Genomic DNA, 144,179 nt, shown 5'->3' with positions numbered 1-144,179 from the left:
GAATTAGAGGAGAGTATCACGAGAATGGATCAATCACTCCTAACCCTCTTCTAAGTATGCCAAATCGATCCTCACATAGGAGTTTTGTGAAAATATCAGCAAGTTGATCATCAGTACACACAAATTGAAGTGTCACATCACCATTCAGTACATGATCTCTTATGAAGTAATGTCTTATCTCAATATGTTTAGTTCTTGAGTGCTGAATTGGATTCTTAGTTAGATTAATGGCACTTGTATTATCACAGTTAATGGAAATTTTATCTTGTTTAATGCCATAATCTTCAAGTTGTTGTTTAATCCACAAGATTTGAGCACAACAACTTCCGGCAGCAACATATTCGGCTTCAGCTGTAGATAATGCAACCGAGTTTTGTTTCTTGCTAAACCAAGAGATTAAATTTTCTCCTAAGAATTGACATGATCCGCTGGTGCTTTTTCTATCAAGTTTACAACCAGCGAAGTCTGAATCAGTGTACCCAATTAAATTTATGCTTGAATCTTTAGAGTACCATAGACCTATGGTTTTTGTTCCTATTAGGTATTTAAAGATTCTCTTAACAGCTATTAAATGTGATTCCTTAGGATTAGATTGATATCTAGCACACATGCATACACTAAACATGATATCAGGTCTACTTGCAGTAAGATATAATAAAGATCCTATCATACCTCTATACATCTTTTGATCTACTGACTTACCTGATTCATCTTTATCAAGTTTGCATGACGTACCCATGGGTGTGCTGATTGGCTTGTTTCCTTCCATATCAAACTTCTTGAGCATCTCTTTGATGTATTTCGCTTGACAGATGAAGATGCCCTCCTTAGATTGTTTGATTTATAGCCCGAGGAAATAGTTCAGCTCTCCCATCATGCTCATTTCAAATTCACTCTGCATCAAGTCAGCAAATTCTTTGCAGAGGCGATTGTTAGTAGCACCGAAAATAATATCATCAACATAAATCTGTACTACTAACATTTCTTTGTTTTTCTTCTTTCGTATCAGATGCTATTCCCCGCCCATCCATCGGAGAGAGGAACTGTCCTAGCTGAGCTTTACTTTAACTCCTCGATTCAAGAAAAACAGTGTTGTATCTACATTTCCTCTAGAGAACTCATGGTCTAGTAGAAATTTGCTAAGTCTTTCATACCAAGCTCTAGGAGCTTGCTTTAGACCATAAAGTGCTTTATTTAGTTTGTAAACATGATTGGGGTATTGATGATTTTCAAAACCAGGTGGTTGTTCTACATACACCTCCTCATTAATATATCCATTCAAAAATGCACTTTTGACATCCATTTGAAATAATTTGAAGTCTTTAGAGCATGCAAATGCTAGTAACAATCTAATTGCCTCAAGTCTAGCTACAGGAGCAAAGGTTTCATCAAAGTCTATACCTTCTTCTTGATTATAGCCATTTGCTACTAGTCTAGCCTTGTTCCTAATCACAATTCCATTTTCATCAAGTTTATTTTTATATATCCATTCGGTACCTATTATTGAATATTCAGAGGGTCGTTCAACTAGGCTCCATACCTTGTTTCTAGTAAATTGGTTTAGTTCTTCTTGCATTGCATTTATCCAATTTACATCCTTTTCAGCTTCTTCTATGTGTTTAGGTTCAAAGTGTGAGACAAATGCTAGATGATTATTTAAGTTTCTAAGAGATGCTCTAGTCCTAACAGGTTGAGATGGATCATCTAAAATTAATTCCTTAGGATGCCCATGAGCATACCTCCAAGCCTTAGTCAGCCCATGATCCACAATTGCCTCTTGACTTGTTGATGCATTTCCAATTAGTTTTTGTTCATCTTCTTATAATGTCATCTCATCAATCTTTTCTTCAAGAATTTCTGCATCATCATCAGGAACAACTCTCTTGCTAGAAGAGATATCACTAGTATCATCAAAAACAACATGTATAGACTCTTCAATAACAAGATTTTTTTTGTTAAATACTCTATATGCTTTACTTGATGTAGAATATCCCAAAAAGATACCTTCATCAGATTTAGAATCAAATTTACCTAAGTTATCCTTTCCATTATTATGAATGAAACACCTACATTCAAAAACATGAAAATAGTTTACTTTGGGCTTTCTATTTTTCCAAAGTTCATAAGGTGTCTTCTTTATAATGGGTCTCAATAAAACTCTATTTAATATATGACATGATGTATTAATGGCTTCTCCCCAAAAATACTTAGGGAGGTTACTTTCACATAGCATGGTTCTAGCCATTTCCTCTAGGGTTCTATTCTTCCTTTCTACAACTCCATTTTGTTGTGGTGTCCTAGGTGCAGAAAAATTATAAGTTATCCCCTTTTTACTACAAAATTCATCAAATAGATGATTTTCAAATTCCGTTCCATGGTCACTTCTAATAGCTATGACTGAAGCATCTCTAGCATTAGCTACTTCCTTATGAAATTTCTTAAATACTGAAAATGCTTGATCTTTGTGAGCTAAAAACATGACCCAAGTATATCTAGAAAAATCATCTACAATAACAAGACCATATTTGTTTCCACCTAGACTTGTGGTTCTAGTTGGTCCAAATAGATCCATGTGTAGTAGTTCAAGAGGTCTAGAGGTAGAGACACAATTTATGGGTTTAAAGGAGTTTCTTGATTGTTTGCCATATTGACAAGCTTCACAGATTTTATTTTTCTCAAATTTTAGTTTTGGCAAACCTATTACAGAATCACTTTTAACTAACTTAGATATTGTATCCATACTTACATGTCCTAATTTACGGTGCCATAACCAACTTGCATCATTCTCCTTAGTATCACTAGCAACTAAGCAAGGACTGTTTTTAGCAAGATCATCTAGATCTACTACATAGACATTTCCACGTCTTATTCCTTTGAATACTAAGCTATTATCAATTGAGTTGGTTATGATGCATAAGGATTGTTTAAACAAAACATCAAAACCCTTATCACATAATTGACTTATGCTAAATAAGTTATGTTTAAGACCATCTACTAATCGTACATTATCAACAAAGGTTGAGGAGGTGATTTGTACTTTACCTATACCAACGATGTGACCTTGGTTATTGTCTCCAAATGTCACTGCACCTCCCTTCTTAGGCTCAAAGGTGAAGAATTGGTCTTTGTCACCCGTCATGTGTCTTGAGCAGCCACTATCCAAGTACCAACAGTTTTTATCGACCTTGGCTGCAAGACACTCCTACACAAGGAAATCATACAATTTTAGGTATCCAAGTTTTCTTGGGTCCTTCATGGTTAGTAATGTTGGTTCCTTTTGGAACCCAAATCCTTTTAATTTTTTCTTTAGCTTTTCCTTTTCTATGATCACACACATTAGCTTTATGTCCTATTGTTCCACAGCAAAAACAGGTTATTTTCTTAGTTTTGCTTTCCCCTGCTTTTACAAAAAAATTACTAAGGAGCTTTTGCTTATTTTTAGGTTTATACCCTAAACCAGCTCTATTGAATACAGCTCGTTGACTATTAAGTATCATTTCCAATTTTTCAGAACTATCTGTAAATTTTTCTACAAAAGGTTTGTACTTTTTAAGTTCTAGTGCCAACTTTTGTTTTTCTGTTTTTAGTGCATTTAAGTCTTTTGTGAAATTATCTCTAATAGTTTGTTTATCCTTCTTAAGTTCAGAAATTTTCTTGGTTAGTTTTTCGTTATCTTTAATTAAGGTATTAGTTTTTTGAATTAACATTTGCTTGCTTGTTTTAAGTTCTAAATTTTCTTTAATAATAAAATCCTTATCCTTAACTAATTTATCGTATTTATGGAGGTGAGATTGATTGGTTAGTTTTAGCTCTTTATTCTTAAGATTTATTGTCTTATATTCATCCATTAATTCATTAAACGCATCATACAATTCATCAAAGGTAAAATCTAAATGCGTTTCAGATGTTACCTCATTTTCGTTTGCCATAAAACATAGGTTGGCCTTTTCTTCTTGTTCTTCATCCGATGATGATGATGATGAATCGGAGTCCGATAGGGTGGAGACAAGGACTTTCTTTTTCTTGTACTTGCTGGCCGTCTTGAGCAAAGGACAGTCCGCTCTGAAGTGTCCCGGCTTCTTACATTCGTAGCATCCGATTCCCTCATTTTTCCTTTCCTTACCTTTATCCTTGTAATAGGAACTTGAGGGACCTCTCCTTTGATGAAAGAACTTCTTTCGGTTGATGAATTTTCTGAACTTACGCACGAGAAGAGCCTCATCATCATCTCCCTCATGATCTTCTTCTTCACTGCTGCTACTGCAAGATAAATCCTTGTTAGAAGAAGTAGATTTGAGAGCTATTACCTTTTTCTTATGAGAGGATTCTTCTTCGCTGTGTTGTTTCATTGTGAGCTCGTGCGTCATTAGGGATCCAAGAAGCTCCTCAAGTGGAAGCTTGTTCAAGTCCTTGGCTTCTTGGATTGCCGTCACCTTGGCCTCCCATGACCTTGGCAAACAACGAAGAATCTTCCTGACAAGGTCACTGTTAGTATAATTTTTGCCAAGGCTTTTTAGGCCATTGACAATGTCAGTAAATCTAGTAAACATGCAAGTGATAGTTTCATTGGAATCCATCTTAAATAATTCATACTTATGAACTAATATATTTATTTTAGATTCTTTTACTTGATTTGTGCCCTCGTGGGTCACTTCAAGTCTATCCCAAATCTCTTTTGCAGAATTGCAAGTAGAGACTCTATTGAATTCATTTCGGTCTAAAGCACAATAAAGCACATTCATTGCTTTGGCATTTAGTTGTGCCTTCCTTATATCATTGTCATCCCAATCCTTTTCAAGTTTGGGTATAGTAACACCCTCTACAAAAATTGATGGGATGTATGGTCCATTAAGTATGGTGGTCCACATCTCATAGTCTTGTGCTTGGATAAATATTCTCATCCTAGCCTTCCAATATGAGTAGTCGGATCCATTGAAGAATGGTGGTCTATGGGTGGACTGGCCCTCAATATGAGAAGATCCAAATGGGGTTGTCATTTTGATCTTTTACTCTTTTGGTAAAAGAGTTCCGGCTCTGATACCACTTGTTGCCCAGATAGACAACCCAAGAGGGGGGGGGGGTGAATTGGGTTTTAAAATAATTATTGCAATTAAAAGACTTTGTGAGTAACTAATTAAAACTTTTGCGAGTGGATTAATTAGTTGCTATATGCAGTGGATGAAGGGAAAGGAAGAGACAATGAAACAATCACAAACACAAGCAATTTTATAGTGGTTCGGAGCTAACCCTTGCTCCTACGTCTACTCCCCAAGCCTCACTTGGGAGTTCACTATAATCCCTCGGATTACAGCCGGTTGTTTTACAAGTTCACAACCCAACTTGTTGTTTTACGAGATCACAACGAACTCGGTCGGTTTTCACAGGCTCACCGACTAGAACCACCCGATTGTTTTCTCGGGATCACAATCAAACCCTTACACCGTTGGTTTTAACCTTGGCTCACCAACAAACCTTAACACCCTTGATTCAATCCCCTGATTGAATCAAGTAAGTAACAAATAGTTTGACACAAACAAAAAGGAAGCTTCTCAAAAGCGTATTTAAACAATTTAAGCAAGGAAGAGTAAGAAGCCCTCAAACTGATTTTGGAGATGGAGGAAGGGGCTTTTCAAACTCTTTGACTCCTCTTGAATTTGATGTAGACTTGCTGTCAGGAGGAGAGCCTTGAATGTGAGGAAGACAGTTGGAGAGTCGACTTCAATGCACTTCTTCCTTCTTTTTCGTGTAATCACTCTAGAGAGCTTTTGGTTGGTGGAAATCCCTTTAGCTTTGAATGGAGTCTCTCTTTCTTACTCTATACTGTTCACTCAGGCTATTTAAGCCATTCCCAAAGAAAAATAGCCGTTAGACATAGATTTAAGGCCGTTCTGCACATTCTGCAACTCCGGACAAAATGCCCGTTGGGATCGGAGTCGACTCGCTCGATCAGGAGTCGACTCGAGTGTTGTTGGAGTTGACTCATGCTTTACTGGAGACAACTCGGCCACTGTTCAAAATTTGAAATCGAGTGTCGTCCCGTTCTGGAGTCGACTCGGCTGAACCTGGAGTCGACTCGCCAATTGTCCGGAGATGACTTTCCCTTCTGGAGACGACTCGATCTTCAGGGCTTCAAAAACTCATCCTCTCGATTTTACTTCCTCGAGTCGACTCGGATTTCCTTGGAGTCGACTCGGCTCTCAGAGCTGGAGAGACAGGTCTTTTATCTTTGAACTTGAACTGTCTCGGAGTCGACTCGGACTTTGCGGGAGTCGACTCGGCTCTCAAACACGAAATACCGATCTTCTGTCTTTGGAGTTGAACTGCCTCGGAGTCGACTCGAACTTTGCGGGAGTCGACTCGGCTCTCAGACACCGAAGTATCGGTCTTCTGTCTTTGGAGTTGAACTGCCTTGGAGTCGACTCGGACTTTGCGGGAGTCGACTCGGCTCTCAGACATCGAAGTTGGCTCTCTGACTTTTAGCCTTGCATTTCTTTGGGAGTCGACTCTTGCTTACTTAGGAGTCGACCTGCCAACCGTCGGAGTCGACTCGAGTTCTTCGGAAGTCGACTCGGCTCTCAGAGTCCAAAATGGCTTCTCTGTCTTTCTGTCTGTTACTCCATGGAGTCGACTCGTACTATGCTGGAGTCAACTCGGCAAGCATCGGAGTCGACTCGAATTCTTCAGGAGTCGACTCGTTGACAGGTTTTGAGATGAATCTTTCTGTCCGGCTGTCTGTTCTCAGTCGGAGTCGACTCGTAATGTGCAGGAGTCGACTCGAGCTTGTGCCAGTGCTTCTGATACGCTTGGAGTCGACTCGTAATCTTCTGGAGTCGACTCGAGATTCAGACTTTGGTTCAAATTGATTTCCATACTTATCCAAAGTGTATTGAACCAAAGCTAGAGACACTTAAACATTAATTCACAAATATTTGACTGAAACATTAGATTGAATTCATTAGTATAACATAAGATATACTCAAATGCTTTGAGCTCATCAAAATCAAATAGGGTTATAATCAATCACTCCACACATCCAGAGGATCCTAGAGGACTATTATGCTGCTTCAAGCCAATAGGTCAACCTGGCCAAGTCAGTAATTTGCTTCAGTCCAAAGATCAAGCCACAGGTGAAGGCATCCATCAAGCAGGTCCTGGGGTGGGCAAGTAGGAAGGAGCTCTGAAGTACTTGGGGGTTCCTACCACCGGGCGGCGCCTTCGTCGTGGGGACTATTTAGATATGGTGCACAGCATCAGACAGAGGCTAGAGGGCCGCAGATGGATGCACTATCTATATGGGCTGGGTGATCTTGGTGCAGACAGTTCTCAGCTCAATGTCAATATACCTGCTATCGAACACCATAGTGCCAACAGCACCATTGGGGTCCATGGAGCAGTTGTTCAGGAGTTTTATCTAGGATAGGAGGGAAGGAAGATGTGGCATTCACTTGGTGGCATGGGAGATGATATGCCAGCCAGTTAGGCCAGGCGGTCTGGGAGTACATTCACTGATGGCAAGGCAAGAGGTTATGGCGGCAAGACATGCCGCCAGGTACATCCTGGAGCCGGACGGTTTGTGGGGTGCCCTCATTAGGAGCAAGTATGGCGCGCATTCGGCGGCGGCTAGCTTCCAGGTTGGACGCCATAGTTCCTTCATTAGGAAGAAGATTTGTGCCTATGCACCGACCGTGCTCCCCGCGATCAGATGGGCGATTGGTGACGGACGATCCATTGATGTGCTAGAGGATGCCTGGGTGACCGAGCAGCCGTTGACGCCGATGCCGATGATGGTGGATTCGGCGACACTGTTGGGGTGTAGGGTCAGTGAGCTGATTACTCCTGGTGCGAGTCGATGGAACAAGGCACTGATCCGAGACATATTTGAGGAGCAGCTAGCTGAGAGGGTCCTGAAGCTTCCGATCCCTACTAGGGAGGTGGTGGACAGGTTGGTCTGGACTCCGATAGGGAGGACGAGGGTGCGTGCTAGGGATCTGCAGACATTGATGGGGAGGGCGACTACCCGACAGATAGAGGGTGGGTGGATCTGGAGGCTGTGCGTCCATCCTCGAGTGGCCTTATTCATCTGGAAGGTGGATTGGGAATGCCTTCCGACCCGCAGCGTACTAGCGAGGAGGCACGTCAGGACTACTCCGACGTGTGAGGATTGCCCTGACGAGGAGGAGACTATCATTCATGTTCTTCTTTGCTGCCCTCGGGCGAACAGGTGTGGAGGAGTGTAGCACTATCTTTGCCGCGAGGATAGGGATCGGTAGAGGGCTTATTACATCATCTAAACGTATCATGAGGAGACCAGAGATGGTGGAGTGGGGCATCACCTATGGCTACCTGGCTTACCATATTTGGTTAGATAGAAATGCCCGCATCTTCGAGGAAAGAAGGGCACCCCCGCGAGCTATGGTGGATAGAGCTATCTGTCATGTGGCCGAGATCATCTACACTACCAAGGTGACTTCACCTGGGGGGATTAGGATACCTGGGGTTCCCACATCGCTATCACAGTGCCTAGAGTCACTTTTGTCATTTGGAAACCCCCACCTCCTAGTCATCTTATGGTGAACTTCGACGGTAGTGTGCTAGTAGGAGGAGACAGAGGAGGGTTTGTAATCTGGGATCACAATTCCAGACTGATTGCTATGGAAGGGCGGCGCATCTGTAGCATGACAGTCATAGGAGCGGAGCTCAGGGCAGCTTAGGAGGGTATCACCTATGTAAGGAGTATTCTAGAGGCTGGTGAGATCACCCTGAAAGGAGACTCCGCTATGGTGATCGATTAGATTCAGGATGCTGAGTGATAGATCGACGGCTATCCTCTTCTTAGCGATATACAACGGATGGTGAGAGACTGTGACTTCTTTCAGGCTGCTCATGTGTACCGGAAGGTGAACAGGACGGCAGATTGGGTTGCCTCCTTTACTGTCCATCACTCCAGAGAGGTCTCATAGACATGGGCTGATATTGTACCCCCATCTTGATGCCACGTATTGTATCTTGACCCAGTTGGTTGCACTCACGCTAGATTAACGTAAGCGACCGTTGTACCAAAAAAAATCAATTATGTTAAATATATTAGCAAACTCAAAATATCACATATATTAACAAATTAATAATTTCATTAACAATCACAATAAATATTATTTAAAAATATTATATATGTTAACAAATTATGGAACTAATATTCTATGAATTATTATATCACCAAAAAATATTTTTTGGGGGGTACCAAAAAAAAATAATGGACGATCATAGAGGAAATCTTATATAATTTGGAGAGTATATGGGCGAGGTCCATGACCCTCTTAATCATATAATCAATCAGAGATTGGAAAACATGGGCCTAAGCTTTCCAACCACACTTTACATAAATGGAGGGTTGAAAGTGGGTTGGGATCCAATTGGACTTAGGTCTATGATTTAGACCCAAATCCAATCCATCACTAGGTTGGATTAGATGTTCTTTGAAGTCAGGTAGTTTGAGTTTTCAAGGCAATACTTAACATTATATATAAATTTTGGTATATGTTGAAGCTAATGATATTTTAAATATTTTAAAAAATAAAATATCATAAAAATAAAATGATTAATTTGTATATTAAATACCATTATTACAGTTTAATTGCAAAAGAGATAAAAAAATTATGAATTACCTATTTCTTAGAAAACTTATAAGAAAAATTATATATAAATTTTGGAACATATAAAAGTTACTAATATTTTTAAATATTTTAAAAACAAAATTTTAAAAATATCATAAAGTGTGAAATGAGGTGTATGCATCTTTTGTTTTTATTAGAGGGAATATAATGATTTTTTATAAAGATAATTAATTATAAATATCAAACTTTAGAACATATATCAAAATGACTATTAGAAATCAAAACACATGATTTTGGTTTCTACTTCAATTTGGATATCCTAGTATTGATTTTGGAATCGAGAATAATAGATGCCCTTTCTTCTTGAGAGGAGCATAGTTCATCTCACATATAGAGAAAAAGCTAGGCAAGGATCCTTTTGAGAGTATTTATTCTCAAGTGCTCTCCAATGAAAACCAATCACTACAACCAACATTGTTATTGTTATTAGCAATACAATTGTTGTGGCACTTGTTATTTTGTACCACTATATTTTCTTTTTTCATTAGGCTCAAGTGTCTCTAATAGTTAAGAAGTGTTATAAGATAAGGGGATTTTGTTATAAATGCCGCTACCTTGTTTATTTTTTTGCAGCATATAATATAAAATGCCTTCGTTTAGGTAACAATTTCATATATTAATTACAGCATTTTTAAAAAATGTTGATATAAATGTGATATAATAATATGATTTAATTAGGAAAGTCTAAATATTCTATATCTGGTTGGCATGCTTTGGGATAAAAATTAATTAAAAGGCATCTCAAGCACATATGATGTTTCCTATTTGATATATTTAATCTCTATATTTCCCAGACACAGTCAATCTCATTAGCTAAAATCCACCAATACCATGATTTTATTCAATTTTAGGTTCCCTCATTCAACATAGCATGCGTGATATATTACCTTCAAATAGCTAATATTTTCCAAAAATCGCCCCAATCTCTGTTGCATAATCAAATCCTTTCTACGATAGAACTCTACATCCACTGTGCAAACCACAAATGCACACCCTAGGCATCTCTCCCTCCTATGGAGCGCAAGTATTCTACCATATTTTAAGAACTCATGTGCCAAAAATCTCGCTTTCATATGTTCCTTTCACTTGGTGGGATCCTTTCAGTCCATGGAACTATTCCAACATATTTCAACAAACCAACGTCCCATTTTACTTTAAAAAAAAAAACAGCATCCCAAACACTATAGGAAAAGTTTCCTATGCTGATATTTACATGCTGATGCTAGACAAAAGCATCGGTAGTTTTGGCTCTAGCGCCAAAATTTACCGACCCTTCTAAGTAGCGTCAGTAGGTATGAAACTATGACGATGCTAGTTAGCATCATCAGAGGCCAAATGGAAGAGCATGGAAGGGATTAGAAGACACTTAAAAGCATCGTTGGAGTTCAAAGAATCTGGGACTAAGGACGACACTTATAAACATTGTCGGAGTTCTAAGGCAGCGCCTAAGACGATGCTTATAAGCATCGTCGAAGGCCTAGACCTAAGACGACGCTTATAAGCATCTTCAGATGCCATCTCCCCACATAACCCAATATCCAATTGACCTGAAGCCCTCACTTTCCAAGCCCTAGCCCCCTTTTCCTCCTCTCCGGTGCCCACCTATCGACCTGAAGCCCCGATCGATCTCCTCCTCCCTCATCTCTGGTGCGAGCTCTGCCTCCACCCGAGGTATTTTCTCCTCCTCCCTCCTCTCCGACACCGACCGATCGGCCCTTAAGCTTCAATTGAGCTTTGCCTCCATCCGAGGATCTTGCTCGGTTGCTTTTTTTGGGAGCTGGTGCTTTCGAAAAATTGTTCTCCCAAGTGCAGCAGAATCGCACAAGTAGTATAACTCGGAAGTCTGAGGTCGATTCCTCAGGGAACGGTCTATGGATTATTAACGTAATTTTTAAACGTAATTTTCAGTTGGTTTTCGGAAATTAAAAGTAAAGAATAATAGATCAATAAATAAAGTTCGATGATATAGAGAAGGCTAGGGATCCGGAATCCTCCTTGACAATATTACTTTCAATAAATAAACTCAGCGATTCTTGATTAAGGATTAATATGATAAAATAGTTCTAATCATGGAGTATACAATCTGAGAACATGAATTCAACATGCAAGTATTTATCGTGCCGGTTACATCTACGACAAATCAAGCATCAAAACAATCCATACATCAATATATATAAACCATACAAGATCTATCTCATAGATGAGTATGCAAGAATCAAAAACATACCAATGGATATTAAACAATTAGAATACAAGTTTAGAGTATACTTGATGAAAGCAACATGCCAAGGGCTCATCCATCACCCTTTGCCAAAAGAAATTAACCCTCCATTAAAAAACGTTCACCTCCCATATATTTTTTTCTTTTTTTTTCTGAAACAGAACATGATCTGTTTCTATCTCTGTTTCTCTCCCCCTTTCTCCTCTTCAACCGAACGGCTCCTCTATTCTTCCTCCCCTGTTTTTGTGTGGGAACCTCAACTCCTCCTGAGACGACCCCCCCTCCTATTTATTCAAGGAAACCTGGGATGCGGATTGTGCCGAGATGCTCACAAACGTTGGAATGGAGGAAGAGGCGGGCACTGATCTCAGCTGGGTGTTGATTGCGGCCAGATCACGGAGGAGGGGGTTGGTGGCTCCTTGATGGCGAGAAACGGGAGAGGATGATGCGGCGGGATCACTGGGAACCTCAGTCTTGAACAGACGCTGTGGAGGCTGCGTGAGATGCGTGGGAGAAGAGGATCGGACGCCATGGATGGGGCTAGGGCACTAGAATGGAAGAAGCTGGATGCAGGAGATGCGTGAGGCGGGCGCGAAGCTTGGACACAGGATGATACTGGGAAGCGTGGGATAGCCAACCAATGCTTGGAACACTTCCCCAACTACACATGATCTTTCTTTATTTTGATCCCCAATGTGCTCTAGAAGCTGTGGCATGTAGACATGTGTAGCTTCGCTACAAGTGTGCTTGACCAGGTTCAATTATGCTCCTAACATCATCAGGCTTGGAGCCATGCCTTATTCCCAAACTATACGAAATGCGTATTTAAACTCTTGATTTACAATAACCTGTGCCAAATAAAAATATAACATTAAATCAGCAATTTTATTGTTATCTGTTGGCAATAATATTAATTTAAGTAGTATGTAGATCGCACTTTTGTGCTCTCATCACACCCCCCAACTAGCTTATTGCTAGTCTCTAGCAATTAACGAGCAAACGATAAAATGAGGGCACAAAAAATGTGGTCTAACCTATGACCTTTTTTTTTTTAATTGAAGCTAAAGATACAAAACTAAGATACGTACCCATTTTCGTAGGGCATTACGGTTGCACTTAGCACGTGCAACAAGTCGTTAAACCCCTAGGTTATCCTAGTGGACGAGTGTTGTCTCGTGAGGGTTTTCAGGGATGTTACCCACAAACATCATAAATGATATGACATGAGATCCTAAAAATATGAAATAAAGCCTAAGCTAATGCACATGTAATTAATTAATATATATTTTCAAGCACGGCAACTTTGAAAGCAAGGAAAATATGAAAGTATAGTGTGCATAAAATAGTATGACTTTCTCAGAGTCCTAATACCTCCACCACAACATGGTACCGCTTGAATTTTAGGTGTACTACTCAAGGTCACAAGTGTTTACTACAGTTTCTTAGAGCCTGATCCATCAAATTTTCGGAATATCTCATGTTGTCTAAAATTGTCAATAATGGTTCGCATAAAAAGAAGGAGCTATCAATCCCAACTAAATATCCAAAGTACACAAAGGTCCAATGCAACGGAGTCAAACCAGTCATTACCACATGTCACTGAGTTCAGCCCGACCAACCCTATTCATGCTTATTTTTATTTTTAAACACATATGGTGATTACAATAGTCCAACCCCCTTAGGTTATAGCAAGGTCCATGTAGCGAGTTTTCGGCCAATGACTCCTGATTCAGTTGGCTCAAGGCATTAGGTGAAACACCCCTCGGGCTTAATTACTTGAACCAGACTATGCCACGAGGTTAGACTTGTCATCTCCTCATTTTTTTTTTAATCAAAAGAGAAGGTAAACTGAACCATATAATGTGACTATGGGTCAACCAAGATCGGAACATAAGGCACTTAGATGATCTAGCTGGGGTATTCAACCTCTATCTTTATGTGAAAACCAAATCAAGAACCTTTTAGTACGGACAAGGATACTCGTACTTCTTTTATAGATATGGCTTAATAAAAATGCATTAAACAAATGTGAACTCCTGAGGCCTTCCTATAATCATTAAATACATGTGCGGGGATCTAATAGTAGGTCTCTGATCAGTCATAATATGCATGTATTCCTTGCCTTAATAGTTGCACAAACTCAATATGAAAATACATGTGCATTTGCTTAGAAAAGAATGCAAAAACAAGTTTTTTTTAAAAAAAAAATACTTCCCTCCCCCCAACTTAAACATTGCATTGTCCTCAATGTAATAGATACAAGAAAACTATAATGAAAGACAGTAGAGAAAATAATATTGAAGAGAAGAGGAATACCTTGAGCTGTTGATATCCAGAAAATAAAACCTACAAAACTAGAAAAATAATCCTAACTAATAGACACATACCTTTGCCTTCATGCTCAGTCATAAGAAGGTTCCCCCAAGGAAAAGAAGTCCTCTTCATCTGCAAAATTCTCAAGAAAAGGTTTTAACCTGTGTCCATTTATCTTAAAAATTCTACCATCCCATGGATTTTCAATCTCGACCGCCCCATGTGGAAAAATAGTTTTTATAATGTAAGGATCTGTCCATCTCGATCGCAACTTACCAGGAAACAAATGTAAGCGAAAATTATATAAAAGAACTTTTTGCAAAGGTTCGAAAGATTTTTTTAAAATTGATTTATCATATAAGATCTTCATTCGTTCTTTGCAAATTTTGGCATTGTCATAAGCATCTCTGCGGATCTCATTAAGCTCGTTTAATTGCAATTTTCTAGCTAGACCGGCATCATGTAAATCACAACTCAATTTTCTAATTGCCCAATACAATTTATGCTCTATTTCTACAGGCAGATGACACGCTTTTCCATAGACTAGCCGGTAGGGAGACATGCCAAGAATGGTTTTGTATGCAGTACGATTGGCCCATAATGCATCTGATAGTTTCAAGGACCAATCTTTTCGTGATGGATTTACCATTTTTCTAAAATACGCTTGATCTTCCTATTGGCTAATTCTACTTGGCCACTAGTTTGTGGGTGATATGGGGTAGCAACTCTGTGATTGATACCATACTTTTTTAATAATGTCTCAAAAGGCTTATTACAAAAATGTTTTCCACCATCATTAATTATGACCTTAGGCATCCCAAATTGTGAAAAAGTATTTTCTTTTAAAAACTTTAGGACGGGTTTGTGATCATTGGTCTTACAAGCGACAGCTTCTACCCATTTGGACACATATTCGATCCCAACTAAAATGTACTCATATCCAAAAGACGGTGGAAATGGGCCCATAAAATCGATGCCCCATATGTCAAAAATTTCAATAGCAGTAATGGGCTGAAGAGGCATCATTTGCCTACGAGTTAGACTCCCAACACGTTGACATGGGTCACATGTCCTACAGAACTCGTGGGCATCTTTAAATAGTGTAGGCCAATAAAAACCACATTGCAACACCTTAGCTGTCATTTTCTTAGAAGCAAAGTGTCCACCACAAGCATCAGTGTGACAGAAAGAAAGTACGCTTTGTATATCATGATCCGGTATGCATCGCCTAAAAATTTGGTCATTGCAATATTTAAATAAATAGGGTTCGTCATAGTAATAATTCCTCACTTCATGCAAAAAAAAATTTCTATCTGTCGACCCCCAATGCTCCGGAATCCGATTCGTGACAAGAAAGTTTACAATATCAGCATACCATGGCAGAGTAGAAAGTGCAAACAACTGCTCTTCGGGGAATGAGTCCTTGATGGAAAACTGTGGTACCGAATCATTAAAAACTAATCGTGATAAATGGTCAGCAACCACATTTTCTACTCCCTTTTTATCTTTGATAGTGATGTCAAATTCTTGGAGTAGAAGTATCCATCGTATTAAGCATGGTTTGGCCTCTTTCTTATCCAACAAATATTTTAGTGCTGCATGGTCCGTGAAGATAACAATAGGAGCACCAAGGATATAAGAGCGAAATTTATCTAAGGCAAATACTACTGCAAGCAATTCCTTCTCGGTGGTGGTGTAATTCATTTGAGCATCGTTTAAGGTTTTGCTTGCATAGTAAATGACATATGGCTTATTATCCTTGCGTTGTCCTAGGACAGCTCCTATCGCATAGTCGCTAGCGTTGCACATAATCTCAAAAGATAATGACCAATCGGGTGGTCGTACGATGGGTGCAGTGCTAAGCATAGACTTCAACTTTTCGAATGCCTCCTGACAGGTTTCAGTCCAATTGAACAGTGTATCAAGGGATAGGAGGTTACATAATGGTCGAGCTATGACACTAAAGTCCTTGATGAACCTCCTATAAAATCCGGCGTGACCCAAAAATGATCTAACATCTCTAACTGTCTTGTGTGCAGGTAGCTTAGCAATTAAATCAATCTTAGCTCTATCTACTTCCATGCCCTTCGATGAAATAATATCCTAAGACAATTCCTTTTGGCACCATGAAGTGGCATTTCTCCCAATTCAGTATCAAATTCTTCTCCATACATCAAGCTAAGACTACTTGTAAATGTGAAAGGCAATTATCAAATGAGTCGCCAAAAACGGAGAAGTCGTCCATGAACACTTCTAAAAATTTTTCGTTCATATCCTCAAAAATGCTAAACATGCATCTTTGGAATGTTGCAGGTGCATTACACAACCCAAATGGCATTCGTCGGAAAGCAAATATGCCAAAAGGACAAGTGAAGGTAGTCTTCTCTTGATCTTCTGGTGAAATTTCAATTTGATAATATCCCGAATAGCCATCAAGAAAACAATAGAAATCATGCCCTGCAACTCTCTCCAATATTTGGTCTAGGAAGGGTAGAGGAAAGTGATCCTTTTGTATGACCAAATTCAGCTTTCGGTAGTCAACACACATGCGCCAACTCGTCGGGACACGAGTTGGAACTAGTTCACCTTGTTCATGTTCTACTACCGTCAAATCCGATTTCTTAGGAACGACTTGAGTAGAGCTTACCCACTTGCTGTCGAAAATTGGGTAAATAATACCTACGTCAAGCAACTTGAGGACTTCTGCCTTAACCACATCTCTTATTGTAGGATTTAACTTTCATTGCATTTGCCTTGTAGTTTTGGCATTGTCCTCCAAATATATCCGGTGCGTGCAAATTAAGGGGCTAATTTCCTTCAAGTCGGCAATAGACCACCCTAAGGCTCCTTTATGATTCTTTAGAACACCAAGTAATTTTTTTTCTTGGGTATGATCAAGTCCAGATGAGATGATTACAGGAAAAGTATCTTCGGATTCAAGAAAAGCATACTTAAGTTCCTTTGGTAAGGGTTTCAATTCGAGCTTGGGTCTTGCTCATCGGATGGTACTATTTTCGCCTCTCGAGGCGACAACCTCTCAAATTTTTCTATTTTCGGTCTCCACTTATTGACCATCTTGATATCCAAACTATCCACAATAGGTGTGACTGACAAATCACCATCATTGGTGCCATTAGGACACCAATCAATCAAGCCATCATCGGATGAGTCGTTAATTGCTTTAGCTAACAAATATTCTTCCGCGATGGTTTCAACCTAATCAACCTCCTTACTTTCTTCGGAATCATTGGGTTGTTTGCATACATTAAAAATATTTAGTTCTAAGGTCATGTTACCGAAAGAAAGCTTCATGACGCCATTCCTATAATTAATCAATGCATTAGAAGTTGCAAGGAATGGACGTCCTAAAATGACCGAAATCTGAGACTGTGAGTTTGAAGCCGGATGTGTGTCCAATATGATAAAATCGACAGGAAAGTAGAACTTGTCTACTTGGACTAATACATCCTCGATAATCCTCCTTGGAATTTTAACTGACCTGTCAGCTAATTGTAAAGTGACGGAGGTTGGCTTCAACTCACCTAAACCAAGTTGCTCATATACAGAATATGGCAACAAATTCACACTCGCCCCTAAATCTAACAATGCTCGCTCTATCCTAAAGTCGCCTATGATGCATGAGATAGTTGGGCACCCTGGATCTTTATATTTAGGGAGAATATTGTGCTGCAAAATAGCACTTACATTTTCTGTTAAAAATGCCTTCTTCTTAACATTTAATCGGCGCTTGACAGTACACAAGTCCTTCAAAAATTTGACATATGAGGATACTTGTTTGATTGCATCAAGAAGAGGTATGTTGATCTTTACTTGCTTGAAAAGCTCAAGAATTTCAGAATTAGGTTCGAGCTTTTGCAATGGCTTTAATCGTTGTGGAAAAGGTGGGGAAAAAGGACATTCAACTTTCTCGGTAGAAGTTGGGACCTCAACTTCATCTTTGTCCCTTTCATCGACTTTGGGAGCATCAGAATTAGAAGCAACCCGCGGTCTTAATGGGACGGTCTGATCGATGACTTTCCCATTACACAAAGTCATAATGCTCTTTGCATGTTCTGTATGCGAACTAGAAGGAGCCGTATTATTACTACCGTGCACTTGCAGGCTAGGTTGGGGTTGAGCTGAAGCTTACCCTTCTCTTGGGTACTTAGGACTATAGTCAACATTGACAATTGGTTCCTTATATCTTCAAAATTTCGAGTATTTTGAGCATTGATATTAGCTTGATCTTGTAGAAAAGTTTGTATAGATTGCAAGGTATCCTCGATATTCGGCTTATGGGAGGGTGGTGATGCAAAAGTAGGATGTGCAGGTGGAGGAGCTGAATGTGTGACTGTTAAGGATGATCATTTCTCCACCTAAAATTTGGATGATTCTTCCAACCAGGGTTATAGGTATTCGAGTATGGATCGTTATAAGGCTTTTGGTAGGAGTTCATAGTATTTGTTTGATCGTGCAAGACTTCTTTGAATGCCGGTATGGTGGGGCAATCTGTAGTGGTATGACCCGACATATCGCAAGTACCACAACACTCATTTCTAAGCTCTATAGTCTTGACAGGCTCAACCTTCCTAAGCTCAATTTCTTCTACCTTCCTAGTGAGGGCTGCCATTTTAGCATGAAGATCATTCTCAGTTCTGAGGTTGTAAAGGCCTCCCTGTACAGAGCTAGTAGGCTTAGGTAAAGACTTATTGTTTCTATCCCCGTTATCCCAAAGTTGGGCAGTCTCAGCAAGGGAATCCAAATACTCCCATGCCTCATCAGGTTGTTTTCCTAAAAATCTACCATTGCACACGGTCTCTACAAACTGTTTCAATTGTGGAGATAAACCTTCATAAAAAAACTAATAGTTCTCCAAGTTTCGAACCCGTGATAAGGGCATGAGAGAAGAAGGTCTTTAAATCTTTCCCAACATTCATAAAATGTTGCATTGTCTTTTTGTTGAAAATTGCTGATATGTCTTTTCAAAAAGTTGGTCCTTTGTGTGGAAAAAAACTTTTTCAAAAATTCTCTCTGCATATCTTGCCAAGTTCTTATTGATCTAGGTCGCAAGGAGTTTAGCCATGTTTTGGCCTTATCCTTTAGAGAGAAAGGGAATAATGTCAACTTGAGGACATCCTCGGTGACGTTTGGCACTCTAAATGTAATGCTCAATTCTTCAAAATTCTTTAAATGAAGATACGGACTCTCGGACTCTAACCCGTAAAACTTGGGCAGCAATTGGATTACCCCTGGTTTGCTGTCTAAATGTCCTACATTATCAGAAAAAATTATGCATGAAGGCTGACTAGTCCTAGCCGGTTGTAGGTATTGTTTTAGGGTCATAACATGGGGTTCACGTTCTCGATTGTGGTGACTCCCCGCATCTTCATTTAAATCAGCCATCTCACAAGGTGTGAGATACTGCGAAGGAATTTCAGGGATGTGTCCTAAGGGATGATCTAAGGTTGTACGACTTAATTGACCGGTGTCGTCCCTATTCTACTTTAGCATGCAAAATTTCTCTCTCTCTTTTTTTTTTTTACGTATAAGTACCACCTAAAGATACCCTAATACAAAAATCTATTCACAATCAAGCATGCATCAAAACATTACACCTCAATTTCTAATATTTTTCTTAAATTTCTAGACAGCTCCTAACTGGTTTGAAGAGGACACCTAAGCCTCCAATCCGGTCTAGTAACCTAGTCGACCAGGTAAACTCCCAGATAAATGGAGGGGTCACGATGCATTTAGCAAGGGTCCCACTTAAAACCCACTTTTCTCGAACAGAGACTGTCTCCCTTAAAGGGACAAAGCTTGCCTAGCTAGGCCATAGAGCAAAATTGGTGCAACTTTCGGTGGTCTTCGTCCTATTGAGCTCGAATGTCCTTAGAGGCCAATGTCTAGTTGATTTTAGTTAAGCTTAGGATAATTATGCACTGGGATGATTTTTGGGCTAAGGACGAGTGATGAAATTCCGACCTTATCTTTTTAATGGGTTCAGCCTTTAGAATATTTTATGCTGATGCCTTATACTATATGCAACAATCAAAAAAAAAAATTTATGTTTTATGACATGACATTAAATTTCATTGAATAGGTGATCAAGCAAATTATTTATTTATTTTTTAAAATTTTATGAGTTGAAGTTTGAAATTTGAATTCTGAAATTTGAAATTTAAAATTTGAATTTTTAGTTCTTTCCTCTTCTTTTTTTTTTAATTTTGAATAATCACCCTTGATCTTTTCTTAAATTTTTTTTTTCTTTCTTCAATTTTCAATTAGCAACAAGGGTTAATGAGATATAATAACAATAAAATTCTGATTCTAAAAAATTTAAACACAGAAAATTCAAAACAGAAATCAGCAAGGTTTTATATTAATTCAAAACAGAATGTCAATCAGACCGTTCAGATTATCGAACAATGTGTCTTGCACTAGCTGACCAAATTTGAGTCCAATCAGACGGCTAATTGCTATGATATCAGAGTTTGATGCAAACTGTGTAGGAAATTAAAAATAGTAGTAAAGATTTATTTTTTTTTCAAAAGAAAAATACTAACTACTAAGGTAAAAATTAAATCTAAAATTATACTAATAACTTAGCCGTTCCCCGGCAATGGCGCCAAAAACTTGGTGCTTTCAAAAAATTGTTCTCCCAAGTGCAGGAGAATCGCATAAGTAGTATAACTCGAAAGTCCGAGGTCGATTCCTCAGGAAACGGTCTATGGATTATTAGCGTAATTTTTAAATATAATTTTCAGTTGGTTTTCAGAAATTAAAAGTAAAGAATAATAGATCAATAAATAAAGTTCGATGATATAGAGAAGGCTAGGGATCCGGAATCCTCCTTGATAATATTACTTTCAATAAATAAACTTAGCGATTCTTGATTAAGGCTTAATATGATAAAATAGTTCTAATCATGGAGTATACAATCTGAGAATATGAATTCAACATGCAAGTATTTATCGTGCCGGTTACGTCTACGACAAATCAAGCATCAAAACAATCCATGCATCAATATGTAAACCATACAAGATCTATCTCATAGATGAGTATGCAAGAATAAAAAACATACTAATGGATATTAAACAATTAGAATACAAGTTTAGAGTATACTTGATGAAAGCAACATGCCAAGGGCTCATCCATCACCCTTTGCTAAAAGAAATTAACCCTTCATTAAAAAATGTTCACCTCCCATATATTTTTTTCTTTTTTTTTCTGAAACAGAACATGATCTGTTTCTATCTCTGTTTCTCTCTCTGTTTCTCTCCCCCTTTCTCCTCTTCAACCGAACGGCTCCTCTATTCTTCCTCCCCTGTTTTTGTGTGGGAACCTCAACTCCTCCTGAACCGACCCCCCACCCTCCTATTTATTCAAGGAAACCTGGGATGCGGATTGTGCCGAGATGCCCACAAACGTTGGAATGGAGGAAGAGGTGGGCGCTGATCTCGGCTGGGTGGTGATTGCAGCCGAATCACGGAGGAGGGGGTTGGTGGCTCCTTGATGGTGAGAAACGGGAGAGGATAATGCGGCGGGATCACTGGGAACCTCGGTCTTGAACGGACGCTGTGGAGGCTGCGTGAGATGCGTGGGAGAAGAGGATCGGACGCCATGGATGGGGCTAGGGTGCTGGAATGGAAGAAGCTGGATACGGGAGATGCGTGAGGCGGGCACGAAGCTTGGACACAGGATGATACTGGGAAGCGTGGGATAGCCAGCCAATGCTTGGAACACTTCCCCAACTACACGTGATCGTTCTTTATTTTGATCCCCAATGTGCTCTAGAAGCTGTGGCATGTAGACATGTGTAGCTTCGCTGCAAGTGTGCTTGATCAGGTTCAATTATGCTCCTAACATCATCAGGCTTGGAGCTATGCCTTATTCCCAAACTATACGAAATGCGCATTTAAACTCTTGATTTACAATAACCTGTGCCAAATGAAAATATAACATTAAATCAGCAATTTTATCGTTATCTGTTGGCAATAATACTAATTTAAGTAGTATGTAGATCGCACTTTTGTGCTCTCATCAGGAGCCAACTAGGACAAGGACAAGAAGCCGGCAGATTAGTTTGTCCACATCAATCTCAAGGTCAAGGGCCGGATTTGGGATCTTCTTCTCTTGCTTCGATCTTTAAATTCTAGATTTTTTGGCTTTTCTTTTGATTTTATAATCAGATTGTTTAGGGTTTTGTTCTAGTTTCTCATGATTCATGATTTATGGGAGAATAGAGACGTGCTCTTATATTTTTGATTACATGATATGGAAGGATAACAATACCTAATTTTAGAATTTGTATCAATACCTGATTTTGAGTCTATTAGATGTGGCTATAAATACTTATGTGAAAATTATTGTACAAAATTGGTGTGCTAACTCTGGTATAAACTTATCAGTTTGTCTACAAGTACTCTCTTGGACATTTTGACATATATTAAATTGAGGATGGGGATGGACACTCTATTTAGTATAGTAGGAAGAATCAGATGGTCAACTTTGATATTCTACTAGTGAGTGGTGAAAGGTCCTAATTAAAAATTGTTTGCAATTTTGGATTTTTTGTATAACTATTGTATCAATAGATTTAGGAAGTATCCTTTATAGCGCAAGTTTGGCCCTAATTTCACCTTCTTCATAACCTAACTTTGTTCATCATTTTTAGATAAGTTGCAGTTCAATCAGTATTCTAATAGAATGGACAAAAGTTGGATAAATAAGTCGAAATCCAGTGCCGAATATTTGGATGGAGTTCAGAATTTTATTAAATAAGTCGATATCTGGTGCCAAACTCTCTCTCTCACACACACACACACGAGCTCCCTTTGTCTAAAATCTTATATCCACCATGATTTTATTTAATTTTAGTGTCCCGCGCTCAACTGCGTGCTTTTTTGCACGACATTACCTTAAATAGCTAATATGTTTCAAAATTTGCCACAATCTCCACCGCATGATGAAATCCTTACCACGCTAGGACATTCACCGTGTGAATCCCAATTGGCACATCCCAAGCATCTCTCTCTCTCTCTCTCTCTCTCTCTCTCTCTCTCATATGATATTCCACCGTAATTCGACAACCTCTACGTTCCAAGATTGTCTCCCTCTAACATTGTGATTTTACACATGCATCCTAATTTCTCAAATCAACATACTCTCATAATCGACCATCCTTGCCAAAAATTCAGCAGCCACATCTCTCCTTGGTTGAGAACATAGCAGCCATCAATTAATCAATGAATCTTCAATGCCTCTCAAGAATTTTCTAATCAGCCGGTGTGTATGTCTCATTCTTCTGCTCTCTTTCTCTCTTCTTTGATCTCCTCAACCTTTGCCTCGAGCAAAACTTGTATATATAAAATTTGATCTATATAAGCACTTGTACTAGTGCTATTACTGGGCACGTTTTGATCTTTTTTACCATATTATCAATCTTCATGATCCGTTCATAGATGATGCAGATCTTTTGATCATCGTTTCTTATGGATTGAAGTACTCTACTTTTTTAGGAATAAGTGTGTTTTTGAGATAAATCTTCTAGGCAAAATAATTTCAGCAACAAAAAAAAATCTTAACTGCAGATTTCTATGTACTTCCTATTTCTTCTAATAAAATGGTGATTAGGTTGCAAGTATGCTTGTGATGACGAAAAAATTTATTGAGCATTGATAAATGTATCAATGATCATAGCTTCGCGATAGAAAAAAGAAAAACATGTATTATGGCTTGTGATGACAAAGAAAAAAATCCATTTAGCAGGTACAAATGTATCAATGCCCATCATAACTCAAGATGATAATCAGAGTATCACTCAATAGAAATATATGATACACTTATTAATAGAATTAAGTTTGGAAATAAGAAACACAGTTAGAATGTTCGACAAATATAATGGTAATCTTCTTTATTATGAATTTTTGAGAGACTTTTCTCTAGCTAAGCATGCCCGCTAATATAGCAAGAAGAGTTTTCTGTTGGGATAACAAACTAGACTTTTCTCCAGTCTTTACAGCTGCTCCTAATTCCAAATGAACTCAGAAATGTGGATTGTTACTAGAAGTAGAAAGGTGATGCCGGACCAAATCTGGAGGAAGAACTTCAGCGGGATTGTAAATCAGAACAGAAGAAGAGGGAGAAGAGAAAGAGGAGGAGGAGGAGAAGAGGAGGAGACAAGAAGAGAGGAGGAGAATAGGTGGAGAGAAAATGTTTAATTCTTCATTAAACCCTAATCAAGAAAATAGTTCCCTATATATAGGGCCCAAATACACAATTTGCATGAAACCCCCCTTACACAAAAATAACTCCTAATAAGCTCACAAATAACACAAATAAGCCCTAAAATGCAAATGAACCCAGAAATAAAATAAACCACAAATAAATCCCTAAATGCAAATAAATTCAGAAATAAAATAAAATAAATATGCAAATAAACGGGTCTGATTCAATCCGGGGGCTCAGGATCATCTGGATGAAGGGCTCTGATGTCCCCATCAACTCCTCCCGGGTGAGAAAAACTCGACCCCGTCGAGTACAGGTCTGGCCGGCTGTCGTACTGCTCCAGAAGATCGGGTCGAGGCGCTGCAACTGTGCTCTGGAAATCCACGTCACATCAGACTTTGGTCGACCTTTCCACCGAACAAGGTAACGTTGGTAACCACCGTTCCTGGTTGAAATAACCTGCTCATCCAATATATGTTCTATTTGTTCTCTGCGTGCATGAACTTTGGAAAGTGGTGGCTCAACAGCAGGTAATAGGTCAAGGTGTCCAACATGGGTAGGTATATCAATAAAGGGGTCAGAAGGCATGAATATTATCTTTTTGTATGGGATCAAATCTTCAATATTAAATGTCGCACTAATCCCATAGTCATCAGGAAGATCCACAACATATGCATTCGAACTGATTGTCTTTAAGATTTTGAACGGTTCTGCACTACAAGTTTGCAATTTCTTAAACGTATCTGAAGAAAATCGTTCAAGCCTAATTCTTATCATGACGTAACCTTTTTCACTTAACTCTTTATAACGTCTGTGTAAATCAGCAAGGAATTTATATTTTAAGTTATTAAAATGACTACAATTGCTGATTTCTTGATGCAATGAATGTGGATGTGAAGCAATTGATTGTGCAGACTCAAAGACTCTATACTGATGAGACATGAAAAACAAGTCTATGGGTTGCCTAGGTTTGTAATCATGCACCACTTCGAATGGATTTATGCCTATGGACTTATGAACCGAACTATTATATACAAACTCAACTGTCGATAATATTAAATCCCAAGTCCTAGCATGTGCATTTGGGTTGAGCCTATGATGTGGAAGGTTGGGCAGAAATACTCCGGGAACTAGATCAATTGCGTGTTGGATATCACGCATCGGAGAAAGTGCATCCGGAAGATCATCAGGGACTACATCATTAAGCTCCTCTAGAAGGGAAACTACTATAGGGGAATGTTTAAGATTGGACTCCGCATGGGTATCTTTAGCTACAAGTGCCAATTCAGGTGACTGGCTCTCAATATCTGTCACTACCTCTTCCACAGTAGTGATGTGAAGTGGCTTGGTTGTACTTAGATCAATAGTCTCCCTTTGGGAATCATTTTGGACAAAGTCTAATTCTGTAGGTTCGTCTTCAAAGTCTTCTTCATAGTCTTCTATATTTGGTTCATAGACTTCTTCGACATATTCGGCCTCTTGGTTCCTAACTTCTGGTTCAGTAATCGGGTAGGTCTTAGTGGAACATTGGGGCGCTATGTGGCCGAATTGTTGACACCTAGAGTATTGGGTTTGGTGCCTAGGAGAGTGGGGAAGGACTACAGGTGGTGCGACCAAACCGATTTTAGGTTGGGCTGTAACAGGGGTTGGCGATTTAGGGGTCCTAGAATTTTGCACGAGCTCACGGATCTCTTGTTTGAATTCCTTGTATCCAGCCCGCATGGCAACGATCTGTTCCTTGATAGACCTCAAAATGTCGGAATTCATGGTAGCTACAGGGGTTTTAGGTTGGCTGAGATAGTACTCCATATCACTACAGGTTGGCATGCAATGATGACACTGGGTGATGATGTGAAATGCAGTGTCACTAATGAAACCCTAATAACTATAATGTATGACCAAATTTGATGCAGGACAACCTACTAATGCAATCTATTATGATTTCAGAAATCAGCAAGTCTTCACAATAATAACTTAAAATTTAAATGTTGCTGATTTTTACTTTGGTTATTCAGAATTAAGGATTAAGATTATTCAATTTAAGAAGTTAGATTGCAATGAAGTAGTACAGTTGTTCTGATCTTAAATCAATCTGATTGAAAAATGTTGAGAAACATCCAGTTGTTAGGGTGTGCTAATTTAATATTTAGATTTTAAAAGGGCAAATAGAATGGGTTTGAAAGTAAGGGTTCTATGTTCTGAATTTTGACAGCAAAAGTAAGTTTTCAAAATGTGGCTATCATGCAAGAGAACTAGAACATAATTAAATGAACAAGCCCAAGAAAAGTAGAAACCTATCACCTGTCGTGAAGTAGTCGACCAAAATCGTTTGCTCGTGGCTTCCCAAGCAGTGGAGACGATGACACAGTGCCGACACTCAGTGGGGGCTGATTGCTGAATCCGAGCTGTTGAGTTGAAATGGACACTAAGAGGATGCTGTTGTGGGTTTGTAGTAGTTGTACAGTGTGAGCCTGAAAGATCTGCGGGCCTGTAGCTGCAGTTGGGCCCGTGTAATAAAGAAAGGAGGGTGGGGTGGTATGGCCCTATTGAGGGGAGGGTGATGGGGCCTGTGTAAGAAAGGGCCTGTTGGGCCCTCAAATTGAGTGAGGGAGTGGGGATGGGTTGGAGCGCGGCGGCGGAAGGGAGAAGATGTAGTTGGTGGAGCGCGGCGGAAGGAAGAGGGCACGGGCGCAACGGCGGAGGCGGTGAAGGCGCGGCAGAGGCGGTGGTGGCGCGGCGTGCGAGCTTCGGCGACGGCGGGAGGTGGCTTGGGCTCGGCGGCGCGGCCACGGAAAGAAGGCGCCTCGATCGGTGGCGTCGTGGTTGGGCAACGGCGTGCGGACGCGGTCGGCGCAGGAGGTGCGGCTCGGTGACAATGGGCGCCGGCGTGGCGGAGCTGTGGAGTGATTGATTAAAACCCCATTTGATTTTGATGAGCTCAAAGCATTTGAGTATAATTCTTGTTTACTAATGAATTCAATTAAGTGTTTCAGTGAAAATCCTGTCTACGTGTCTCTAGACTTGGTTCATAGTATTTTGGATAAGTTAAGAAGTCAGCCTGAACCAAAGTCTGAGACTCGAGTCGACTCCTGAGTATCACGAGTCGACTCCAAGCGTATCAAGTTCACTGGCACGGGCTCGAGTCGACTCCAGATCAGTACGAGTCGACTCCGACTGAGAACAGACAGAAGAACAGAAAGCTTCAACTCAGAACCTGTCAACGAGTCGACTCCCAAAGTGCGCGAGTCGACTCCGATGTTCACCGAGTCGACTCCAGGATAGTAAGAGTCGGCTCTCAGAGGAACACAAGAAAAAGTCAGAGAGCAATTTTCGGACTCTGAGATTCGAGTCGACTCCCGCAATATGCGAGTCGACTCCAAGACTCCGCGACCATCAACAGACAGAAGACCAAGTTACTGCCTCTGAGATTCGAGTCGACTCCCAGACAGCTCGAGTCGACTCCAAGACAGCTTCACATCAAAAAGGCAGAAGACCAAGTTTCGGAAACTGAGAGCCGAGTCGACTCCGAGGAAGTTCGAGTCGACTCCAAGACTGGACGAGCCAAAAGACAGAGAATCGGAAGTTCGGGCTCTGAGATTCGAGTCGACTCCCAGGACAGTCGAGTCAACTCGGGTGGATCAAATTCAAAATTGGATCCACGGACTTCAGTGGATGAGCCGACTCCGAAATTGCCAAGTCAGCTCCAGAAGTTGGCGAGTCGACTCCAGGTCAAGACGAGTCGACTCCCAGTCGTGAAGGCAACTTTAATTCAAATTTGGAACAGTTGCCGAGTCGACTCCGGAAAAGCTTGAGTCGACTCCCGCTACAGCCGAGTCGACTCCTGATCGCGCGAGTCGACTCTAACCCACCAACGGACACATTGTCAGGCTGCGCAGAGTGTGCAGAACGGGCAGAAAAAGCTCTCTAACGGCTAGTTTCCGTGGGGGTTGGTTTAAATAGCTACAGAAGACTGTAGCAAGGCAGAGAACAACCATTCCACTCCAAGTATTCAAGCATTCAACTCTGCAACTTGTTCTTCAACGAGAAAAAGGGAAGATCTGCATTTACTGCATCCACCTACATCTTCCCAGCAATTAAAGAAGCTCCTCCTGCATTCAAGTCGACTACACATTCAAGAGGAGACCGAAGTTTAAGAAGCCATTCCTCTTCTCCAACTTAAAAGCGTTTGAGGGCTTCTAAACTCCTTTTAGATTATATTGTCTTTAATCTGCTTTTGAGAAGCTTGTTGTGGAGTGATTGATTAAAACCCCGTTTGATTTTGATGAGCTCAAAGCATTTGAGTATATCGTGTGATTACTAATGAATTCAATTGAGTGTTTCAGTGAAAATCCTGCTCAAGTGTTTCTAGACATGGTTTACAGTATTTTGGATAAGTTAAGAAGTCTGCTGAACCAATGTCTGAGACTCGAGTCGACTCCCGAGTTTCACGAGTCGACTCCAAGCGTATCAAGGTCACTGGCACGAGCTCGAGTCGACTCCTAATCAGTATGAGTCGACTCCGACTGAAAACAGACAGAAGGATAGAAGAGCAGTCTTTCAGATCTGAGATTCGAGTCGACTCCAGTGGAACGCGAGTCGACTCCCAGCGGTGCACAAAGAAAAAGTCAGAGAGTGTTTTATGGACTCTGAGATTCGAGTCGACTCCAGTGGAACGCGAGTCGACTCCCAGCGGTGCACAAAGAAAAAGTCAGAGAGTGTTTTATGGACTCTGAGATTCGAGTCGACTCCCGCATTACGCGAGTCGACTCCAAGATTGTGCGACCATCAACAGAGAAAACCATGTTACTGCCACTGAGATTCGAGTCGACTCCCAGACAGCTCGAGTCGACACCAAGACAAGCTTCACGTCAAAAGGCAGAAGACCAACTTTCGGAAACTGAGAGCCGAGTCGACTCCAAGGAAGTTCGAGTCGACTCCAAGACTGGATGAGCCAAAAGACAGAGAATCGGGAGTTCGGGCTCTGAGATTCGAGTCGACTCCCAGGACAGTCGAGTCGACTCGAGAGGGCAAAATTCAAATTTGTATCCACGGTCTACAGAGGAAAAGCCGACTCCAAAATTGCCAGGTCAGCGCCAGAAGTTGGCGAGTCGACTCCGGGCCAAGACGAGTCGACTCCCAGTCGTGACGGCAACTTTAATTCAAACTTGGAACAGTTGCCGAGTCGACTCCTGAAAAGCTTGAGTCGACTCCCGCTACAGCCGAGTCGACTCCTGATCGCGCGAGTCGACTCCAACCCACCAACGGTCACATTGTCAGGCTGCGCAGAGTGTGCAGAACGGCCAGAAAAAGTGGAGTAACGGCTAGTTTCCGTGGGGGTTGGCTTAAATAGCCACAGAAGACTGTAGCAAAATAGAGAACATACATTCCACTCCAAGCATTCAAGTCTTCAAGCTTTGCAAGTGCTCTTCAACGAGAAAAAGGGGAGATCAGCATTTACTGCGCCACCAACTTCTCCCCAGCATTCAAAGCTTCCTCCTCCTACATTCAAGTCGATCACTCATCCAAGAGGAGACCAGAGTCAAGAAGCCATTCCTCTACTTAAGCTTAAAAGCGTTTGAGGGCTTCTAAACTCATCCTTGAATATATTGTTTCATACCTGCTTTTGAGAAGCTTATTTTCTGTTTTCTTTCTACTACGTGTATTTACTTGGTTCAATCGGGGGATTGAATCAAGGGGATAAAGGTTAGTTGGTGAGCCAGTTTTAAAACCAACGTGTGAAAGGGTTTGATTGTGAGCCCGGGAAAACAATCGGGGTTGGTTCTAGTCGGTGAGCCTGGGAAAACCGACCGAGTTCGTTGTTAGCTCATAAAACAACAAGTTTGGTTGTGAGCTTGCAAAACAACCGGCTGTAATCCAAGGGGGTTATAGTGTATTCCCAAGAGAAACTTGGGGAGTGGACGTAGGAGCAAGGGATAGCTCCGAACCACTATAAAACTTGTGTTTGTGATTGATTGTCTCTTCCTCTTCTCATTTCATATTGCTCACAGCACATAGTAATTAATTAAATAACTTGGCATAGTTTTTAATTAATCATCCATAACGTTTTAAATTATCCAAATTGTTTTAAAACCCAATTCACCCCCCCCCTCTTGGGTTGTCTATCTGGGCAACACTTGTTTTTCTGTTTGTCTATTTTATTTACAACTTGTATTTGCTTGATTCAATCGGGAGATTGAATCAAGGGTATAGAGGTTAGTTGGTGAGCCTAGTTATTAAAACCAACGTGTGTAAGAGTTTGATTGTGATCCCGAGAAAACAATCGGGGTGGTTCTAGTCGGTGAGCCTGGGAAAACCGACCGAATTCGTTGTGAGCTCGTAAAACAACAAGTTTGGTTGTGAGCTTGGAAAACAACCGGCTGTAATCCAAGGGGGTTATAGTGAATTCCCAAGTGAGACTTGGGGAGTGGACGTAGGAGCAAGGGTTAGCTCCGAACCACTATAAAACTTGGTGTTTGTGTTTGATTGTCTCTCTTCTTCTTCCTCTCTTATCACTCACAGCACATAGCATTTAATTAAACAACTTGCAATAGTTTTAATTAGTCATCCACAACGTTTTAAATATCTAAATTATTTTAAAACCCAATTCACCCCCCCCTCTTGGGTTGTCTATCTGGGCAACAAGTGGTATCAGAGCCTAAACTCTTCCACCCAAGAGTTAAAAGATCAAAATGACAACCCCATTTGGATCTTCCCACATTGAGGGTCAGTCCACCCAAAGACCCCCTTTCTTTAATGGATCCGACTACTCATACTGGAAGGCTAGGATGAGAATATTCATCCAAGCCCAAGACTATGAGATGTGGACCATTGTAGTAAATGGCCCATACATCCCATCCACATATGTAGAGGGTATCACGGTACCCAAATTAGAAAAGGATTGGGATGAACATGACATGAGAAAGGCACAACTAAATTCTAAAGCTATGAATGTGTTTTACTGTGCCTTAGACAGAAATGAATTCAATAGGGTCTCTACTTGCAACTCTGCAAAAGAGATCTGGGATAGACTTGAAGTGACCCATGAGGGCACAAATCAAGTTAAAGAATCCAAAATTAATATATTGGTTCATAAGTATGAACTATTTAAAATGGATTCTAATGAGACAATCACTAGCATGTTCACTAGGTTTACTGACATTGTCAATGGCCTAAAAAGCCTTGGCAAGAACTATACTAACAGTGAGCTTGTCAGGAAAATCCTTCGGTGTCTACCAAGGTCGTGGGAAGCTAAAGTGACGGCAATCCAAGAAGCCAAGGACTTGAACAAATTACCACTCGAGGAGCTTCTTGGATCCTTAATGACGCACGAGCTAACCATGAAGCAACACAACGAGGAAGAGTCCTCCCACAAGAAAAAGGTAATAGCTCTAAAATCTACTTCATCTAACAAGGAATTATCTTGCAGTAGCAGCAGTGAAGGAGAAGAACATGAGGAAGATGATGGTGAGGCACTTCTTGTGCGCAAGTTCAAAAAATTCATCAACCACAAGAAGGCTTATCATCAAAGGAGAGGCCCCTCAAATTTCTACCGCAAGGACAAAGGTAAGGAAAGGAAAAATGAGGGGATTGGGTGCTATGAGTGCAAAAAGCCGGGACACATCAGAGCTGAGTGTCCCTTACTAAAGAAGGGCAGCAAGTACAAGAAGAAGAAAGCCCTTGTCACCACCCTATCGGACTCCGACACATCATCTTCATCATCGGATGAAGAACAAGAAGAGAAGGCCAATTTCTGCTTCATGGCCAATGAAAATGAGGTAACTTCCGAAACACAGCTTGATTTTACATTTGATGAACTTTATGATGCTTTTAATGAATTAATGATAGAATATAAGGCAATAAATCTTAAGAATAAAGAACTAAAAATAACTAATCAATCATACCTACATAAATATGATAAATTAGTTAAGGATAAGGATTTAATCACCAAAGAAAATATAGAACTTAAGACAAGCAACCAACTTTTAACTCAAAAGACTAATACCTTAACTAAAGATAATGAAAAACTAACTAAGGAATTTTCAGAATTTAAAAACCATAAACAAATCTTAAACAAGGATCTAACAAACAAACTAAATGATCTAAAAACAGAAAATCAAACACTAACTAAAGAACTTAACAAATACAAACCCTTAGTTGAAAAATTTACATATAGTTCTGAAAAGTTAAATATGATACTCAATAGTCAACGAGCAGTATTTAATAAAGCGGGTTTAGGATATAAACCAAGAAATAAACAAAAACTTCTTAGTAACTTCTTTGTTAAAGCTGGGGAAACTAAAACTAAGAAAATAACCTGCTTTTGTTGTGGAACTATAGGTCATAAAGCAAATGTGTGTAATTTTAGGAAAGGTAAATCAAGAAGGAAAATTAAAAGGGTATGGGTTCCAAAAGGAACCAACTTGACTAACCATGAAGGACCCAAGAAAACTTGGGTACCTAAGTTGACATGATTTGCTTGTGTAGGAGTGTCTTGCAGCCAAGGTCAACAAAAACTGCTGGTATTTGGATAGTGGCTGCTCAAGGCACATGACGGGTGATAAGGATCAATTTTTCACCCTTGAAGCTAAGAAGGGAGGTGCTGTGACTTTTAGAGACAACAACCAAGGTCACATCATTGGTATTGGTAAAGTTCAAATCACCCCTTCAACTTTTATAGATAATGTTAGATATGTTGATGGTCTTAAGCATAACTTGTTAAGCATTAGTCAATTATGTGATAAAGGATATGATGTTATGTTTAAACCATCACTATGCATTATAACAAACCCTAATGACAATAGTTTAGTTTTTAAAGGGATTAGACGTGGAAATGTATATGTTGTTGACCTAGAAGATCTTGCAAAACATAACCAATGTTTAGTTGTTAATGAAACTAAAGATAATGATGCTAGTTGGTTATGGCACCGTAAGTTAGGTCATGCAAGCATGGACACAATAACTAAACTAGTTAAAAGAGATTCCGTGATAGGTTTGCCAAAATTAAAATTTGAAAAGAACAAAATATGTGAAGCATGTCAATTTGGCAAACAATCTAGGAACTCATTTAAATCCATAAAATGTGTCTCTACCTCTAGGCCTCTAGAATTATTACACATGGACCTATTCGGACCAACTAGAACAACAAGCCTAGGTAGAAATAAATATGGTCTAGTTATTGTAGATGATTACTCTAGGTACACATGGGTCATGTTCCTAGCACATAAGGATCAAGCATTTTCTGTTTTTAAGAAGTTCCATAAGGAAGTAACAAATGCTAGAGAGTCTTCAGTCATAGCCATTAGAAGTGACCATGGAACTGAATTCGAAAATCAGTCATTTGAGGAATTTTGTAGTAAAAAGGGGATAACCCATAATTTTTCTGCACCTAGGACACCACAACAAAATGGAGTTGTGGAAAGGAAAAATAGGACTCTAGAGGAAATGGCTAGAACTATGTTATGTGAAAGTAACCTCCCTAAGTACTTTTGGGGAGAAGCCATTAATACTTCTTACCATATATTAAATAGAGTTTTATTAAGACCCATCATAAAGAAAACACCTTATGAACTGTAGAAAAACAGAAAACCAAAAGTTAATTACTTTCATGTTTTTGGATGTAGGTGTTTTGTTCATAATAATGGGAAAGATAATCTAGGTAAATTTGACTCTAAATCGGATGAAGGAATATTCTTAGGTTACTCTACAACTAGTAAAGCCTATAGAGTCTTTAATAAAAGAACCTTAGTTATAGAAGAATCTATACATGTTGTATTTGATGACTCTAGTGACATCTCCTCTAGTAAGAAAGTTAATTTTGATGATGATGTTGAAATTCTTGAAGAAAAGATAGATGAGATGGCATTACAAGATGATAATCAAAAGTTGAGTGAAGGAGCACCATCAAGCCAAGAGGCTATTGTGGATCATGGGCTAACTAAAGCTTGGAGGTATGCTCACGGGCATCCTAAGGAACTAATTCTAGATGATCCATCTCAACCGGTTAGGACTAGAGCATCCCTTAGAAATTTAAATAACCATCTAGCTTTTGTCTCACACTTTGAGCCCAAACACATAGAAGAGGCCGAAAATGATGTAAATTGGATAAATGCAATGCAAGAAGAATTAAACCAATTTACTAGAAACAAGGTATGGAATCTAATAGAGAGACCTTCTGAATATCCTATTATAGGCACGAAATGGATTTATAAAAATAAACTTGATGAAAATGGAATTGTTATAAGGAATAAGGCTAGACTAGTAGCAAAGGGTTATAATCAAGAAGAAGGTATAGATTTTGATGAAACCTTTGCTCCTATAGCTAGACTTGAGGCTATTAGACTATTATTAGCATATGCATGCTCTAAGGACTTCAAACTTTTTCAAATGGATGTAAAAAGTGCATTTTTAAATGGGTATATTAATGAGGAGGTATATGTAGAACAACCTCCTGGTTTTGAAAATCATCAATACCCTAATCATGTATATAAACTGAACAAAGCACTTTATGGTTTAAAACAAGCACCTAGAGCATGGTATGAGAGACTTAGCAAATTCCTATTAGAACATGAATTCTCTAGGGGAAATGTAGATACAACCCTATTTCTGAAAAAGCAAAACAAAGATATGTTATTAGTACAGATTTATGTTGATGATATCATTTTCGGTGCTACTAACAATCGCCTCTGCGAAGAATTTGCTGATTTGATGCAGAGTGAGTTTGAGATGAGCATGATGGGAGAGCTGAACTACTTCCTCGGGCTTCAAATCAAACAGTCTGAAGGAGGCATCTTCATCAATCAAGCCAAGTATATCAAGGAGATGCTCAAGAAGTTTGATATGGAGGGAAACAAGTCAATCAGCACCCCCATGAGCTCATCATGCAAATTAGATCAAGATGAATCAGGTAAATCTGTAGATCAAAAACTTTATAGAGGTATGATAGGATCCTTATTGTATCTTACTGCAAGTAGACCTGATATTATGTTTAGTGTTTGCATGTGTGCTAGATATCAGGCTAATCCTAAAGAATCACATCTAGCTGCAGTTAAGAGAATTTTTAAATACTTAATAGGAACTAAGAACATAGGGCTATGGTACTCTAAAGAATCTAGCCTAAACTTAATAGGATACACAGATTCAGACTTCGCTGGATGTAAGCTTGATAGAAAAAGTACCAGTGGGTCGTGTCAATTTCTAGGAGAAAATCTTATCTCATGGTTTAGCAAGAAACAAAACTCGGTTGCATTATCTACTGCTGAAGCTGAATATGTTGCAGCCGGGAGTTGTTGTGCTCAAATCTTGTGGATTAAACAACAATTAGAAGATTATGGCATTAAACAAGATAAAATTTCCATTAATTGTGATAATACAAGTGCCATTAATCTAACTAAAAATCCAATTCAACATTCAAGAACTAAACACATTGAGATAAGACATCACTTCATAAGAGATCATGTATTGAATGGTGATGTGACACTCCAATTTGTTTGTACTGATAATCAATTAGCAGACATTTTTACAAAACCCCTAAGTGAAGAGAGGTTTAGTGTGCTTAGGAGGGGATTAGGAGTGATTGATCCATCCTAGTGGTGGTTTCCACTAGATCCATTGATTTTGATGACTAGATTGTGGTTAAAATAGAGTTTCTTTTCAATAATCATCAAATCAGATCATACTTTAGTGTTTTTCCCTCATTTAGCACGATTATAGCATGATTTTTAGGTGCGTGCCAAGGTTAGAGACGACTCGAGTAAGTTTCAGAGTCGGCTCCTAAGGGGGAGTCGACTCGCGCATTTGCGGGAGTCGACTCGCAAAGATGGCAGCAGAGGGGGAGTCGACTCGCATATAGTCGGAAGTCGACTCGAAGTCTACAGGCGCATAAGGAGAGTCGACTCGCGCATATTCTGGAGTCGACTCGAGGTCGAGTCGACTCACGACTCAGTGGAGTCGACTCACAGTCGGGATCCGACTTTTTAACCCTAGATTTGTCGTTTCGAAAACACTTTTCTCTCAAGCCGCCACTGCTCAAAAGCCCTAGAGCCGACTCCTAGGTCGTCCCCGATCGTCTCCAACCCCTTTTCCGTCGATCTTTCACCGGTTCTTCGGTTTTTCATCCCTTCCTAGGTCGCCCCCGGTCGGTCCCAAGCCTCCTCCGTCGACCTTTCTCCGTCCTTTAGGTTTTTCATTCCGTCTAGGTCATAATGCCGCGTAAGACCGTTGTCCGGAAGAGGTCCCGACCCGAGGCCGGTCCCGAGCGGCGCTCCAAGGCACGGCACGATCCCGCGAGGCAACCACCTCCGGCTCGTTCCCCGCCTAGGGCGGTTCCCGCGAGGCCATTGGCCAGGAAGGCCGTCACCACCGGGAGATATGTCGACTTCGACTATCTCTCCCGGGAAGGGTTCACCATAGGTGATAGGCTTAGGACACAGGGATTAGAGTACTTCCTCACTTTAGATCTCCCCACTTACCCTGGCCTTGTTAGAGAGTTCTATGGTACCGTCCATCGGGGAGATGGGGGTATCGAGGGCATAGTAGCCGGTGTCCCTCTGTTTGTTACGGAGGATCTTATTGCCCACATCCTCCACCTTCCATTAGTAGGGGTGGCTCCCACACACCCTGAGGACAGGGTTGAGGCCCTTACGGCCGTTCTAGGGCATCCACCCCAGTCACCTCTAGACGAGGTTTCTGCTAGCTCACTTCCGATTGAGGTGAGAATCCTTTTGAGTATACTGTCTAGGTCCATCTTCCCTAAGACAGGGAGATTTGATTTTGTAAATGAGAGAGACCTAGCTCTTATGTTTTATATTCTTCAGGACACCCCGATCAACTTCCCCAAACTCATCTATAGGTATATGTGTGAGCCCCTAGATAGACCTAGGCTCACCCTCCCATACGGCATGATATTCACCCTTCTGTTTAGGGAGTACGAGATTCCCATTCCTGAGGGGGAACCCTTTCGCGCATTGCGATGGACAGATCGCATGCGAGCGGGGACCCTACACAGGATGGGGTTTCGGAAGAGAGAGGGCATCTGGGTTAGGAAATCGTCCCTCACTACACAGACCACCAGACCTTCCTCCAGTCCTGAGCCCGATTCTGACTACCCCGACTTACCAGATCTTCCATCCACTCCTGCTCCTACCACCTCAGCCGGACCCTCCTCCTCAGCTCCTCAGCCCATGGAGGTCCGGATCGCTCCTGAGCAGCTCCGGGAGTTGCGCCAGGAGATAGTTAGAGACCTGCGGGATGATCTACTTCGGGAGCTCCGGGGTTCAGTGCCTGCTCCCACTCCTGCACCTTCGTCAGCGTTGGTCCCTTCCTTGACAGCCGTAACTGACATGACGGCCCATGTGCGGAAAGAGATCGACAATGTACGGTTCCTGGTCCAAGCCCAGTTCCATAGCATGAGCGAAGTCTCGAGCACCACTCGGAAGATGCGCGATAACATCCGACAGGACATGAGCACCACCACCCAGGGGGCCGAGCGCTTGTCGAATGTGCTCATCGACAAGCTGGATACACTTCAGACGTCGGTGACTGAGCTCTCCACTACACACAGCAGGGCCACCTCATCCATCATCACTCAGCTCGGGCATCTTACAGATGCGGTCACCCTCCTCATGGAGGAGAACAGATTGAGAGGAGGAGCCACATCCTCGAGAGGAGGAGCCACATCCTCGAGAGGAGGAGATACATCCTCGAGAGGAGGAGCTACATCCTCGAGGAGACCGTAGCTACTTTTTGTATTTTGCTTTGACATGTATTGCTTTACGTTACTTATTGTATTCTGAAATGTACTTACATACAAATTAATACAATGAGTAGCCGCATTTTTCTTCAATACTGTGCCTTTTGATTTGTGTTTGATTGTGTGTTTTGATTACCTCCTTTTTGATATGATGACAAAAAGGGGGAGAAATATGTATAAAATATGTAAAAGGGGGAGAACTATGCATAAAATATGTAAAAGGAATCAATGGAAATCAATAAAAAGATAAACTCTTAAAACACACAAATTTGTTCTTAGTGGATTCGGTACCTCGAGGCTCATTATCTCTCTTTTGGGGCTCCTAATGGAGTAATCTCCAGAATCTATTCAAGGGATATTCGGAGATTAGCTCAATCCTACTCAAGAATAAATTGACAGATTTTTCCTCTAAAAACTAAAAATTTCAGTTCATAAACTTCAAAGCATTAAAAGGAAATTCAGAGAATCAAAACATAGTAGAATGCATATGTTGAGGGGAAGAATCTGAATTTTAAGCAAGCTAAATTATTAAATATATATAAGCCAAACAATTGATTGCATGATATGAAGGCTTATATAATTCCAAATGAAAGGGGGAGCTTTAACTCCGAAATTTATTGTTTCACTCCTTTCAAGCTTGGATAAATTGAATTACCAGATATTTGAATTCATTTATGGATTTTATTTCATTGTTTATTGTGCAATTCACTTTACATATACTCAATGTTTTGTCATCATCAAAAAGGGGGAGATTGTGGAGTGATTGATTAAAACCCCATTTGATTTTGATGAGCTCAAAGCATTTGAGTATAATTCTTGTTTACTAATGAATTCAATTAAGTGTTTCAGTGAAAATCCTGTCTACGTGTCTCTAGACTTGGTTCATAGTATTTTGGATAAGTTAAGAAGTCAGCCTGAACCAAAGTCTGAGACTCGAGTCGACTCCTGAGTATCACGAGTCGACTCCAAGCGTATCAAGTTCACTGGCACGGGCTCGAGTCGACTCCAGATCAGTACGAGTCGACTCCGACTGAGAACAGACAGAAGAACAGAAAGCTTCAACTCAGAACCTGTCAACGAGTCGACTCCCAAAGTGCGCGAGTCGACTCCGATGTTCACCGAGTCGACTCCAGGATAGTAAGAGTCGACTCTCAGAGGAACACAAGAAAAAGTCAGAGAGCAATTTTCGGACTCTGAGATTCGAGTCGACTCCCGCAATATGCGAGTCGACTCCAAGACTCCGCGACCATCAACAGACAGAAGACCAAGTTACTGCCTCTGAGATTCGAGTCGACTCCCAGACAGCTCGAGTCGACTCCAAGACAGCTTCACATCAAAAAGGCAGAAGACCAAGTTTCGGAAACTGAGAGCTGAGTCGACTCCGAGGAAGTTCGAGTCGACTCCAAGACTGGACGAGCCAAAAGACAGAGAATCGGGAGTTCGGGCTCTGAGATTCGAGTCGACTCCCAGGACAGTCGAGTCAACTCGGGTGGATCAAATTCAAAATTGGATCCACGGACTTCAGTGGATGAGCCGACTCCGAAATTGCCAAGTCAGCTTCAGAAATTGGCGAGTCGACTCCAGGTCAAGACGAGTCGACTCCCAGTCGTGAAGGCAACTTTAATTCAAATTTGGAACAGTTGCCGAGTCGACTCCGGAAAAGCTTGAGTCGACTCCCGCTACAGCCGAGTCGACTCCTGATCGCGCGAGTCGACTCTAACCCACCAACGGACACATTGTCAGGCTGCGCAGAGTGTGCAGAACGGGCAGAAAAAGCTCTCTAACGGCTAGTTTCCGTGGGGGTTGGTTTAAATAGCTACAGAAGACTGTAGCAAGGCAGAGAACAACCATTCCACTCCAAGTATTCAAGCATTCAACTCTGCAACTTGTTCTTCAACGAGAAAAAGGGAAGATCTGTATTTACTGCATCCACCTACATCTTCCCAGCAATTAAAGAAGCTCCTCCTGCATTCAAGTCGACTACACATTCAAGAGGAGACCGAAGTTTAAGAAGCCATTCCTCTTCTCCAACTTAAAAGCGTTTGAGGGCTTCTAAACTCCTTTTAGATTATATTGTCTTTAATCTGCTTTTGAGAAGCTTGTTTTTCTGTTTGTCTATTTTATTTACAACTGGTATTTGCTTGATTCAATCGGGGGATTGAATCAAGGGTATAGAGGTTAGTTGGTGAGCCTAGTTATTAAAACCAACGTGTGTAAGGGTTTGATTGTGATCCCGGGAAAACAATCGGGGTGGTTCTAGTCGGTGAGCCTGGGAAAACCGACCGAGTTCGTTGTGAGCTCGTAAAACAACAAGTTTGGTTGTGAGCTTGGAAAACAACCGGCTGTAATCCAAGGGGGTTATAGTGAATTCCCAAGTGAGACTTGGGGAGTGGACGTAGGAGCAAGGGTTAGCTCCGAACCACTATAAAACTTGGTGTTTGTGTTTGATTGTCTCTCTTCTTCTTCCTCTCTTATCACTCACAGCACATAGCATTTAATTAAACAACTTGCAATAGTTTTAATTAGTCATCCACAACGTTTTAAATATCTAAATTATTTTAAAACCCAATTCACCCCCCCCCTCTTGGGTTGTCTATCTGGGCAACAGGAGCGACGCGGGCTCGGACGACGGAGGAGGGGTTGGGCGGCGCGGTGGAGGCGGACACCGAAGAAAGAAGGGGATGGTGGCTTCGGCCGGTGGAGCGGAAGCGGCGAAGGGTGGGCGGCGCGCGGCGGAGCTCGGCGGCGGCACGGGTGGAGCGGCGCTCAAGGGCGGCGGCGCGGCGTGCGGCCGGAGAAGACGAACAGAGGTAGGTGTTTTTTTTTTGGGGGGGGGGGGGAACACGTGCAGGTCACGTGATCCGCCTTTTTTTTTTCTTTTTTTTCTTTTTTTTTCTTTTTTCTTTTCTCTTTTTTTTTTCTTTTTTTTTTTTGCACGCACGTGCGGTCACGTGCGGAGCTGTTTTTGGGGACCCGGGTTACCGGATTCAGGTTAACGGGTTTTGTGACTTACCCGTTAATCCTTTCTTCAACTTCCCAATGGTTTTGGGAGAGGGCTCCGATCTTCACGGCGATGGCGGTGGCCGGGGCTCTAGGATCTACGGCGACGGGCGGTGGCCGATCACGGGATCCGGCCGGTGGCGCCTTTTTGTGGCGCGATGCAGCAGCGGTGAAGCGTGGGAGTGGTGGCCGCAGGCTTGGCGGCTGGCGGGACGGGGTGGAGGTCGCGGCTGCAGCGGCGGAGCTTGCGGCGGCAAGAGGCGGCTGACCACGGCAGCCACGGGCGGCGTCAACAGGCACGGGAACCCGAGCGGCGACGTTTCTGTGGGGAAATGGCTCCTCCGACGGCGGGCTCGGGCCTTCACTGGGCAGCAGCGGTGGCGAGAACGTCCGACGGTGGCTCGGCGCTGCTGGCGGCGACTGGTGGCGGCGGTGGGCGCGGGTGTGACGACGGGTGGGGTGGACCTGGCGACGGGATCTTCCCCTGTTCCTTGTGTGAGAACCGAGAGAGGGAAGAAAGGATTTCTTTTTCTCTCTCTCTTTTTTTTTTTTTTTTTGGCTCTCGGTTCGGAAGAAGTAGCCGGGAGAGAGAAGCTAGACCTCAAGGCTTTGGCAGATAACCTAGGTCGTGGCTTTGGCAGCAGGGGCAAAGCCGACGGCTCTGATACCAAGTTGATGCCGGACCAAATCTGGAGGAAGAACTTCAGCGGGATTGTAAATCAGAACAGAAGAAGAGGGAAAAGAGAAAGAGGAGGAGGAGGAGAAGAGGAGGAGAGAAGAAGAGAGGAGGAGAATAGGTGGAGAGAAAATGTTTAATTCTTCATTAAACCCTAATCAAGAAAATAGTTCCCTATATATAGGGCCCAAATACACAATTTGCATGAAACCCCCCTTACACAAAAATAACTCCTAATAAGCTCACAAATAACACAAATAAGCCCTAAAATGCAAATGAACCCAAAAATAAAATAAACCACAAATAAATCCCTAAATGCAAATAAACCCAGAAATAAAATAAAATAAATATGCAAATAAACGGGTCTGATTCAATCCGGGGGCTCAGGATCATCTGGATGAAGGGCTCTGATGTCCCCATCAAAAGGATATCAAAATATTGATAGAATTTGCATGTCAAAAGGCATCTATTAGGCATCTTTTTAAGACATTTTATAGACTTTTCATGATCCAAAATTCATATTGGTTGTACGATCAATTTATTACCGATTTAATTTGTAAACTTACAATTGACTGTAGAGTTTAGCACTGCAATTGCAAGTTAATGGAATGCTCTGTTTTAATGCAGTTAGTGCCCAGTTGGTTTTAATCTTTCTCTCTTATTTTATTGATTCCTTGACAAATGCTAGAATTGAAATTGGAACCTCGGTAACTAAGTACAAAGCAATGAACACTATCAATAATTATCAATCTAAAAATATTTGACCGCTACCAATAATCAATTTTATCGATTATAAGTGTGTTCGTTAAGCATCAATGGTTTCACACAAGCACTGCAAGGAATAATGCTAGCTATGAAAACCAATAAATGACATACACAACAGGTAGCAAAAATTTTGCAAATGTTCGAGAAAAATGGGTATATTCTTGTGCATTTAAATTTTTAGATTTGCTATACATCTACTACCTATTTTCATGATAAATCAAGAACTTGCTAATTTATACATCATGATAGAGGAAATAGCATGGTAGAGAACCAATACGAGCTGAGGTTTTATTATGACATACAGATGCAAAGATGGATCTCTAATGAGTATGTATACGAAAATTGTTATTGTATGTCATAATTTTTAAGCATTATGTTTTCTAACATACATACATACATACATACATACATACATACATACATACATACATACATACATACATATATATATATATATATGTATATATATATATATATATATGTATATATATATATATATATATATGTATATATATATATACACACACTCAAGGAACAAAAAGTTCAAATGACTATGTATCAATATCTTTGTCTTATTCAAAGAACAACTAGAACAACTAATGTAGGATTACCAAGAGAGCCTAAAAACTGGTACGGTGTTGAAGAGTACCTGAACAACAAACAAAGTTCTCGTCATGCAGTTATTTTCCTCCACTCAATCACATAATTGTTTTTTCAACATTTATTTTCACTTGTTAAATAAATACTCACATAACATAGTTCTAGTTTAGGTTCTAATTTTTTAATTAAAATTATGAGTTGCAATGTATAAGAACTTGCGAGGGCAAACAAAAGTGCTACATAATGAGTGAAACAAAACAGCCCCTCCAAGTGTAATTTTTTGTTATCATTGAAAATATCATGTCTCTTATGAGTTTAATATATCAATAAAAGGTTTCAATTGTAGGATGGATGTGAGGTCTACTTATGAGTCCTAACAGGAGACATTATCCTCATGTCGCAGGAAGGATTCTTTTTAGAGTCCTACAATAGTTGTAGGAAAGGCATCTAGGACTTGAATTTTGGAAGGTTTTGATTATGGCTCTAATAGGGCATAATAAACCACTAATACAAGCATATTACAGAACTATTAGAGATGCTGCTGGTTAAAGAGCTGCTTGGATTTTAACTTATGTACTTACAATTTTTCCATTTTGACTCCTCCATAATAATAAATATGAAACTATAATCTAACTTATAGTTATCTTTCTTATTTTTGATAGATTTTTCATAAATAGAGAGATGATGGGATTGATGAAGAGGGACAACGTGGAAGATCATTTTTCAATAAAGTTGTGAGTATGGAATAATGTTCATAGTATCACGAAATGCTAAATGTTTCTGCTATTACCACATTTTCTCAAATATAGTAAAAATATATTATTTTATATCACATAATTGCAATTAATATTACAAGAATTTAACATTGAAATATCTTCAATTTCAAAAATGACAATGTATTAAATATTAAAATTAAGATTACTATATTTCATATAAAATTTTTTGAAGCATATATAAAATTGCCGCTAAATAGTCATTGCAGCAATTACAATTAACATCAAAAAACTGAGAGGGAATTGTTGCAATTTAAATAATATAATAGGACTTCAGAGAAAAGCCAACAAGTCAGTATTACCAGCATATCAAAGTGTGGATAATAGCTATTAAAAAACATATTTTATGGTATATATAAAAATGCTGCTAAGGCATGAACTTCTATCAGCGCATCCTTAATATGTTGTACATGAATTATTACTACCATATATAATTACCATAAAAAATTAGAAAAAATTATGGAATTGAAGCTTTGAGGGCACTTTATATGCTTCCAAAAATTAGATTTTTCTCAATATTTTTTGAAAATCCCGACAATTAGTTGCCAGTACATAAAAAATGCCCCAAAAATGGAGGGAAAGGTATTTTTGCCATTTTCCACCTTATAGCAGCACTTAAAAATGCTGCCGATCATGATTTTCGTTGTAGTGTTATGATAAACACCTCAAAATAGAAATACACACCATTGATCATGATCCATGATGTACTAAATAGCTATAAAACCAAAATCACGAAATTTTGATATCTTTGACCCATGCATCGGATGGATACGGAATGGATAACTTTATTGGTATAATTCCATGTTTTGATTAGCAATTATACAGTCTATAATATACTTTTGCTCACTAGCTATATTGTTGCAATTCATTTTATGCTCGCTTGAAGCAAAAGCAGCATACCTCCAAAATATGTTCTATAAATCATGCATATACATTGTTCATGATTAATAATGTCAAATTTTATTTTAAGAGGCCATCATTAATTTCGTTAACAAGTATTTGAGGTCAAATGCAAGCCGTTGATCTTGATCCAAATATTTTAGAAATATAAAGTTCAAATTTCAACAGATTTGAATGGGCTATAAATCAAATAAAGACATGACACCATACCTTTAAAATTGTTCATTTTTCATATATATTTTTTTGCTAAAAAATGGCATTCATATAGCTCTTACGTGGGTGCAGCTTGCCCATTTTTCATATATTTAATACATCAGCAACGTATCTCAAAAATGCATAATTTTCTTATTTCTTGGTATTTTATAGAACACAAATTAGGATCAATGTCCATTTTTATTCTGAGAGGACCATCATTGAGTTTTACTGTGAAACATATAGGGCCCAATGCATTATTGCCTAAATCAATTTGGACTGACTACAGCAACCTCTAGGTCATGAGTCCAGCCAGATGCCAGAGTTAATAGTAGGCTGAGAAGCCATCTAAACTAGCCCAAAACATTGCTTAGCATTCGTATTTCTTCTATTCCCTCTGCTATTCCTACTTCCCCTTTCTTCTGAAGAATTATTCCTCTAGGCACACTACGTCTCCTCCATTTATTCTACAGTTCACTTTCGCCCTTCATATAACCTCTTTCATCAGTGATGCTATCTGAGGTGTCCACCACCATAAAATCACTACTTCTTTAGACTATCCCCATCCCTTAAAAGCTCACCATAGGTTCATTTTATGGGCAATGATTTAATAGTGGGAGCACCTTTGTCCTACCTTATCTACTGAAAGCAAACACTCTGCCTATTCCACCTTTCTAGGCTATCTTCCTATGAACACATCCAACCACTAAACTTGAAATTAACTTGATCATTACTTCCAAGTAACTTGATATCATAACCAATCCTGTATTCAGGACCCTATCCTGCCAAATCCACCACCATGTCCAAGTGAGAGGACCACTTGAACCATCTGACTTCATGGCTCTAGGAACCATGCATGTATGAAGAAATTATTGATCACATGAAGCTCACCGAACCAAGTAAACCCATCCGATTTGAAACATATCCGACACCTCGCAAATTACATGCTAATTATCAATTATCTCCATGAGCCAACTTGCAGCTCGATCAAATCTTACAATACATTTCGATTTTATTTGCTACGCAAGCGCATTTTAAATTTTGGATGGTTTTGGGAAACATTTGCTTATTGAGCTATGATCACAAGGATCCATAAAATTTTCATGGTGGAGAATTTTAAAATCATAACATACTGATAAATAACAAAATGAAAAAAAAAAAAGACCTTGTTCTTGCATGGAAAATGCAGGCTGTGATTGCTGTTTGAGACTAAACAGCTGATCAACCCCCTTCATGGAGTTCCTGCAGCTACGTAACAAAGAGGCAACCAACCAATTCGCTGGCTGGCCAACAAATATTGCCACGTGGCCACATGCAACAACGACACGTGTCCCACTAGCAGGAGTTGATGGGTTGGATGCTTCCAATACCCGACCACCATGGGGGTCCAAGAGCTGGAAAGGCTGCCTTTTTCTAAAGCTTCTTTCCAAGTCGGATCCACCAACTGGTTGACCAACCCTACCAAAACCTTCTTCCAACCCTTTATGATGAAATTATCATTTTACCCATTTTGTTCCAACAATTGGATGTCCAAGTATTGCCTTTTATTTATGTTGTTTGGGTTTGATGTGGAGGCCACCCGTAGATCAAAATGAAAGAGCCACCATTCAATTCATTATGTTGACTGGTTTGTGCAAAAGTTTTAATATAAATATGCTTCTCAAGGAAAAAAACAAAATGTTACAGATGTTCACATTCTATCTAAAAATCAGTCCTTAATTTACTCTATATGGAACTATTATTAATTTCTCAATATCTCTTCTCAAGTATAGAGTCTGAGGGACGAAACCAGAATAAGAAGTGACACGTGAATTAGTGAGCAGGAGTGTGAGATTTCAGCAAGCAAGAAAAATCGATAAATTTTGATACCGTGTTAAGATCCTATCTAAAAGCCTGAGCATTTATATGAACAGTTCTAGGAGTATATAAACGCTAGAAGAGTCTTTAATCTATTGGATATTGAAATACTGTTCCTCAACTGCAGAAATGCATGATTTAATTTTGGGCAAATTTTAATGAGCTTACAGGAGATGAGAAATTAATAATATACCCATCTATAGTAGATGCCAAGCCATGCCTGTGCTTTTACACACATATGCTTGCTTTATATAAAGTTATCCCTGGTTTATGCAAACCTATATCCTATATTGAAAATGTGTGTGTAAGAGGGAGAGGGGCTAAAAGCCAAGGGGCCATTTGAAACAAGATTTTTTGCTCCAGCAAAACAGTGAGATGTCCCTACATATTCATTAGAAATGAAATAAGTATAAAAGTAGAGTACAATGACATTTAAAATAAAAAGAAAAAATAAGAAAAACTAAAGAAAGAAAAATATAGTGGAATTCAATAGGCAAAACAAGAAACTGGGAATAATTTGTCAAATTTGATTGTTAATTGCGGTCAAAGCAAAGACTGAAGATTAGTCATCTGATTATTTTTTGAAAATTATTAAACTTAATTATTTATCTTATACAATCCATGAAATTATATAATGCAAATACTATTAGCTATACGCCAATATAATTTATGTGTCTATGCTTGTATGAGATACACCTGCACTATTCATATCCATCCTTAAAAAGAATAAAAATTATACAGTTTATATGCTCTGTTTATCAAGTTGTTTTGCTCTTATTTTCTTAAGTGGAATGTTGTGACATTGAAATGTGTTCTACATAATATCACTCTCCTTTTGAAGAGTTCTTGGATTCAATTACTGCAAAAATGCTTCCAAATATTGCTCTTGGATTATACTTCCAAATATTGTTAACTTGGCTAGTTGGTACCCCTTCTTCTAAGAGGTTACCCTTAGGAAAGATCTAGGGTTCAAACCTTGATGGCGGTTTATTACATTTTATTACTGAAAAAATGAGTAATATATGTAAAAAAATTTAAGATTAATTAAGCAGATAAATCCCAAATGTTGTTAGCTCGACTGGTTGACATTTCTCTTCTAAGATCGTTGCCTTTAAAGGAGATCTAGGGTTCAATACAAGGATCAAGTTGTAAACGGGGACTTACTTTAGTAGTTACACCTCTCTACTTGATACCCAAATATTTTAAGTTTGATTCTTGGACAGAGCATCCCAAAAATCAGGACCAAATTAATTATTGTGTGGATGGGTCTCTCTCCCTTCCTTCTAAAAGAAGATATAAGGATTAAGCTATTTTAATTCAGTTCCAAGAACTGGTGATAGCATAAAATATTTGCAATAGCCTAGGATTAAGTAGGTAATAATGTCCACCACTGATGGCTAAACTCATGCATCTAGTTAAGGAATGAGTAAATGGCTTTGTGTCCATGTAAGTAGTAACAATTGCTAGATTGTAATGACTGAGATTGTGGCAATCGAAATTAAAATCCATGATAACTCACTTACGCTGACTCAAATGGAGAAACTACCAAGCCAATCTCCGATCAGTCTAGAGAAGGTATGATTTGATTAGTATTAGTTTTGATTTACCTAATAACTGCCAACAAATTATATTGTGGAGTCAGGTTAGCATATTAATTTATATGTTTTACATACTTCTTAAATGCACGTAAGCATCAAGAACCGGGAAAAAGAATTAGAAACATTATATCGATCAAAGAAAATGACAATTTGATCAAGAGATCTTGGCCGGCTCCAGGTCATTGCGTACTATGTAATGTTGTTGAGGAACCAGCTTGTCGCTAGCTTGTCTCTTAAATTGTAGTTTACCAAAAAAAAAAATTCAGATTTTTCTAATAAAAAAATAAATTTTGAGAGATGGCCTTATTCTTTAATTTCTTTTTATGATGTATGGAGAGTGAAAAGAATCAAGGAGAAATGAAGAATTGGTTGATGTGCGCTAGATGCAGCTATTTGGTTGAGTCTTGGGAAATATAGGAACCCAAAGATTTTCAAATTTGAGGCCAAAATGGAATCTTTGATCATTGAAGAGATGAATGTTTTTTGGAATCAATGGACTTTTGATAAGGATTTGTCAAAGATTGAATGCTTTAAAGTTGTTTGTTTCAATTAGTCAAGCAATTTTGTGGTTTTGTTTACAAACTTTACTACCATATTTTGTAGTAGCAGTTTGTAAATTTCATGTGTTTAATAAAATCTGATGGGCTTTTCCTGTGTTTTTCTCAAAGTTGAAAAGAAGTAAATAGCAATCAATAAACTATCTAGGTAGGAGCAAGGTTATCTTCTTCTTGCAACAAAAGATGCTATTGCTTGTGTAATGATTACCATGCAATATCTGAACCTAGACTTTAAAGCGTAGATATGATCATTGACAAGTACAATGAGGTTTACTAGTCAACCATACTATTATGATGAAGTTACAATCTTAATGCTGACTTTGAATAATCCATCCATCTGGCCCAACTATTTTTGGTATCACTATTTATCTTTTAATATAAGATCGTTGGACAATAAAAGCATCTTTTCAATTTTTCGAGCTAAAATATATATATAGAAAAGCTAACAATATTGCAGCTGGTATATCATCATATGTCGCTAATCACACAGGATCTACTTTAGAATCGGTAGCATAGATATTTCTACTGATTTATTGGACATTTTATTTTTAGATAGTCATGAATGTATTTATTCGAGAATAATTTAATAAATTTAGATTATCAAAAATAAATAAATAATCCATCCATTCCCTTCATGCCTCTCTTATTTTTTTAAAAAAAATTTTTAAGCCATCTCTAGATCCTCTGAAATAATCAAAGGCCAAGGGAAAACAGACAACAAATTCAGGCTTGGAAGGCTCCTTATCTTGCCACCTTTTTCTCCCTAGAAATCAAAGCCATCAAATTCTTATATTAGATTCCTAGTCAAAAGCAGTGAATGTTGAAAAAGTTGTGAGGAGAATCGTTCTAGGCCTTGGGGGTAGCAGTACACATCCATGCTCCCAATCAATGGAGTACAAGTTGTACTGCACCTTCAGTTGAGATGTCCGAGATGTTGCATTTGTTTATTGTTCCAAAGTTGCCTTCAGGCCTGCCTTCAGCCCACAGGAAGGAAAGAAGGTCCCACAGAGTTATTTTAATCTCAAGTTGTTGGGAAATTGTGAGTGGATGCTGCCAATGCCCTGGGCCTTACGTCAGAAACAATGCTTTTGTTTTAGCCAATGGACCACTTCAGTATGCTTGAAGATGATAACAAAGTTTGTCATTACAGAACATCACCACAAAAAAAATTAGTAAATTACAAAAATTCCTCCAATATCATATATATTATATTTACATCCAATACTAAAATTTATACTTATAACAAGTTAAATTAACAATATTAATTAAACCGTTTACCTAATATAAGAAGTCGAAAAGATATAGGATGCCTGTTATATCACTTAAAATTATTTTGATCATTTTTATTTTTTTATGTAGTATTTCAATCTCATTTAAGATTAACGGTTACACTAATGCTTTGTTAAATTATGGATTAAAGTATTGAAAAAAAAAGCTTTAGGGGAATAAGTATAGATTTTTCAAATTATTAGATATAAATATAATTTATTCGTAATTTTAAAAAGAGTTTTATAATGTAATCAAAAATTATTTAGTACATTGGTTAACTTGTAATTCCATCAATACTTTTGAATAAGAAATTATTTTCTTTTCATGGTTGGATAGCTTCCACTACAATCCCTGCATGACTAATCTTGTAAGCCAAAAAAAGTTATATTTTCTTTCTATTTAAAATTAACATAGATTGGATGCTAGCTGAAGCCCCAGAATCAATAAAAAAATAACATATTCTCCAAATTTTTTAAAACAATTATGGCCATGGTTGTAGAGAATTTGCAGTTTGAGACTTCTACGTTATCATTATTATTTTTTTATCCTTTTGTTGCTAATCCAATCTCTTTGTTTTGGTAGTGGTAGCTTAGTCCTCGTTCAACCATACTGCACAATGTCACAGTCATGATAACCTTTGAGGGATTAGACATAAAAATGACCTACCAGCGTCCATCAATAACGTGATAAGATTTAACTATTATTCCAATGCAGTTAGTACCATTACAGATAGTTTCTAAGATCGAAATATAAAAATGATCGTAGAAGTGGGAGGAATTCGAAGCTATCGGTATCAGAATGATAACGATGACTACTCAATTGCTATTTTGACCCGGTCCTTAGATGTAATAAAAATCTCTAACATTATATAAATAACAATTATCGTTTTCTCTAGTACCATATCCCAGATGTCTACTTTAGAGAAGTCTTTGAGAGGAAGGAAAATCTGTGGCTCTTTTAATACATTTTTTGCGTCTTCTTATATATGCTGTCTTTCATGAGAGTCATCACTCTCTAAATATATCAAAGTTAATTTTAATGGTGGTATAAAAATTAAAGGTGCTTTTGGAAGAGCAGATTTTGTAATAAGAGATGCTAATGAGACCCTTTTAGCGGCTAGCAGTGTTAAGATTTTTGATACTGCTGTACCATTCGTGAAATTATGAACTGCATGGAAAGTATTGATTTCTGCCATGCAAAAGTTGATTGCTTTTTATATTTATCTAAAGATGCATGCTTTGCCATCTATTATGGTTTTTCATATTTACAAAGAAGTTAACAGTACTGTAAATTAAATGACGAGCTATTTGGCTAACTATACTAGATTTGCATTATAAAATTTTTCCACATAGCTTCCGCAGCTTTTTTTTTTTACATATTTTATTCTAATTTTTATGGATGCATTTATATTCATTTTAAATAATAAATTTATCTGTTCTTCAAAAATATAATATTGCTAACCCTATTGAATTGCATCCAACTTTAGTTTATCCATTCTTACTTCATTCATCAATATAACTTCTAACATTGACGGATTTAGCTCATAACATTGACCTTAATTTACAGATGACACTTCTTTCTTAACCCACGAGAGACCCATAATTGAGACATTAAAAAATTAGTAGCACGGTATTGTTAGTTGGATAGTATTTTATTTTCATGCATATGTATTGATTTCAATCTAACAAAATAAGTAAATTTGTGTTTGCTCGTGAAGTGTCCAAGATTCACTTTTAATGGACTAATTTTAAGACTTTATTTGGATTGCTGTAGTCAATAGAGTTTCCATTAGTAGATTTTGAGAAGTAAAGCATTTTAACCTATCCAAAATTAATCCCAAATAAAATAAAAAAAATTATAAATGCAGTTAGCGTGAAACAAAGCCCTGAGTGGCCACAAAATCTGAAGACACTGTTCTTCAAGATAAAACAATCGTTCTTTTTACTTTTTTTCCTCAAAAAATAATGAAACAACCAAAACGCCTTATTGTAGTAAACCATAATTTTAGGGCTTGTTTAGTTCGCGGAAAAAGAAAGGAGAAAAGTGTGGTCAACGGAAAAGTAATGAGATGCCTCTTATTTGGTTGGAGTTTTCAAAAAAGAGAGATGGAAAAGTTGTATTCCCATGGAAATATAATTCTCACATTTCATGGGAAAGTTACTTTTCCATTAGGCAGGAATCACTCCATTTTTATTTTTTCCCAAAAAAGCTCTTCAGCATTAAAGAAGCATTAAAGAGATATTAAAAACCTAATTTTTATTAAGAACATAATAGAAGTTATACATAACTTTTTCAGAAAAGTGGATGGCCAACCAAACATAAGCACTTTGAAAATTTGTCACTTTCCTATGGTCAACCAAATATGCTAAAAGTAATTTTTTAGGCATTTTCTTTCTATGAATTTGTTTCTCAGGAATCATATTCAAAGAAGAAAAAATACTTTCCGCAAATGAGACGAGCCCTAGAGAGAGAGAGAGAGAGAGAGAGAGAGAGAGAGAGAGAGAGAGAGAGAGAGAGAGAGAGAGAGAGAGAGAGTCATTTAAAAAACTTTCAATTAATAGATTCTTAGATTCTAGGATTTATTCAGCCTAGGAGCCGCCCATTGTGTTGGGATTTCTTGCCCCCGGTTTGGGCAGATGCACCTCGGGATCCAATCACTAAGCACTTTACGCGGGCCCCTCGTGCATGGCCACCCACGCAGACGTTAGTGTCTTCCTCCATTGCGGACAAAACTTGCGTCGTCGAATGAAACGCCTTACGCGCTTTCTAAAAGCCACTGTTACAAGGTTATAACAAATAACCAGGGGGGCAAAAGAATGAAACTGATCCGTGTGGGTCTCCTGCACTTTTTTTTCCTGAATGTAACCGAGCCGGATTCATGGAGGGAGAGAGTATGAGTAAAATCGGCCGGGATACCCAACAAACGGCCAAAAGACCCAGTAAAGGTTGCTACACGGAGGTGGGCTTATTCCTTCCTCCCTTTCCCCTTTTTTATAGCAAAAAAAAGGATGGTTTTTTAATACTATTCTCCCACGTATCCTCAATTATGGTTCAGCCAGATCTTCTAATCACACAAAAAAAAAGCAATTCAGATAAAAATCCTTCCGGGATGAAATAGCAAGAGAATTTGAATGAGAAGTAGTAGTAGACTGCGTCAAGTGTTTCGATTAAAAGAGATGCCTTTTTTCTTCGATTCGGTGAGGTTGCTTGAATTGGTCTAAGAGGTAGGGCAGTTTATTTCGTCAGGTGTTGCACGTTAGAATGATTTCACCCTAAATTCACAGTAGATCTAGTAAATTTGATCCATGTAATAATTTCTTCTCTGGTCCTTTTTTTTCGTCTTTTTTCTTTGTTTATGTTCCGCTTTCTGGTTAGACTGGTCCACTAGTTCAGCAGCGAACCTAGTCCAACTAATAATTTCTCTCAATTATAGAGGCTCTTATAAGTACTAAAAGCTGGCTGGGTCTGTCAAGTCCACTTCCCTTGGCGAAGAAGGAAGCAGTCTAGACGGCAAGTTGCTCAGGTTGGTGAACATGAGTACATAACTAAATTAGATTTGTCATCATTTGTCATTCCCCTGACCCGAGATTGTAAGCTAAAGGTCATGGCAACAGCCACATGCTTAATAGAAAACTCTTCCTATAAGCATGCAAGACATCTCCTCACGATATCATAAACATATAGCGCAATAACTAAATATTTCACAATTCTATCAATATTCTAAAATAATACATACATCGATTTAAAAAAACTCTAATATAAGAAAATGTGTGTCAAAATTTTGCTAATCGCTCTCCCATATTAGATCTCAAATCAAACTAGCTCTCTAAATCTGTTAAAAAATAAGTAATCGTGTAATGAGCTAAACATCCCAACAAGTAATGAATACCCTAACTAGATAATTCATATAATAATATAAGATACAATAGTAAAATATAAATTATCATAAATCAGTACAAAGATATAACCAATTTTGCTTTAAAACACGAATCCATTAAAATCCATATCTTTCAAATATTCATATATGTAATCATAAATCCGATTCGAAACAAATTACATTTAACTCAAAAGCTTTTAACTACTGCCACACTTATACTCTATGGCTAAGCTAAAAACAAAACTACACTTATACTTTGCGAAGTGGGTCAGAATACCGCACTTATACCTTGTATAGTTGGTTTGATACCATACTTATATCCTGTGGCATAGCTAGAAGCAGAATCAATGAGCTCAATAATAATCAAAGTGCCAATGTATAACTCTCAATTGGTAGGGTCGAGAACATAGCTAGGCCAAGATTTCAAATCTGATATATGTCAAAGTTCAAAATACATATATATAATAATTCAATCAAAATATGCATATACGATATAAGATTAGTAAACAATATAACAATAGTCCAAAAAAATATTATTCCAAAATATATATATCTATTTTTCATTCAAAATACTATCTCATAAAATTAAATAAATCACATATAGATTGATTAACAATTTATTTGATATAAAAATAACATTGTATAAAAAAAATCTAAAAAAGAAAGATCATTACTTACTTTGAGGGTGAAACCAAATTATAGATCCAAATAATTTGACAATCCCTCTACGAACCTAAAACTCCGACGAGCACTCAGCTGAAATCTCCAATGATCATCGTGAGCCAAGACCTTTGAAAGTTAAGAGGAGAAGGAGAAGGAACCAACATTGATCTAATGGTAGTGATCAGAAAAACTTATTGGCAGTGAGGCGAAAGAGCCGTAGGGGTATTTAAATAGCTATTGGACGCTATGTTTTCTAGCTCTTGTAAAGATGGAGGAGTAATCCATCTCTTACTCCAAGTTGAACAGAGCTTTATTCTTTTTTTTCACTTCCTACTCCAAGTCAAACAGGGCTATCCTTTTTTTTCGATCTCCTACTCCAGGTCGAATAGTTTTTTTTTTTTTTTCCCGCCTCTTTCTTCAACTTTTACATCTGGGCCGGCCAAGTGAACCCAGTTTCTTTTTAGCTAGGCTAGGTGTTATGCATATGTCTTGGAGGGGCATATAGTTAATTTAGAAACGGGCGTGTAAGATAACCGACCCATCTTGCATCACCAAGTGATCGAGCTGATAAGCACTAAAGAGCTAAAAGGCAGGCAAAGGTTACTGGCTTTTGGAAACTCGAGAGTGGCTTGGCTTGGACTTGGGATTGCCTTGATCCTTGGTATATATAGGTTAAAGAAATATGATGCGTGACAGGAGAATAGCTATCTTAATGTGTCAAGGAAATATCATTTTGACGTATCTTAAACATCAGTTAGATCACTAAATTGTCCTTATGTGATGATAATGCTGATGATTATTTAGGCTCTTGGAGTGAGGGAGTTGGTGCAGGAGATCACTAAGTTGAATTATTTCTTGAACATGAATGTGATTCACAACAGAAATATAGCTATTATTGTTAGATTCATGGATGAGAGATGCACCATGACTTGCGGTTTGATGAAATTTCCAGATGGAATTTTATTGGATCAAAATATATAGATATGTAAAAGAAAGAAGTTTGCAATAAAAAAATTTCGTATTTGCCGTGAAACTTCGAAGATTATTTCATAATTATTATTGCAAGATGATTAGGATTCTAGGATTCTTAAAAGAGAGAGAGAGTAGTTTGCATGAGAAGAGGGGGGATTTGTTTCCAATGGGGTACGTATCATCTATTATTTCATCCGAGTACATGCGAAGTTTAACACAACTTTGACATAAAGTTAGAAATCAGCCATGTTGCCGCCAAAATCCGACCTAATAGTGTTGGGATGGATTGATTAGCGTTGACCTTGTTTGTTTGTTGTCTCGGAGTGGAAGAGTTTGATCTAACCTGTGAATAAAGAAAAGCTTAAAGGTTGCCGGAAATGATTCATCAGTGGGGGACTCTCTGATGCTTGAGTCAGGCAAAGTTTTGATGATCTGGAATTATATGAGCTATCTGAAAAGAGAATAAAAGAACTCATCTAACAGGGTTCTGATGGAATGATTAACTTAATGAATTATAAATCATACCTTGATTCGCTAAATCCATCCGGATTAAACTTTGGAATGCGTGCGCAACCTCGATCACCGATGATCTGAACAAAAGTTAGCGAGAGATCTTCTGGAGAGAGAGCTCTTAATGCATGCTTTAGAGAAGGGGTCTAACAGGCTATTTATAGCCCTCTCTAGGGACCAAACGCTGCAGGTGGTTACACCCGTGAAGAGTCACCCCCCATCAAGGTAACCCTTCACTACTGTGAAAATACCTTAATGCCCTTGTGATTATCAGGATTTACGAAATTCAAGGGACACTTGTCAAACGTGGGTTCTAATTAAACGGGATCAGGGTTTAATTAAAACGGGATCCAACATTCTCCCACTTGGACCATATTGACGCCATTTGTCAATGTGGGCCACAACTTGACGGGATCCCAACATTCTCCCACTTGGACCATATTGACAAGTGAAATATCCTTAGCACTTGAATTTTATAATCTTTATACGCGTATTCTTTCTATTCTGATATCAATTGTGGGCAAACTTTATGTTTGATTACTTTGAGAATAATAATACGAACCATGGCGGAAATAACACCTATTTGATTGACGTATAACCTTCCATGATCACTATATTACTAAACCATCATAACCAAACCCTTATGAATGAACTTCTCATGAAATCCATTCTTTTGTCACAATTTCTGCTACCATAGTATGCATAAACCATATGAATTCATTAAAGCAGAAAATACAAAAAATGTGATTTACAGCTATTTGAAATGTGCACAATAACACATCAATTAATTTATACAGAAAAGGCCCATTTGACCGACATGCTCCTTATGCAATCCCGGGGCTATTGCTTTGGTCAAAGGATCTGCCAACATAAGCACAGTATTGATGTATTGAACTGAAACTTTATGGTCATCACATTTTTCTTTTATAACAAGATATTTCACCTCCATGTGCTTATTTCCATTGGATATCTTGTTATTCTTTATTGAGGAAACTGCTGCTAAATTATCACAATATAATTTTATGGGCCTTGAAATAGTGTCCACGATCTGTAGGCCCGTGATAAAGTTCCTCAACCAAATAGCCTGTGTAACTGCATCATAGCATGCTAATAACTCAGCTTCCATTGTTGAAGCAGCTGTCATCTTTTGCTTCGAACTCTTCCACGAGACTGCACCACCAGCTAGTAGAAAGATATAACCTGATGTTGATTTTCTACTATCTAGACATCCCGCAAAGTCTGAGTCTGAGTATCCAACTATCTCCAAGAGATCGGATTTGTTGTATGTGAGCATATAATCTTGAGTTCCTTGAAGATATCTCAATACTTTCTTTGCAGCTCTCCAATGTTCCATTCCTGGATTAGCTTGAAATCTCCCCAGTAATCCCACAACATATGCTATATCAGGTCTGGTACAGACTTGAGCATACATTAAAGTCCCAACTAGTGAAGCATATGGAAAAGCTTTCATATGCTCCCTTTCAATTTCATTCCTCGGAGATTGTGATTGGCTCAACTTTCGCCTTTAGTAATAGGCACTGGGCTTGGTTTGGAATTTTCCATACCAAATCTCTCCAACATTTTCTTAATGTAGGCTTTTTGAGATAGACAAACTTTTCCCTTAGATCTATCTCTATGAACCTCAATGCCGATGACATATGAGGCTTCACCCATATCCTTCATATCAAAATTACTGGAGAGAAATTGCTTAGTCTCCCTAAGCAATGCCAAATCACTACTAGCAAGCAAAATGTCATCTACATATAGGACTAGAAAAATAAATCGACTCCCACTGATCTTAAGATAAATACATCTATCAACAACGTTTTCTACAAAGCCATATGTAGAAATGACGTTATTGAACTTAAGATACCACTGTCGGGATGATTGCTTGAGTCCATATATAGACTTATTTAGCTTGCAAACTTTTTGACTCTGACCTTCTGAAACAAAACCTTTAGGTTGTTTCATGTAAACTTCTTCCTCTAAATCTCCATTAAGAAATGCAGTTCTCACATCCATTTGGTGCAGCTCTAAGTCAAAATGAGCCACCAAAGCCATAATTATCCTTAAAGAATCCTTCTTTGAAACTGGAGAGAAGGTTTCATGATAATCAATACCCTCCTTTTGAGTAAATCCTTTGGCAACAAGTCTGGCCTTATGTCGCTCTACCTTGCCTTTGGAGTCTCTTTTGGTTTTAAAAACCCATTTGCAGCGTACTGCAGTAGCTCCAGGAGGTAGTTCAACTAGATTCCAAACATTATTTTTAGCCATAGAATCTATCTCATCTTTCATAGCATCTAGCCATTTGGAGGAATTTACTGAACTTATGGCTTGTGAGAAATTTATTGGATCATCTATATTTCCAATGTCATAATCATTTTCTTGAAGATATACTATATAATCTGGTGGAATTGGAGATCTCCTTACCCTTGATGACCTTCTTAAAGTTGCTTCTTGATCCACTGGTTCTATAGGTGGAGGAGCAACATTCTCAGTGATAACTGGCACAGATTCAAGTGGAACATTAATAGTAGACTCATCCTCCTCCAAATCATTATTAATGATAGGTAGAGGAATCATTGGCTGCTTATTTGAATTTTGCACACCATACGGAGTTTGCTTTTCCTCAAAATTAATTTCTTGAGGGTTTATACTCCCACTGATTTGGTCATTTTCAAGAAATCTAGCATTTCTTGTCTCCACAATCCTCAAAGTATGATTAGGACAATAAAATCTGTATCCCTTGGACTTTTCTGGATAACCAATAAAATAACAACTAATGGTTCTAAAGTCCAACTTTTTCTCTTGTGGGTTGTACACCCTTGCCTCAGCTTGACACCCCCAAATATGTAGATGTCTTAAACTAGGTTTCCTACCTGTCCAAACTTCATAGGGTGTTTTTGGGACAGCTTTAGTAGGAACCCTGTTTAGAATATACGCAGCGGTTTTTAAGGCATCACCCCACAGAGAAATTGGGAGAGTTGAGTGACTAATCATACTTCTTACCATCTCTATTAATGTTCGATTTCTTCTTTCCGCAACTCCATTTTGATCAGGAGTACCAGGCATAGTGTATTGTGCAACTATACCTTGCTCTTGAAGAAATCGAGCAAATGGACCTAAATGTTGTCCAGTTTCAGTATACCTACCGTAGTATTCACCACCTCTATCTGATCTCACAACTTTAATCTTTTTATCAAGTTGTAACTCTACCTCTGTTTTGAAAAGCTTAAAGGCATTTAATGCCTCAGCCTTATCATACAATAAGTAGAGATACCCATAGCGTGAGTAATCATCAATAAAGGTGATAAAATATTTATGACCAGTAAAACATTGGGTCGAAAAGGGCCCATATATATCTGTATGTATGAGATCCAATAAATTTGTGCTTCTTATGGCACCTTTCTTAAACTTGTTAGTCTGCTTTCCCTTGATGCAGTCTAAACAAGTTTCAAAATCACCATAGTCAAGAGTTGGTAAAATTTCATCATTTACTAATCTCTTGATTCTTTTTATGGAGATATGACCTAACCTTTGGTGCCATAACATAGAGGAATTTTCGTTTATCATGCTACGTTTTAATCCATAATGTTCTTTATTTTGCAGGGATAAAAGGGATAGTTCAAAGGATGTATCAAGGTCTAATTTAAATAAACCATCCTCTAACAAGCAATTACCAACAATAATATTATTCAAGGAAAGGTTTACAAATGACCGTCCAAATGAAACGGTATATCCAAAAGAAACAAGTTTTGAAATAGATATTAGGTTTCTAGAAAATCCAGGTACATAAAAGGTATTTTCTAGGTACAAAATATGGCCAGTCTTTAAGGTCAATTTGAACGTTCCAACAGCTTCCACATGTGAACGCATCTTATTTCCCATTATGATGCTTCGCTCACTTTCCGTTGGAATTCTTTTGTTCAACAATCCCTGCAAAGTTTTACATATATGGATAGTAGCACCAGAGTCAATCCACCATGTGTTATGAGGTACATCAATAAAATTTGATTCATAACACACTAAGGAAAGAAAAGTACCTTTCTTTTCGAGCCATTTCTTGTACTTGATGCAGTCCTTTTTCAAATGTCCCTGTTTTCTACAGAAGAAGCACTTTATTTGCCTTTTGTCAGTCACTTTGGCTGACACTTTCATTTTCTTCTTCTTAACAGGAATATGATGACTGGTACCGCCGACCTCTTTATGTCATTTTCCCTTATGAGAGGTGAGATAAACACTCTCTTGCCTCTCTTGTTTTATTCTCTGCTCCTCATCAACATACATGGCTAGAAGTTGATTCATAGTCCATTTTTCTGTATGTGTGTTGTATGAGATCTTAAATGGTGCATACTCCATAGGCAGAGAATTAAGAACAAAGTGTACAAGAAAAGTCTCTGACATGTCTACTTCCAATGATTTTAATTGGGCAGCGATGTCACGTAATTCCATAATGTGCTCACGTATGCCACCATTATCATTATACTTTAAGGAAGCAAACCTTGATATTAAGGTGCTGGCTAGGGCTTTCTTTGAACTCACAAATTGCTCTTCTACTGCTGTTAAGAATTCTTTTGCAGTTTTGCAATCAGGAATTGAGCCCCTTATCTTTCTAGAGATATGATTTTGTATGAGTAAAAGACTTAAGCGGTTTGACCGCTCCCACCTCTCATACAACTTTTTCTCCTCTGGCGTAGTTTCCTCCGTGGGGACAGGTGGCATGTCCTCACGAAGTGCCAGATCAATATCCATGCACCCTAAAGTAAATGTCAGCCTTTCTTTCCATTCCGAGAAATTTGAACCATTAAGTATTGGGATGCATGATGTAGACTGTGAAAAAACTGTCGGAAACAAAGCTGCAAAACATATGCTTACTATCAATATGCATGCTATAATTACGCTAAAACCTTATCTAAATCACTAACCCATATTAGCAATTTAGTGAGTAAATCAAAATTAACTTTACATGATTTACCCCTTTACGATAAAACTAATGCATTAAGTATGATATTTATTGAACTTTATATATCTAGTTGAAAAAATCCAAAGAATAACAGCCAGATCAGCTCCAGATCGGTGGTGGAGCACTAGGCTCACTTAAGTACCAGCCTTTCTTAGGCACGTATGCCTTTTTGACAAGCTTTTCTTAGACACCGTTATTCAATGGATAAAATTTTACTAGATATTGTTCAATGTTAATGTAGAATTTAAGGCCTTTGGGCAACAAGATTTCATCATAAATATCATACTAATAACATTATTTCATCCCACCATTAACTTTGTATAATGATTTCCCTTTGGGGCCGGTTCATTATATATGATGCAACTATTCAATTTCATGAGATGATGATAAAAAGACTTTATTGATTAAATTAAGCTAAAGCATTCTAAAATTTATGGGATGCTTTGGCTCGTCACCACAAATATGCAAAAATTTAATCATTTATATGTCTTTTCCTACATAAGATGCTTTGGCTCGTCTCATGCATATATCATCCTTTTATCATGAAAAATATGAATAAATTTAAATAATCATGTATCATCATAAGAAAGCATATAAATTGATCAATTATGCAATAAATTCATTACATGGAGTAATATATAATTGTCAAAGTACTGTTCTGCAATGAAACTTTAGCAAAGGGACCACATAAAAATATTTTAGGACCCTTTTGATAATTCAACTTTCGGCTGGGGACCATATATGAATTTCAAAAGCCCCTTTTGCAGAATAACATATTGTCAGGGGTTTAACTGTAAAAGGCCCAATTTAAGCCAAAAGGATTCGGGTTTTGGGTTGCGGGCGAAGCCCAATAACCCGAAACCTGTTAATCCCTTCACCCCTTTATATATATTTAAATGGATTCGGATTTCGGGTTGGATTCCATGCCCGAAACCCGAAACCCATCTCTTCATCTTCCCCAAACGAAAGGAGGAGAAGGGGGCCAAAACCAGTGGCCCCTTCTCTCCTAAACAACGGCGGCGCAACCGCCACCGCCGGCCGTAGGCACGGCTGCAGGCAGCGGGGCGGCCACATGGCGGGGCCGGAGGCCGGGATCGGCCGCGGAGGCCGCGGGGTTCGGCCGCAGGGTGCGGCCGCAGCCCGCGGTCGCGGGCCGCAGGGGCGTCGGCCGGAGGCCGTGCTGCGGGCGTCGTGGGTGGCGCGGCTGGCGCCGCTGGCAGTGGCCGGGGCCGCTTAGCGGCGGGCCGCAGGCCATGGCGGCCAAAAATTTTTTTTTTTTTTCTTCGCCCGCGGTGGCCATGGCGGCCACGGCGGGTTGCAGCCGCTGCCGGCTCGTCGGGGGGCGGGTCGCAGCGGCAGCCGGGGAGTCGGGCCGCTGGACAGTGGCCCTGTTGGCCACCAGTTGGACGGGGAGGGCCGCGACCGAGACCCGCTGCAGCGTCGGTCATGGCAGCGGCTCTCCCTTCCTTATTTTCTTAGCAAAGGTGGAAGAAGGAGATGAAGGTTTTAGTCCCACATCGCCCAAATGAAAAGATTTCATTTCTTTAAGTAATATGGGCAAAACTTTTCATTCCGAAAGAAGCTTTTAGTCCCACATCGGTCAGAAAAAATTCTTTCATATGGGTAAATAACATCAGGGTCCAAAGCACTATCGTCCAGCGAATCAAACGAATATGATTTATTTTGGAATCCAATCCACCTGCTCTGATACCATTGATGGAATGATTAACTTAATGAATTATAAATCATACCTTGATTCGCTAAATCCATCCGGATTAAACTTTGGAATGCGTGCGCAACCTCGATCACCGATGATCTGAACAAAGGTTAGCGAGAGATCTTCTGGAGAGAGAGCTCTTAATGCATGCTTTAGAGAAGGGATCTAACAGGCTATTTATAGCCCTCTCCAGGGACCAAACGCTGCAGGTGGTTACACCCGTGAAGAGTCACCCCCCATCAAGGTAACCCTTCACTACTGTGAAAATACCTTAATGCCCTTGTGATTATCAGGATTTACGAAATTCAAGGAACACTTGTCAAACGTGGGTTCTAATTAAACGGGATCAGGGTTTAATTAAAACGGGATCCAACAGGTTCCTCAATCTCTGTCATGGTGCTATTGCACTTCAAGCTCTAAGATTAGCAGACGAACTATAGCCATCCATCTTTATTTGCGCCTATTTACATAAGGCCATAACCACTCCCCTTAGTTCGCTATGGTGCCAAACATGTAGGATATGTGGTGCTTCACCATTAGTCGGTAGGTCTGGGCAGTAACAACGGTTAGTATCGAATCCGGGTCATATCACTTGCTCCTACTTCTAAGTTCGAGCTATTCTCCTTAGCTCAAATGAAGAAATAAAAACAAAACAAAAAGAAAATTTGAAGCAAACGAAGAAAAAGGGATATTGAAGCAAGAGAAAGAAGGACATAATGAGTTGAGAGTAGAGCAACCAAAGAACCAAGCAAATTGTAAATAAATTTGAAGCATGATGTAGAAAATTGTAAATCTTTAAGAGATAATTTTGCAATCACAAATTAAAAATATAACATGCAAGAACATTGCAAGAAAAGCTAAAGAATAACAATATCTCAACCTAAACATAATGTCTCCTAAGTTGTAAGAAAGGTTTGAATCGTCAATATATGGGATCAAATTTCTTAGTGCACTACTATTATTAGAAGATTGAGTTAGTACGGGCTTAAAACATGTGAAGATCTTTATCGACCAGTCTTTTTTATTTATTTGTTCTACTATAATAGAAAACCGTATATAATTACTTTTCAAAATTTAATCTTCTTTGTGCAATTTGTGCGCTCATCGCATGTATTTGGAGATGTTTATTCCCGCTCGAATCATGTTTTCAAAGTTAAATTTTGGGGTCAGAAACATAACATATGAATCAAAATATTGTCATATCTTTGTTCTTGAGATCGTCTTGATCTATTTTGTTGGTACCTTTGGTATTGATTTTTTTTTATAAAGTTAAATTTAATCCGTGAAATCATTTCTATCAAATTAAACTTAACGAAAATCCCTAAAACCTTTTGAAGATTATAGGAGATCAATAAGGGGACCAAATTTGGCTGGAATGTATATTTTTTGGTAAATTTGGTTGGAACATTTGCCAACTAGTTAAACCAGACTATCTAAAAGTACTTTTGGAAGGTCAGAAAGTGTTTTTTGGCCCTACAAAAGCTCTCTCAAATTGGGCCTAAATCATTGATAATTTTTAACTATTATTGCTTATAAATCAAATTAACATCCGCAGCTTGCCCTTAGAACAGATTTTGCTGATTGGAAAAAAGAACATCAGTTGTTATAATAATTATTATTAACTATTTGAATAGAAAAAAATATAGTTAGTTTTACAAATTATAGGTCATTAAACAAAAATAGGTTTTAGTCAGCATAAACATTTAATAAATATTAATTTATTTAAATAAATATAGAATATATCAAATAGTAGCTATTATTTTTAATATATAATGGTTATTTTAACATGGCAGTATTTTAAAATAGGTACTTTTTTAAAGAATGATATGCGCATAATGAAATTATTTCTTAAATTATTATTCTAAGGACTAGAGAGAGTAAATTTTAGGATTTTTTTTAATATGTCAATCCTGGTATCTTACAAATTTGCATTAATCTCCATCTTTCTATATCTTTATTTTCATCCTCAAACTTTTATCACTTATGGCTCGTACATCCTTTAAGTTTCCTACATGAATATCCTACATACATTCTTCTACTAGTATTAAATTTGTATCTTTTAGACCCTTTTTGTTCCTAGCTCTCACACCTAAAATCTGGGAAAATTTGAAAAAAAATCAAATATTAAGATAAATCAAAGATCTTATCCAATATAATGATATCAAGATGCACCGGACATCTTATCTAGTCAATCGATGTCAAGATGAGTTAGGAATCTTATCCTGTTATGAAGCATATTGTAAGATTTTTTTTTTGAGTAAGATTTTCTATGTGCGGGTATGTGTTAGTCCCACGTCAGCTATGCATTAGATCGGGCTTGGGTACTTATACAAGGCTAAAAAATCTCAATAATATTTTTTAACTAGCTTTTTGGGTAAAGTTCTGGGTTGTTATTAATTATATCAGAGTGGACCTGGCCTATAGCCTATGCAAAAGACACACAAACGAGATTATTTAGATTGACCATAGGTTGATCATAATGCTCGTGATTGAATTTATGGTACTTATGAATGAATTTGGATCTTTAGCGAGAATACTAGGGAATAAACAAAAAAAGCATATAAAAAATTCATATTGGGCAGATCTTGAGACCAAGATTCTAAATATCGCCTTCATGTTAGTTTTTTTTGGGCAGAATCTTGTTGTTATTAATTAAAACTTATTTTTACCTTTTGAGGAGGTGCTTAGTATTTGTAAAAAGTATATTGAATTTCTCCATTATTCTATAAGACTTTTTTTTATTACCTCTTTCTCCTACCTTACTACTCTATTTAGTATTGTTGAATATATCTTCTTTATCAAAGAGAAACATCAAATTAAATATTTATATCTATTATGATACCTGAGCCAATTCAAATTATATTTGAAGTTATCATCCCCTTAAGCCAAAGAAGGTGAAATGATACAAATCTCTTGGTCACTCCAAAATCTCATAGCCTGATTAATTGCATCTTCCAAAGGTTTGACTAGATTATGACTTGATGCATTAAATAATCATTGAAAGGTTCATTAATTCATTCAACATTATAATATCTCATTAAATAGATTTCATATGAGGAGCTTTTTTTTTTTTGTTAAAAATTAAGATGGATATGAGGATTAAAGAGTGCTTTAAAAACAAACTTCATTTGACAACCTAACAGGAAAAAGGAACTTGACTGACATTACCTAAAGTAAACACAAAATATTTTATAAAATTAAGATATTTCATTCAATTAAATAATCTTAAAGGGCAAAACAGTCATCAGATATATCCCAACCACCTCCTGCTCCTCCTTTATTTTTATTTCTTATTTTTTTAATCATTTCCCCCTCCTCTTTAATCTACTGCATCTTCTCACCCCTCCCACAATCTCTATCTCTCACAGCTTCAATGGCTGCGAGCCTACGAGACCTCCAGCTGACCCCGCTCTCCGGCCACCGCCGGCCGGAGGCCATCTTGGCGAGGGAGGACTCCGGCGACCTCGAGGACGTCCGCCTCCTCGACTCCTACGATGAGGAGACGGCCGCGGCGGCGGAGGGGAGGGGAGGGGATGAGAAGGGGGCGCGGAGAATCCAGGTGAGGGTCACCGGGATGACCTGCTCCGCCTGCACCAATTCCGTCGAGGCCGCCATCACTGCCCTCCCCGGCGTCGCGAGGGCATCCGTCTCCTTGCTCCAGAACAAGGCCCATGTCGTCTTCGATCCCAGTCTTGTTAAGGTTGAACATTTTCCTCTCGTTTTCTCTCTTGCCTTTCAATTCATGGGTTTTGGGTTTTAGGCGCAATCCTGAATTGCTGGGTCTAATTGGTTGTTTTGTTGGGCTTGATTCATGAATTGAATTGCTGTCTTTTTTTTGCGTGAGTTGGGCTTTTATCTGCGAAATTGCAGGTAGGAGGGGTCTATAATATCGACAAAAGATGGAGTTTTTCTCAATGGGTTTTGGGTTTTATAGAATTTCTGATGGAAATTGTGGTTTAATTTGATCTTTTTGGCCTTCGGCCAGATTGTTTTGCATACAGGATTATGTTGCTTTTTGTTTTTGGTTCGATTATTTGTATGATTTGGAGTTTATCCAATCTGAATAGGAGTTTTGTCTTTGGATCGTCGTGGATCTTTTGGCCCTGGGAAAGTTTGTTTTGGTTTTTTCCTCATCTTGCTTTTTGTGTTTGTTTGCATTGGAGTTTACGTTTGGAAGTGAAGATATGAATGATGGTAAGCTGAATAGAAGTTTTCTTGTTAATTTTGCTGCACAAGCTGTAACAGAAAATCGAATTTTTAATAGGTTCTGAGAGTTTAGGGCCTCTTTGGATCGGTGGATCATTGGCTTAAAGAAAGTTTATCTTATTTTTGTGCTGTTTATTTTTTCTTCAAACGTTTGCCCCCCTCGTTGTAGCGGTCTTAACTTGAGAAAAATAATAAAATGCAGTCTCTTCCATATGCCTTGACCTATTGGGGCATTTCGGCTTCCTGGGGTTTAGTGGGATGATCTGGCTTCTGAAAATCTGGTCCGTTTTGTTGATCATATTGAAGACGTTGGTGGTCAAGTCTGAATTGGTCTTTTGTGCTATTTCTTGCTCCGTACTTGTCCTTTAATTCGGAACTGTAGTTGTTCAGATGGGTTCTGACTTTTCTGGGACCTGTGCAAGTTGTTGCTGTAGTTTTTTCAATATGTCCTGTGTTGCCTGGGACCTATGCGAGTTCTTGGAGCTTATGGGATAATTGATAATTTGGCCAGGCTTTGGTTTAATTTCAAGGAGCCTTACCATCTTCTTGGTTTTTTTTTTGTGGCATGAATTGGAGTTTAGCATCAGAAGCAAATTTGGAGTTGGTTCTAATCCAAGTAAAAGGTCTGTTCTCTTTGCGTTGCAGCTGTCCTAACATGAACGTAGATTCTTCAATAGGTTTTGTGCTCATGGGACTTCTTAGGGTTCTTGGAATTAATTTTGCTTTCTTGGTTCCCAGCAACTTGTTTTGTTTTCTGGGTTATCCTGCATTTTCTCTCTTTTGAATATTTTGCATTAATTGAGTTTTCCTTTGGCATTTAAGATATGGATAGTTGTAACCTGAATCAAAATCCTCCTTATTCTCTGTGTTGCGTGCAGTTGACAGAAGGGCGCAGATCTTTTTGTCCTTATCCTAACAGAACTTCTATTTTTATCTTATGTTTTTTATAGTTATGATAAAACTCAAGTTTCTGTTTCTAAAATGGGCTTCTAGCTAATTAGAATGGGGTTTGGAAAGCTCTATCACTGGACATACGTTTTACCTGTTGAACTGGATACATGTATAATTCGAAGTCCAAACAAAGCTATATGTTGCATTTTGACTGATTTTGCTTATGAGAAATAATCCGTTGCTAACTTCCTTGTTTTCCTGTTACTAAGATTGTGAGGTAATTCTTTGTTTTGAGCATATCTTCTAAAGAAAGGATGTGGCAAAGGTTGGATTTAATACAATCTTCATTAATAACCATCAGGCCTTATTTGAGCTATTTCAGGTTGGCTTCATGTGTCGGAACTAGGCATTCATTCTTGAAGCTTTCATTCATTTAGCTTCAGTCTTCTCTCTCTCTCTAATAAAACCATTTGAAACATATTTCAACCCCTACTATCACTCATTTGCATTTCCCTGAATTTTTGTTGCACATTGCAATTATGACTCAAGTCTAAATACAAAAGTTGGAGAATCGATGTTAGGTTAGCTAGTTTCAAAGGAAACTCGGACTGTGTAATGAAATCTAACTTGATATGTGATTCATATTTTTAAGTAAAAATTGAATTTGAAAAAAAGAGATTTACTACCTTTTGTTCTTTCTTCTTTACCTTTTATAAGTTTGAAACTTCAAATGTAAATTTGTAATTTTTATTTATTTGCTTTTGTAATATGCTCCTTCACATTTTCATGTTTCTTTTTTTTCCTGCTCTAGTTATTCAAAAGTTGTTATCATAGTTGTGATCATGGTCTACCGTACCGGTCCGTATCGGTCCAGCCTGGGACCGGTACCGGATCAGCGTGGAATCCGGTACTGGTGGTTTATTATTGGAGAACTGGTACGGGACCGGTTCGGACCGGTACGGGACCGGCTCGGACCGGTACGGGACCGGCTCGGACCGGTACGGGACCGATTCGTACCGGTCCGGGCCGCCACCGGTACGCCGACCGGTACCGGTACAACGGATCTTGGTTGTGATTCTAGTGAGACATACTTTCTTCGTTTCTAGATTATATTGTAATCAGCTTCTCTTTGCTGACAGCCTCTTTATTCATGTTTCACTTGATTTATTGGCTTTGCACTACATATCTAACTGTTTGCACATCTGACAAGCAATCCATATTTCTCTTATGGTGCATTTGGATGCACCACAAAAATCATGATATGCTGCGATCTCTTGTGTTTTCTGAAATTACAAGATTTTAAGTACCTCGGTGTTCCTTTTACCAACCAAACTCCTACCTAAAATCTCAACTATCAAAATTTGAAAGTTTTAAATCAAGAATTAGAACATAATCATGATTTTGAATTTAAAGATGTCTAAACATAGCCTATATTTTTGTTATTCCGTTAAAATTTTAAGTATGACTATTTATTATTGTGCAATCCTTTTTTCTTTCATTAATATTCTTTGAAATTCTTATTCATTGTATATTCATATTTGCAATTATGAGATCTATGTAAATCTCAATTCCTTTTCTCTATGTGCCTGAATGTTAATGGTTGGCTTTTTTTTTTTTCTTTTTTGATGCGAAACAGGCACCTTCATAGCCTTGCAGAGTTGCATCAGAATGAGGCTTCTTCCTAATGCGCACAAGATAGTGCTTTCATCTTTCCTTTTATTGGGACACAGACACCTTCACCTTCCTGAAACATTTACCCTTTCCTACATTTATTTGGCTAAATGTTATTGGGAATGCTTGAAAAGCATTACCTTGCAGGATGAATGACAAGATTCCTATTTCCGTCTATTTGGAATTGGCAAAAACATATTGTAGCCTATCACAAAACAAAGGAAGTAGTGTTTTGAACTCGTTGCAGAACATTTGGATTTTTTCTTTAAATTTCTGAACACTACAAGAAAAATCACCTTTATATGAACAATTATTGGGTAGAGCTATAACAATTTTTGGGTTGGGATAACTCATGCCCCATGTTTACTCAATTTACTTGCCTCTTAAAATTTGCTATCCACTTTTTATTAATGCATTCTGTTCTATTTTTGGATTTTGTGTTGAAAGAAGTGATCCTGACAATTTCAAATATGTTGTTATAACTGTTTTACATTTTATGTTCTGAAATCACTTACTGGAAATTTGATTCTTTGTTCAGGACGAAGATATAAAAGATGCTATTGAAGATGCAGGATTTGAAGCTGAGATTCTGCCAGATTCTAATAATACCCTGTCAAGACCGCAAAAGGTATTGTCGGGGCAATTTAGGATAGGAGGCATGACTTGTGCAGCCTGTGTAAACTCTGTTGAAGGGATCTTGAGAAAGCTACCTGGTGTAAAAAGAGCAGCTGTTGCCTTGGCAACGTCATTAGGGGAGGTCGAGTACGATCCATCAGTCATAAGTAAAGATGCAATTGCTCATGCAATTGAGGATGCTGGTTTTGATGCTGCATTTCTACAAAGCAATGACCAAGATAAAATTTTGTTAGGTGTAGCTAGATTGTCTAGTGAGACAGATGTACATGTTTTACAAGGAATACTTAGTAAAATGAGTGGGGTGAGGCAGTTTGAGGTAAATATTGGCCTTTCAGAAGTAGAGATTATCTTTGATCCTCAAGCTGTTGGTCTGAGACATATAGTTGATACCATCGAGAGAGAAAGCATCGGGAGGCTGAAAGCGCATGTCCGGAACCCATATGCTCAAGCAGCTTCAAGTGATGCACAAGAAGCCTCAAAAATGCTTCGGCTTTTCCTCTCCAGTCTCTTTCTCAGTGTGAGTATGATCCTTCATGCTGTGAAAATAAATTCAGTTTATTGCTCTTCCATGATATTTTGGCCCGTGTATGTTTTTGTTCTTGTGGTTCTGATAATGTTTTCTTTTTCATATTCAAGGTGTATTTCATTCTTATTAGTTGCTTCTTTCAACTGTTGTGCAACAGATTCCTGTCTTTTTCATACGGATGGCATGTCCCGCCATACCTTTCGTAAATTCTTTCATGCTCATGCATTGTGGGCCATTTTTGATGAGAGATTTGTTGAAGTGGGTACTGGTGAGTATTGTTCAGTTTATTATTGGCAAGCGTTTCTATATAGCTGCTTATAGAGCACTGCGACATGGATCTACAAATATGGATGTATTGGTTGTTCTGGGGACCTCTGCTTCTTACTTTTACTCTGTTGGTGCACTTCTGTATGGTGCATTTACTGGGTTCTGGCCCCCAATATATTTTGAGACAAGTGCAATGATAATTACCTTTGTGTTATTTGGAAAGTATTTAGAAGTTGTTGCAAAAGGGAAGACGTCAGATGCTATCAAGAAGTTAGTTGAACTTGTCCCCGCAACAGCTCTTTTGATGGTGAAAGATGCAGGTATAATCACTGTATAGTATCCAAGAAGATTTCAATTCATTAAATTAGATTTATATTCATGAAAAACATTTTAAATATGATATCAGTGGGATCATCTCTATCACTTATCTTATATTTCCTTTCTTGAGTATCTAGTGGTTTCTTTTAACAGTGCTAACTTAAGAATTAGGCTCTGGCAGTCCCCCCCCTTTTTTATTGATTTAGTTCTGCTTCTCTGTTTTTGGATTTTAGAAGGAAGAGGCATTGTAGAGAGAGAGATAGATGCACTATTAATTCAACCAGGTGATGTCTTAAAAGTTCTTCCTGGTTCAAAGGTTCCATCTGATGGCATCGTAGTTTGGGGTACAAGTCATGTTGATGAAAGTATGGTAACTGGTGAATCTGTTCCAGTCCCAAAGGAAATGTCTTCATTAGTTATTGGAGGCACAATGAATTTACATGGTGTCCTTCATATAGAAGCCACCAAGGTGGGGTCTAACACAGTTTTGAGCCAGATAATTGCTCTGGTTGAGACAGCCCAGATGTCTAAAGCTCCTATTCAGAAATTCGCAGACTATGTAAGTTTACATAATTTTTTTTTTTTTTTATAGCTCTTGCTTATTTTTCCTTGTTTGTATAATCTTATCTTTTACTGACTGTTTGATATGCTATAGATATAGTTTTAGATCTGTTGTCCCAGAAAAGTAATATAGCTATTTTTATTTTTTTAAGGATGTTAATCATATCTATGTTCTAGTATTAAATGAAATTTTTGTTTTACTGCTCCGTAAAAAACCAGCTATTTCCCTTAGCTAAATAGATGCCCAAAGACTGGGAAAAATTCTTTGGCACATTCCATATTGTCATTATTGTGTGTATAACAAGATAATACCAGAAAACCTGATTAAGACAGTTTTATTTGTTAAACAAGTATTTTTTTAATATTTTAGAAAGGGAGTGAGAACCACCCGCAATATAATTATCTTGGTCTCAATGCTTAGGATGCACCACCCAAGACTCGTACACAGAACCTTTGGCTGCCAAGTAGAGGATATGACCACTGTGCAACTTGTGGCTCATTTGTTAAAGAAGTTAGCTGGCTCTTGTTGTATTCATTCTCCAGTGAAGTTGGTTGTTCTTTTCCAACATATTGAAACTTTATCAATTATCATATATACACTGCTTGTATAATCATAATGAGTATCCTACTAAGCTGATATTAAATTGTGCACAAAGTATCTACAGAATTACCATATCCAAGACCAAAAATGTCATCAATTTAGGATTGGCTTTGATTACATAGTGTTACATAGATTTCTAAATAATTTGCCAATTTTGTATTTGTTAAATTTATGACCGATTGAAAATGAAAGAGAAGGTACTTGTGATCGTGTGCCGCAGGTATTAGATCGTGTTTTGTCTTGTGATTGCTTTGGGCTTTCTCGCCGACGTGTGTAGTGAGAAGCCGGTTCACCAAAAAAAAAAAAGATGAAAGAGAATCTACAACCATGGTCTACCGTACCAGTCCGTACCGGCCGGTACATACCGGTACGGCCTGAGACCGGTACTGGATCAGCGTGGAATCCGGTACTAGTAGTTTATTGTTGAAGAACCGGTACAGAACCGGTTCGGACCGGTACGGAATCGGTCTGGGCCGCCACCGGTACGCCAACCGGTACCGGTACGGCGGACCTTGTCTACAACTGGCTTGTGGATAGTCATTTATCTGAACTTCTTCCCCAGAGGTATTCGTTATTTGATGTTAGAAAGTAATGCATCCTGAATGTATGTTTAACAATTTAATGCAGCTTGGCCCATTTCAATATTAAAAAAAATAGCAACAAATGAAACTGAAAGTAGATGTAGAGTGGCAGATTATTATCTTCAGTGGTCCAGGGACATTTACATGACCTATTTTGGTGGATATTGGATGACATCTCTTGCTCCGGCTCTATATGGCAAGGATTGAATGGATTATACCTATGCCTAGTGGTTTCACAGTTTCAGATTATAGATTATTTTAATGATGATACTCCATGCAGTTTCTAAATGCTGTAGGCAGGTGTGTTCAGGTCATGCTTTCTGTTACATCTAATCCCATTTATGTAAGGATTATATCTTCTGTTCTACTTGTCTTTAAGAACTATTTGTTCTGTCATGTCTGGCAATTGATACAAAAATAGTTATGAACTTTTGCTTGCTAACTACTTTTATCAATTACAGGTTGCCAGTATTTTTGTTCCCATTGTTATCACCATGTCCTTGTTGACATTCTTCGGATGGTAGGTTTAAACTCACCACCATGATAGTATTTCCAAACTGGTTCTGGTGGTTATACTTTGTTTTATTTCATATAGGTTCCTCTGTGGGTTGCTAGGAGCATATCCAGATTCATGGGTCACAGAAAGTAGCAATTGTTTCATTTTCTCCCTCATGTTTTCAATATCAGTGGTGGTGATTGCATGTCCATGTGCCCTTGGTCTGGCCACCCCTACCGCTGTTATGGTGGCTACAGGTGTGGGTGCAACTCATGGGATCCTAATAAAAGGAGGAGATGCTTTGGAAAGAGCTCAGAGTGTGCAGTATGTGATCTTTGATAAAACGGGCACCCTTACTCAAGGGAAAGCTGCTGTCACAACTGCAAAAGTTTTTGCAGAAATGGAACTTGGGGATTTTCTTACTTTGGTTGCATCTGCTGAGGTGAGTTGAAGAGTCTATGCACCTCCTCATATGGCTATTTTGCTTTCACTCAACCAACAAGGACTGCAAAATAATAACTGTGTTTCACCTTTTGATGTAGTTTAGGCCAGCAGCGAACACCCTCTTGCTAGAGCAATCTTAGATTATGCACACCATTATCATTTCTTTGGTAAGCTTCCGACAGCCAAACATGCTGGAAAGCAGAGCAAAGAAATATTATCTGAATGGCTTCTTGAAGCGGTAGACTTCTCTGCTGTGCCTGGGAAAGGTGTGCAGTGCTTGATAAATGGAAAAAGGGCTCTGGTGAGTTCATCAATGAGAAATCATATCCCTGCCCTCCCCCCCTCCTTCATGCATGTTTGTGCTTGCTCCCTCCCTCCTTCCCTCTCTGTTAATCAATCAGTACGTCTGCTTATCTGCATGTCGTGGAATCAACAATCATTTTGGCGATAGATGTGTGGAAAGATTGGTGCCTAGAGTGTGGTATCCTCATAGAGGGATGGGGTGCACTGATGCAGGTTATTGAATTTCTGGCACCAGTCTCTGAAGTAATCTAGGCACTAATCTTGATGCACGTCATGGTGAAAAGATTTTCAACTTCAGTAACAAAGATTCACTTAGAAGTGTTACTTCTTGTTTTACATATACTATGTGTGCTTGTCTATGCATGTGCATGCCATTTTTAAACAGTATCTTGATTCAACCAAATATAAATATCTTAATAGGTTGGCAACAGGAGTCTGTTGGTTGAAAATGGGGTTGTTGTTCCTACTGAAGCTGAAAACTTTTTAGTGGACTTGGAAGTGAATGCTAAAACAGGTATTCTTGTGGCATATGATGGTACCTTCATTGGAGTGTTGGGGGTAGCTGATCCCTTGAAAAGAGAAGCAGCAGTTGTGGTTGAAGGCCTGAAGAAGATGGGCGTTTGTTCAGTCATGGTAACAGGGGATAACTGGAGGACAGCACAAGCTGTTGCAAAAGAGGTTTGTTTTTTGGTGTTCTCACCTCATTCATTAGAAATGTAGATATTTACAATATAAAGATTTTTTTTAATAGAAAAATCAGTAGGCACTCGGCACTGAGTGCCTAAAGGAATTTTATTGAATTACAAGGAAACAACACAGAATAGAAACAATGGAAATAATCTTCTGCTGACAGAAGCATACCCATTACATAGGTTCTTTCACTCGAATCTTCTTAACAGCTCTAGAGTCCTCAGCAACTAGCAACCTCCAAGAAGACAACATCCACTCAGCTCAATCATGCCTGAACAAGAGTTCCTGAAAATCCTCTCATTTCTTTCTAACCAAATTTGCCAGCACGCAGCTGCTAGCAGCATATCCCGTCCTTTCCTCCAAGTGTTTTTAGTCGCCTACCTCCTCCAGCTACCCCATAGATCAAAGGCTTCCTTTGGGCTCCTGGAAATCCTGAGCAAATGCCACATTATATATTTGCATTTTCATTTATAGGGGTGTAGAAAAATAAAATTCTTTTCAATTTCAATGAAGTATTGCCTTTTTTTTTTCCTCCTTCACTTGAAGACGTAGCAGGAACTTTCTCCAGATTATTAGTAAGTTGGCTACTCGCAAACATTTCAATGGAAAAATGAGTATTGGAGTTAGTAATAACGATGATGAAGGATTTTTCATTTTTAAAATTCATGAATTTTATGAGTTCTTCTAAAATTATTCATTACTTGTATATGAAATTCCCATGGGTATGGATCAACGATGGTTTGCTGGTGATGATGGTGTTGCTGCTGTTGCCGGTGGTGGTTGCCTGAATTCTTGTTTTGCACTAACCACCACATTGAGATATCTGTGACATTTACATCTTATTTCTAATATCTCTGCAGCCTTTGGGGATGCTAATTATTTCCAATCCCTTGGCGAGTACTCCAAGTTTTAATCTTTCCCATTGCTGAGTTTTTCTCGAGTACCGGTCTTGTGATTGTGCAACATGGAAGTGTATTGAGCTGTCATCATTACTTGCAGGTTGGCATTGAAGATGTGAGAGCTGAGGTGATGCCGGCGGGGAAAGCCGATGTCATACGCTCCTTCCAAAAGGATGGAAGTATAGTTGCGATGATTGGTGATGGCATCAATGACTCTCCCGCCCTTGCAGCAGCTGATATCGGAATGGCAATTGGTGCAGGAACCGATGTTGCCATCGAAGCTGCAGACTATGTGTTGGTGAGGAACAACCTTGAGGATGTTATAACAGCCATCGATCTCTCGAGGAAGACATTCGCACGTATACGTTGGAACTACTTCTTTGCAATGTCTTACAATATTGTCGCCATCCCAGTTGCAGCCGGAGTTCTCTTCCCCTTCACAGGACTTAAGATGCCGCCATGGTTGGCTGGTGCTTGCATGGCTTTCTCATCTGTGAGCGTTGTCTGCTCTTCTTTGCTTCTGAGAAGGTATAGGAAGCCCAGGCTCACCACTATACTGCAAATAACTGTAGCATAACAATGAAATATATGTATTTTTAAGCTTTTAACCACAGAGGAAATGAAAAAAAAATATGTGGTGTTTTGTTTTCTCCCACTCTGTTTACTAGATGCAATATTGTAAACATTGTTATGCTGCACCACACTTGCAGCAAGTCAAATCGCCCCTGTCCATCCTTTTATGAAGAAAGGCATCCAATTTTCCCAGATAACTAATTTTAATGGACCTTGCGGTTGGTGATTAGTGGACTATTTTTTAGAGATGGATGGCATCACATGGTCTAGTTATTTGACTTGCTGTAATATTTGTGCATCGAGCCGGGCATGATCAAAATCTTGGGTATTAGCATGGTATTTATTTTTTATTTGACTCTGAAGAAAGAAATAATAAAGAATGAAATTAATACAAGAAGACCCCAAAGGGAAAAAAACCATACGTATGAAAGAAAGAACATTCTCATTCATGGTTTGCTCAAAAAAATACTCTATGTAGAATTCAACAGTTTTGCTTAGGGCTGTCAACGGGCCGAGCTACTCGGGCTCGGCTCGGGCCCGGCTCGGTAAAAGCCCGGCTCGGGCTCGGCTCGTTAGTCAAACGAGCTCGAGCCTGAGCCTAAAATGAGGCCCGTTTAAATCCGAGCCCGAGCCCGAGCTCGAGCCCGAGCAGCTCACGAGCTCAAACGAGCCCAAATGAGGGCTCAGCCCAATTAACAATTTAATTGGGTCCCAATTAAATTTGGACTCAATCCAATTAAATTTTATTTGGCTCAATCAATTTCAATCCTAATCTAATTGAACCCAGTTGGATTTAGATCAGACCCAACCCGAGCTAACCCAAATCCTTAAATCGAATTGAATTGATTCGGATTCGGACTCAACCCATTAACCGAACCCAACCCGTTAACCCATTTTTAATTTCTTTAATTTCTTTCTTCTCGGTTTCTCCAGAACATTCCCTAGCCCTAGCCCTCCTTTCTTCTCCGTTCTCCTCGCCGCCGGCTCGCCCCCAAGCTCGAAGCCGATGCCCCCTCCCCTCCGACGACGATGACGACGCCGTACACCCGATCCAGCTCTCCAAGAAGCTTCGTCGCAACCTCCTCTCCCTTCTCCGCCCCCGATGCCGTCGCCCCCGGCGGGGAAGGCAACAAGCGTGAAGCGCCGCCGCCCCATCCGGCCGTTTCTGCATCGAGGTCCCTCCAAGTCCGCCTCCGGACGGGCCCTCCAGGCGCCGCGGACCCTTCTGCAGCGGTTGGCGTGGATGGTACTATCGCTCCTCCTCCGGCGGCAGGCCATCTTCCTCTTCGCGCCGCTCCTGTACGTCGCCGGGATGCTCTTCTATATGGGCACCGTCTCCCTCGAGGGCGTTCCCCGCATCATCTCCCGCCCCGCTCCTGGCTCCATCTACCGGAGCCCCCAGCTGTACCAGCGCCTCCGCCCCGATATGGACTCTGATAACTCTTCCGATGCGGTCAGTTCTTGAACCCACCCCCTTCTTTAAAGAATCCCTCTGGATCTGCTCTTTCTTGTATTTTCTGGCGCTTCGATTTCTCTCTGAGGGCGCTCAGATGGACTTTAGTTTCTGACAGCGCCTGCGGTCGACCCGCGGCCGACGCCCGTGCCGGTGGTGCTCGCGGCCGCCCCCTTCTTTCTTCTCTTCTTTCTTTTTTTATTTATTTCCTTCGTTCTTCTCTCCTCCCGTCCTCCGATGAATGAGAGATGGGGCGCCGGCCGCCGGGGCAGGCTCGGGCTCGGGCAAACGAGCCTCACGAGCTCGAGCCCGAGCCGGGGCTGTGCTAGGCGAGCCCGAGCCCGAGCCCAGTACAGGGCTCGGTACCGAGCCCGAGCCCGAGCCCGAGCCTAGATTTTTATGGAACGAGCCGAGCCGAGCCTGCTGTGGCTCGGGCTCGGCTCGGCTCGTTGACAGCCCTAGTTTTGCTAGCCAAGAATAACACTCATAATTAAGCCCCAATTAGCCCCCCAAGCAATTCTACATAAATAGAAATATCTTCTTGCCTTGTTAACAACATTCCCCCTCAAGTTGGTGCGTAGATATCAAATGAGCCCAATTTGGACAAAATTTCATGAAACTTGGTTGAGGGAAGGCCTTTAGTAAAAATGTCTGCAAGTTGATTCTCACTATGAAGATAAGGGGTCTGAATGATATTGGCTTAAACTTTTTTCCGAACAAAATGGCAGTCCACCTCGATGCGTTTTGTTCTCTCATGAACACCGGATTGGAAGTAATGTGAATTGTAGATTGATTGTCACAGAATAAATCTATTGGTAGTGAAGTCTTAAATCCCAAATCACATAAAAAAGAGCATGAAGCCAGATTAACTCACTCGTAGTGGATTACATTGTTCTGTGTTCCGCCTCTGCACTCGACCTAGCAACAACATCTTATTTTTTACTTTTCCAAATAACTAAATTCCCACCAACAAATATACAATATCCAATAGTGGAGCGCCTGTCAGTCAGACTTCTAGCCCAATCAGCATCTGTATACCTTGTGATTCTTGTATGACCATTCTTCTGCATCCAAATTCCTCGCCCTTGAGATGACTTCAAGTACTGAAGGATCCTATTAACAATATTCATATGAATGTCCTTTGAGTCATGCATGAATTGACTAACCAAACTAACTGCATAAGCAATGTTTGGATGAATAATGGTAAGGTAAATCAACTTTCCAACCAACCTTTGAAATTGACCAATATTCTCCAAGGGTTTGCCATCTGATGTAGGTTTGCTACTTTCAAAAGAAGTTGAGGTAGGTTTCATACCCAATTTTTCCATTTCCTTCAGAAGGTCTAAAACATACTTTCTTTGGCTACGAAATAATCCTTTTTTTGAGTGAGCAATCTCTATCCCCAAGTACTTCAAGACACCTAAATCTTTAATGTCGAATTTGTACGATTTCAACTTGGTGATTTCTTTACTGTCATTCCCTATAACAATAGTATCGTCAACATAAACCAAAACAACTGTAGTGTGCAAACCATCTCTTTTGACGAACAAGGAGGAATCAGCTCAAATTCGCTTAAACCCATTACTCATAAGTGCAGTACTTAGTTTTGCATACTAGACTCTAGGTGATTGCTTGAGACCCATGCAAATTACCATACAAGGCCTTCTTTAACTTGCATGCTGTGTTGCTGAGATTCCTGAGGATGTCCTGGTGGAAGACTCATGTAAACCTCTTCTTCCAGATCACCATGTAAAAAGGCATTTTTAACATCCATTTGGAACAATGGCCAATCATGATTAACTGCAATAGACAACAAAACTCGAACAATATTAATCTTGGCAATAGGAGCAAATGTTTCCTTATAGTCAACTCCATAGGTTTGTGTAAACTCCTTAGCGACTAATCTGGCTTTGTCTCTATTAACGGTTCCATCACTGTTGTACTTTTTTTTATACACCCAACAACATCCCACTTTCTCTTTACCTTCAGGTAGTGTCACAATTTCCCAAGTATGATTTTTGTCAAGAGCCTCAAGCTCTTCTTGCATGGCTTTTTTCCAATTTGGTTGAGCATTGACTTCTTAAAAGTTTTTGGGTTCATCTGATATGAAACTTAAGAAGGCAAAGTAGGATGGAGAGATATTGTCATAGGTTAGGTGACTTTGTATGGAAATCTTGCATCTTAGCAGGGGGACGAGTCAGCCTAGTTGAGCGACGATCTTCAGGTTGAGCCACAATGGGACCTTCAAGTGAGGCATTTTCTTCATATAGGGCATCACTTTCTCCTACATTAGATGAGGAATTTTCCAAAGGGACAGGTGGAGAAGATATTGAGCTAGCAGTGGGAAGAGGGACCAAGTAATGTAGAAACTCCCCCTGTGACTGAATCCTAGAGTCATCATCTGGTGTAGGAAAGAATGCCTCGGTCTCAACAAAGTGCACATCACGGGATATGACAAGTTTGTGGTTTTTTGGATCATAAAATTCGTATCCTTTTTGGGTGGAAGAGTACCCAAAACACACACTTAGTCGCACGACCATCAAGTTTATCCCGATGAGTTGCTGCAACATGAACATAGCACAGACATCCAAAAACACGAAGGTGCGAAATATCAATTTTTCTACTGCGCAAGACTTCAAGTGGAGACTTGTGTTTAAGGACATGACTAAGTAGTCTGTTAATCAAATAGACTAAGGTAAGGACACCAGATGACCAATATTATTTCAGAACATGCATCTGAAACATGAGACACTTGGCAGTTTTTAATAGGTGACAGTTTTTTCTTTCGGCTACACCATTTTACTGTGGGGTGCTAACATAACTAGTTTGATGAATAATGCCATGACAACTCAAATAATAAAAAAAAATATTTTGCATATACTCTATACCATTATCGGAGCGTAAGACTTTCATAGAAGCACCAAATTGAGTAGCAACCATCTTATGAAAGTTTTGAAAAGCGGAGACAACTTCACTTTTGTGTTTCAACATGAAGCCATGAAACATGAGAGTAGTCATCAATAAACATAATAAAATATTTATAACCATCATAAGATTGAACAGGAGCTGGGCCCCAAACATCAGTATAAATTAATTCAAAAAGTGTAGCTGACACAGTATGAGATGAACTAAAAGGTAATCGAGTTTGTTTGAACAATTAGACGGGTGTCCTAAACGCCTGTGCCAAATAATTGAAGTAGATCTGACTAAGAAAGCTTAAGTGGAAGTGTTCAACAAATAGAGCCCATTAGAATAAATGCCTTCACCAATCACTTTCTTTGTGGCTCGATCCTGAAATTTTACATTAGTAGGTGAGAAAACAACATCATAGTTTAAGGTGCGAGTGAGCTTGTCAACAGAAAGTAATTTTGAAGGAAATGAAGGAATATACAATGCTAGAGAGTTTGGACAGTTTGGAAAAATATTAAGGGTACCATGACCCTCAATTGGGGTAGAAGTTCCATTAGCAATAGAGACAGTGTGTTTCTCTATAGAAGGGTTAAAGTCAAGCAAATAACTATGATCATTGGTAATATTATCTGTACTACCAGAATCAATAATCCAAGTAGAGTCATCAAAGAGCGTTGCAAAAAGGCTTTGAGATTACCTGAGACATGTATGGGAGAGGATAGGTTAGCTTTAGATGTAGAGGGTTCAAGCTTATTGAAGTTTTGGTGGAGTAAAAGATGCTCTTGAGTTCATCCCACATGCTCTTGGTGGAGACGTGTGGGAGAGGATAGGTTAGCTTTAGATGTAGAGGGTTCGAGCTTTAGCGACACATTGATAGTTCATCCCACATGCTCTTGAGTTTCCCAAGATGCTCTGTATAAGAATAATTTTCTTGTTTACCTTGAGTAAAAGATGCTCTTGAGTTCATCCCACATGCTCTTGGTGGAGACGTGTGGGAGAGGATAGGTTAGCTTTAGATGTAGAGGGTTCGAGCTTTAGCGACACATTGATAGTTCATCCCACATGCTCTTGAGTTTCCCAAGATGCTCAGTATAAGAATAATTTTCTTGTTTACCTTCAAAAATTTGCTGCTATAATTGGTAGATTCTAGCCACATTATTCTGGTGACCATATAAACCTTTAATAGAATTCCACAAATCTTTAGCTAACTCAGAGAATGTAAACATTTCAGCAATCTTGGGTTCCAGAGAATTAAAAATCCAAGACATAACAAGCTAATCATTTGCAACCCATTCATCATATTTAGAATTATCAGTTTTCAGAGCGGATTTCTTTCCATCAATATGTCCCAATTTGTATTTACTCAAAAGATAGACAAACAGCTCTAGACCATGGGACATAATTAAGCCCATTGAGTAAAATCGAAGAAAGCTTCATACCAGGATTGCTATTTTCCTCAGTCATATTTAAGAAAAAAATAGAAAAGAAATGCACTAGATTTTTGCAAATATAGCAAGCAAATACAAGGCTGAAAATATTCCTCACCAACAAAGCGTAGACCGCCAAACACTGTAGCCCTCAGCTCCAACAACGATCGATTGGGCAAGTGGATGATGAAGACCAAGAAGTAGTTTTTGAAAAAAAAAATCTGCATGTTTGCTTCCCAAGATACCAGTTTTGAAATTGAAGGATTTTGTTCTTAAACAAATCTGTGAGTAGGCCACAAAAAACAAATCTCACAAGTTTGTCTTTTTGCAAAGAGTAGCTTTCAATTGATTCTGAAGGTGTAGGGCAAAAGTTTCAAAAAATAAATGGTATGTTGCAAAACTGGTAGAAGAACGGCAAGGTTATGGAATTCAAACCTGCTCTAATACCATGAAGAAAGAAATAATAAAGAATGGAATCAACACAAGAAGACCATGTTTTACGTGGAAAACCCTGAAGGGAAAAAAGCCGCAGGCATAGAAGAACATTCTCATTCATGGTTTACTCAAAAAAGAGTATAACAATATATAAAATACAACTGTCTTACTGGGCAAGAATAACACCCACAATTAGGCCCCAATTAGCTCCCCAATCAATTCTACATAACAAGAAATATCTTCTTGCCTTCTTAACAACAGACTCAAGACTAACAAAGCGTGGTGCTTGGAGAATCTCGAACTGAAACATTTGCAGGTGTGCTTTACGTGTGTGGCATTGCACAGGTGCAGTTTTTGGACAGGTGCAAGGGGTGCACAGAAGTAACACATAAAAGCACATCTAACCAGTGCAACATTGTGGTGTTTATTGAAATTAAATAAGATGACTTCATAGCAGCACAGGCGAAGGAGTGTTATCTCTGAAGCCAGCAAAACCAGCACTAGAACATCAAGCCAAGTAGTCCTTCATCAAGATGTAACTCAGCGTTTGGAGCAAGAAAGGATAACTCAAATTGTATTTGAACTTTTATCCCATGGAGATGGAGGTTCTCTCCTTATTTATAATAAGCTTTGATGGGTGCAGGTGCATTCACTTTTTTGCCCACTAGATGCAGAGATCCCTCATACAGCATACACACATTGCTATAGCTTGACATGGCGAACTTGTTGATGAACTAAATGCAGGTATTTTCATGTTATTTAGTTGTATTTTGGATTAAATGGACTAAGATATTGAAGGCTGTAACAATTTTTTTTTACAAATTTGTCTGAAAAGAAGGGCTTCCATTCCTACCGCGGCGGTAAATTAAATGAGCCCGATCAAGACATGCATTACCGAAATTATGTTTGAGTGAAGCTCAAACCAATTCATTTAAATTTTAAGCTGAACTTGAGCTACTCACGAACCAATAAATTAACAGATCTAGCAAGAGCATGAATAATTATATATAAATATCAAAATTATAATCCCTTTACATATAAATTATATTGCTATAAAAATTCATGTAAATAATATTATTATATTCAATACTTACAATATAAAATAATTCTATTTACCTAATAATTAAAATAATCTATATATTACATGTTAATCAGTCATTTATTCTTCTTTCAAGCATATACGGTTGAACTGAGCTCAAATAAGCCAAACTCAGCTTTGACTTTGATGGGAGAAATATTGGACGCCTCGACCTTGGACCAGATTTTTCCTTTGACCTCAGATGTAAGCCGAAGAGAACAACCTCGGTCCCAATTGAGAAGTAGACCAACCGAAGTGAGTTACCTCGGCCCCGATCGAGGAGTTAATTGGCGCGAGTCGACAAGGACTGACAACCCTAACAACTGATAACCATGGTATCTCGCAGTTGCGGCAACACCACACCCTGTGCCAGACCTGCGCCGCACACCGCCCACGCAGACTGGCGCCCATGCCTCAACTATGCGATCGACCGTTGCCTGGCCATCATTGCACGCCATGCTCAGGTAACGACAAAGCTGGCTCCTCTATACAAGAAAAACAACCCGAAAGACCTGAGGTACGCAATACGCACACAACCTTTCTCATAGAGCCCTCACTCTACTGAAGTTCTCTCCCTTCACACTGTTGCATCTCGATTATGACTTAGGCATCATAGGGTCCCCCCACTGAAAGTTCTCCGAAAAGTGGACTTTTTGCAGGCTACACATGGAGGAGATCCATCCCCCACACCTCCTTTTGCCTGCTTAACTCGTCTCCAGCCAATCCCCGGGTTGTCCAAGTTGCGCTCTGACCTTAGCCTAGTTTTGGCGACAATAGATTGGTGTTAAAAAAAGGGCCTACCAGCCCCAACAACATCGATATCCATTGAAGGGAGAGAATCAATATGAAGATGAGAGGAGCCCGCAGCGTGTCGCCAGCAACATCGACATCCATTGAAGGGAGAGAATCAACATGAAGATGAGAGGAGCACGTAGCATGTCGCATGCTTCACAACGACACGCTCCGACCTCCCGAGCGTTGTTGCAGAGCTCGAAACCTGCTTCGTTAGAACACCCCATTGCTCCTATAGACAATGAGCAGTTCAACCTGCTCACTCAACAAGTGCAGGTGTTGGCCATGGTAGTCCAGGACTTATAGCAGACAATGGTGCGACCAAAAATGGTCCAGCTGAAATCCAGGTGGCCTAGCCACCACTCTCAGTCGCCAGTGCACGACATATATCTGGTCAGCCACTACTACAAATGACAAGACCTGGAGTAGTTCCATTAGAGCCGACGTACTTCGCATAGTAGTCTCGACCAGAATGGAAAACGACACACTCCAAGCTCCTATTTCGGTGGGGACTCCATCGAGAGCCTCTCGTCTATTTGCCTCATGGAGTCGCCGCCCTAGTGATAGGCCGACCTCGATAGGAGAATCGAGAAAATAGGCCGGCAAATTCAGATCCTCAGAGAATAGGCTCCAGAGGCAAATAATGACTTCAACTTCTCTTCAGAGCCCTCTTCTCCTGGTGTATCATGAAGAAACCAATTCCACCTCGATTTAAAATGCCCCAGGTGGAGCCGTACGACAGCACCACCGATCCTCTCAATCACCTAGAGAGCTTCAAGGCTCTTATGATGCTGCACGGAGCCACCGATGTCGTGCTTTGCAAGGCGTTCTCTACGACACTTCCAAGGCGGCTCAGTTCTGATTCTCCGGGCTTCGGCCTGATTTCATCCACTCGTTTGAGCAGCTCGCTCAACTCTTCACAACCCACTTCGCCACCAACCGGAGATGATGTTGCGGTTCAGATGTGCGATTCGATGGTATTCTATTAATGAAATATTATGCTGCTCATGGGGACAAGTACTCCATCAAAATTCGATGGTATTCTATCAATGAAATATTATGCTGCTCATGGGGACAAGTACTCCATCAAACTGCTTATGAGGAATTATACTCTTTATGAGTTAGCAGTGTATCGGGGGCTTTATAATCCATAGGGTGGGAATCAAATCGAAAAGGAAGGAGTCAATCAAAGAAGAAGGAATAACTTATTATGGAGAGAGAAGGCACGATCGGTTGAAGTTCATATTCAAGCAGGAAGAGAAATAGTCCCTTAGGGATTATGTCAGCTGCTTCAATGTGGTGATGCTAGAGGTCCGTGACTTGGATCAGTCGGTCTTGATGTATGCGATGAAGAACGGCCTGCGACCATCAAGATTTCTCTTCTCGCCAGAAAAGCATTTTTTCATCTACTTTGTAGAAAAGTTAGCATCGGCCCAAAAATATGCACACACCGAAGAAACCATGGCTTCTCGCCGCAAGTATGCTGGAGGGAGAGCCCCCCAAGAAAGCAAGAGAGGGCATAAGGAGTGAAGAGAACCGAGGAGTGCTTCACCTTAGTGCAAGGGGGATTCGCAATGGTGCAAGAGTCCTCTTCGAAAGTTCGAGAGGTATACCCCTCTCACAACCTAAAGGGCTTAGATCCTCATGAAAATCGAAGGACGAGGTTATCTACGCCCTCCACATCGGATGAAGGGCCTGACAACCAAGAGAGGCAAGAAAAAGTACTGCTGCTTTATTGAGACTGCGACCACGATACCGTAGAGTGCGTTCAACTCAAGAAAAAAAAATCAAAGCACTCATTCGGCGCAAGTCTCTAGACCGATATGTGTGCCCACGGTAGGAGTAAGAAGCACCCACTTCGGCCTCTAATATGCCGACCTCGGGACTGGCCAACAATCACTCGATAGCAGGCATCATCAATACGATTGCTGGCAGGCTTGCCAAAGCCCCCAAGTGCCTCGAATAGCCGAGCTCCTCAAAAAAAAAGAAAAAAAAACCAACCATGGGGCCACCATGAGTCATACAGGTAGGGAGCAGGTCATGGGGCCCAGGGGGCAATGAAACATGTCCCATGCTCATCGGACCTAATGGAGGAATTACGGAGCATGCCCTATGGTTAGAATCCCCCACTTCGAATAATGAAACTAAGTGTAAGGCGCTCAACACAAGACTCAAACCTTCAGAGGATCTTGAAATTCAGCAATTGAAAGAGTTCGGCGAACCTCGATGGTGCCTCGATTCTGCGGGCTGGGAACTACAACAACCTAGCACCTAATTATCAGTAAGATCCAATGTATTCCGAGCATATCTCTAATGAAAAACCCTCTTGTTATGTTTCTATCTTCAGATTGAATGCCATGGCAAGCATATTCGACTTGGAATACCCCGGGGATGCAGGGACCCCAATAAAGGAGACACCTTGAGGACGCATGGGCCCTCCCTAAATCAAGTTGGCTCGGGATCCCTCCAAGACTCTATTTCGAAGATGAACGAAGGCGCTGACCTCTTAAAGACCGAGCCCACTCAATTTTTTCTAGTAAACAATCCCAAAGATGCCTCCAAAGTCAACCAACCTCTTTAAGTCGAAAATGGCCTGAGTAGAAGAACTGGCCGCTGCGTTGAAGGCTTGACGAGTCAACAAATCTCTTTAGGTCAGGAATGGCTCGAGCAGAAGAATTGGCCACTGCACCGAAGGCTTAATGGCTCAACCAACCTCTTCATGTTTGAAATAGGAGAGTCGGTTGCCGCGCCGAAGGCTCAACGAGTCAACCGACATCTTCAGGTAGGGAATGGCTCGAGTAGGAGAACCGACCACTGTGTCGAAGGCTCACGGGTCAACTGATTTATTCAGGCCGGGAATGGCCCAAGCAGAAGAACCGTTCACTGCTCCGAAGGCTTGGTGCACCAAACGAACTCTTTATGTTAAAAATGGCCAAGCAGAAAATTGAGCCCACTCAGATTTTCTCTAGTAAACAATTCCAGAGATGCCTTCAGAAGAATACTCCGGAGATGAAAAAATCGAGCCCACTTGGATTTTTTCTAGTAGCCAACCCTAGAGATGCTTTCGGAAGCATACTCCGAAGATGAAAAAACTAAGACCACTCAAATTTTCTTTGGGAGCAAATCCCAAGGATGCCTCGAGGAGCATACTCCTGAGATGAGAAGACTAGCCGCCACGCCAAAGGCTCAGCAAGCCAGTCGACCCTTTAGTTCGAAAATGACTCAAGCAGAAGATCATTGCGTCGAAGGCTTAGTGTGCTAACCGACCCCCTTAGGTCGAGAATGGCCCAAGCAAGAGAACCAGCCGTTGCGCCAAAAGCTTGGCATGTCAACCAACCCCTTTAAGTCGAGAATGGTATGGGCAAGAGAATCGGCCGTCACGTCGAAGGCTCGATGAGTCGACCGATCTCTTTAGGTCGAGAATGGCTCAAGAAGAAAAACTAGCTCCTGCGTCGAATGCTTGGCGTGCCAATTGACCTCTTCAGGTTTGAAACGGAGTAGAAGACAAAGCCCAATCGGAATTCTCCAGAAACCAAACTTTAGAAAAATCACTGAAGAGCCTAAGACAAGCTAAAGCTCCACGACTAGGATGGTTCGGTGGGATGATCTGAACTCAAATAGAGAAATAAACAAACACAAGTAAAGGCCGAAGTCAGGTAGTCTAGGAAGTTTTTTACTTTTGTTATCTTTTAGCATGTGTGCATGCGTGCCTATGTATATATATATTGAGCTCGGCCGAGCCCGAACAAAAGGAACTACACAAAAGATCAAAGCTTGGGGCGATGATCTGAACTTAAGCAAAAGTAAATAGGAAGGATGACAATCGAAGTCAGGTACTTCAAAATTTTTTTTATTTTCAGTCTTTCTACATATACGTTTGACCTCAGCGGAAACAGAACAAAAAGAGCTACAGTGAAAGACCGAGCCTTGGTGCAAACTCATACAAAGAGCAAACAACAACACGATGCAAACCAAGACCGAAGTCAAATCTTTATGAAGATCCTTGCCTGCAAGGTCGTCGCCCGAGTGGTCGGATCCTCGGACGCGATCTGCAACATCAAAACGAAGATCCAGGACAAGGAGGGCATCCCCCCAAATCAGCTCCTTTGCCTCTCCTCCTTGGCCCATTCACCATTGCCACCGCCGACCTCGACATCTTCACAGACTCTGAGGTCGCCGCTTTCATCGCCACCTTCGCCACCCCCGTCATCATCATCGTCGTCGTCAAGACTGAAGAAGTCTATTACCAAAAAAAGCTGTTGTGCTCGAGCTTAGCATTCTGCGAAGCCCTTCTCAAAGGCATCAGCATCCTCCATCTTCGGCGATGCTTCAGGAAGACCATCCGGCATATTTAACACCCCTGACAAAGGTCTCGCCCTCAATTGAGGTGATTGCCCGACTTCCATTGCCCGAACTGAAATATAGTTAGGTCTCAAAAATGAGATGCAAGCGATAGAGAAAATATTAGACACCTCGATCTCGAACCAGATCTTCTTTTTAATATCGGATGTAAGCCGAAGAGAACAACCTCGGCTCCAGCAAAGCAGCAGACCAGTCGAAGTGAGTTACCTCAACCCTAGCCGAGAAGCTAATTTGCATAGTCAATAAGGACTGACAATCCCAATAGCCGTCAGCCTTGGCATCCCATAGTTGCGGCAACACTATGCCCTGTGCCAAATCTGCGCCACACGCCGCCGACCGCCCATGCAGACTGGCACCCATACATTGGTCATGCGACCAATTGTTAGATGTACGCCCTAGAAGCCAATTTGGCTGACACATTGTTGATTCTAGGGACATAATTTTGTACTTGACTATTTATTATTGAATAAATAAAAGGCATCTTTTCATTCATATTGTTTATGTGTCTATGAATCGTCCAAGAAATTAATAAGATGATGATACATATTCTCAAGAGTTGAGAATTTGAGCCATGTATCATTGGTGATTAATTTCTAAATGCTCCTGATCAATGGATCATCACGAGGACGGTGATCGATCCGATCAGTGCACAGATCACCTTCCTTCTGGATGGACGAGACTTGAGTCCACAGTGTAGAGACACTGAAGTGATAGTGCAGGTGCTTGTTAGAGAACAAGGGTACTGAGCGTGACCAAGACAAGAAGTCACTTGGATGTCTATCCACTCGTCAGTGACTTGCTTGATGTTGCAGTAGTGTGACTGGTCCTTTGACCTGCGGTGCTTCGGCTACTCACAGTGAGGTTATTGTAGTTTGACTGCATACATACATGGTCTCTAGCCATATGGGTCCATGCAGTGTAGATTGGCTGCAGTAAGTTCACTGTAGGAGTAGGGTATGCACCTATAAGGAATCTATCGACCTTGATAGAAGAGGAGTGATCCTATGTGATTTGTTAGACTGAGTTCTAAGACCTTGGCCAGGGCAGTAATATAAAGTGGAAAAAGAGTTTTCCATTAGCGAACTCAAGTCGAATAAATCTTGACATATGACAGACGATGGGGTTTGACGAGTTGTCCATGACCTCCGTCCTGTAGGGATCCACGATAGTAGGACTGTATCACATGTTAACTGCACCTAGAGGTTCATCATTCCATTCTGCTGGGTAGCCACTACATGCTGCTAGGTGTCACTGGTGGATGGTGGGACTCATAGGGATTATCTTGATGATCGATAAACCCTAATGAGTTGAGTTGGAATCGTTCCAACCCATTGAAAGGAGTTTTCAATGATATAGTGATAGAGATCACAATATATCTCACTACCAGTCAGAATAGAACCTATGGGGTCACACACACTAGAAGTATTGACCGATTCGATGGTTGAAATCGTGATTAGGAATCACAAAGAAATCAATTTGATTGATAGAAGTTGAAGAAGTGAACAAAGGGAATTAATTAATTAGACTTAAACACAAATCCTACTTCGGATAGGATTCCTAGAGTCCTAATTGGATTAGGGCTGGGAATCCTAGTTGGAGTAGGACTGGAATTCCTACTTAGAATAGGATTCCTACAATCCTAATGAGATTAGGAATTTTGAATTAAAATTGGATTCCTACTTGGAGTAGGATTCCTAGAAATCCTAATTGGATTAGGACTTCGGATTCAAATAAGAGTCCTAATTGGATTAGGACTAAAATTAAATACATTCTAATTAGATTAGGATTCTTTAAGTCTAAATTAATTATTAATCTAATGAATCAACATGACTCCTAATAGGATTAGGATTGAAGAGTTCAATTGAGTCATGATTCATTCAAGTCCTAATTGGATTAGGACTAGCGTAGATTGAACCAAATTTGGCTAATCCTAATTGGATTGGGATTAAACCATGAGAGAGGCACCTAATCCTCTTTGGAAGAGGATTAGGTTAACCAAGTAAGAGGGACATCAGCCCCTCTCACTTGGCTAGGGCGACATGAAGAAGCTAGGGCCGGCGCCCCCCCTTCTTAGGCAAGTTGTCATTGGAACTCCTAAAAGTTAGGAGCTCCAATCCCTTTATAAGGAGGACTAGGGGCCGGCGCCCTAAGCAATTGAATCCTCTTCTCCTTGCTGCCGCCACCCTCTCCCAACTCCCTGGTTCAGCCGCCAACAAGAAGGAAAAAGAAGAGAGCCTTGTCCGCCTCCTCTTCCTCCAATCCTTCTTCCAACGCGGGGAAAAGAAAGAAGGCTGCAGAAGCTGTGTTCTTCTTCCTTGAGTTCCTTCTTCCTCTTCCTCCTCTCAAGCACAATCAAGGGTTGATTGAAAGAGAGGAGATCAGCCATCAAAAGAAGTCTTTGCAAGGGAGCTAGCACCCCGGGAAGACAAGAAAGCTTTGATCGGTTCTCTACTTCGTGTGGATACCCGTAGAGGCCGGACGTTTGAACGGCTTCAAACGAACCCTCTTCCAAAACCACGAATTCAGATTTGCGGTGATCATCTACCCGCGCAAGGTGAAGATTTGATCTTCCTATTAGTTTTAAAAGTTTTAATTCTTACCTAATTACGAAAGGTCTCGAAACAACGTTCATGCGATGAACGTCGAACTCGTGCATGCCGATTCCGCTGCCATCTGAAAAATTTTTGAAATATCAGCGGCATGGGCGGATTTCCAACAGTGGTATCAGAGCCTAGGCTTCGTAGATTAAGGTAAGAATTAAATATCTAAAGGCTTATTAGATCTGAAAATTGAATGATCATGCATGCTGAAAAATTCTGCATGCAGATTTTTCAGGGGTGCTGATTTTTTGCATGCTGATTTTTATGTGATAAAAAGATGATTCTAAATGCATTGTTAATGGGATTACAAAGTTTAGAATCATGATTAGCATGATCAGCGACCTATGTCATGATACAATCAGTTAGTTTTCAGATCTGAAAATTATAATTGTTGCATACGGTGATGATCATAGGATTCAACCCCTTTTGGTATCAAATGTAATGACCTGCGATGTGATCTGCGATGTCATGTAATTTTTCAGATGCTTGCATGCATCTTATTTGATGTTTTGAGAGGCCTGCGTGCCTCCTAAAGGAGATGTAATTTATTTTTATTTTATTTTACATCTGGTTGTATTTCTGTGATGTGATGTACATCAACGATCAAGTTGAAGCAAAGGCATGAGATGAAAGGTGATCCAACCGGTTGATGGCGATGGGATCAAGGGTTGATCAAGGATCGAATCAAGGGGGCTTGGAACCAATTCAAGAGTTGAAGACCACTTGATCGATTGATGTGCATGTGCTTGTAATACGACCTAATTAGAATCCATGATCATCACCTAGTTAAAGTTTAGCTTTAATTTGATGCTGCGATTATAACTGCCTGTGATGTGCCGTTTGCATGTGATGTAAATGCGAGTCGGGTAGATAGGTTTACATGTGATGTAGCAAACCCAATTGAGACCTAAATCAAAACCTCCTCAATCAAGTCGAGAGTGAACCGACATGAGCAAGTCATATTAGATTAATTGATCTAATTGGTGTCTAGGAAAGCATGAAAGGTGGTTACTTAATTAGGACCTTACTCTCTGAGTAAGGGGAGCCTCCCACCTGCTTACCTGGCCAATTGTTCGATTACCTCTTATGAAGGGCTCAAGTTGCAAACACTAAGACCTGATTAACCAATATTAAGTCAATAGGTCTTCCACTGTAGTAGAGCTGCTAAGGCCTTTCTGATGTTGATTTGTCTCGGCTGGACACAGTGGTCAAGTTGCATCGGGGGGCTGGACCTCTCTATAGACATGAGATGTTGTAGGGTAAAGGTGGGATTGGGCACCAATAACTGTTAGGTGAGGACCCAATGACGACTTTATTCCTACGGTTATACGGTGGGTCTGACTTAACTAAGAAATGGGACCAATAACTGTTAGGTGAGGTCTTTATGGCTTAGAGACCAAGTTACACTGCAACATGCTTGAGAAGCATTGTACAAGAGTTGTACACTCATCCATCTATGTGTCACCAATAACTGTTAGGTGAGGTGGCATGTAAATTGGTGGGACCGCAGTACCCACTAGAAATCCTAGTCATGTGGGATTTCCGTTTTCCTACCAGGGGAGTGTGAGGAATTCGAGAAAATAGTGGGAGTTACATTTGTTCTAAAAGACCTTAGAACAGATTAGGATCAAGTACAAAAGTCTAACTAGAATCTTTACTCTCTGTAGATACAATGTCAGCTTCAAACCCTTTGACCCGTATTCTTGAGACCAACCGACTGACCGGAACCAATTACAAGGACTGGCTTAGAAATCTCAAAATTGTTTTGGACTGTGAGAAAATAGGCTATATACTCGATTCTGATATCCCCACACTACCAGCACGTCCTACTGATGTTCAGCGTGAGATGCATAAAAAGTGGTTGGATGATGACATTAGAGTAAAATGCTATATGATGGCATCTATGTCTAATGAACTCCAATGCCAGCATGAAAATATAAAGACTGCTAGGGACATATTGGCACACCTGCAAGAGTTGTATGGTGAGCAGAGTCGCACGGCTCGTTTTGAAGTGTCCAAGAGGCTTTTCAAAGCGAAGTTGCGCGAAGGGCAGTCTGTCCATGATCACGGTCTGACCATGATCAAGGACCTAGAGGAGCTTGAGAAGCTCGGTATGGACATGCACAAGGAATTACAAGTGGATTTGATCCTACAGTCACTTTCTGATTCATTTGGTCAGTTTATAGTAAACTACCACATGAATAAGATTGAATGCACTAAGACTGAACTCATAAACATGTTGGTAACTGCTGAGGGAGCCTTGAAAGGTTCAAGGGGCAATGTCCTTGCTGCTGAGTTGACTTCTGGTTCCAAGAGAAAGTCTACTTGGAAAAAAAAGAAGCCTGCTAAGAAGCAGAAGAAAGACAAGAAGCCCAAGAAGGAAGTTCAAAAGAAAAAGGCTAACGACAAAGGAAAATGTTTCCACTGCAATGTCGAAGGCCACTGGAAGAGAAACTGTCCTTCATACCTCGAGAGCCTGAAGAACAAGAAAGGTGACATACCTTCAGAAGGTATAGACTTGCTCATATTTGAAACTAATCTAACGGTTTCTTCTACTTCTAGTTGGGTTATAGATTCTGGTTCTAGTGCTCATTTGTGCACTACCATGCAGGGTCTAAAGGAAAGTAGAAGGCTGGCGGAAGGTGCGGTAACCCTTCGGGTTGGCAACGGGGCAAAAGTTGCTGCTGTGGCTGTGGGCACCTACCATCTGCGACTACCGTCTGGATTTAGTTTAATACTTAGAGACTGCTATTATGTACCTGCTGCTAGCAGAAATTTGATTTCTGTCTCTTGTCTAGCACAGGAAGGTCATGTTTTTACATTTGACAAAGACTGCTGTTCTATTTATTTGAGAAATAAAATAGTCGCACGTGGTTTCATGATTGACAGTCTCTATCATTTACATATGAATGTATCTGTGAATGTTACCGAGCAAGATGTGAGTGCCAAAGGATCCAAAAGATCCAGAGATGAGATAAACCAAAGATATTTATGGCACCTCAGACTTGGCCATATTGGAGAGGATAGGATGAACAAAATGGATAAAGATGGGCTTCTCGGCTCATTGACTTCCGAGTCATATCCAGTTTGCGAGTCCTGTCTTCAAGGAAAAATGGCTAGACTGCCCTTTGTAGGACATGGGGAGAGGACCACTGAAATACTTACCCTAGTACATACAGATGTATGTGGCCCATTCGATGTGCTAGCCAGGGGACGTTATTCTTACTTCATTACCTTTACCGATGATTATTCACGGTATGGGTATGTGTATCTTATGAGACACAAGTCTGAATCCTTTGAAAAGTTCAAAGAGTTCAAGAATGAAGTAGAAAAACAAACTGGAAAACCTCTTAAGGCTCTTCGATCAGATCGAGGAGGAGAATACCTTAGTGGGGAATTCCGGGACTATCTCAAAGAAAACGGCATAGTCTCACAATGGACACCTCCGGGTACACCTCAACTCAACGGGGTGTCAGAGAGGAGGAATCGGACCCTATTGGATATGGTCAGGTCCATGATGAGCTTCACTGATTTACCTATGTTCCTTTGGGGAGATGCCTTACTCACAGCGATTTATTTATTGAATAGAGTTCCCTCTAAATCCGTTCCTACCACACCGTATGAGATATGGCATGGTAAGAAACCAAGTCTGGGTCATCTCAAGATTTGGGGATGTCCGGCCCACGTCAAGAGACTACAGGCGGACAAGTTAGAGGCTAGGACCATAAGTGCTCGTTTTATAGGATATCCTAAAGAGTCATTAGGATACAATTTTTACGTCTCAGAGGATCACAATGTGTTTGTGAGCCGTCATGCCATCTTCTTGGAAAATCAGTTTATCCTTGATAGAGGCAGTGGGAGGAAAATTGAGCTTGAAGAGAAAGTCTCTGAAAAGCAACGAGTCATGGATCCTATTGAACCCATTCATACAGAGCCAGTACACAATGTCCCTCGACCACCTCGTAGATCTAGCAGGGTCTCCCATCCTCCCGATAGATACTTAGGTATACTAGAAGAGGATACCGAGGAAATGTTCCTAGTGGGAGATAGGGATCACATACAGGATCCCAAAACCTACAACGAGGCGATATCTGATATCGATTCCGAGAAATGGCTGGAAGCTATGAAGTCAGAGATAGACTCCATGCATTCCAACCAAGTCTGGACCTTAGTAGACCCACCAGAAGGTATTGTACCTATTGGATGCAAATGGATCTACAAAAGGAAGATAGGTTCGGATGGAGAGGTAGAGACCTATAAGGCAAGGCTTGTAGCGAAAGGGTATAGTCAGCGCGAAGGCATTGACTATCAGGAGACCTTTTCACCTGTAGCCATGCTAAAATCCATCCGAACATTGCTTGCCATTGCAGCATTTCATGATTATGAAATCTGGCAGATGGATGTGAAAACTGCTTTCCTGAATGGATATCTTGATGAAGATATCTATATGGAACAGCCTTTGGGTTTCACTTCTAGTGATGGAGATCACAAGGTCTGCAAGCTGCAAAGGTCCATCTATGGACTAAAGCAAGCCTCTCGGAGTTGGAACACTCGTTTCGATGATGCAATCAAAACGTTTGATTTCATCAAAAACGAAGAGGAACCATGTGTTTATAAAAAGGTTAGTGGGAGTGCTGTCGTTTTTCTCGTATTGTACGTAGATGACATTCTCCTGATTGGGAATGACATTCCCATGCTAACCTCGGTCAAGGTCTGGTTGTCAAAAGAATTCTCCATGAAAGACCTTGGGGAAGCATCCTATATTTTGGAAATAAAGGTCTATAGAGATAGATCTAAAAGGATGCTTGGCCTGTCACAGAAAATGTACATAGAGGAGGTGCTGAAGAGGTTCAGCATGGAAAACTCCAAGAGGGGTCTCTTACCCCTAAGGCATGGAATTCATCTCTCCAAGAAGATGTGCCCCAACACATCTGAAGAGATTCAACGCATGAGCAAGATTCCTTATGCATCGGCAATAGGAAGCCTCATGTATGCCATGCTATGTACACGACTTGATATAGCTCTTGCTGTGAGTGTCACAAGCAGATATCAGTCGAATCCAGGTGAAGAACACTGGACAGCTGTGAAGAATATTCTTAAGTACTTGAGAAGAACTAAAGATTTATTCTTGGTTTTTGGAGGATCATCAGAGTTAAAGGTAGAAGGGTACACAGATTCAGACTTCATGACTGATGTCGATGACAGGAAGTCAACATCTGGATACGTGTTCTTGTGCAATGGTGGTGCGGTGAATTGGAAGAGTTCTAAACAACCGATCATTGCTGATTCTACTATGGAAGCTGAATACATCGCCGCCTCTGAAGCTGCTAAGGAAGGCTTCTGGTTCAAGAAATTCATTGCAGAGTTGGATGTGATGACATCAGATGCCATAACACTCTACTGCGATAATAATGGCGCCATAGCCCTTGCTAAGGAGCCAAGGTCTCATCAGAAGTCTAAGCATATAGAGCGGCGCTTTCACCTCATACGCGACTATGTGGAGAAGAAATATGTAGAGGTGCAGAGAGTAGACTCCGCGGATAACGTGGCAGACCCGTTCACTAAGCAGCTGAGTCAGCAAAAGACTGAAGCCCACCTTGAGAAGATGGGCCTAAGATATATGACCAATTGGCTTTAGTGCAAGTGGGAGATTGTTAGATGTATGCCCTAGAAGCCAATTTGGCTGACACATTGTTGATTCTAGGGACATAATTTTGTACTTGACTATTTATTATTGAATAAATAAAAGGCATCTTTTCATTCATATTGTTTATGTGTCTATGAATCGTCCAAGAAATTAATAAGATGATGATACATATTCTCAAGAGTTGAGAATTTGAGCCATGTATCATTGGTGATTAATTTCTAAATGCTCCTGATCAATGGATCATCACGAGGACGGTGATCGATCCGATCAGTGCACAGATCACCTTCCTTCTGGATGGACGAGACTTGAGTCCACAGTGTAGGGACACTGAAGTGATAGTGCAGGTGCTTGTTAGAGAACAAGGGTACTGAGCGTGACCAAGACAAGAAGTCACTTGGATGTCTATCCACTCGTCAGTGACTTGCTTGATGTTGCAATAGTGTGACTGGTCCTTTGACCTGCGGTGCTTCGGCTACTCACAGTGAGGTTATTGTAGTTTGACTGCACACATACATGGTCTCTAGCCATATGGGTCCATGCAGTGTAGATTGGCTGCAGTAAGTTCACTGTAGGAGTAGGGTATGCACCTATAAGGAATCTATCGACCTTGATAGAAGAGGAGTGATCCTATGTGATTTGTTAGACTGAGTTCTAAGACCTTGGCCAGGGCAGTAATATAAAGTGGAAAAAGAGTTTTCCATTAGCGAACTCAAGTCGAATAAATCTTGACATATGACAGACGATGGGGTTTGACGAGTTGTCCATGACCTCCGTCCTGTAGGGATCCACGATAGTAGGACTGTATCACATGTTAACTGCACCTAGAGGTTCATCATTCCATTCTGCTGGGTAGCCACTACATGCTGCTAGGTGTCACTGGTGGATGGTGGGACTCATAGGGATTATCTTGATGATCGATAAACCCTAATGAGTTGAGTTGGAATCGTTCCAACCCATTGAAAGGAGTTTTCAATGATATAGTGATAGAGATCACAATATATCTCACTACCAGTCAGAATAGAACCTATGGGGTCACACACACTAGAAGTATTGACCGATCCGATGGTTGAAATCGTGATTAGGATCACAAAGAAATCAATTTGATTGATAGAAGTTGAAGAAGTGAACAAAGGAAATTAATTAATTAGACTTAAACACAAATCCTACTTCGGGTAGGATTCCTAGAGTCCTAATTGGATTAGGGCTGGGAATCCTAGTTGGAGTAGGACTGGAATTCCTACTTAGAATAGGATTCCTACAATCCTAATGAGATTAGAAATTTTGAATTAAAATTGGATTCCTACTTGGAGTAGGATTCCTAGAAATCCTAATTGGATTAGGACTTCGGATTCAAATAAGAGTCCTAATTGGATTAGGACTAAAATTAAATACATCCTAATTAGATTAGGATTCTTTAAGTCTAAATTAATTATTAATCTAATGAATCAACATGACTCCTAATAGGATTAGGATTGAAGAGTTCAATTGAGTCATGATTCATTCAAGTCCTAATTGGATTAGGACTAGCGTAGATTGAACCAAATTTGGCTAATCCTAATTGGATTGGGATTAAACCATGAGAGAGGCACCTAATCCTCTTTGGAAGAGGATTAGGTTAACCAAGTAAGAGGGACATCAGCCCCTCTCACTTGGCTAGGGCGACATGAAGAAGCTAGGGCCGGCGCCCCCCCTTCTTAGGCAAGTTGTCATTGGAACTCCTAAAAGTTAGGAGCTCCAATCCCTTTATAAGGAGGACTAGGGGCCGGCGCCCTAAGCAATTGAATCCTCTTCTCCTTGCTGCCGCCACCCTCTCCCAACTCCTTGGTTCAGCCGCCAACAAGAAGGAAAAAGAAGAGAGCCTTGTCCGCCTCCTCTTCCTCCAATCCTTCTTCCAACGCGGGGAAAAGAAAGAAGGCTGCAGAAGCTGTGTTCTTCTTCCTTGAGTTCCTTCTTCCTCTTCCTCCTCTCAAGCACAATCAAGGGTTGATTGAAAGAGAGGAGATCAGCCATCAAAAGAAGTCTTTGCAAGGGAGCTAGCACCCCGGGAAGACAAGAAAGCTTTGATCGGTTCTCTACTTCGTGTGGATACCCGTAGAGGCCGGACGTTTAAACGGCTTCAAACGAACCCTCTTCCAAAACCACGAATTCAGATTTGCGGTGATCATCTACCCGCGCAAGGTGAAGATTTGATCTTCCTATTAGTTTTAAAAGTTTTAATTCTTACCTAATTACGAAAGGTCTCGAAACAACGTTCATGCGATGAACGTCGAACTCGTGCATGCCGATTCCGCTGCCATCTGAAAAATTTTTGAAATATCAGCGGCATGGGCGGGTTCCCAACACCAATCATTGCCCAGCCATCATTGCACATCACGTTAGCCTAGGTAGCGACAAAGCTAGCTCCCCTAAATAACAAGAACAATCTAGAGGACCTAAGATATGCAATACGAAGACAACATTTCTCATAGAGCCCTCACTCTGCTGAAATTCTCTTCCTTCAACATTGTTGCCTCTCGATTCTGACATAGGCATCGGAGGATCCTCTGTTGGAAACTCCTCGGCAAGCGGACTTTTTGCAAACCACACACGGAGAGATCCACCCCCGCACTTCATTCTGTCGGTTCAACTCATCTCCAATCGACCTCTGGGTCGTTCGAGTTGCGCTCCGACCTTAGCCCAATTTCGGCGGCAACAGACTCTGCTCATTCATTAATCATGCTAACCGAACTCTAAGCTAAATCTTTAGGGAAGAAGTGTTGCTTCCAAATGGAGTTAAAACTTCAAATATATAGCTTTATAATGAAGTTCATAACTTGATAACAAAACCAAAATAAGATATTAAGTCATTTTGGTCCTCCTCAGAGATAAAATATATATGAAACTAAGAGCTTAAGTTGAGAAATAAAAAAGAAACTTTATCTTTCTTAAAATCCGAACAAATTACTATGTTTATATTTGAAGTTTTAGTCTCATAAAACAAGAAGTAGTTTACATTATAATATTCCCGAAATGTTGCTTGTAACAGCCTATTCTTTTAACTTGAATGGCTACATGACCAGTTGCGACCAAATCAAATTACAAAGCAATTTGAAATTACTTCATTCTCAAAAAATAAAGAAATTTGAAATGAAAAAAGTTTGAACCATGCTACTTGCATCTTTCTAGAGACAGAAGCATTTCAACTGTCTTCTGTATGATTTTTCAATTTATGTTCTAATTACCTGTCTTTGCAGTAGCCATCTTATAATCACCAAATTCCATTATTGGAGATTTTTAAGCTTAAGCAAATATCCAGACTCACATTCTACGTACCACCAACATATATATATATATATATATATATATATATATATATATATATATTTTCTTGCCTTGAAACTAGCCAACAAGGTGGGATAAAATAATCAAAGCAGTGCACGACAATGTGGCATCTGATACGGTTTGCAGCTGTTTGGTACGATATGTAAGCATCCAAGCAGGATCTTAATATATGGTAGGCGTCAAACTGCGTTACCTTACATATTCGCTAAAAACTAAAAACTAGTACATATATATGAGCTTCGCAGCTCATATTTAATACATACAAAAGGCTTGGTCTAGGAGCACAGGACTTGATGCACGGGATAATGAGACGAGCTCACTTATTTAGACTCACCATGACAAACGCAACTAGTTATTTAAACAGCGAAGGAGATCACTCTACTACAAAAGCTTTGATGCAAGCAGAGGCATGCTTGATACTGAGGTACTTTCAGCATTTTTTCTGGCACATGCAGCGTCGCCGGAGCCCTTCGCAGTCGCCGCCGCCGTAGCCCTCGCCCATGCAGACCTGGGCGCAGTTGGTGTCCGAGAGGCAGATGCCTTTGAAGCCTGCACTCTTAACCCTGCAAACCCTAGCTTCGACTCCAGGCATCCCATCCTCTATCAAAAATATTGCGTTAGAAAGCATAGTATACGTATATTCTGCTTTGCAATGAAATAATGGGAAGTCCTTTTCCTTCCTTCTGGTTGCTTAGAGCCTGTTTGTTATGGTTGTTTTATGAATTAGTGAAATATTATGTACAGATTTATGTTGAAAATAGAAATTGCATAAATCTTCTTCCATGCTCTCATTTCACACACACACACACACACACACACACACACACACACAGAGAGAGAGAGAGAGAGAGAGAGAGATAGAGAGAGAGAGAGAGAGAGAGAGAGAGGAGGGCTAGCTGATCCGATTTGTTAGATATAATCTGCAAAAACTACGTAATTTAAAAATCCCTAACCTATGTCTCAAGTAATAAGAAAAATTGGATAGTTTAGCTTACACGAAACATTCTCTTTTGACCGATCGACTAGAGTCTCTAAATCATATAATTTGTGGTTTATAAACAGTTTAGAGATAACAGCTTAAATCTAACGGGTTATATCATTAATATGAAATCTCTATCATCTAATTTAGACTTGATCACATCTTACCGGATCCTGGTCTCTCTCTATATATAGAGAAAGAGAATCATCTTCTTATAGGTAATCAGCTTACTTTATCGTCTTAATCATCATTATTTGTAACCATTTTAGAGGACACATTACACATGCATCTCCCAAATTAGTGCTTTTTCTTTTTTTTAGGGAATGAGTTGCAACAGCCTAATTACTTTGACTAAGCAAATGTAAGAAAGGAATCACAAGAGGAGGGGTACGTGAGCAAGGGATAGCAAATTAAGAAGGCTTCTTTAGAGTTAAGATGCACTAATATAGAGTATAACTTATGTTCCATTAGCTCACTTCAGTGTTGTCGTCACCCTAAAAATAAGAGATTTGCTTCACAAAACTAACAGTTAACTTATATTGTTAAATATTATATTGTCAAGCTATAGTCTAGCTCTTTCATGCATAGTGTCATGAGGACCGCATGCATGGAAGAGCAAGGCACATAAAATTACATAATTATAAGTAGCCTTTATACCACATACATTCAAAATAATCGCGTATGAATGCTGATCATTTTATCAGCAACAATATTTATATTCTTATAAAATTTTTAACATACATATATATATAGTAAATTATATATATCCACTCAGTCCATTAATATAGAACCTCATCATCTAATCTAGACCTTGTCACATTTTACCAGATTCTACTCTCTCTCTCTCTCTCTCTCTCTCTCTCTCTCTCTCTCTCTCTCTCTCTCTCTCTCTCTCTATATATATATATATATATATATATATATAATCTTTTTATTGGTAATCAGCTTACTTTATCATCGTAATCATCGTTATTTGTAACCATATTAGAGGACACATTATGCATGCACCTCCCAAATTAGTGCCTTTTCTTGGGGGGCAGGAATGAACGGGAAACAGCCTACTTACTTCGACTAAGCAAATGCAAGAAAGGAATCACAAGAGAAGGGTAACGAGGGATAGCAAACGAAGGATGCTCTTTAGAGTTAAGATGCACTAATAGATAATATAATTTATGTTCCCATGGCTCAGTTTAGTGTTGCCTTCATCCTAGAAACAAGAGATGTGATTCACAAAATTAACAATTAACTTACATTATCAAACATTATTATTGTCATGGTGTAGTCATCGTTGGCCCTTTCATGCATAATGTCACAGGGCTTGCATGGAAGAGCAAGGCACACAAGACTACATAATTATAAGTAGTCTTTATACATGTACATCCAAAATAATCACGTATGAATGCTGATCATTTTATCAGCAGCCAAGGGAACGGCAGCACCACATGTTTAGGTTGGAACAGGTCCATGGCGAGCCCTGCGCATCCATGGATGGTGATGCCGGCTCCCTGATAATGCATGATGTAATGTCGTGTAGTACATGAGATGCATGGAGATATTAGTGACATTTCCCAACTATTTTCTTTTCATTTTGGCATCCTCTCCAAGTCTCTCCTTTTGTAATTTTTCTCCCTTTCCTTGGAGGCTCTTTAATGGATAGTGCCAACTTTCCTTGACACTACAAGGGACTCCTAGTGGTCCTCATTAGAAGAAAGCTTGTCATCCAAGTAGAAGAGCATGAAACATCTACTCCCAATTAAGGCAGCCACTACATAAGAATTTGAGGTCGTGATTAAAAATCTTTATAAGCTGCTCGATCCATCATCTAAATAAAATTTACATTACATTAAATTTAAATTGACAGCAGAAGTGTTTCTTTTTTGTCTCCTCTATTACATGCATGCATGGATGCTAGCCACATACTCCCCATAAGATCCAATATATTAAGCAAATGCCGGTGAGACCAGCATGAATAGCAAACATTCTCACTAAGGACAAGTAAACTACTATCCTTTGACAAACTTTGAATTTGTGAAGCTAATTAATAACCTTTCACAAAACAAAAGCATCGTATACAACTCATTAATGTGATTTTAAATAACCAGAAGTTGTATGAAAAATGCAGGGGAGAGAGAGGGGCTTACGGGAAGCCAGGAGGAGAAGCACCAAGAAGAGGACACACATGGAAGCCTTCTTGATCCCCATGACTAAAGAGGTTGGTGCTGTGAGGGAGAGCAAGGCCTTGGCCAAGGAAGCGGCCGTATAAAGATCACCACCTATTGCGTGCTAGGATAGGTGGCAACATGGACTGCCGTCACGTAGCAACAGTGCTCACCACGCGTAGGCTGAGGCTGCCCATAAAATGACAGGTGGGGTTACGCCTAGGATTTTAATTTTGCTTCCTCGAAAGTGTGGCAACTTTATTTTTTTTGAATTTTATGACTTTAATTAATAAGATCTTAGAAAAACTTGCGGGATCAATTATGATCTGTGGTATCCATCAGCACACAATCGCAAGACCTGGATTAATTAAATGATTTTCTTATCATATACAGTACATGAAGCTTTAAAGTTTATTTTCCACCTAACTTAGGGCTTGGAAGCCTAATACCGATTAGGTAAGAACTCCATATCTATAAAAAAGGGCTTGACATACCTGGTAGCATGCAAGATTCTTTTGTTTTGATTCATTATTCAAATCTTATTCATCTTTGTTCTCCAAAATCCTACTAAAGCATCGGAGAGTCTCCCCCGTCGGACATACTCCAACGACTTCTGTACTATTCTTCCTTGTGTGTGTAAATTGGTACTCCTCAAACTTTCAAATCAGGTTTTGGCAACAATACTGCTTAAAGTTTTTATCCATAGACGAGGTCATTTCTAGGTGCAGGATATCATACCCTTCGCTAATAATTTTGGCTCCTTGCAAAGTATATATATGATTGTATAGCAGTTTTCTTCATTCATGTGATATGTTGTACCTAAGTGAGGAGTGAAGAGATGATAAAAGTACAAAGTTGTTGGAGAGACTCCGTGATGTGGTCAAGTAAGGAAAATGACAATAACATACAAAATCTTGAGTTGGGTTTTGATCTGGTCAAGTAAGGAAAATGACAATAACATACAAAATCTTGATACAAACCCAACCCAACAAGATATCAGGTCAATATTTCTTCATCATCATCCACCCATGGGTTATCTAAAATTGCTCATTTGACACTAATGAAATGTAGTTTGCAAGCCTCTATCCCTAATAAATCTAAGCTAACCTATCAATTTCAATATGTATAATATTTACCATCTAATTTTCAAAATGATTTAAATAACTATTTATTAAGAATAAACCAATAACTAAAAAAATTCGATTCGATCGATCCTTAAACTCTACCCTCATAACCTAAGTCAAAGTAAAAGCTCTAGTCTGCGCCTAACTCGTTTGAAATATGGTCAGAAAATTTTAAACATTCTTGACCTAAATTAACAATCCCTAACCCAAATCCAAATCAAAAGGTAGGGTTGGATTTTCAGGTCGGGTCAACTTGTACACCCCTTGGAGCAACGATTGTGAGACCCCATTGTTGCCAAAGCTTCAAAGTTTCCATGATTTCTAGATTTTTTTTTTTCTTTTTTGATTTCTTGCATAGACCTATGGTAGATTGGGGCAGCAAAAGTCTCTGCACAGGAATTTACACCAATACCCTCACATTATGTTACAGGAGAACTTTTTGTGTGCATGAAGCGGGGGGTCCTCGCATTTCCGGAGTATGCAATGAAAAGCATGCGACCCAAAAAGATCGATAAAATTTGATAGCATGACTAATCCTTAATTTTTCAAAAAATTAAATCAAATCATCTAAAACCAGATAACTTGATTGCCCACTCAGCCTCCACTCTAGTACAAGATTGTTTTTCCAATTATTTGTTTGCAACTAATATTTTAAAAAGTAAAACCTCACTAAAAGATCTTTCTAAATAAATAAGATATTTTGTCGTCCAAATAAGCTCTGACTTTGCTTTGTCTTTGAAACATTCATGGACCAATTACTCTAAATTCTATATTTTTTTTTTTTTTTGATAAGACTGAGAGATCATATATGTCTAGTATGAATATATCCAATAAAGTCAGAAAATAAAATAATTTTTTAAAAACCTATAATCTTACTATTAAAAATAGAGCCTTCTATTTGATATCAACAAAATATATTTTTTTTTATAAAAGATATATTTTGATAAAAATATATTCGCAGCCATTAATATATTTGTTATTTCAATGCATATTCTAATGATACTTTTCTTTTTGTCATTTTGAAAGTTGATTTACAGGAATATTGGTCCCTAATATTCTGAAAGTTGATATCCATTGGTCACAGCTAGCCAATGAAGAAGGTAGCACAAATAGATTACTATGCTCAGATGTTGCTCGATCGATAGGGCTCAAAAGAGAGCTAGGTTTTATATAGGCAGGGACTAGGGATCCAATCCGCCAGCTTGATAATAATGATGCAATAGGCACAATGTGACAAATCCTTCTCATGACCTTTGGAGTTGGGCGAGCCACACTAGGTTTTCTGTATTTGTTTATTGGATATTTGTGCAGGAATATCCTGCAGAAATAGAGCCTGTATACTCATCCAGAACAAAAAGAAAAACAAAATTCATAAAGATCATTTTTTTTCTTCACACAGGATTCGAGCTAGGAAATATTGGGTTGATATAGGCTATGCTGAAAAAAGCTGTCCAATCTAAGAATGTAGAAGAAAATTCAGCCCAATTCTGTTAGCTTGCTCAAATAAACCCTTAGTTTTTTTTTTTTTCTTTTAAGAAAAATGAGCTTTCCATGCAATTTTTCTTGTTACAAAAATACCCATAGCATTCTGATCTTCATGTTAAGTACTAATTGTCAGTAAAGAGACTGATAAAAATTCATTTTTCAAAGAATGAAAAATCTCCAAACACTACAATTCTTTTAATATGATTTTTTTTTTTTTTTTTTTTTTGTATTAAGCTTCGATTGGGTATTTCCTTATGTTTGGAGAAAGGTTTTCGTGGGCCTCATTATCTTAACTTATGCGAACCGAAATATCAAAATTAGAGCCTAGTAGGCTAATCCTTCAGAATTGGGCTAGGATCATGACTTGAGCTGTCGATTGAAGCATGATCCTATACCAACCAAATTCCATCAAGCCCAAATCCCATAGAAAGGGGAAAATAAAAAAGAATCCATAAATTTTTTTCTTCGAGCAGGCCAAAGGCTGGGATCTAAATTGGGTTTGGACACTCTTAGGAAATATGAGATAGATGGGCCAAGAGACCCGATTCCTACATAGTTTTCAGCCAATTCTGTAAAAATATTCAAACAGGCTCTATTCTTCACAGTTAATCAACTATCATTTTAAATTAACTTTTTAATAATTAAATATTCAAACTATGTTTTAAATAGAATTATTTTAATATTACTCATTGGACCAATTGTGAAATATGACCTCAGTGTTACGGTTATACCAATATTCACATGTACTTACTGATCAGCAAAATCTGCCATAGTCGCGAACAAAGAATTAATTTCATATTCCGAATATAACAATTGAAACATAAGGGAAGATGAAATATATTTACCAAGAGCTTCCTATCTTTATTACAAGTCCACGGTTGGATGGTGAATAAAGGGAATAATAGGCTTTAACTTTGGGTTCAAAAGCCATATCAAATACAGATCGCCTTGAAGATAAAATCAAGATTTAAAGACACTAATCATTGCATTCATAATTATGCGTCGGAGCACTATGAAGACGCACAAACCAGAAAAAGAAAAATAAAAGAGCTTACTTGCATTAATACGCAAGATTTGCAACTTTTCGATGCAACAAGCATGAATATACTTCTGACATAAGCCACATTTTCTAAAAGCATGCACAAGACACTTTCAGGGAATAAATTTCATCATCCATTGACAATTACTTCCTACAAGAGATGAAACAACTACTTTCTTTTTTAAAATTCATGTAACTGGTAGCGGTGCAAATTAAATCTCTGAGTGCAACACATCGTTACCAGTATTGGAATAGAAAACGAGCCAACCCCATCAAAATTGAAGCCTCAAAAAATCTAATCAAAAGATCCTCCAAGCATCAACAGGAGCAAACCACTGGATCTCTCAAAGTTCCATAGTGCAGTTTTTTCAGTAGCGGGCACTGACCAGGGCCATGTGCTCAATCAAGTCTAGCACTCGGTTGCTGAACAAGAAAGCCAGGAGAAGCATCAGCTCAAGACTTTGAACATAATATAGGGACAGCAATGGAGCGAGAATAAGAGTAGCTACTTACCTGTAGCCCCATTCATTGTCATACCAGGAGACGAGCTTCATAAAGGAAGCACTTAATCCAATACCAGCCTTTGCATCAAATATGCTAGACCTAGAAAATATATAACACATGCAACAGTTTAGCACCTCCGTAGCTTAGTCACAAATGGGAAACACTTACATATAGACTCCTTACCTCGAGTCACCAACAAAATCATTTGAAACAACATCCTCATCAGTGTAACCAAGTATGCCTTTCAGTGGGCCCTCTGATGCAAACCTGTAATAAATTGACAAGATTAGAAGTAACAAAGTAAAAAAAATAATATATCAAAATCTTCATGTACATGTGAGCCTTGTACATACGCACGCACAAAAATATATAGCATATTATTTACCAAGATCTTTGCTCGTCAGTGTAATCATGTACAGATGATTCTGCAATCATGTATAGATGTCCCACTTTTAAGGTTAAAGTGTCTACATTATCCTAGTACATGGACCGTACTCTTGTTATTGCTTTCATGCCTCTCAGTGACATGTTAAATATATTCACTTTGTGCTTTAACTCATTACTCACCAAAAGAATCATAAAAGAATTTTTGGTCTTTGCTTTTCCAGTGAAAGAAATCCATGTAAAAGTTTCTGTTTAAACAGGTATAAGAATTGCAGCGTAAAGACACCTAAACAGCTAAACAATTTGGGATACATGCAACATTGCACACTGAAATCCCAAGACACTTCCAAAGCATCACTAAGTGACTCCTAAGTTTTGACTCAATGATGATTGGTGCAAGATTCGTAGTTTTGGTTTTTTTTTTCCTTTATTCATGTGGTATTCTACTAGTCAAAAAGCCCTAACACACCTTCTGGTAAAGCATCATCTAGGTTGCCTAATTGGTAGAGCATGATCTAAGCCCCAACACAACCCCCAAAACCCCCCCAAAAAAAAACCACTGCTCAGCCTTTTTCATGCTGCAAAGGTTATAACCTTTAAGCAAATCTTTATTCAGTGGCTCTTAAAGGTAACTCTCCAATGCTTTACCAACTTTCTCAATAATTTTACTATACTCATCCTTCATATTTTTAATGTTATCTAAACTCTATTATCCTTTCTTCACTGTACGCTAGCTTGTCAACATCTTTTGTTTCCATTTCTTGCAAACATCTGCAGATATCTCATACCCTGCTAGTTATTTGCTCCCTTTCTACAATTGTCGTATCATTCAAAAATTTCTATATTTCTAAATTTCAGTATTTGAAGGAAGACAATAAGTCATTATCTTTTGGACCTTTACATTGCACTTTGTTTCATTGTTAATGAATCTAGCGCCCTAGGCACTAGCTACTTCATTTGATAGATTATCATATGCAGCAGAACATCACAGGCATCCCATTTGTTCATCATACTAATACCATCTTTGATAAAGCTTTTCATATCTAATGAGATCAACTTTATTGCTGCAGATGATGTTTAAGCACCAAAAATAGGTAAGGTTAAGAACTTTATTCCAGAGAAATCAGTTCCTTTCCTGTCAATCAACTGCATGGCAAGAAAAGTGCATATGGAGGAAAGAGGATTTGGGAGCTGACCTACAATGACATTCAAGAAACCAAATTTTTATGGATCAGCAACATGGATGGTTTATGGACATATATTGCAGCTTTCATTCACCTGGTGGTCTGTGCTATAGTGTGGTTGCAAAGTGAACATGCATCTGGTGCTCTGCCTTCTTCATTAGTGCAGAAGCTTCTCAGTTCTTGATGTTACCCCAAATTTCCCTCACATAATTTTTACCAATTACACAAATTTTGACCTAATAACGACGAGATAGTGACTGATACAGATTTAGCTTATTGGAGATGGGGGTGAAAAAACCAAAGTCAGACTGAAGAGGATATCGTTACCAATGAACACGCGCATGCACACAAAGAGAGACAGACAGAGACACCCACACACAAACACATGCTCACAGAGAGAGAGAGAGAGAGAGAGAGAGAGATTTAATCCTATGGGCGAGAGGGTTGATAATACAAATTAACTTATTGAAATGCATTAATGCTACTTCCATGCCTTTTAGGTACTTGATAAAGTAATCGATGAAAAATTCATGATTAGATAACTTAGAAAAAAGCACATATTAACATTGTTTCGAACTCCTTTAGAAATTCTTTTCTTTTTTAAAAAAAAAAGTTTCTCTCACCAGCTGATGTGGTTTCAGTGCCTATGATTAACTAACTGTCGGGGAAAATATCTACTGACACTGTATAAGATTCCTGCACTAGATCTCTATTCACGACAGCATAGATCAGCCATGGTCAGTAATGCAGATGGCTAAATTCCACCATGGGCAAATACAACAGCAGGGGTACTACAGGCAAATACAACAGCAGGGGTACTACAGAACTAAGTTTGAGCCAAGTTTTACCTGGACTGTCTCAGATCACATTTCATCATTTGGATTCAGACTTGATATATGCTATATCATTCAGTACATATGGAAACAAGGACATGATTCACAAGCATACAACTAACTCAATAGAACTAACAAATCAAAACAATATTTAAGGATGGTACTTTAGAAAAAAATTGGTTAAGAATTGTCTTAGATTTTAAAGAACTCAGCATCTGTTTTCATCTCAATTATGTATGTTTGTTCTGATTTGGTATACAGGACATGTCTAAATTTGATATAATGCACAATAACAAACCTACACTGAATCAAGGTAATCATATATCAGCTTAAGGTCTTGTGTTTAAACAAGCCATATTTCAGGCAGTAGGATCAGCCAAAATGTTCAGCTGAAAGACTGAAATTGACATCATGAATAGCTTAAGTTATTAACAACACTAAGTACTGAACCTATACTGAGTTACACTTAAACTAATCATAATATACTCCAATGAATTATATAAAAGGGAATGTTTCATTATAACATAAGGGAAAAGGTTCCTAGAATTTTACAATTACAAGTTACAGACAGCAAATAAAATATTAAATCTAAGATTACAAGCAAAAACTTAAAGCATACACAGGTTTTGATTTTTTTTTTTTTTTAGTAAACACGCTGAATCTTTAAAAGAAAAAAGTGATGTACAGAAACAGATAAAACAATGGGCAAACTAACATAGCATGCATTATAATACAGCATCAAATAATTATATGTAGTGGATTGCAATATATAAAAGCAATAGAAGCATGCATACTTAATAGCAGCTTTGACATCATCGTATGAAGCACTTTTCTCAAGCCGACAAGTCAGGTCCACAACTGAAACATTTGGTGTTGGAACCCGGAAAGCCATCCCAGTAAGTTTCCCATTGAGCTCTGGAAGAACTTTCCCAACAGCCTGATATTCCAGAAGTGAACTCAATTCACATAAAAGTCTAAAATATCAATAATGTATTGCAAATCTTCTTGCTCTCACCTTTGCTGCACCTGTTGAACTGGGGATGATGTTTTGACCAGCTCCACGCCCTCCTCGCCAATCTTTCATTGATGGACCATCAACAGTCTTCTGTGTTGCTGAACATAAAAAGGCCAAAAAAAAACCATGCCAGTAAAGCAAACTCTGTAATGATGATATTTGAGGGGCATGTCTAGATGGTTATTTAATGTGAGGATAAAGGTAAAAGAGAAGGATGAAAAACCTGTTGTCGCATGGACAGTTGTCATAAGGCCTTCAACAATACCAAATTCTTCATGGACAACCTGCAAGGTACGATACAAACCATGAGAGGGCTTGCTCCAAATGATATTACACCCAAGATCAGAGAAGTTAGGAGATGCATAGCATTTCATAAATCATAAAAAAGAAAAAAATGCAGACAGATGGATTATAAAAGCACAGAAACATTTTATTTGTACTGCCTAGTTATTATTTACTGCAAATGACGTTGCAAGAAAAAAAAAGGCACCACATATTAAAACAACAGACCTTGGCTAGAGGAGCAAGACAGTTGGTTGTACAGCTAGCATTAGAAACAATATTCATGTCTGGTTTATATGCCTTCTCATTTACTCCAACCACGAACATAGGAGCATCAGCAGATGGAGCTGATATTACCACCTTTCTGGCACCACCCTACAGGAATTTAAAGAACGCCATTGTCAATTTTTCATTCAAAAAGAAAATTGCAGTGATAGAAATATTTGTAATGTCAAATCCAGAAAAAGGGCACACCTTAAAGTGAGTTGAAGCCTTATCTGTTGTCGTAAAAACACCAGAAGATTCAACAACATATTCTGCTCCAAAATCACCCCACGGAATCTCTGCTGGATCTCTGATGAAAAAGAAGGTTTAGACATTTTCATAACCTTTATACTCCAACTTTTAACATTACAAAACACGCATTCTGCAGTTCTTAATTTGATGTAAATTTAAGATTAATCATGACATATTCAGCTCATATAACTACCATAATAGAGAAAGAAATTAGAAAAAAAAATAAAAACCAAAAGCTTATTGATGGCATGGAAGATTCAGTAACCTTAAAGCAACCATAATAATATTTCTGCATTACCTTTTGCTCGTGACTGCAATTTTTTTCCCATTGATTTCTAATGTAGACTCATCCACAACCTTAATGGTTCCCTTGAATATACCATGTGTCGAGTCATACTTAAACATATATGCCTGGAAAGAAGGAATAAATTTAATGCGATATGACTGAAAGAAATTAGGACAACGAATATGCATGTTAAAGAAGTGTAATACATAGAAGATGTATCCCCAAAAGAAAACAACAGAATAAAAAGGAACTCATTAACATATATTCACAACATGTAAGGTGACATGTAAATTCGCATACACCAACATTTCCTTTTTAAGGGCAGAAGCAGTATTGCCGCCACATTTATAGATAAATGATTATGTGAAGCATTCGGAAGAGGGATGAAAATCCCAACTTTCAGGTGACCATGTACTTCCCCTGAGCTCATGAGTTAAACTAAAATATATTCTACCAGTACAAATAGATATCAATTGTCACTATGAACCAAAATCAAGTCCTACAATTGGACACTGATGCAGATCTAAAGTCATATTAATTAAACAACTCATGCACCAAGTTCAGACCACAAACAAGGACTTTACCTAGCTTTTGATAAAATATCTAGCTGATCATAAATATTCAGTTGTGTTAGTATCTCAAAGAGGTAGGCTTACCATATAAGTTGGTTACATATCCATTAGAATATTTGCAATTGTATGCAAGCAGAAAGTAGGCAATAGAAGTGAAAATTCAATCTCAATTGCGTGATATTAGCTGCACATTTCAGAGTAATTTAGTCTAGCTCTTATCTCCCTTCAGCCATCCAGTACTTGCACCACCCAAGAATGGATCATACACTAAGTAATTCTTCTAGCAAGTACCATTTTCAACATGAGATTGTTGTTCTACCTACTGGAGGTTCTGGACGCCCATTAAATTACCTCCATGGTAGAACAACATTAGATAATCCATGTACAAGATAAATGACAAAATAAAATGCAGGGTACCTTCATCAAAAATTCAAATAAAGATATCCTATTCATCTTCTATCTTGCAAAACAAATCTAAGACAGAGTGGCTTTTTTCGTGACTTTTTGAATCCAAAGAAATTATCAAAATCATGAAAACTAAAGAAAAATATGTTTCCTTACCATGTATTTGGCATCAATGAAAGGATCATTAAGTGCTACTACTTCAATATCATCTCTAGCAGTTGCTATGCGCAAGACTAGCCTTCCAATCCGCCCAAAGCCTGAAGTAAAACAAAACAGTTACATATGTGAGATTAAACAGGACATAGCTACTCTGAGTTCTATATAAAACATCAAATAAAGTCATGATGTTAACTGAATCTCTGGCATAATGATTGAGAAGAAAAGACAATATGCTTGCATAATTCAAAGATCTATACAATAGCCCAGATCAAAGTTTAAAATACTAGTACCAACCATGATATTAGTTTTCCACCAGAGTGGTATGGCTTGGTTTGTTGTACTAACGGTACAGTGCTGCCTCTTGGTACCATACTGGGATGCTATTTTTATATTTTTTTTCATTTTTTACATTTTTGATGTTTAAATGAATATTAAGCCCTTTTTCCATGTCTAGATGGTTTTTGATGGGACATGTGATGCTAGAGTGCCAGTATTGATATCAACACCATTGTTTCAATGAGGTTTAAGAAACTAGCAACCATGGTATGCTGTACCGATCGGTACAGGTCGGTACCGGGCGTACTGTACCCGTACCGATGGATATCGGTATCGGTACGCCAGTGTCGGTACGCCTGACGTACCGCGTACCGTACCGTACCGACATTCGGTACGCTTATGCTAGTGCGGCACCGGTACGGGGTTCGGTACCGGTACGGCGAACCTTGCTAGCAACAAATAGAAGTGAAACAGGGCAAACCATTCATAGTATTGGAATAGAAGTGAAACTCTCTCTCTCTCTCTCTCTCTCTCTCGCCCCCTTGCTCCCCCCTCCCCCTTCTTTCACTCGATGAAAAGCAACCCCAAAGGTCACAGGGCAACATAAAGGAGGGGGGGGGGAGAGAGAGAGAGAGAGAGAGAGAGAGAGAGAGAGAGAGAGCGAGAGCTAGCCTGTCTCTCTCTCTCACCCTTTTTTTCAACTTAAATCTGTTCCAATTGGTTTGGGCTCAGTATCAGCCGGTACAGATCAGTACATGCAGAACAGACCGATTCAAGCTAGTTTTGACATCCTGCACCCTATATCAATGCCTAAAAGTTGTTGGAATGATACAATACTGGTGGTACTATCCCGTACGAACAGTTTTTCAATCATTGGACTAGATAATCATATATAAAATGGGATATTATACCTCTATCAAGATAATTATGATTGTTACCCCAATTTACCATACCAAACAATGTAATGCATACATATAATGCTTTATTGGTGATAATGAGACTAGTGAAAGTTTCAAGTGCCTCACTCTTGCAAGATTCAGCTCTAATTGTCTCACCAAAAAAATACCAAGCTATCTAATATATAGACAACCAGCAATTGCTACCATTGGTTCATTTCAATTAATTCCAACTAAGGACCTATTTGGCTATTCCTATAGGATTAGGCTGAAAATCATATAGGATTCGTGGACTAGGCCATCCATTTAAGCATAGCCCTATATCAACCGAACTCCACCCAACCCAAATCCCGTGGGAAGAAAAAAAAGACCTGCATAGGTCTTTTTTTCTTCCTACAGCCCAAAGGCTAAAATATGGGCTAGGTTTGGATAGGCTCTTAGAAAATGCAAACTAGATAGGCCAACAAGCCTAATTCCCACAAAATTTTTAGCCTAATCCTACAGGAATATCCAAATAGGCCCTAAATATAATTATTCTCCTTGCAGGTTCTCCATTCAATCTACATCGAACTATCTAGTGCTGTACACACCATCAGAGCATATTCTCAATCCATATTTTTTTTTAAAGATCAGTAGTTTAAGTTTCCATACAGCTATAGCTTGGATATCGGTTAAGCTGAACATCCAAGTGGAGAATTATATAGCTCTATTGATATGTAAGCTGAACATGGAGAGTAGTTGACATTGTTCTATGCCAAGCAACAGGATGGCTCCTGGGAACATCTACTTGGTGAAACTGTTAAACCCAAGATTGGTCAGCAAAACACAGGCACATGCGAAAGTAAAATGATTAAGACTATCAGAGCTGACTCCAAAAAGATAAATACTGAAAAGAAAAATATTTTAATGCATAAACAAACCAACAGGTAATATTTGGGTACTCCCAATTAATCAACTACTTCATAACTTCAGAATAAAATCTAAACATTAATCCCATTCCAATCTCTAGAATCTAGTGTTAGTCTAAGCTAATTCTACTTAATTTTAGTAGTAGAATAACAAACATACTTCGATCTCTCACCTTATTAAATCAAAATAGTGAAATCATAATTTTTACATGAATTGTCATCATAAACTGATATAGATAATCTTAAAACAAGGAAATTTAAATGCTTGGAAAACAAAATGTTCAGTTCTGAAACAGAAGCTGCACAGACGACACATGCAAAGGATTATCCGAGAACCCACCATTTATGCCAATCTTTGTTTTTGCACCAGCTGACGATCCTAATCAGAGTAAGAACCAGACATCAAACCATCATCATTGACCAACATAAATCGAAAAGCATAGCTTAATATCTCTCATAATGCATGGAAGTTTACTTGGAACCACAGGGGGGGCCTCAGTAGCTGTAGCTTTAATTGGCTGAATGCCCCGAGCACTAGGTTTCCTGCAAAATTCAGAAGAAACAAGATGAAGTCTCTTATCAGCAAAACCCGAACAAGAATATTTGTTAAAGAATGCAGTAAAACTAATAGCGGCAATACAAGCAAGAGAAACTGGGAGTACGACTTAACTGTGACGAGGATGATTCCACCGAGGAAAGAACGGAACCAAAAATACTCGAACGGATCTGTGCTGAACTTGGAATTCTCATGCAAGATATCTGACGAAAGCAAACAAAAGCATAATAATTATACATTATAACTCAAAATAATATATACAATAAAATAATTCTTAATTGTGTACAAATAAATCACTGAAATTCAAATATATAATCATAAAAAGCATGCAACGATTCACCTAGAGATTTTCAAAGATAAAAGCTTATATTAAATCGTTATCAAGAGCATAGAAAAAAACAGTACGATCAAAACAAAACCAAACTAAAAACAGGGATTTGATCAAAAGTTGCAACTTTTTAACAAGAAATTCAACGGAAGCTGTTTAACCAAAACAAAATAGCATACATCCAATCATCTCCAATAGCGAGCAACAGCCAAAAACACAAAAGAATATATCAATCAAGACAGAAACGGGTCGGAGACAACACATTCACCAGATTCACCAAACCAAAGCAAGAAAAGAACAACTTCTCGCCCAATTTTTCGATCAAATCCCCACGAGAGCCAAAAAAATAACCATCAAAATCCTTCCCAAAGACGAAAATGAGCCATAAATCAGACCTTGAACGACTCAGGAGCCCGAGCGTCGAAATCGGAAGGGAAGCAGTCGCGCCATCCACCGGTCAAAGGCGTCGCAGATCGGAGGAGCATCGAGAACGCCATTAGACGACCCCTTCTCTCTCTGTCTCCCCTCCCACGGAAATCAAAAGCCTACCAGAAGGCGACGGGAGTTAGGGGGGCGGGGAATGGAAGGAAATGGGGGGAGGGAAGGACCGCCTTTTATACGAGCGGTAGGGTTTGGCGGCTTCCTCTCAGGCGGAGTTCTCTCTCTCTCTTCCTCATTTTCTCGCTTTTTTAATTTTTTTCATGGAAACGAGAATGATACCCAGAAGATGCGCGGGGAAGATAATAAAAATTTAAATATAAATTTATATAATTAATATATATATTATAAATATAATATATATTTAACAATTATTGATCATTTTGATTTCAAAATTTTACTATTAAAAGTATTTATATTGATGGGAAAGATCAATTATTTAAGAGAGCAATTGGATAACACAAACAATACAAAATTTAATACGAAATGAAAATCTAGAGCGATGACAAACATCAAGATTGTGTCCAGTAGTATATTTATTATTTAATTAAAATTCTTTATTATGTATTCTATATGTTAATTGTCACTTAAAAAATAAAAAGCTGGTCACTAACACATATTTTGAGACTTAAAAATTTAGTTATCTAAGATTATTTTCATTTTTTCTTGGTGGAGATATGTAACAATGATGACTAATTATTAAAAGATATTAAATTTTTATGCTAAAAAATATATAGAGAAATGTAAAACTTTACAACATAAAGATATCTTAGAATCTTTACATTGATTAGAGTATGAAACCTAATATTGATATTGCATTTTCTCTAAAAAAATCCAAAGTATATCGTAATTAGGACCTAATTAATAAAAACTAATAATATTAAAAATAAAAATATCAAAATAAAAAATTAATGATGACAATGAGGGGAGGTAATTTTTTTTTCTTTGTATAAAATTCAAGCCGATCCAACTATTTCTAGATACTTATGAATCTAAGTTGGCTGGTTATACTGGCACAAGATTTCAATAGTACTTTCAGCTTAATTTTTTTTTTATAAAATTTGGTGCCTAACTCACTTCAAATTGATTTCTAAATATTTATAAATATAAATCTAACCCAATTTGTAATTCTATTATTTTGATGATCGTAATGGTCCGATCTATAAATTTAATAAGATTTTCAGCCTACGGAGAGGAAATAGGCTCATGCCACTAGTACATAAACAAAATTTCTGCCGTCCATTAGTCGATTTTTTGTGGAGAAATTCTATGACGACGTATACGATCACGAAAATCTTGACAATTTTCTGCTTTTGGGGGAGCGCAGGACCTTTATCACGTGACTTCCTATTTTGAAACGAGGACGCGTAAAGTAGAGTAGAAACGTGAAGGCCTATTTCGCTTTCTCTATGGCCTGGTGAGTTACGGCCGGAAAGGACAAAAGTTACGATTTCTCCAATTCTCCAACCGTTTGATTATATCGATCCAACCGTAAAAACTCGTTGGGAGCAGGGTATCAACTTATTTCGCGGAATATGATATCGAGATGGACCACGGGCCAACATCACAATTCACATGGGAATGCTGATGCCGAGAAGCGTCCATACTGGGTAGACGGAGAATTCTAGGGGCTGGTTTGGTTTGCGAAAAAAGAACAGAAAAAAATGTGGTCAACTAAAAAGTAATAAAATGCTTCTTATTTGATTGGAATGTTTAAAGAAGAGAAATGAGAATGTTGTATTCCCATGAAAATATGATTTCTACATTTTATGAGAAAATTTTTTTTATGAGAAATATGAAAAAGTTACTTTCTCATGAGGCGGAAATCACTTCATTTTTATTTTTTTTAAAAAAGATCCTTCAGCATTAAAGAGGTATTAAAGACCTAATTTTTATTAAAGATATAATAGGAATTACACATAACTTTTTCAGAAAAATGGATGATCAACCAAACAGAAGCACTCTGAAATCTGTCACTTTCTTATGTTTAACCAAACATACTAAAAGTACATTTTTAGGCATTCTCTTGCTCTTAATTTTTTTTCCTATGAATCATATTTCTAGGAGGTGAAATGCTTCCTAAAAGTATCTGGTTCTGGTGTGCTGCAGGAACATTTATTTTAACCAACGGCATTGGAGCGTTGGTCAATCAGCGTTTGTGGAGCTGTTTAACTAATTGTTTGTGAGGAACAACATAAGCTGAAAAACGAACGACATGGGTTGGGTGCGGGTACGCCGAAGTTGTCCCGGGAGAGGGTGACTGGTGGGGGCCACTTGGGAATCAGATGCGTGACCGCGTGAGACGATCAGGGTCGTCAAGCCAGTGGACCCTTGCCAATTAGATGAGGTTTGAATCGGATGCTTCTTTGATCACTTGCTAGTCCCATACAATGCAAGCCTTTGGACATTGGAGAATACGAATGTAGCATATGTGCACCAATGGTTGCATCTTGATGCATAATTCAAGGGCACGTACCGTATCAGATCATCAAATGATCAGTAATTGCATGTTAGCACTATTGACTTTTGTTGGGGGGAAAAATGGACCACCCCACAAATACAATTAAAGCACCCAAATCCGACAGCGAGCCGAGCTCAGAAGGCCGAGGCCGAGCTCAGAAGGCTGCCGAGGCCGAGCTCCGAAGGCTGCCGAGCACAGAAGGCCGAGCTCATGGGCCGAGCCGAGCTCAGAAGGCTGCCGAGCACAGAAGGCTGCCGAGCTCAGAAGGCTGCCGAGGCCGAGCTCCGAAGGCTGCCGAGCACAGAAGGCTGCCGAGCTCAGAAGGCTGCCGAGGCCGAGCTCCGAAGGCTGCCGAGCACAGAAGGCCGAGCTCATAGGCCGAGCCGAGCTCAGAAGGCTGCCGAGGCCGAGCTCCGAAGGCTGCCGAGCACAGAAGGCCGAGCTCATAGGCCGAGCCGAGCTCAGAAGGCTGCCGAGCACAGAAGGCTGCCGAGCTCAGAAGGCTGCCGAGGCCGAGCTCAGAAGGCTGCCGAGGCCGAGCTCAGAAGGCTGCCGAGCTCAGAAGGCCGAGCACAGAAGGTCGAGCTGACCTCAGAAGGCCGACCTCGTCGTCTGTATGCTGCGGCCATGCCCTACAGCAGCCTCACCGCACCATGCTTTGCTTGCCGACATATCAATCAGGAACCATACCCTGCTACGACTGTCAACGCCTCACCATTCCCAAGAATGTACTGCACTGCGCGCCACAAGCAAGCTCTGGCTACACGCCATCTCCTCCCATGATGGGAACGGGCCATCCACGGCAACTCATTACTTCACACGCCCACGTCCAATCGTGACGGTAACCCATTAATTCGCCCAGTCACATCACAGGTAACCCTGCCACTCTCCCTATAAAAAGGGAGGCTTCTTCCTCCCGAGGGGGGACTCCTCCTAACTCTAATTTTCTGGCTTGGACTGCTACATACGAACTACATCTCCTTCTCCAAAATTAAGCCCCCCTCTGACTTAAGCATCGGAGGGCCGGCGCCGGGGAGCCCGGCCACCGGCTTCTTGCAGGTCTCCCGGAGGACGCCGCCCGCCGACGGACCGCCACCCGCCATTCTCGCGCCGGAGCTCCTCCTCCTCAGCCGACGGCCGCCCCCGGGTCCAAATTCCAGCAACAGTTGGCGCTAGAGGAAGGGACCGAGTCGTGACCATGAAGCTAAGGAGCAAAGGGGCCTCCAACGCCTCCCGGCGTCCCGCACCAAGTCCTAGACACTCAGTCCAGAACTCGCCACCAAGGCCTCCGACGGATCAAGTCCCTCAAGTCCAACCAGAGGAGTTCAACCTGCTTGTTCAACAAGTACAAGCACTCACTGTGGCCGTTCGAGGCCTACAGCAAGTAGAAGACCAGCCTCTACTCCCTCCTCACAACCATGAGTCCTCAGGACGCCGCTCGCAACATCATTTTTCTGTAGAGCGTCGCCACCACCAAAGCTCCCACCGAACTCGACCATCGAGCCGGGAGGGCTTGTCGCGCATCCATTATCCTGCGAGCTCGCGCCGAAGCCTGACGCCTCGAGCTCGGGAGCACCCATCTGAGGCGGGGCCTGCCCCATGCCGAGCTGCAACAAGAGTCCCACCCGAGCTCGGCAGAAAGGTCGAGAAACTCGAGCGGCAGATCGAGGCGCTCCACAGCCAGAAAGCAAGGCGTGAAGATGACTTTGAGTTCACCACCAAGTCACCTTTCTCTCGCCAGATCGAAGATGAGCCGGTCCCACCGAGGTTCAAAATGCCTCAGATAGAGCCCTACAACGGGACCACCGACCCCCTTGACCACTTGGAGAGCTACCGAGCCCTTATGGCATTGCAAGGGTCCTCGGAGGCCGTGCTCTGCAAAGCCTTCCCTGCAACCCTCCGAGGAGCGGCTCGGCTTTGGTTTTCCGGTCTGAAGCCGAGCACTGTGTCCTCCTTTGAGCAGCTCGGCAGGCAGTTCGCTGTCAACTTCGCTGCCAGCCGACGCCAGCGGCGAACATCAGATTCTCTCCTCAATATCAAGCAAAAGGAAGGAGAGTCCCTTAAAGACTACATCGACCGTTTCACCGCTGCAACGTGGGAGGTTCGCGATCTCGACCAGTCAATTGCAATGTCAGCATTGAAGACTGGAGCTCGGTCCTACAAATTTGTCTTCTCGATTGAGAAGAGCTTCCCTGCCGACTTTGTTGAAATGTTGGCCCGAGCTCGCAAGTACGCCAAGGCTGAAGAAGCCATGGCCTCTCGGCGGGAAGCAGCCAAACGACCTGCCAAGATGCAAAAGAAGCACCTCGAGGAGCGCTCCCAACTAAGTAGCAGATTCCCATGGCACGAGGAGAATCCTCCTCGGCCCAAAAGTCCAGCTCGGCAGAGGTTTTCCCTCCAAAAATTTGAGGAATACACTCCCCTCACATCCACCCGAGCCGAGATCCTCATGGAGATTGAGGGTCAGGGCTACCTCCGACCTCCCCCAAAAACATGGCCGTCAGAGTTGCAGAAGCACTCGAAGAAGTACTGCCGCTTCCACCGAAATTACGGCCACGACACGGAAGATTGCTACCGGCTCCGTGACGAGATCGAGGCACTCATCCGCCGAGGTCGACTGGGTCGGTTCGTCCATGACTAAAAGGGGGGAGCCAGAAGAACGGGACCCTGAGCTCCCTTTATGAAGACCAAAAGGGTGTTGAAACCCCTCATAGCCATGCTGTAGTTATTGCAAAGTCTGACGTAAAAGGACTTGTGGATAATAAAAGCACTACGGACATCTTGATGCCTTCCAATGGTTGTAAAACAACTGGAGAAAATGAGCAACCCTCTGGCCGGCTTCACAGAAGGTCTCATACCTGCGAAAGGGGTTCTCGGCCTGCTAATCACGGCTGTGCGCGCGCCCCGAGAAAGTACTGTGAAGCTAAACTTTTTTGTAGCCCAGGTCGGCTCGGCCTTCAACGCTATTATTGGCCGACCAGGCTCTCTCCGAGCTGCGGTCCCTATCTGCCACCCCCTCGTGCAGTTCTCCACTAGCCGAGCTTAACATGGAGAAGAAGACGCTCAATATAGCTCCTATATACTACATATCAACGACTCTGTGGCCTTGGGGGGCAGTGCCGCTGAGTCAACCTGGAGCACTTAACTCCAACTGCATTAGAGGTACATCCTACTTGGCACGTACATCTCTATACATATTTGGCTATATTACAGGATGATCGACGACTGGACTACTTCCTTCGCCCGAGCCAAAAAGCAGCTCGAATTCGGAAGTCGGGGGGTAGTGTTGGGGGGAAAAATGGACCACCCCACAAATACAATTAAAGCACCCAAATCCGACAGCGAGCCGAGCTCATCGGCCAAGCCGAGCTCAGAAGGCCGAGGCCGAGCTCAGAAGGCTGCCGAGGCCGAGCTCCGAAGGCTGCCGAGCACAGAAGGCCGAGCTCATGGGCCGAGCCGAGCTCAGAAGGCTGCCGAGCACAGAAGGCTGCCGAGCTCAGAAGGCTGCCGAGGCCGAGCACAGAAGGCTGCCGAGCACAGAAGGCTGCCGAGCTCAGAAGGCTGCCGAGGCCGAGCTCCGAAGGCTGCCGAGCACAGAAGGCCGAGCTCATAGGCCGAGCCGAGCTCAGAAGGCTGCCGAGGCCGAGCTCCGAAGGCTGCCGAGCACAGAAGGCCGAGCTCATAGGCCGAGCCGAGCTCATAAGGCTGCCGAGCACAGAAGGCTGCCGAGCTCAGAAGGCTGCCGAGGCCGAGCTCAGAAGGCTGCCGAGCTCAGAAGGCCGAGCACAGAAGGTCGAGCTGACCTCAGAAGGCCGACCTCGTCGTCTGTATGCTGCGGCCATGCCCTACAGCAGCCTCACCGCACCATGCTTTGCTTGCCGACATATCAATCAGGAACCATACCCTGCTACGACTGTCAACGCCTCACCATTCCCAAGAATGTACTGCACTGCGCGCCACAAACAAGCTCTGGCTACACGCCATCTCCTCCCATGATGGGAACGGGCCATCCACGGCAACTCATTACTTCACACGCCCACGTCCAATCGTGACGGTAACCCATTAATTCGCCCAGTCACATCACAGGTAACCCTGCCACTCTCCCTATAAAAAGGGAGGCTTCTTCCTCCCGAGGGGGGACTCCTCCTAACTCTAATTTTCTGGCTTGGACTGCTACATACGAACTACATCTCCTTCTCCAAAATTAAGCCCCCCTCTGACTTAAGCATCGGAGGGCCGGCGCCGGGGAGCCCGGCCACCGGCTTCTTGCAGGTCTCCCGGAGGACGCCGCCCGCCGACGGACCGCCACCCGCCATTCTCGCGCCGGAGCTCCTCCTCCTCAGCCGACGGCCGCCCCCGGGTCCAAATTCCAGCAACAACTTTATTTTCATATTTGCAAGATGCCGAGTTTAAACTATGTGTGATCGCTAAAATTGGATGCAAATTTGTCTATCCGCAGGTCACGAAGCCGGTCCAATTGAAAATCACATATATAGTTCTTCTTAAACCTAGTCCATATGCCTGCGTAATTTGATCGGGCACAATTCTGCAGTTTTATTTTATATGCAGTTGGACTTCAAGAATCAACAGTGTCTGCTTCAATCCAGCTTGTATCCGGGCTTTATATTTAGAATTAGGTTGCTTTCTCTTTCTAGCAACTTTATAGAGCATTTCGTTATCTTGAATGCTTCCTGCAAGGGCCATTTTTGGTAGTTCAATGGGTTAAACAAAGTTTATGTACGCATCATGCTTGACGTTGGCTGCTTGTACATTGCATTGTTACATCACAAGGACATCGCTATCTCAGCTTGCGAGTTCTGGGACAAAGGCCAAGAGCACCGTGCAAATCGAGGACCCGTGATAGGTGGGGCGCACTAATTTATAAAAGGTTAAGAAAAGCTTCTGTAACGTAGAATTATTGGCTCTTCCTATTGCATCTTCTCAAGTTGGCAGCTTGTACAGCACATGTGAGGACGGAGGAGAGAAAAAACAAAGAAAAAAATTTGTTTGGTATGATTTTTTTATAATAAAAAATATAAAAATTAAAATAAGAAACATGTTTGGTAATTATTTTTTTTATTTTTTATAAAAAAATATTTTTGGAAAAAAATGGAAATAATTTTTTTTATTTTTTAAAAAAAATAGATTTAATGTGATGGGCTCTTCTATTCGTGCCTCCCGACTTTCGTCTCTATCCACGGCACTTCAACTCTAAGTTATGGGCCGAATCTATTCTGATACTATATTAATAATAATTTAAACCTTCATTCAAAAATATTAGTTGAAAGATATTATTTATATTTTTTTATTTTAAATATTCAAAATTTATTCCGCGAATAACTGATACGAACTAAACACACGCCTGGGTTTCTCTCTCTCCCCTCTCTCTACTTTTCTCTTCCATGGTAGATCCGGCCTCACCGGACTGTCTTATCATCGGCTCGCTGCTTGCTGGATCTTCTACTCTATGAACAGGGCCAGTCTAACCCTTAGGCGACTGAGACGGTCGTTTAAGGCCCCATCCTAAAGAAGGCCCATCGTAGGAAAGACCTCAAAGATAGAATGAAAAGAAAAAAAGGCTCATCTATGAGTTCGCCTTAGGTCGGCCCACTGCAGACAAAATGGCCTTAGGCCCCAACTACATTGGGCCGCTCCTGCCTGTGAAAGGCCAATCTAAGGTATTAGAACCCCATCGAGCGTATATCCCAATTATTAGAACCTTATCGGGCCCCAACCTTGCTGCCTCTCCCAGCTTCTCTCTCTTCTCCGATGAAGAGCTCTGAGGCCCCTCCTTCTTTGCTTCTTTCTCCCTTCTTCTCTTTTGCGGCTGGATGGCAGCCAAAGCCCCCTACCACTCCCTGTTCCTCTTCTTTTTTTTCTTTTTTTTTTTTGGTAAAAACGGCAATTCATATAGCTCTAACGTGAGTACATCCTGCCAAGTCAGAAGAAAGTAAAAAGTACAATGGGGGCGGGAGTTCTACTGTGGGCGTCCATAAGAACTCCCCAGAACATCGTGCAACATAGGAGGCGACCCAGTCTGCTGCTCTGTTCGCCTTCCAAAAAACATATGCTACCTGGTGCTCATCTAGCTCCACTACCAGCCTCTGTGTCTCACGAATAAGTGGATGACTATCTCCATACCTGAGGATGATAGTGTTATTTTGATGATTAACACAACCATTGAGGAAATATCTAATTAAGTACTACAAGTTAACGTGATACATCATTACTGAGTTCGACACTCTCGATACATTAGAAGAATGAGATCAAGATGTCTTTCAATGATTAATAATGAGATAAAATTTGTAATAGAAAAGGGATAGAGAATTCTAAATTTTAATTCAACAAAGTTTCAAGTGAAATGTACTCTTAAGGGCAAAATAGTAATTTTTATTGTTAAGAGTATGTAGCACTACCATGGCATACATTCAAAATTGCTTGAAATATATTTCATTGATTGTATGGATGAGTCTAATCTTAAGATGCAGCAAAGTGTGGAATGAGTCGACCCCAACATAGGTGGAGTCGATCCTGGCACATCATGGAACCATCAGGCACACCTCTGCGAAAATGGCACGGATGAATAGTAGTGGAGTCGACCCCAAGTATGCTTGAGTTGACCCAAGGAGCGGAGCCGACCCCAAAGAACCTTGAGTCGACCCCAGCTTCAAGCCTCAAGAAAACAAGTCTTTGGAATTTACTGAGAGGGTCGACCCCAACTTTCCTTGAGCCGACCCCAGATGGAGCCGACCCCGGGAATGCTTGAGTCGACCCCAATGGAGTCGACCCCAACTGAACATGAGTCGACCCCAAGGCTATGTCGTTCAAAACTGTGTCTCTAGAATCCCTGAGAGGGTCGACCCCAATGGAACTTGAGTCGACCTCACTGTAGCTTGAGTCGACCCCACTGTAGCTTGAGTCGACCCCAGTGAAAAACAGCTGAAATACAAGGTTCTGTGATTTCTGAGAGAGCCGACCCCGCTGTAGCAGGAGTCGATCCCAGTGAAAGTTGGGTCGACCCCAGTGGAAGTTGAGTCGACCCCAAGTATGATGAACAGTGGTTTGAGTCGACCCCAGGAAAGTTTGGGTCGACCCCAGCACGGGCAGAAGCATAACGGCTAGTTCTGCAGAAGTACTTTTTGACCTCCCAACGGCTAGCAATGGATAGTTTTTCAAATCTAACCAATGGAGAGTAACCTAAACATGTGGAAAAGTATTTATAATGACACTATTCATCAGAACAAGTCATCCTTTGCATGAAAATCAAAGCTTACTCAAGAAAGACAAAGCCCTAGTATTCTTCATCGAGGTGCTTCATTCAAGAGTCAAATGGAAGTGGTTGAGCAGATCAAAAGAGGCATTAAGAGCTCCACCAACCCTTGAAGAGTGAAGCATCCCTTGACAAAGAAGAGAAGAGCCTTATCAAAGCGATAACTATATTCTAACTCTTTTTTGTAGCTTATAATTGTTATATCTGCTCATCTAGGAGTTTCAACCTTCTTCTTAACAATCTTGTAAGGTTTGTTGGTGAGCCCGTAAAACCAACGGTGTAGGTTTGTTGGTGAACCCGTAAAACCAACGATGAAGGTTTGTTGGTGAGCCCGTAAAACCAACATAGGTTTTTGGTGATCCCGGAAAAAACAAAGTGTAAAAGTTTTTGGATTGTGAGCCCGGAAAACAATCCAACTGTAATCCGTGGGATTATAGTGAATTTCTAAGGGGTCGCTTGGGGAGTGGACATAGGTGCATAGGAGAGCACCGAACTACTATACTTCTTGTTGTTTGTATTGTGTATTGTTCTAACTTCACTACTTGCACTTAATCTACATTAACTAAATCACTCACTCATCAATTAACATAATCAAGGAATCGAAAATCAAGAAAAACCAATTCACCCCCCCCCCCCCCCCTCTTGGCTTGTCACTTTGGGCAACAATACCTGTCTGCACCCCATATCTACTCGATCACCATAGATGAGTCCCCCTCTTCTTCTTTACTTTTCTTCTGTGGCTGGATGATTGGCTGAAACACGTCTGAACTCTAAACCTAGTCATCACACTTTGGTGCCATGGGTTTTCCCTAGGCTAGGTTTTTTCGTAGGCCCTACATGTAATGTAGCTAAATGATGTTGGAAAGATCCCATATCGGCATGTTGTTGTTTCTTGTCTGTTGTGTAAATATTTTCATGATTCTCTTAGTATTTTTTTTGAGTTATGTTTGTGTATGCTTCTATCAACTATTCACATGATTTTTGAGCAACGCTTTAATAAAGTTTTGTTAATGTTTACTCTATTATTAGTTTAAGTTTGTTGGCATTCCACTGTTTTAGTTAAATGTATTACAATTTTCCTGCTTTGTGTTTTGTTTTCATTAAAGATGATGGATAATTTCTAGCTTTTAATAAGATTTCTTCTAGTGCTTCATGAGATCAATGCTTTCTTCTTTTTCATTAAATAATGTTATCGAAATGACTATAGAGGAGTAGGATGGAATTCTACCAAAACAGAGAAGCTATTTAACTATAGACACTCATCCTTATGCAATGTTATCGCGGATTGCTTGGGAGTACTAAAGTCTTGATTCCCAATTCTTAAACAAATGCCTCCTTATAAACTACTTACACAAACATGTTGTGCTATACATAATTTTATCAAAAAGTATTTGATAAAGTTATGGCTATGTGGCATGAATCTTGAATAAAGTTAGCAAAGGGTTTATTACTTGATATTCTGATCATGGTAATGCATTTCTATAGCAAAGAAAGCGTATAGCGTGGCACCCCGTAACAATGGAATTGAGCTTGGCCCTGTCTCGGCCTTAATAAGCAGTTGAATCCTCTGCATGAGAAAGTCACCTGGACATCTTAGAATGTCGGTGGTCGAAGCATTAAAAAAACTTCAAAAGGCTTTCGGCCATGGGACTGTATATTTTGTATCTTTATATGTTTATTAATTTTATTTATCATATATTTTACTTCTTGTAATTTGAGTATAGTTGATATACATTATATCTACTAGTGGGACTATTGAAGATGCAAATAGTAATGCAATTGAGACGATAACACAAAATGAGGAGCATAAAAGGAAAAGACTAACATTTGATATCTGACATAATTTACAAAATATGAAGTGAAACAGGAAGCAGATGTAGGGACGTTAATGGAGTAAATTCGATGTGGTTGGTAGAAAAACCAAAATTGAAACTGAAATTCACTACTGCCACCTGAAACTGAAATCAAAATCAAATGATTTTTGAAATAAAAAACATAACTGCCATGCAAAAAATTGTTAAACTGAAACTAAGTCTAAAAAACCAAAAATTGTTTAACTTTTTTATTCATTTGAAAATTTCTTTTATAAATAACTAAATTAAAGATATGATCGAGAATGGAAGAGGACAAAGAGGAAGGACACATGGTTGGGGATGGAGTCATCAAGGACCAGAAGGAGGAAGACAGTGAAGGCGGACGGCATAGTGGTCCCATGATTTTCTTAGTGGGGAATATGAGGCGAAGGTATAGTAGCAATGACAATGACGATCTCACTAGGAACAGGCTGCACCACCCTTGGATCAAGGTGGAGTTTGGAGGGAGAAGGCTGGTGGCGAGCTAACCAGCACAAAAAGGTCACAGTCATGGGGCAAAGTAGGCAAAGGGAGGTTTTGGTTGTGCTAAAAGGTGGGGCTAAGATTTTTTAAGAGGCGGAGCTGCGGATGTTCTTCTCGAAGAAGAAGAATGGAAGAGAGACGGAGCATCAAAAAATCTGCCTCCTTTTGTGCTAGGGTTTGTGATAATGTGGCTATGGACGGTCCAGATTGAGTGAGATAGGGGGCTAGAATTATTTGATGGCCATTCTCATAGAGTTAGTGATTTGGATTTACACTAAATGTAAAGGGTATTAATCATATTAAATATTAGGTACGTTCAATTTGGGTTAGGTTGGGTTTAGTGTTGGGTTCGGTTTCCATTTAGAGAACCATCAAAACTGTAATTGAAATCGAAACTAGAAAACTTTTAATCTTTAAACCCATCATTGAAACCATTCTTATTTAATTTCAGTTAAAACTGCTTTGTTTGGTTCATAGAAGTGTAAAATATTTGGATATTTGTTCCCAATGACATTTCTAAGTAGATGGAGAAGTTATTAGAAGAGAAGAAGCAAAATGTAAACATCGCAATAGAATACTTAATGGATCTAGTGGTTTGGAGACCACATATTTGAAAAATCATCTTGCTAACTATCATAATTTTGAAGAAAATATATAGAGGCTAGCAAAAGCTACAACCATCTTTCAAAAAAGAGGATGGAATATGATGGAATATATATATATATATATATAAATATATATATATATATATGTATGTATGTATGTATGTATGTATGTATGTATGTGTATGCATGTATATATACATATATGTATATATACGTATATGCATATGTGTGTGTATGATGAAGAGGTTAGCGAAAGAAACTTCTCTTGATATTTGTTATACATGAATAACCATTTCTATAGCTGAATACGAAGGGTTTTTTGAGTTTGTCAAATCTTTGTGACCATCTTTTGAATTGAAGATTCGCATCTCTTCAACATAGAGTATGAAAGCATATCTAGAGGAGAAGAAAAAGTTTATAACATGTTTAGTCCACTTGTTGGTTGAGTATAATCATATATTTATAGACTTCTAGATAAAAAAAAATCTTATTTATGCATGACAACACATTTTATTACAATAATTAGAAACTTGAATGTGGTAGTCAACTCTTTCATATGAGATGTGATGCACACACTAACTCAGTTGTACCGGATGGATAAAAATATGAATAAGATAATCAAAATATTCAAGTAATTATGGAGGTCATTCGAAGCTCTCCACTATAAGAAAGTTTAAGAAAAGAATTAGAAAATATAATTTAGAGATATGTAGAAGTCTATCACTTGGAATCCTACACGTTGAAACTCTATATATATAATGCTTAGGAATGTATGTTGTTAATAAGAGGCCTTCAAGAAATTGCAATACTTTGATCTTTATGAATTTGATATATAACCAACAACTAATTAATAGAAAGAACAAAAAATGTTTTATCAATCTTTAAAATTTTTTAATAATTTCACCGAGCTTCTTTCATGCATAACACATCCAGTTGTAAATTTTTTCTTTTAAAAATTTCATGAAATCTATTTATGAATTATTGTTGAATAGTGCATAAAACTTAAGGATCAACTTTTCTTTTTACAGCATATAAAAATTTGAAAAATATTGGTAGCAATCTAATCTTGTGTTTGCAATGGGGTTATTTTTAAATCCATTCTACAAAATGAAGACAGTGGGATTTTAGTATTCATAGATACATTTTTGAATGGAGAAAAAGAAGTTTATGATATTAATCATACCTTTGAAAATCTTTATAAGGAGTATAAAAGCAAATTCTCCTCAACTTCTATTTGGGTTACTCGTGACGTCGGTTGATTGAGAAACAATGGATATATTTTTGATGACTTTGGTGAGATGAAAGGAAGGAAAAAAAGGTTTGAAAATATATGTTGTATTTCCTAGCTTGAAGGCAATACCGACTTTGATGTGTTAACTTGGTGGAAGTTTAATGGTCCAAGGTTCCTATCCTAGATCAGGTTGCAAGAGATGTCTTGACAATTCTAATGACTGCAGTAGTATCAAATGCATATTTAGCGCAAATGGTGGAATAATATATATATATATATATATATATATATATATATATATATATATATATATATATATATATTGTAGCTCAAAATATTTTGAGATTCATGAAGCTGCAATTTGTCTTCAAGATTTATATTGTATTTTTAAATTTATTTTAGTTAAAATATCTTACTAGTTATTCTTTTATTTTATCTTAGGACGTTTTGCATCTGTTTTCTTTTTTTATTGATTCTACTAACAAATTAGATAGCTGTTCTATTTTGGTTGAGACCCCAAAGATATCAAAATCAATTCTTATATTAAGATATGATAAATGAATATAATATATAATTTTTAAAAAGTCTTTAGTTATTTTGTTTATGTCTATATACAAACTTTTATATTAATCATTTGTATTGCTGGATGATTGGAGCATTGAAGTTTATTACATGACCTTATTTCATGAAATTGATCTATCCTATTTCATAGTTATGAAACTTTTCTAAACACATTTATATTTAAGGGAATGTATTTGAAGTTTATCAAACATTATGAGAGAATAACTATAGTGTCCTGGAATGCCATTTATACTTTTAAATCGTTGTTCTTTTACTATTTATCTTATTTGGATTATGTAGATATTGAGACAAATAATATTTGTATTTTAATTTAGAATAGTTACAAGTAAAGTTATTGCAAAGAAATAGCCCAAAATATGCTACTCTCTTGGTTTGTATTTGGTTGAATCTCATAATTTGAAATTCTGTCTTTTTGTATTTCTTGTTTATTATATCTTATGGATCTAAAATAGTATTATGGTTTTTGTTGGCATAATTATGTTCTTATGATGAAATCACAATATAGGATTCTAATAGGAAAGTAAGTATGTATTTATATATATCTTTTGGATTATTATTTTTCAGGAATGTTCATCTCATTTTTATTGAGTTCTCATTTTATTGTATATCTACGTAAAGACTCCTATTATTAATTATGGATGAGCATATGTTCCTGTTAACTATGGAAAGTGTTGATAATTAGTAAAATTAATAAACAAGCACAATTCTTGCTAGCCTAAACACAATTCTTGCTAGCCTGAACACAGTGAAGTTTGGTTCTCAAACTAGAACGCAAGTTTAAGAACTTCTAATATGGAGTGGGACCCATTCAAATCACCAATGGTAAAATCCAAAATCCATCCGACCCATTTGCACTGTTAGGAATTTCACAGCAAAATTAAGACATTGTATTGAAAGACGCAAAATATTGAAGGTGTCAACTGAGCAATTGTTTGTAGAGAGAAGAAAGCCAAGGTCGATTATTTGGCGAAACAAAGAGCCTCCTTTCAATAGTGGCAGGTTCGTTCTGATTGCGCGATGTTCTTTTCTCTCGCCATATTGAGTAATTCTCTTGTTGATTGTAGCAAAGAGTGTCATTTGAATCTTGCCATACGGCATTCATCAAATGACAATAATGTAGTTACGATCAAATCTTAATTCTAAAAAATAAAATAGTAATTTAATATTTTATTGTTTTAAACTCTTAGTGTGGTTGACCTGGATGGGTCAACACCAGGTCAACCTGAATAGGTTGACAAAGATTGGTCAACTAGTTGCAGGAGTTTTTTTCGATTTAGGGTTTTAAGGTTGACTTGATCTGGACAAGTTTCTGGGTCATGGATTAAACAGGTTAATCTGTCGAACCAATCTTAAGAACATCAGTCACACCTGCTGCAAGGAGAAAATGTTTTGCCAAATGCTTGTTACCTTCCATTTCATGAGGACTTTGACTCCCTAAATGATTATGATTACATAAGAAAAGAACAGAAACTTTAAGACAGCCTAATATTCTTGGAAGGTAGCAAGAAACTCCTTGCTAAGATATGGATAAAGTGGGGATCACTTAATCAGGATTTGATGCATAGATGCTTAGCTTAAATCTAATTACAATTTGATTTTTATATAGCTTAGCTAGACTTCAAGCCAGGCTTAGTTAAGGAACTACTGCTCCTCAATTAGTGATGAGGGATGCAGGAAGTGAGAAGCAAAACTGAAGGTTAGAGGAGTTCCTAAAGATGGACATGGAAAATTATATGTCAAATGTTGATGAAAAATTTGCAAAGAGCAAGTTGAAACCTAGAGATGTCGTTGAAAAAAAAAAGTTTGCAGTGTTTCGAAGTGTTTCCTTCAATATTTTGGTTAGTATTGGGAATACTACCTAGCGATTTCCTCCATTGTTGCAGAAACTAAATTGCATCTGTTTGCTGAAAACATATTCAAGGAAACTCTGGAGTTTATTTAAAACAAGTTTCCTACTTACAATAGCATTAATCATGCCTCAAAATTCAAAAGCAATAAATAATTAATTGATAAAGATGGAAACAAGTTTTGAAAAGGAATTGATCAGATATAATCAAAATAATCATAGACTGATGAAATATAAGGACTTTTAATTCTTTGCAGAAGTACACTGCAGAATTGGATGAGTCAGTGGAGTCCACTTGAACCATATCTGAATTGTGAATTCATTTGTCCAATCATTCAAAGTCAAAAATATTTAGCCAGTTCAGATTTTGGTCCCTTGTGAAATTTGTCATACAGAATTTTTTTGCAGACAAATCGGCTGAATTGAGTTCTTAAGAATAAAAATATAAGATTGGACCCTTTCCCTCTGGAGAAGTAGTCATCTTCATGGTTTTATTGGTTGCCACCACAACACAACCTCTCAAGGAATGCACAGAGCATCATACTTCTCTTCAATTCTTAGCTGCCACAAACCAAAGAAGGCAAGCCGTATTCACATCGAAAAATGCAATCCTAATACACCAATTATGCTGAAAATATATTACACAATATGCTTCTTATATGTTATGAACCTATTTTATCATCAATAAAGGATATTTTCTTTTTAAAAATGATAGTAATCTCTTCTGCATCCTAAAAAAGCTACACAATACCTATACTTAATGAAGATATAACTGCTTATAGTGACAGTAGTACATAAATAGTGGGACTAGGAATACTTGAAGATTTATCACCTGTTTTAAATAAGAATGCTTTATGAACATGTAACCACTTTCTCTAGGCAGCATTCCTGAGGATTCTGACTGAAACAATATCAACAGCTTTTCACAAGACAAGCTAGTAAATCTAGATTCTGAATAAAATAGTTTAGGGACAACTATCTCAAGATCCTCCCATGGTAATTCATGAATTATTTAAATGAAACTATAGAGATCAGAGTTCTCATACAATAGATCTAATGTACCTCACCTTAATTTCATTGCTTGTCCCTACATCTGCTCTTCAATTATCTGAAACCATATGCATTATCTCGACTAACACTACTGGTCTTAAGTTACCACATAAGCTCAAAATCCTTCCAAATTTATTCTCGAAGGGGCTGTAAAATGACTTCACCCCAAGAGTTTTGATCCTCACCAACTCAGATTTCAAAACTACTCTTTTATTTGGTCCAATCTACATGCATACAATTCATTCAAGTAGAGGGAAAGCAAGGACAAAAATGAAAAGATTTTTGGTGGCAGATTATTGACCCTAATGGGAAATGGCCGGAGCAAGCTTGATTAGAATTTTTAAGTGTGTCAGTGTAATTAGAGCTCCACATCAATCAAAATTTAAACTCAGTATAAAAGAAGTCATGTTACAACTTGGATTTAACAGAAGTTAATGTACATTTTTATATTTTAAGTTGATTAGTTAACAAAATGTAGGATGGTCATGGGAATGACTTTGTGGACTCAAGTTATATCTAGTCAAGCTTGACCTATGCTAAACTAAGACAACCAATACCCACAAAAGGATCACCAATTCGTTCATGATTTAATAATTGGCTGACGATCCTACATAAAGAATAGATTCTGATGAGTTTATCGAATCAGGTTTTAGTCCAGCATGCATGATCTAAAGTGTAGAAAAGGTTTTAGTTCCGGGTGGGGATGGTGGTGGTAGGGGAGGAGGAGGAGGGCGCAAAGGAGAGGCTGAGGGCGCGCGGAGGGGATCTCACTACGACCCGACGCTGCGCTCTCCCTCCTCCTCCTCCTCCTCCTCAGATCTCACCCGCGACCAATGCCACCCTCTTCCTTCTCCTCAGATCTCATCCGTGACCTCGATCCATCTTCTTTCTCCTCTTCAAATCTCATCTGCGACCTTAATGCTGCCTTCTTCATCCTCCCTCCTTGGATTTCACTTGCGACCTCCATGCCGCCCTCTGGTCTTCCTCCTCAGATCTCACCTGCGACCCCGATGCCAACCTTTTCCTCCTCTTTCTTCTTTGGCGTGTCGCCACCGCTGCCCATCACCTACGCCAAGGCATCAAGGAAAAAAAGAAAAAAAGGAGAGAAGATACTTTCCAAAAGCCCCTGAACTTATAAAAAAAAAAAAAAAAAAAAAAAAAAAAAAAAAAAAAAAAAAAAGACTGTTTGTCTTCTGGGTTTCCAATCTCCGGCTTTCTCAAGATAAACTTCGACGAGGGAGGAAGCATTGGAGGCGTGAGATTCATCATCAGAGATCACGATGTCAGACTGTTAGCGGCTGGAGGCTGGCGGATCTTTGATGCGTCTGTAGTCAGTGTTGAGCTCAGAGTTGCATGAAAGGGCATCATCTATGCGAGGTGGATGCTGCAGGCGGATCACATCCTTTTTAAGGGAGACTCGACCACGGTGATCGAGTAGATTCAAGGTCGGGGACACGGTGCTGATTCTAGATCGCTGCTCCATGACATTCACAGATTTTTAGACGAATGGGTCTCTCTCGGGCTATACATGTCTACAGGAAGGCGAATAGCACTGCTGACTGGGTGGCCTTATTCACAGCTCACCATTCTGGAAGTTTTATTGGGATAAACCACGTGTCGGTGCCTTATCTTATATATTATCTTCTCTTTTCTGATTTTGTTGGTTGTACTCACACCTCTCGTGTGGGTTGGCATTGAAATTTTCCTTATATTATACATTGGGATTTCCCTTGTGTATATATTAAAATGCTCTAAAGTTTGAAATATTTACTGCATCAGCCACACAGCTGAAGCTGGATGCAACCGGACACTGGTGGATAAATCAACAGCATCCACTTTGAATTGGACTGCCGGGGAAAAACCAACGGTAAAATAACTTAAAAACTCTTTGACGTACCGTAGCAGAAGCTTAAAAATATTCATCCAAAATTATGGATGAACTTAGTTTATTGTGGTGCCTTCACATCAAATGCGCATCATCCAAGGCCATGTGTTTGAGCATATGGTGAGTTCATCCTGACAACTTCTTGGTACAAGAGGCTTTGACCATGTAGCAATGAGTGTTGGAGTCTTGTGCCAGGACACATGTTTTGATATATTTGAAATGACCCAAAATGCCACTTGGCTTGGGACAGGCGAGGACAAAGTTCTAATTAAGTCAATTCTTTCACCATAGCAAATGGGCTAGCTAAATCATCCAAAACTGTGACTGCTTATTAACAAGTCAAATGACTCCTAATCTATCATAGCTATTAGTAGTTTAGACCTTGGCTTGGCATGTAATGTTCTAAAGTACATACATACATACTAACTTGTATACTAAGAAACTAGTAATAAATATATCTAAGAATTATCACATTGTATCATCATCAATATTATGTTTGACTTAGGCCCTGTTTGGGGAAGCTTTTGGAGGGCCAGAAAAAAAGTACTTTTAGGTGAAAAACTGTGTTTGGTAAATTTTTCAAAAAGCTGTTTCAGCTTTTGCGGGAAGCTGAAAACAGCTTTTGGAAGGAAGCTCCAATTTGGAGCTTTTGGAAGGAAGCTGTTTCAGCTTTTTCGGAAAGCTGTATTTTTGACAAAAATGCCCATATTAAAATAACATAATTACATAGTTTGTCCCTTTATAAACCTAAAAATCTGCTGGAGGCCTGGAGCCAAGAACCCTAGCCGTCAGACTCCCTTCCGTAAGAAAAGGTATTTTTCTTTTCAATTTTTTTATGCATCTCTTGAACCACATTTTAGAAAAAAAAAATTTTAATCCTCTTTCATACCTTCCAAAACCAATCTATTGTTTTTTTTTTTATCATCAACCTCGCGGCCCACGCTGAGGTCCTCCTCGAGCGTGGACCACGAAGAAGAGCCCCTGGACCGCGGAAAATTATTTTATGAAAAATTATGAGAAATTATTATGGAAAATTATTTTATACTAATAATTATAATATTTTATACCTTTATTTTTGTATTATACTATAAATATAATATCATATTATATTATATCATAATACATTAATATGTTATGTTAAATAATTTAATATTATGTTATATTATGAAAAATTAATTTATACTACTAATTATAATATTTTATACCTTTATTTTTGTATTATACTATAAATATAATATCATATTATATTATATCATAATACATTAATATGTTATGTTAAATAATTTAATATTATGTTATATTATGAAAAATTAATTTATACTAATAATTATAATATTTTATACCTTTATTATTGTATTATACTATAAATATTATATTATATTACATTACATTATAATACATTAATATGTTATTTTAAATAATTTAATATTATGTTATATTATGGAAAATTAATTTATTATAATAATTATAATATTTTATACCTTTATTATTATATTATACTATAAATATTTTATTATATTACATTACATTATAATATATTAATATGTTATTTTAAATAATTTAATATTATGTTATATTATGAGAAATTAATTTATACTAATAATTATAATATTTTATACTTTTATTATTGTATTATACTATAAATATAATATATATTACATTATATCATAATACATTAATATGTTATGTTAAATAATTTAATATTATGTTATATTACCAAATATTAATTTACTCTAATAATTATATTACTATTATGCTATATTAACATAATATTATTTTATATTATAATAATATTATACTATATCGTATATTTATGTATAAATTTATGTTATGTTTTATTATGTTCTGTTGTATAATACTATGCAATGTCCTTTATGGTAATTTTGACATACAAAAGTACTTTCTCAGTTTGTTTACCAAACACAAAATAAAGTACCACAGCACTTTACGAATGTAGTTACCAAACAGCAAACAGCTTTTTATAACAGCTCTACTTCAGACAGCTCTACTTCCAACAGCTCTACTGCCACCAGCTCCCCCAAACAGGGCCTTAATAATATTGGTTGCAAAGCTTTTATGCACCCCTACATTGCTTAAATTTCCCATAATTTATAGTTTTCGAGAACACAACACTAAACATGTTCAGCTCAATTTATCAGTGACAGAAAAAAGTTTTCCTTATCTGCCATGACCAAACATATAGATTTAGGCATTTACTTATAATCTTATCACTTCATTCCCTATGTAATCAGATCTAAACTAAGGAAACTTAAGAGTTAAGAGGGCAAACAAACTATGCCAAGATTTTGGATTCTTTCCTATAGATTTCTCCAGTTTCCCATGTTCCTACTTGTCTTTTTCTGTGCATGGTTTATCGTTTGGACCTCGTTTCCCCAGCTGGATCTCCCAACATATATAAAGTAGGGCATACACCATTGGTCACAGGGTAGGTCAGGTGGGACCCAGATGGTGGCGAAGTTTGGTGCCACATCACCACATTCAGACCATTTTGTGCCGGCCATCCGAACAAGTCTGGCAAGAACAGGTATTATTGTACCCAAATGGCCTCTTTTAACAATTTCGCCCTCCTAAACTTTTCCCAACATACAGCACTGTTTAGTCCACCAAAAAAAAAAAAGAAGAGGAGGAAAAATTTGATCAAAAAATAATTGAAGAAATAAGTCACATTTGATTGAAAGTTTCAAAGAAAAAAAGAAGAAGAGAAAATGACTTTTTTTATAAAAATAAAATTTTTATATTTCAAAAAAAATATATGTGGGATATAGAAAAGTCCAATTTTCACTAGCTGAAAATTAGAGTAAATTTTTTTTTCAAAAAGTATTCTTAAGCTTTTAAATAGAATGAGATAAGCTGTTTTTCTTTATTAAAAACATAATAGATATTTAATATAACTTTTTCAAAATGTAAACGCTTAAGTTCTTTGAAATATTCTATTTTCTCATGGTCAACAAAACAAGCAAAAACTTTTTTTTTTTCGGATACTATATAGTTAGATATTAGCTTTCTAGTAATATATTTCAGTAGAAAGAAATTCTTTTCGTGAACTAAACAAGTCTATAGAGGAACGCGTTTGTAATGCATGCATGCATCTCCTACTAGAATGTGCTAGGCTAGGATGATAATTTTTTCTTGAAACCAGGAAACATATGGGCAATTGCTGAAGATAGGATCAACAAATATGCACACCATTAATTCAATGTTCAATTCACCTGTTCGATGAGGCAATCAGGGATTACTGCATAGCATGAGAGATAGATGGTGTTAATCAGATTGTCGAGTATTACTCAGCTAATCATAGACTTCCATGTAAGACCCGAAAATAGAATGGTGATATTATGGACACTATCATTTTTTCGATACACATTGATACTACTTGAGTGCCCCAACACCTATTTTCTCATTTCCTCTTTGAATTCCACTTCTAGAACTGAGAGGATTTGTAGGATGGACCTAATGGTTGAGAAATGAAGGGTTTTTCAGAGGGGCTCCCCCCCCCCCCCCCCCCCAAAAAAAAAAAAATAAAATATTTATTTATTTCAATTCAGCCTTTCTACTGACCATGCGGTCCCATGTTCAGCAATAACATGGCTCCTAACAATTATTGGGAAACGGATTTCTCGCATGTTGATCGGAAACGCTTATTTATAGCTTGCGATCTGCAGGACCTTCCGTTTCTCCCATCGTTTCCCACGGTCCATAGCAATTTTAGCTAGCTGTAACCTTATAAAAAGAGTGCCGCAGTAAGCTGTGGCCCAAAATTTAACCAGGATTTCTAGCCATCTCTCACACAGAGAGAGAGATGGCACACATTGGCGTCTTCTGGTGCCAGAAGCAAGGTTCCACCACCACCACCAGTCCTAGAGGCGGCGGCGCAACCCCCACCACCGCTGCGACGGCCACCGATAGCCATTGCAGGAGCTGCGGCATTGGCAGGCTCATGAGGAAGCTGAGGAAGAGGAGCAAGCAGCTGTGCATGGCCACAAGGCCCACCGCATTCCACTGCCAATATGATGCCTTGAGCTACTCTCGCAACTTCGATCATGGCTTCGGGACCGCGATCGACGATGACTCGACCAACTTTTACTATACATTCTCGTCGAGGTTCGTCGCCACCTCTTCAGGCATCTCTCGCGGAGTAACAACCAACCATTAGCTCAGGGAAGCATTAGATAATCAGTTTTTGTTCTTCTTGTTTTCCTTTCTTTATTTCATAATTTTTAGATTTTTTTGTCCTTTTTTTTTTTTAAAGAATCAGTACGGTCTCGTGGATGTGGTGGAGAGATCAAAAAGTGTTCTTATGCGGATTGTATTAGGTGGAGGCTTGTAACTTTTCAAACTTTTCTCTCTTCACTTAATTTATCAATTTAATCTACTATTGGCATTTTGGAAGATGAATGAATTTGTTTTTGGAGAGTACAATGATTATCATCTCCAATTTCCTTTTTCTTTTTCCCAATGAAATGGGTGGGGTCCTTTAGTACTTCCTCTATTTTGCTTTTATACAAATACATACATACATACATACATGGAGAGCGAGAGAGAGAGAGAGAGAGACCCAAACAAGTACTTTATTCTCTAGCAAAAAAAAAAACAAGTACTTTATTCTAAATTAATAGAAGATATGCATTACTACGATCTACACCTCTATATATGAAAGGCCAATCAGGAATTTTTCAGCCTATTTTAACCTGGTGCATTATTTTTGTTGTATTCCTTCAGTTGTCCTTGGGTTTGTTCATATTCACAATACGTTAGGTGCACCATATTTCCAGGGAGGTGAACATCTATCTAGATTTTCTTTTCTCTCATCTTTCTGCAAAGGTTTCTTTTACATGCGGACATGATACATGACGGTTCAAAATTGATGATTAATATAATTAACATATTGCGGTAATTAACTAGCATGGAACAGATTTTTCATATACCTATTGATTTCGTACATTTGTACTGGCCTAACTCATAACTAGCATGGTACAATCCATCACTTTGGGTGGCCAAAAGTATTACAAAGTGGGATAGGGCTAGGTTTAGGCCTGAAAGTTGTGCAATCTTAATTAGATTCGGCTATAGGTTAATTTATTTTGTCACAATTGGAACCTGATCACCTCAAAAGGGTCGCTAGCTAGCCGTAGCAAAAAAAAAAAAAAAAAAAAAAAAAAAAAAAAAAAAAAAAAAAAAAAAAAGAAGCTAGAAGACTTAGCCCTATATAAATACTCAAGATCTATCCAGTGTATAGCCGATATGAGACCAAACACATGCTCGCATAGATCCTTATATACTCTTCCATTTAAACTCTGGCATTCTCACCAGGCTAAGGATGTAAATCCATTCAAATTTAATCACAAGCACCACGATCAGTTCGTGATCGGCCTTCATAAACTTATGCGTCTCCTAATCCACATAGGACATGGGCCGGATCTGTCTTGATACCATATTAATTGTCACGCCCTCAACCTAAAATCACGAGCTAAAATTGCGACAACTGCCGTATTTTCATAGAAAAATCTTCCCACAAGCATGCAAGGCATTTCAACACGATATCATAAACAAGCAACATAATAAATTTAAATAATTAATATTAAATTTATATTTTAGTTATTTAATTAAAATTTGAATGTTAGTTATTTAAATTTATTTTGCTACTTGTTTATGATATCTCATTAAGATGTCTTACATACTCGTAGAGAGAGTTTTTTATGAGTATGCGGGGGTTGTCATAACCCTGGCTCACAATTTTGGATTGGGGTGTAACATATTTTGAGTCTAATAATCCAAATTTCCCTGATTGAATATAGTGAATAGCTATAAAAAAAATAAAAAAAAAGCAAGAGAATAAAAGAAATCTAAGCGGTTGGGGTTGGGCTTTTGTATTTGGAGCGGGTTTGTGCTACAAAATTAAATCAATGACCAGCAAATGAAAGCTTGAGATTAGCTTTCCAAAGTTTGGGCCAACTTTGGTCCACAATAGTGCAGGCCGAGGTGGTCCAAAGTTAGCTTGGACTAATTTGGCCCAACCAATTCAGATCAACGGGCACGCTAGCCTCAAAATTTGTGTAGCTAAGAGTTCATAAACTATATATTCAACAAATAGAAATAACCTAAAGTTTTTTGTAGAAATTAATACAAATAGTTAATTCATTAATAAAAGAAGTCAAAAAATGACATTGAGAAGTAGTAGCTGTATAAATTGATAGTTAATTTATAATATCGTGGCTTGTTAGATGAATATGCCATATGTAGTATGGAAATAATAGAACAGTTGATTATTTAAAAATTTGTATTTTACCATAAGAAGCATAATTTATGCATCCAACATGTAGACATTGCTATCCTATTTTATGCAAATTCAATATCTGTTCATTATTCAATAATAAAAATCTTGTAATTTGTCTAACTCTCCAGAGCTGATCCCACCTACGCAGGGAAAGCCATTGAAGGTTATATGTGCCTATTGCCGATAACTCTACGGGAGTCTAACAGACCAAGATAATGACTAAGGGAAAGAACGAGCAATATATTATTTCAGTAGAATTTTAAATCCTACTAAAAAAGTACATTTCTATAGAGAAATTTTATCTTCATCTGTACTAACTACTGCAAAAATTAGGTATTACCTGTTGCCATTAAATCTTGGACTGAGGTCGGAGTGCAGCTCAGTTGACCTTGAGGTCGGCAGGAACCAAGCTGGATGAGGTAGCCGAGCTATCGGGGGTTGATCTACTCCGGAGATGGCCTGTAAGAAGTCTGTTTGTTAGAGAGTTTCTAGCAAGGATTCTTCGATGCTTAAGTTAAAATAGAGAGGCAACGGTGGAAGAGAAAAATTTTAGCAAAGTTGAGTTCACTAGATGAGAATTGTATGGCATCATATGAGCTTACCTGAGGGCCCCCGAACCATCACTTTATATAGGGTGCTAGTGATCAGTCGTATGTTTATGGCATGGCCATCATTCCATATAGGCGGCGTACGACACAGACCGCGCGCTGACTGCAGTACTGTCACAACTGCTAGTTGCTGAAATTGTCAATCCTTGTTGGCACATGTTGATCGGCTCTCCGTCTGGCCAGCTCCTCGGTTGGGGCTGAGGTTGTCCACCTTGGTTTATACTGGGGTCAGGAAGATCAGTTTGGTTCGAGATTGAAGCATCCAATATTTTCTTTATCACGTGCCCCCCACTTTCGAGGCTAAGCTGTATTTTAGTTTGGACGACGGAAGTCATGTTGTTATCTCGATCAAGGACGGGGCTTTGTCATAGAGTATTAAATGCGTTGATTCGTCTCCTCAAAGCATCACCGTATTTGGCCTATCCCGAGGCGCCATTATTACGGGGTTATCTCTGGGTGTCATTAATGCAACGATCTTGTTGAACCACCCGTGCCTTATCTCGAGCTGATACATGGCTAAATTTGCTCGTGTAGCCAAACTATTTCTCAGATTAGGGCCATCCATGCCTCTATATAAGGGCAACCCCTCCCTTCAGTTTACACTCTTGCTTCATTTGTTTCTCCGCCTAAGTGCTCAAGTGTCCAAGCTCCTGGGTGGCGCTTCGGCGAAGTCCCTTTTCTCTAGCTCCGAGGAGCTGTTCCTTGGGTTCTTGGTCCTTTCTTCTTGTCTTCTCCCTTATCTTTGTCTTCTCCTTTGTCTTTCTCTTCATCTTTTTCCCCATGAGTGAAGCCGAGGTCAACACCTCAGAGGGGAGTTGGTCGACCGACCACTCTCCTCAAGCTTGACAGTCATCACCTCCAACTGAGCTTAAGGTCTAATCGGGCTCGAACTACGATGTGTCCGTCCTCACCCAAAAGGAAATGGA

At 39.3% G+C, this 144,179-nt stretch overlaps 3 protein-coding genes and 1 long non-coding RNA gene across 7 annotated transcripts; 2 read left to right on the top strand and 2 right to left on the bottom strand.

Moving 5' to 3' along the window:
• Positions 1-66,380: 66,380 nt before the first annotated feature.
• Positions 66,381-76,808, top strand: LOC120109232 (cation-transporting ATPase HMA5-like). 4 transcript variants are annotated; one of them, XM_039122976.3, is made up of 9 exons: positions 66,381-66,768; positions 70,375-70,989; positions 71,156-71,585; positions 71,820-72,142; positions 73,788-73,846; positions 73,922-74,264; positions 74,370-74,567; positions 74,990-75,247; positions 76,259-76,808. In XM_039122976.3, exons 1-9 carry the CDS (start codon positions 66,442-66,444, stop codon positions 76,733-76,735), a joined length of 3,030 nt encoding a protein of 1,009 aa, XP_038978904.3. In that variant the 5' UTR covers positions 66,381-66,441; the 3' UTR covers positions 76,736-76,808. The 4 variants fall into 4 exon arrangements, with proteins under 4 accessions (XP_038978904.3, XP_038978903.3, XP_038978905.3 ...); XM_039122975.3 differs by having other exon boundaries at positions 71,817-72,142; XM_039122977.3 differs by having other exon boundaries at positions 66,390-66,768; positions 69,802-70,989; positions 71,817-72,142.
• A 24,147-nt stretch (positions 76,809-100,955) lies between these two features.
• On the bottom strand, positions 100,956-104,010 carry LOC148700079 (defensin-like protein 1). Its single transcript, XM_088710421.2, has 2 exons — positions 103,877-104,010; positions 100,956-101,356 (listed from the first exon to the last, which is right to left on the bottom strand). The coding sequence occupies exons 1-2, from the start codon at positions 103,935-103,937 to the stop codon at positions 101,187-101,189; spliced, it is 231 nt and encodes a 76-aa protein (XP_088566547.1). The 5' UTR covers positions 103,938-104,010; the 3' UTR covers positions 100,956-101,186.
• Positions 104,011-107,534: 3,524 nt separating this feature from the next.
• LOC103711177 (glyceraldehyde-3-phosphate dehydrogenase GAPCP2, chloroplastic-like) lies at positions 107,535-117,368 on the bottom strand. The gene is made up of 14 exons (XM_039119845.3): positions 117,042-117,368; positions 116,433-116,521; positions 116,238-116,305; positions 116,103-116,141; positions 113,680-113,780; positions 112,559-112,671; positions 112,219-112,318; positions 111,973-112,119; positions 111,686-111,746; positions 111,463-111,560; positions 111,242-111,384; positions 108,230-108,313; positions 108,056-108,145; positions 107,535-107,965 (listed from the first exon to the last, which is right to left on the bottom strand). The coding sequence occupies exons 1-14, from the start codon at positions 117,141-117,143 to the stop codon at positions 107,911-107,913; spliced, it is 1,290 nt and encodes a 429-aa protein (XP_038975773.3). The 5' UTR covers positions 117,144-117,368; the 3' UTR covers positions 107,535-107,910.
• Positions 117,369-119,622: 2,254 nt separating this feature from the next.
• Positions 119,623-121,353, top strand: LOC149751366 (uncharacterized). The gene is made up of 2 exons (XR_016398365.1): positions 119,623-120,047; positions 120,111-121,353. It is a non-coding gene; the product is annotated as an uncharacterized LOC149751366 (long non-coding RNA).
• Positions 121,354-144,179: the final 22,826 nt, after the last annotated feature.

This window comes from Phoenix dactylifera, chromosome 14, assembly GCF_051530095.1.
Source record: "Phoenix dactylifera cultivar Ajwa chromosome 14, Ajwa_hap1_PhDact_Kaust_v1.1, whole genome shotgun sequence".
Classification (NCBI taxonomy): domain Eukaryota; kingdom Viridiplantae; phylum Streptophyta; class Magnoliopsida; order Arecales; family Arecaceae; genus Phoenix; species Phoenix dactylifera.
The sequence above is the reverse complement of the archived record's forward strand: the minus strand, read 5'-3'. Positions and strand labels throughout refer to the sequence as shown.

Coding starts and splice junctions, on each gene's coding strand:
- LOC120109232 (XM_039122975.3), top strand. CDS start 66,442: ATGGCTGCGAGCCTACGAGACCTCCAGCTGACCCCGCTCTCCGGCCAC. Junction 66,769..70,374: donor TCGATCCCAGTCTTGTTAAG/GTTGAACATTTT, acceptor TTCTTTGTTCAG/GACGAAGATATAAAAGATGC. Junction 72,143..73,787: donor TTCAGAAATTCGCAGACTAT/GTAAGTTTACAT, acceptor TATCAATTACAG/GTTGCCAGTATTTTTGTTCC.
- LOC148700079 (XM_088710421.2), bottom strand. CDS start 103,937: ATGGGGATCAAGAAGGCTTCCATGTGTGTCCTCTTCTTGGTGCTTCTC. Junction 101,357..103,876: donor GCTTCTCCTCCTGGCTTCCC/GTAAGCCCCTCT, acceptor TATTTTTGATAG/AGGATGGGATGCCTGGAGTC.
- LOC103711177 (XM_039119845.3), bottom strand. CDS start 117,143: ATGGCGTTCTCGATGCTCCTCCGATCTGCGACGCCTTTGACCGGTGGA. Junction 116,306..116,432: donor GTGGAATCATCCTCGTCACA/GTTAAGTCGTAC, acceptor TGAATTTTGCAG/GAAACCTAGTGCTCGGGGCA. Junction 108,314..111,241: donor GATGTCAAAGCTGCTATTAA/GTATGCATGCTT, acceptor AATTTATTACAG/GTTTGCATCAGAGGGCCCAC.